Source organism: Haliotis cracherodii, unplaced genomic scaffold (assembly GCF_022045235.1).
Source record: "Haliotis cracherodii isolate W230 unplaced genomic scaffold, xgHalCrac1.p SCAF_16, whole genome shotgun sequence".
NCBI classification, from domain to species: domain Eukaryota; kingdom Metazoa; phylum Mollusca; class Gastropoda; order Lepetellida; family Haliotidae; genus Haliotis; species Haliotis cracherodii.
In genome coordinates, this window is record NW_027266271.1 from 29,953,962 (window position 1) to 30,098,140 (window position 144,179).

Here is a 144,179-nt window from a genome sequence, read left to right on the forward strand (position 1 = left end):
GCGTGGTGAGAACATAGATCAGTGTTGGAGTGTCTCAGTCTACAGTGAGAAGGGCGTGGTGAGAACATAGATCAGTGTTGGAGTCTCTCAGTCTACAGTGAGAAGGGCGTGGTGAGATCATAGATCAGTGTCCTCGTTTCTCAGTCTACAGTAAGATGGGCGTGGTTAGACCATGGTCCAGTGTCCTACTCTCTCAGTCTACAGTGAGAGGGGCGTGGTTAGAACATGGTCCAGTGTCCTACTATCTCAGTCTACAGTAAGATGGGCGTGATTAGAACATGGTCCAGTGTCCTACTATCTCAGTCGACAGTGAGATAGGCCTGGTTAGAACATGGTCCAGTGTCCTACTATCTCAGTCATCAGTGAGACGGGCGTGGTTAGAACATGGTCGAGTGTCCTAAAATCTCAGTCTACAGTAAGATGGGCGTGATTAGAACATGGTCCAGTGTCCTACTATCTCAGTCTAAGTGAGACGGGCGTGGTTAGAACATGGTCGAGTGTCCTACTATCTCAGTCGACAGTGAGATAGGCCTGGTTAGAACATGGTCCAGTGTCCTACTATCTCAGTCATCAGTGAGACGGGCGTGGTTAGAACATGGTCGAGTGTCCTAAAATCTCAGTCTACAGTGAGATGGGCGTGGTTAGTCCATGGTCGAGTGTCCTACAATCTCAGTCTACAGTGAGATGGGCGTGGTTAGACCATGGTCGAGTGACCTACTATCTCAGTCTACAGCATACACAGTGTGTGACGTAGCTACCCCAGCTACTTATGTGACAAAACACACAACAGTTAACCTGACACTACAGCATTACCTGGCATGCACCATTAGCTGGCATGCACCGGTAATCAGCTGAGATGCTGGGAGGTCTATCCACTCAGCGTGTATTCTCATCGAAAGATGAACTTCTTCTGAATGATTTAGAGGTACCCCGTGATGCCTGGGCAGGGGGTGGCCATGGAGAGGAATCGTTCCCGCGCAGTGAATGAGTGAGTGAATTGGGTGTCACAGTGAACAGTATTTTAGGTATATGACGACGTGTCAGCTTCATGTGGAAGAAGTCCAAATCAATGCAAATCCGAAGGGTTTACAACATGTGTTTAACGTAGGAGTATGATGATGACAAAACTAGAATGGCGAATACGGGATTCGAACCTTCTATAAATAGATTATTGCACGCCAAAGGGACGAAACTCTGCACAGCGAATTGCAACCGTCACTGGTTTTCGTGATTTCAGTTCCAATGAGTTCATGTTTGGCGTCCCCAGCCGTGATATTGCTGGAATAACAGTTGCCATGGGCGTGGTGCCCCCCGTGAGAGTGTTACAACGGAAGAAAACAATATTCACTCAATATGACGCAATTCCACTTCCTTGCTGGACGCCGCGATTCGCGATTCGAAGCAGAGTTGCTTCCCTTTGCCACGCCAGAAACCTATGATTGTGGGTTCGAATCCCGGTTCGCCCCAATAATGTTTCTAGGTTTGTCATCACCATTCCCGTGCTCGTGGGTTTCACCGAAGTGGTAAACGTCTGAGACCTGCATCACTTCGGGCTTTCCTCCCACATTAAGCTGTCACGCCGCAATATAACTGGAATACTGTTAAAAGCGGCGTTAAACCCAACTCACTCACTCACTCCTTCCTTGCTGGACGTCAGCGTACCTTGGTGCGGAAGTACGATGTGAAACCAGACAATTCTCCGAAATAATAAATATGTATGAAAACCCTTTCTCGTTTCGTGTTATATCCCGACCATGAAATGATATGTGTACGCGGTGTGACTTACTCGTCATTTCAAATGGATTAACTTCATATTGATAATCCCACAACGTGTGACATGGCTGACAATACTGTACCCATATCTAACAGTCATTAATCAGCGATTTAACAAGAGAGGTCTCCGCCATCCTTCCGTCAACAAACCCACGCGTTTTGAACGATGTGACATTATTTCCGTCAATGTGACAACGGATAATATAGATTTTCCCAGACACAGTAGGTTCAGTATTGTCTACGTGTGAGACACGTGAAGATCCGGGGTAGAATTGGTCTTCAGCAACCCATGCTTGTCGTAAGAGGCGACTAACGGGATCGGGTGGTCAGGCTCGCTGACTTGGTTGATGCATGTCATCGATCCCAATTGCGTGGATCGATGCTCATGATAGCAATCACTGGTCCAGACTCCATTATTTACAGACCGCCGTCATATAGCTGGAATATTGCTGAGTGCGGCGTTAAACAACCAACCAACCAACCAACCAACGAAACGTGTGACATATAGCTTTATATACAACTCAAAAGAAGTTAAGGAACATCCGATGTTTTAATATGGCTGAAGTCAATATGTCATGGCAAATGGGTATTGGAACACACAGCCTTCAATTATGGGTGTTCCTTAACTTGTTTTGAGTGGTATATCCCTTCACGTGATCGCCACCTCTACTCCATCCGCTACAGCTGCATCCCTCATCAAACGACAGCACGGCGACCACGCATATCAGTATGTAGTAAAATGTTTTATTACTTGAAGTACTGGTGGCCATTGTGCCTATAGGTCTACCGCGGGTCATTGGCTATAGAACAGACATGAACTGGACAATCCCTGGAAACACGTGACTAGTCAGATGACCAGATGGCCATTGGGAGTCCTACTATCACACGAGAACTGTACACGATCTTAAAGGATTAAATTACAGTTTTTCGAAAGAGCTGCTCGTTTATCCAACGACGGTAATTTTGCTTCCAAGTAATTGTTTAACAATTGAATCGTTACAGCAAGACACGAGACGATGCTGTACTATAAATTTCATGACTTAACGTTTCTCTGAGAAATGCGTGAGTACTATTAAAAACTCGCGCCATCGTTGTAGCCGCTCGTCAATGCACTGTATAACACTACACAGGATTTCAATGTTTGAAAGGAATTTATCCGTCTATTCTTCGCAAGGTAATGTCTATTAAATGTTTCAAACACATTGCTGCCATTACAGTCTACGGCTAAAGCTTCAAACAGTTTATCGTGCAACTCAACCCCTTTAAACACCCTTTTCAACTGCCTTCCACACATACGCCCGTTTCTTATTGAAGGCCATCCATTCAGACAGCTGTGATCTGTCAAGTATGTATAAATGGAAAGAGGTCCGACGACTCTCTGTAAAATAAGGATTAAAGGGTTTCTCGTGAAAGCGGGCCACTTGATGATATTGCCATATATATATACACAAATTTATAGTTTTGAAAAAAAATCATTTGGAAATTGTTTTTGACATAAATTGCATATTCTTATTTGAAACTCCCACAAAGCAAAGCTTCCTGTGATTTGTAATCATGTAAAATACTGAAATGGTCTCAAAATCTTCTGGCCACATTCACAAATGTTGTAGACAAACGACGATCTTTGTCCAGACAGTAACGGCTCACTTAGTGATGAGTGAGTGAGTGAGTTTGGCTAACGCGGCTTTGAACACTATTTCAGTTACATCGTGTCAACATGAAGTGTGGCAGATCTCAGCATTTCACAACTTTAGTGAAACGAACGAACGAGAGTATGGTACCGACAAAGCAAATAAACCATAATCATTGCGAATCTGGGATTCGAACCTACGATGATACTTTCTTGACTCCAGTCGGCGGTTTGACTACTGGGCCACCCGTGCCCACCGTATGCAGGGATGAGAGATATGTTATAGGCTGCCCTACCATCTGATCTTCCATGCTACGTGTTTGTAGCAATGATGTCACATCGCCAATATTTCAGCCAGACATTTAGCGACAACTGGAGCAGCCACCTGCATGGTACAAGTGGTTTTTAAATCCGCATGTCTTGTTAGAATCAAGTAGTGTGGTCGTCAGATGGTGTTAGAGGCGTCAGAAAGGGTTAGAGGTGTCAGATGGGGTTAGAGGCGTCCGATGGGGTTAGAGGTGTCAGAAAGGATTAGAGGCGTCAGATGGTGTAGAGGTGTCCGATGGGGTTAGGGGTGTCCGATGGGGGTAGAGGCGTCCGATGGGGTTAGAGGTGTCAGATGGGGTTAGAAGCGTCAGATGGGGTTAGAGGTGTCCGATGGGGTTAGAGGTGTCAGATTGGGTTAGAGGCGTCAGATGATGTTAGAGGCGTCGGATGATGTTAGAGACGTCAGATGATGTTAGAGGTGTCAGATGGTGTTAGGGGTGTCAGATGATGTTAGAGGCGTCAGATGGTGTTAGGGGCGTCAAATGATGTTAGAGGCGTCAGATGATGTTAAAGGCGTCAGATGGTGTAAGAGGTGTCAGATGGGGTTAGAGGCGTCAGGTGGGGTTAGAGGCGTCAGATGATGTTAGAGGCGTCAGGTGGTGATAGAGGCGTCAGATGATGTTAGAGGCGCCAGATGGGGTTAGAGGCGTCAGATGATGTTAGAGGCCTCAGATGGGGTTAGAGGCGTCAGATTGGGTAAGGGGCGTCAGATGATGTTAGAGGCGTCAGATGGGGTTAGAGGCGTCAGATGGGGTTGGAGGCGTCAGGTGGTGTTAGGGGCGTCAGATGATGTTAGAGGCGTCAGGTGATGTTAGGGGGCGTCAGATGGTGTTAGAGGTGTCAGATGATGTGAGAGGTGTCAGATGGGGTTAGAGGCGTCAGATGGGATTAGAGGCGTCAGATAGGGTTAGAGGTGTCAGATGATGTTAGAGGCGTCAGATGGGGTTAGAGGCGTCAGATGTGGTTAGAGGCGTCAGATAGGGTTAGGGGTATCAGAAAGGTTAGAGGCATCAGGTGGGGTTAGTAGCGTCAGATTGGATTAGAGGCGTCAGATGGGGTTAGAGGCGTCAGGTAGTGTTAGAGGTGTCAGATGATGTTAGAGGTGTCAGATGGGGTTAGAAGCGTCAGATGGGGTTAGAGGTGTCCGATGGGGTTAGAGGTGTCAGATTGGGTTAGAGGCGTCAGATGATGTTAGAGGCGTCGGATGATGTTAGAGACGTCAGATGATGTTAGAGGTGTCAGATGGTGTTAGGGGCGTCAGATGATGTTAGAGGCGTCAGATGGTGTTAGGGGCGTCAAATGATGTTAGAGGCGTCAGATGATGTTAAAGGCGTCAGATGGTGTAAGAGGCGTCAGATGGGGTTAGAGGCGTCGGATGATGTTAGAGACGTCAGATGATGTTAGAGGTGTCAGATGGTGTTAGGGGCGTCAGATGATGTTAAAGGCGTCAGATGGTGTAAGAGGTGTCAGATGGGGTTAGAGGCGTCAGATGATGTTAGAGGCGTCAGGTGGTGATAGAGGCGTCAGATGATGTTAGAGGCGCCAGATGGGGTTAGAGGCGTCAGGTGATGTTAGAGGCCTCAGATGGGGTTAGAGGCTTCAGATGAGGTAAGGGGCGTCAGATGATGTTAGAGGCGTCAGATGGGGTTAGAGGCGTCAGATGGGGTTGGGGGCGTCAGGTGGTGTTAGGGGCGTCAGATGATGTTAGAGGCGTCAGGTGATGCTAGGGGGCGTCAGATGGTGTTAGAGGTGTCAGATGATGTTAGAGGTGCCAGACGGGGTTAGAGGCGTCAGATGGGGTTAGAGGCGTCAGATGTGGTTAGAGACGTCAGATAAGGTTAGGGGTATCAGAAAGGTTAGAGGCATCAGGTGGGGTTAGTAGCGTCAGATTGGATTAGAGGCGTCAGATGGGGTTAGAGGCGTCAGGTGGTGTTAGAGGTGTCAGATGATGTTAGAGGTGTCAGATGGGGTTAGAGACGTCAGATGGGGTTAGAGGCGTCAGATGGGATTAGAGGCGTCAGATAGGGTTAGAGGTATCAGAAAGGTTAGAGGCATCAGGTGGGGTTAGTAGCGTCAGATTGGATTAGAGGCGTCAGATGGTTCTAGGGACGCCCGACGACGTCAGATGGTGCTTGGCAAGTCAGTCACACGTCAGACGGTGCTAGTAACACCAGTACCATTGCTCTGTTCTTCTGGCTTTGACTGTCGGTCTGGTATGTAACATTATCTAAGCTGTATGTAGCTGTTTACATGTGTCTGACACTGGGACTGTGTCTTTAACCTACATCTACATGTGAACATTGGTATTTCTAGGTGTAAATGTGTGTGAGACTGCGTGAATGTGTTATTAAACTGCAGCTGCGTCTGAATGTGTTAATAAACTGCATCTGAGCGTGGATGTGTGTTAAGATATGTGAATATGTTATTAAACCATGTCTGTATGTGTCTGAAGATGTGTGAATATGTTATCAAACCATGTCTGTATGTGACTGAAGATGTGTGAATATGTTATCAAACCATGTCTGTATGTGTCTGAAGATGTGTGCATATGTTATTAAACCATGTTAGCACGTGTGTAACAATGTTATTAAACCATGCATGTATGTGTGTTAAGATATGTGAATATGTTATTAAACCATGTCTGTATGTGTCTGAAGATGTGTGAATATGTTATCAAACCATGTCTGTATGTGTGTGAAGATGTGCGAATATGTTATCTAACCATGTCTGAATGTGTCTGAAGATGTGTGAATATGTTATCAAACCATGCATGTATGTGTGTGAAGATTTGTGAATGTAATTAAACCATGGCTCTGTGTGTCTGAAGATGTGTGAATATGTTATCAAAACATGTCTGTATGTGTCTGAAGATGTGTGCATATGTTATTAAACCATGTTAGCACGTGTGTAACAATGTTATTAAACCATGCATGTATGTGTGTGAAGATTTGTGAATATGTTATCAAACCATGCATGTTTGTGTGTGAAGATTTGTGAATTTTATTAAACCATAGCTCTGTGTGTCTGAAGATGTGTGAATATGTTATTAAACCATGCATGTATGTGTGTGAAGATTTGTGAATATGTTATCAAACCATGTCTGTATGTGTCTGAAGATGTGTGAATATGTTATCAAACCATGGCTCTGTGTGTCTGGAGATGTGTGGATATGTTATTAAACCATGTCTGTATGTGTGTGAAGATTTGTGAATGTTATTAAACCATGGCTCTGTGTGTCTGGAGATGTGTGAATATGTTATTAAACCATGTTTGTATGTGTGTGAAGATGTGTGAATATGTTTTTAAACCATGTTTGTACGTGTGTGAAGATGTTATTAAACAATGCATGTATGTGAGTTCAGATGTATGCATATGTTATTGAACTATGCCCGTAGGTGTCTGAAGATCTGTGAATATCTTATTAAACCATGTCTTTATACGTTTGAAAATGTATGAATGCTGTATTAAAACTACACCTGTTTTGAATGTATTAATAAACTATGACTATGTGCGAATGTGTTAATAAACAATAACTATGTGTGAATGTTTTAATAAACAATAACTATGTGTGAATGTGTTATTAAACTATTACTATGCTTGAATGTGTTATTAAACTATAACTATGTGTGAATGTGTTATTAAACTATAACTATGCGTGAATGTGTTATTAAACAATAACTATGTGTGAATGTGTTATTAATTACGTCATTGTCAGTGAGAGATTTCTTAAACTAAATGTGCAACTGTGTGTGATTGTGTGTGATTTTTATCGCAAAGTTGATACATTAATTTAACTTTACCATGATCAGACATTTAAAACAACTAAAAACGTTCAGCTCTCGCTGCTTGTTGTCCAGTGTGAAGATTAAGCCGCTCTTAGTACAAACATATCCTGGTGGAAATGCATAAGGGGAACACTCAGCTTTAGACACAGTAAAATGATTCTATCATGGATTTCCAGCCTTGTCTTCCAAATACGTGTTGGAAACAATGCACACAAACACATCTCAACATTTGATTCTGATGTGTTGAATTTGTATGCGCGCTATTTCAAACGTACCAACAGTAAAGCTTACTTCCCTATAGCTGCCATTGTTCAATCAGTGTATCAATCTCCCTGATGATACGGGTGTAACATGTCGGAGGAAGTATTGAGTGTTGGGTTTCGTTTTAATTTAAAAGATATTGGATTGCACACTTGAATTCATCAAACACATGTCCTGCATCTATACTGGTAGATACATAAATCTAGAGATCTAGGTATTTCACATTTCATCATGATCACACACGATCTTCTATTTATTGAGGTGATGACTTCCTTAAAATTTATTAGGATTTTCCTGGAAGATTTGCTGCATATATGACAGAATTTCGAGAAAACCCGCCCACACCTGTCTTTGATACTTTTTAGTAAAAGATTTATTCCACGAACGTTGTATTTTATGACAATGAAAAATAATTTAGCTATATTTAATTAACTTATTGTCCCATTACCTTCAATCTTAGCTATATATATTTATATATATATATATATATATAGGTTAACAATCATGAAGATGGGAATACAAGGAGATAATGATTAATCTTTTTTGATAGATTGGAATATTTATAGCATTAATGAAAATATAAATATTTCAGTCTAAACCCACACTGGCTGGTTCTACAAGTCGTCCCAGCCAGCACAGTAGCTTGAATATAATCTCACCCCTTCGTCGAAATATGGGATTTTTATTCGTGATATTAAAATAGTTCAACACGAAATACAAAGGAGGTGGAGTAAGTACCAGGGTTATGTGTGTTCTCTTGCACGGGTTCTCAGACAGCAGATCAACCTTGCTTTGCAAACTCGCAGGCTAAGCTAACTTAATTGAAGCTTTTGAACCGAAACATCTCCAAATGCGATCACTTTCCGAACACTGATCAAACACTTATACCGCAAGACAATATTATCTACACATCCTAATTTGTATTTTCTTCGACTTGATTGATTTTGAAATGAGCATGCATGTGCACGCGACCCCAGCTCGTTCACCTCCCAATACCTGAACGGCGGCAAGATCAAAGGGCCTGGCGCGTTGGCCAGGTAAAACTGAGTTAGAGTCTTAAAGCGACTGTACGAGGAGCAGGCGAGCGGAGGGGAGGAGATCACCAATCTCGTACAGGTAAGCGTAATTAATCTGTCACATATCGCCAAGTTTTGCTTTCAGCCTAGCGATGTTATAATTTAGATATAGCCAAGCCACATAACAAAGGCCTACAGTATTTGTACATTTCTTCATTTGTCTCTTTATCTACGTGAACGCTTTGTTCTTGGGGCAATTCCGTTGTTATCCAGTGTACATGGTAAATACACAGGCTATCTGTTTACTACGACATAGGGTCGGAACCTATTTAGTACACAAGGTCTGAGGTTTAATGTATGGAGAGAGAACGAACTGTGTGAATAGCACGTCATATAAGTTGAGGCGAACCGTACGGGGAGACATTGCGAGGGGAACGTCAATCATAATGCTTGAACACTGTGTCTGTTAAATGTAATAACATCTATGTAGCGGGGTTCATTATCGACAAATCAGCGGTTGAAAAGGTGAGATCTGTTACTAATTTGATTGATTTTGTTTGGTTATTTTGTATTAAATTAAAACTTACACGTGTATACATCCTATGTGATCATGTACCTAGTAAGCGTCTATTGTACGTCCACTTTGCAGGTAGGATATTTAAAGAAGTATATATTGTACAAACTTGCATCCTGTAGTTCACTCCCGCCGGCATGTTTATATTATTGTTTAGCAGTTAGGCTTCGTACTTGTACAGGATTTCAATGCAACTGATTTCCCGCGGGGCGATTGTGTTATATCCTAATCTACAGAATTAATGTAGCCTAGAAAGTAATTAAAATGTAAGAAATACAAATGAGACATTTACAATTTAGTGGAAAAAAGGAAGATTTACAACAACTGAAAATAATTATTTCAGCGCTTTATGATTCACAAAATGTTCCCGTTCAACGAATTCTTTAACTGAAAGAAAACATAAACGGAAATTATATGTAATTAAATTTTATCAAGGAATTTATGAAGTGGAACTTTTGAAAAAGTCCCCTCATGGTCTATATATCTGTGTACTCGCTATAACGCTCCACGCGCGGTTATAAGAGTCACGTCATACCTGAAATTGATACTTTGCGTTTAAGCCACCGCATATATCGCATTTTCAAGTAAAGCACAACAAAATTAATAACAAATTCTTTGAAAAAAAATAATGACTAAGAACCTATTTAATCTTTTTCATCTTTGAAAGATACAGAACACAATGCTACTTCTAAACTATTAAAGCGCGGACAGTTTAGAAGCTACTTATATCATACTTGGTGAGATGGACCTGTAAAAGCTATTTCGTCAAGCATACATGATTAGGTGATGAACAGCTTTTGTCAGCGTTTGAATACGATCTACAAAAAAATTCAAACCCGTGATATCATTATTCCATTTTGTGTCAGACCATGACACATAAATATGAAATTTTAACCTGTCGCGAGGTTTGTGTCGTCCCAATGGTTGATACGGCTTGTAAATATTTTATTCATTGTCTGCTAACGTTTCTTAAACTCTGCCACCATTTCATTCGTAATTGCAAAACTATTTAAAATTATTTAGTGTATCTCATTATCAAAACTAGGTAGCACTGTGGGAATATTGGTCCATCACAGCGTTACATCTCTGTTGTTTCTGCAACAATTACACAGAGAAACGCATTCAACATTAGTATTCACAGTCGTCTTGGTGAAATTGTCAGTTCAGTTTGCTCCTTGACGTGTCGGCCATTGAGCGCCTCGCATACGGGATTCTCGGAGTAAAATGAATTTTTTTAACGACTTTCATAATATTTACGAAATTTCACTATTTTATTAAATACGCAATACGGAATTTGGGCGTAATAATTTCTTGATTCAATAAAAGGTAATTATCACACCGTCTCAACGCAAATCCCCGCATGTTTAGCGGGACGTTAATATGGAAAGATTCCAACACTGATATTCAAAGACATTTCACATCGCTCACTTCCGTGAACGCGTTTGTAAAACATAATCACTGGGGAATTATTTTTAGTAGTATTCGACGAAAATATGTAATATAAATATGCCTCATTTGTATACGTTCATACGGGCAACATTACACGACAATACGATATACGGTTTACGGTTTAAAATACGGTGCATAGGAATTGTTGTCATTTATTAAACATAGAATGATGTTTTTGTTACGAAATGATTCATATCCATAATATTATATTGTGATCAATTTATAGTATATCAAGTATTTATTAGTATTGATAGTCCTTATTTCTTATATAAGCAATATTGATTTGAATTAAAAATGGACTAATATAGAATAATAATAATGAATTTTGTTTTGTCGGGTACAGAATCTGATACTGTATACATTATGCACATACCACGCACCAATCACACTACATATAAACGACAGGTGTACACGCCAATATCTGTGAATCACGCATTATTAACAATATTTTGGACTACATAAGGTATCGAATTGTTAAAATTCCTGATAAAACACCACACAGCCAAGCAGTATAGGCTGATGTGTGAACCATCAGAAATTAACATTTATGTGTTTGGGTAAGTAAATCCTATACCAGATAATCAAGATGGAATATATCGCGGTATTGTGTGCCACCATATTTGAGGCGATCATTCCAGCTTTCATCTGCGCAATCTCCCTACGCTGACATAGGTGGCCCAGGCCTAGAGGCTAACACGCAGAGATAGGGCGACGACTGAGCCTAGAGACGTTCTCCGACAAGTCTTACCCCTGTCTCAGGGACACAGATCCACATCTGGCATCGCGTCACCTTCCTAATTACCCTCTCACTGCAGCCCGGGGAAGAAGACGGGAATTTATTGTTCTTTTATTATATTATATATATATTATTTTCCTATGTGAGGTTTCATACCAAGTCTAAAGGCCCCAGGTAGTAGATGTGAGGTCTATACCAAGTCTAAAGGCCCCTGGTAGTATATGTGAGGTCTATACCAAGTCTAAAGGCCCCTGGTAGTATATGTGAGGTCTATACCAAGACTAAAGGCCCCTGGTAGTATATGTGAGGTCTATACCAAGTCTAAAGGCCCCTGTTAGTATATGTGAGGTATATACTCAAGTATCTGTTCATTTAAATTTTGTCATTTGGAACAAGTGTAGATAACAGCCCACATATCTGAGGGTGTTGGTGAAGAGAGGTTCGTCCTCACATCGGGCTGGGCAATCAGTTTACCCGATATATTGCGTGAGTGTCTGGGACATTTTTTGAATACCAAATTCCGCCTCTCTATCTGTCTCCCTGTACAAGCACTGGGCCAATAAGGAGACGGAGTGTGTTATTGTGACGTATCACGAGAGTTGGGTAAAGAAGTGATATGTCACAGAAGACAGGGACAAGAGTCATATCATAGTATTTTACATCAGCAAAGTCAGAATTGAACTACGATTTATCAAGAGAGTTTGGTTATGTATGGTATGTATGGACACACGGAATAACGGGATATATGAAGAGGGTAGAATATAAGAATGATATATCAGGGTTTAAGTATAATGTATCATGCGAACATGAAATATTCATTACATGTGCACAGTGAGAGTTGGATATGGGCGTGACTTATCGGGAGAGACGCGGTATATAAAGCGACCAGGAGTATAAATATGATATCGATGAGAATCATGGAATACGTGTACTAATAGATACCCCTGAAAATCACAATGAAGAAACCGGTCTATTTCTGTCTGTCTGACTGTCTGTCTGTCTGTCTGTGTCTCTCTCTCTCTATCTTTTTTCTATTACCCTTCTCCGTGTATCTCTCTCTCCTCGCTCTCTCTGTCTCTCTGCTTCTGACTCTCTCTTTCTATGCCCCCCCCCCCCCCTCCCTCCTTCCTTTCTCTTTTATTTGATGTGTACGTCATTATATGTACTACGTATGATGCAGTGCCTAGGTATGACATAGGGATAACCAGGGTACAAGGTCAGTACCCCAGTGTCGACTCGATGCCGTCATCAACTCCAGTCGCGTTGTACATACAGCTATAATAACGACCCCATCGACCTGAGAAACATTACAATGTGGTCAATGTAGAACATGATGCAGGTACGGGTGTTTAACCTACCCCACCTGGAGAGTATCATTCCGGCTGGATGTTCCGAGGATACCCTCCTCGGCTGGAGTATGTAAACACCGGCGTTAATCTCCTCCCACAGGTTGGGGAAGACAACAGTTCCAGTGTAGGTTAAGTCCCTGGCGTCGTCACACACATATCATTACAAGACTAGGTTAGCATAGATATGTGCATAAATGCATATATGGGCGCATATGTCCGTGCACACCAGCATATACATACGTATCTGTCCGTGCCTACCAGCATGGGGAAGTATGTCATATTCTTCTCTGGACCTGTGTTGTAGGTAAGTAGGACCCATTGTACTACCGAGGTAGGTCAGACAACAGTTCCGAAATGCGTGAGACATGTCGTCTGAAGGTGTGAAAATCGTTTTCGGATTGCGTGAGACACGTTGCCGGAATGCGTGATACACTATGTCTGAAAGTGTGAAAGTCGTTGTCGGAATGCGTTAGACACATTGTCTGAATGTGTGAAATTCGTTGCCGGAATGAGTGAGACACGTCGTCCGAAAGTGTGAAAGTCGTTGTCGGAATGCGTTAGACACATTGTCTGAATGTGTGAAAATCGTTGCCGGAATGCATGAGACATGTTGTCTGAATGTGTGAAAATCGTTGTCTGACTGCGTTAGACACGTTATCTGAATGTGTGAAAACCGTTGTCGGAATGCGTGAGACACGTTGTCTGAATGTGTGAGAGTCGTTGTCGGAATGCGTTAGACACGTTATCTGAATGTGTGAAAACCGTTGTCGGAATGCGTTAGACATGTTGTCTGAATGGGTGAAAGTCGTTGTCGGAATGCGTTAGACATGTTGTCTGAATGTGTGAAAATCGTTGTCGGAATGCGTTAGACATGTTGTCTGAATGTGTGAAAACCGTTGTCGGAATGCGTTAGACATGTTGTCTGAATGTGTGAAAACCGTTGTCTGAATGCGTTAGACATGTTGTCTGAATGTGTGAAAATCGTTGTCGGAATGCGTTAGACATGTTGTCTGAATGGGTGAAAACCGTTGTCAGAATGCGTTAGACATGTTTTCTGAATGTGTGAAAGTCGTTGTCGGAATGCGTTAGACACGTTATCTGAACGTGTGAAAACCGTTGCCGGAATGCGTGAGACACGTTGTCTGAATGTGTGAAAATCGTTGTCGGAATGCATTAGACATGTTGTCTGAATGTGTGAAAACTGTTGTCGGAATGCGTTAGACATGTTGTCTGAATGTGTGAAAACCGTTGTCTGAATGCGTTAGACATGTTGTCTGAATGTGTGAAAAACGTTGTCGGAATGCATGAGACATGTTGTCTGAATGTGTGAATATCATTGTCTGAATGCACGACACGTTGCTGACCGCGGTATGGTGATACATCTTCTCTGTAAGCTGCACACAACCCTGCCATGGTGCAGGTTGCCGATACATGTGACACACAGTTATGTATACTACTCAATACAAGTTAAGGAGCACCCACAGTATGAAGGCTGTCAGTCAATACCCACCCACCACTACAGATTTACTACAGTCTTATGATAAAATCGTTTGTTCTTTAACTTCTTTTGAGATGTATATTTGACGAGTGCACAATGCGCGCCCCACTGCACAAATGAGTACAACATGTACAGTGTCCCTCCCGGGGAGTGAGACGCCGACTCCCCTCTACTGACCGTACCCCTTGCATCACGGGAAGTCAATGTCTGCTACTACACTGAACTCCCAGATTTTTTTGTTCAGTTTAAAAAACTGTAGGTCCGGTGGTCGAAATAAATACCGAAATTTAATAGAACAAGTGAACTAATACAAAATATTAGTCGAATTAAATATATAATATAATGAAAGATGTTCATTGTCATAGAATGACATTCCCTTCTTAAAGAGCTTCTTTGAAGATTGTTCAATGAATCCAATTATATAAGCGCCTCGGCGGAAAACAAAAACTTGATTTTATTCTTATTTGTGTTGCCGTAAAACGCCTAATTTAAAATAAAAAGCCTATCCAAAATAAAATCTTGAAATTTTAAGTTTGATTTTAACATGAACAAGGTGCGCCTAGATGCCGTGAGTCAGCCTTGAACGTAAATCTACCCCAGAAAGGGAGAGAACTGTGTTATTTCACTACCCACCTATTATGTACATCTGGGGGTCCTGATCGACCAGTACACAGAAGGAGACAATCTAGTAACAGCCGGTTTGGTTTTGTCCTGAGATTCCACCCGGCTCGGGTTTCACGGCGTTTAGTACTGTAATGACACATGCCGGTCCGGTGGTGGAACAACACAGTAATCAGGGCTGACAACTTTATTTCAGCTTATAACTCAATTGAAATTACTACACAGCTCAGAAATGAGAAACGAGTTGTTAAATGGCAGTTTAATTGAATTACAGCCATACCTGACTGTTAGTTCTTCAGAGAGCGACTTAGAGAAGAGTGTAAACGTCGGTAATTAGGGACTAAGGATATATACAGTCTTCAGCAGATTGAAAGCGCAGGAAATTCCCCAATGATGAAAATGTTTAAATATGTGTGGTACGTTGAGGTATGTGTGTTCACGAATCATGATGACAGACTGAAAGAGCCACTCTTACTTAAAAATACTACCTGTGAAGATCCGTGTCAGAATACGTATTCAGCAACCCATGCTTGCCGTAAAAGGCGACTATGCTTGTCGGGACGACTAACGGGATCGGGTGGTCAGGCTCGCTGACTTGGTCGATGCTCGTCCTCGTATCCCAATTTCGTGGATCGATGTTCATGATATCAGTCACTGGATTGTCTGGTCCAGACTCGATTATTTACAGACCGCCGTCATATAGCTGCAATATTCTTGAGTGCGGCGTTAAACAACAAACTTAAAAATACAACAGTGTTCCTGGTTGGAAGCACTGCCCAAGTAATGTCTACTCAGCCGGCACATACTACGATCCGTTAGGCCCGCCACGTGGTTCTGTAGGGTCGTGTCACCAAATGTGAAATAAGTTTTTAAAAGAAATTGTTTGAGGAAGTTGAGCACATCATATCGAGCAATGCAGTGATGTAAAGTGGTGTCTGTATTGAATCTTACGAGCGAAGGTGTAACATGTTTAATATTACTGAATATTAAACAGCCCTTCAAGGCTATCTAACGACATTTAACCTGAAAGCGTTTTCTCTTGAAAGTTGTTGAATCTGAAAGTATTGAGATTCCACCACGGAGGATATGGACTGACTGGCAAACGGAGTTTACCCAATTGTTTCCGTGCCTATTCTTTCTTTCTCCCGACATTCACAGGTGACGTTATTGTTGCAGGGATGGAGGCCTATTCAAACTTGGTGGTTTTATTCGTTGTTATGGCGACATGGTGTTCGATGACGTCATCTGATGACATCAGACTTCCGGTTCCGTGCACAGGTAAGCTACCATTGTTTTTGTAACAGGACATTGTTGGATTCGCCACTCTGAATGTGTGTTAAGGGGGGCTCTTCATCTTCCTGGGGTGTTAATTTGATTATCGTATTCTTTAATTTACAAACGCCACATCCGGACTTGGTTCGGTCACAGCAGCAACGCAACTATGATGACACCTCGTTGACTCGTAGATCCGGGGACGATCCTAAATACCTCGAGCTAACCGTAGTTCGAGACAAAATAAACGTCCGGGTACAAAACAGTTTACTCTTGAAAATTGGAATTGACCAGACTGTTAGAAACATTATCAAAACGTTACTAGGCTGAAAACAGTCGCCGAAACACTGCAGACGTAGGGTAAAAAACACAGCTGTGATACTCGTACCAAATACATCACCATCCAATAACCATTTCCTTTTTGTTTCATTTTTAAACACCATCAGACATGGGTGTATACTTTCTTTTGCCCGGCAGTTCAGCAGAACATATAGTTCAGATGTAGATTATCTCGGGCAAATAACGCTACATAGTCTTATATCGAGGTAACAGAGTTCGGGATAAACGACTTCATTGTCTCGATTATTGAAGCATTGTATTCCATCGCGTAGTTTAGTTTAGGCTGCTTGCTGTTTAACGCCGCAATACACCATCTGTATTAAGGCCATTAAATAATCGAGTCTGAAGCAGACAATTCAGTGATTGATATTATGAGCACGAACCGAACCGTCAGTGTACGATGAAATGCAATCAATCACGTCACCGATCATGACCACGTGATCCATTAAGTCGCAATTTTACAACACGCTTGTTATACTGATGGCGAGTTCGCGCAATCCGGAATAACCAAGGGCCAATTTTCGTGTCCAGTTGTCACGTGGAAAAGATCTACATAAGTTACGCACATTACCCTAAACACTTATTTAGACGTTTGTTTAATGGGTATGGAATCCTAGAAGGGATATTCTCACGTTGTCGCACAGTAGGGCTTTGAATGCAAATTTTGTTCAAAATACAAAATCAAGTTCAAAATATGTCTTGTCGCCCTATCTGAAATGTGTAAAACGGCTTTAAAATGCACGACAATCCGACAGTTGATTAAATTGTCAAGCTGTCTAATTGTGGCGGTTAATTTTGACACTTGTGGCTTGAGGATCTGTTAGGGTGAAGACGCGTCAATGTCCCTGCCATGATTCCATAGATGAGAAATAAATAGAATTTTATTGCCTTTAACGTTCCAGTGTGAATTTTTTTTATTGGTACGCTCTTGCCTCCAGCTGTGACATGCCGGGCGGTACTAAAAGAAGAATTCTGTCATAAAGGATTATCAGAGGGCGGAACATGAAATCTCCAATGATGCCTTCGGAGTAAACACGCCAGTTAATATAACAGTAATACTCTAATAGATAATATGTATAAGTACAACCCTTTGTGTAACGGTGAAATATGGAAACAATTTTAAGACCACGTGCACTTTTTGACATGTGTTTACAAATAACTTGAAGTGTCCACCTAAACACGCCATTGAAAGTGTCACTAATGTCAACCGTCTGTGGGAAATTGGAGATATGGGCTAATCAGATACTACCTTCACGACAACTATCTCTCTTGGTTGTTTATTAAACCAGTTTCAACGTTAAAAGTTGATACTGGATGGATGTGTTTTAGCGTCGTTTTAGTGGGTTGTCGGTACAAAACTGCCCTATTGACCTTTCAGTGTTTAACTAATATGAAAATATTTGTAGATCCGTTTGACAATTTGCAGAAATGTATTGATTATTTAGATATTTACTGCAAACTCACAAATATCGCAATTCCAGAAAGAGTGTAATTACTAATTTAAGTTTATAACAATGTTCAATGAAGTCTATTTACTCAGGTTAAACAAAATATGTCAGCTATCTTTTCGTCTCCAGACCCAGGCGCACTTTTTGATCCGCTGGTTGACACTTTCTGACAGCAATGTTGCCGCTGTTGACACTACTAATTATCTCCTTCACAGGCAGAGCGCTGCTATAATACACTGTTGATAGATTATAAACCTAATATCTAGGTGTCAATGGGGCTTATAGTGCGAGAGGCATGCTTCGTCAATTGTAGGGTTAAATGAACCCGACTCCGCACCAAATTCAGTTGACAATTTAGATCAACCGGACTCCTTGTCAATATTGACTGTGGACTGTCATTCAGGTCTGCGTCGTGTCGAGCACTGGCCTGTCTGGTGGCGACTCGGCTCATAATCTTACTAAAGTCTTTTTATGATCTACAAATGTGAGTGTGATAGGCAGCAGGCATATTATCAAACATTATTAACATATCACCTCAATGTTTATTGGTGGCTTTTGGCCGATCTTTGTTTCCCGTCGGCGATGAAATATCTGACATTACTGGAATAGAGCTTCATGGACCTGATACTGCCGCGACTGTGTGCAGGAGGCTTAAATAAGGACTGGGCGCTGAGAAATTGGCAGTCGTGGCAAATTGGCTTCAAGTCGCTCAAACGCTCTTGTGTTTATCTGTCAACGCAGATTTATGATGTCAAGAAAAAAAGTATACACCCATGTTTGATGGTGGCAAAAATTGAAACAAACTAAAAATGATTTCTCCATGGTGATGTATTTGATCCAGGTATCCTAGTTGTGTTTTGTACAATACGTCTGCAGTGTTTCGACGACTGTTTTCAGCCTTGTAAGGTTTTCATAACTTAATGTTTTTGTGAAATCAAACTTTCTACGATGTATATACTTTTTTGTCCGGCAGTTTATATCGATCAAAACGGAAATTATTACCCTAAGTACAATGGAGTTTCACATACGGCATTAAACACACCATCTACTCCAAACACTGATTCTCGGGTTTAACGACATTGACATTGGAATAGGTCACAGTTAATGTATAACATCGATAAAAGCAGATATTTTTTTCCGTTATTGAATCTATGGCTAAAACGAAACTGACACAAGCGACACCTACAGGTACAACACAGGCTATATGTGTAACGTGAAAAGCTGACCTCGGACATTCAGTGATGTATAAAGTGAAATGAAGAGTTTGATATCGTCTCTAGTATTGTATTGTGTAAATGGTCCTCAACAGCTATGGGCCACTGCCGAACGTCAGTGCCACTTTTGTCTGTCTGTTTTTTTGTGCGGGTAAAACGCCCGTGAACAGCCTAGTCGGAACTTGGCGCTAAACTAGTTGATTATTATGATTTTTTTTTATTATTGTATACATGTCAAAGCAGTAATACATAGCTGGATCACACCAAAACAGTTTATTGCGATTTGCAGAACTTCTGCATTTTTAGACCCTTTAGACTGCTGTCTACCACTCTGCTTGATGATGATGATAATGATGAAGATGATACAGCCAAACTGACGTTCATAAGCGTATGAGCGACACAGTTTGACGTAACCAAACTAGAAATGAGAACATATTTGCTGATTTGACGTTTGAGGCCACGCGTGCGAACACTATTGTGTTTAGACTGTAGGGGGTACCAGATGATATAATTAAGTATAAGAAGACATTTTCACTTTGTGTGGGGGCGGTCGGGTAGCCTAGTGGTTAAAGCGTTCGCTCGTCAGGCCGAAGACCCGGGTTCGATTCCCGACATAGGTACGATGTGTGAAGGCCATTTCTGGTGTCCCCCGCCCTGATACTGCTGGAATACTGCTAAAAGCGGCGTAAAACCATACTCACTCACTCACTCATTTTGTGTCAATTGACTGCAGTGTGAATCATCGCATTGCGAGGGACAGACGTAGAAACGACGCGCAGTGAAAATCAATTCTTAACTGAGTGTGCCCTCTGATAAAGGATCAATCCTGGCTCAGTTATTGCTCTCTGCTTGCTACAAGCTTTTGTTTGTTTGTTGTTAAACACCGCAATATTAAAACTATATGGCCGCAGTCTGTAAATACTTGAGTTTGGACCAGACAATCTAGTTATTAACATCATGTGCATCGATCTACGCGATTGAGATACGATGACATGCATCAACCAAGTCAGCGAGCCTGACTACCCGATCCTTAGTCCACTTTCATTGGACTGATTAATTCATAATTTGTATTGATAAATATTTCATCCAAAAGAAATACCTGAAAAACATAATCTTCTGACAGGATCTTGTTACAGAACCTACAATTACAAGCGTGAGATACTTGGATGTACCTTGCATATCGATATGTTGTAGAACGTATAGACGATGGCCCGTAACTCCCCACTTATGACCAATCAAGCGGCTATGAAACCAGCTGGTGGTTGTAATAGTCAGATACCTACTGTTTATGCGGTTTTGGATACCCAGCATATGCCAGTACGGCATGTCAAGGACGTAAGCATACGCTATGAAGTTCTCATAGGTCAACGACTTAGTGTAGAGTGTGTCTAACACAGAATAGCAATGCCCCGGTATTGGGCGCTTATACATCTCATCCTTGTCCGAAAATAACCATTGTGCACTTACAACACAATCCATGCTGAAGGCGAAATTTTCAGCCGTCATGTAAGGTAACCTGCCGAGATTACAGCGCTGAGGGCCTTCCACTTGCAGTTACAATCAAATACACCCTTTATTGTCAACTAAACCCTAGATGGGCTGAAGTTATTGGCTATAACAATACTCTATTGTTTTGTGTAGTGTTTGACAGTCACATAAGCAAACAGTCAACAACGAGTTAAATGCAGTAGGATATTCAGAATTATATTCATTTAAGACGGTTGATGTCAATGTCTATGGTTATATCTTCAAAATGAGGAAATACAAACGGAGTCTAGCTTTGAAGATGGGCGTATGCTCTTGTCAAGGGAATAGTTATCGTGATTTAGATGAGTTTCTGTTTGTATACATGGGCCTGCAAGAACTAGCTGCTGTCTATTCGTCTGTGCTAAAAGTAGGGGCTTTCAATATTATATATTTATCATTCTTTTCTTAAATTTCGAGATTACACACTTGACTGCATGGTTGTCGGCGAATGTGATCATAGATAATGTTTGACACTTCAAAGGCATTTTTTCAATAAGTTGCTATAATCTATTCAGCAGGAAAAATGTCAGCTTTGGAAAGAATGTTGAGAAATGTCGACTCGTATTTTCCACGTTTTAAAAGGCGTCTTAGGAAAGTTGTTTGCAAATACACGTTCGAGCATAACTGAACAAACTATTTGAACTTTGCAATACATTGTAGCCACTTGCGAGAAGTAGCGAACATATCAGTGAGAATACTCTCGAAACCTCCACCAGCCCCCACCCCCCAAGTCCCACCCCACCCCCCCAGAACGCCCCCCACCGTGTCTGTCAACCCGTGAAAATGTCCATATGAAAACATCAATAAAATTAAATTTGTTTTTGTTAAACGTATTTATACTGAATACAAATGATATTGAATTTCTCTTGATATCAATAAGATTACCCGGTGGACCGTCAAGTACCACGCCAGTAAGCCAGAAGACTGTGTGGGTGGTATTGAGACCCCACGCGACACCTGCCCCCTCCACCCACCGCCCTCACAACTAAATCTCGGATTGATAAAGATGAAGTATTTGATTCTCAGGTTACCCCTCTTCCCCGACAACCAACTTGCAGCAACCTTTTTAAGGCTATGTGTCTCGGGTTTAAGCCCAGCCCCCACAGCACCGACAACGCCCGCTGGCGTCCACCACGACATGATCGTGACATTACACAAAAGTCCCCTCACGTGGCGCCTCACGATCTGGAGTTACCTTCAGTTTGTCAAATTATTTGTTATATTATTGGTATCACATTCTACAAGACAGTGTGAGGAACCAGTGTTGTCTCCCCTCACAAATAAGGCCACCACAAGCTGTTGATGGTCTCAGAGCCTCAGTATGTCTTGGTCTTCGTTACCACTGTTCAGTCTGTTATACTCTTCAGTCTATTGTCAGTCTAGGACTAGACGTTGCTGTGCGTTACTCTTGCTGAAACTGAGACATCGCATTCCTTTCACCGCTAGACTGGCGTGCATCATAGAGGCATAATAAGGCCCTCTTGTCATCATATAAGGACATGTCCTGATAAGGCCCTCTTGTCATCATATAGGGACATGTCCTGATAAGGCCCTCTTGTCATCATATAAGGACAAGGGCCTCTTGGCATCATATAAGGACAAGGCCTGATAAGGGCCTCTTGGCGTCATATAAGGAAAGGCCTGATAAGGGCCTCGGCATCATATAAGGACAAAGCATGACAAGGGCCTCTTGGCATCATATAAAGACAAGGTCTGATAAGGGCTTCTTGGCATTATATAAGGACCATGCCTGATACGGCCCTCTTGACATCAGTCAATGAATGACGAAATATTTACAAGTCAAGTGAAAATTGTCAGATATGTTATAAAATGTAAAAATCAAATGATGCGATTGGGGCTTATAATTGGGATCCACATGCAAGGATGTTAATATTTCAAACAGACTTTGCTTATGTCAGGATTGCAAAAGATTGTTAATACAGAGATGTGTAGACATAGAGATACAGAAATGGTTTTAAAAAAAAGAGCGGAAGGTCCGGGGTTCGATCCCCGGCCCCATCATACCAAAGACGTTAAAAGATGGTACTTGTTGTTACCCTGCCTGGCGCTCGACATTAAGGGGCTAAAACATTGACTGGTCGGCTCGGAGTCAGTATACTGTGTCTGAGTGGGGATATTCATTTTAAACTGCGGCATTGTATCTCAGTGGGCTAGCACTATAAATCGGCATCAGTTTGGACTAGTACAAGCAGCCACACACACACACACACACACACACATACGTGCATGCACGTCGCTATATAAGTGCAATAATCTTGGTCGCGACGTTAAATCTCATTTCCCCCCACCTCATACAAGTCCACACAAGTGCCACAGATGTATATCACATCATGTGTTTTGTTACATTTCGCACCCTTTCTCATAGTTTAAAAACACAAAACGACTGCGGTATAGTAAAATAATGCAAAAAAACTAATGTTGACAAGCTGTTGCTATATTGTGACTATTGTAATAAATTACGGTAAACAACGCTTATAACGAACACGCTTACAACGAACTGACGGATAAAACGAACTGTTGTTTTTGTCCCGTCCATTTGCTGTATATATGTTGCATATATAACGAACGTCGGATATAACGAACTAAAATTAGTGGTCCCTTTGAGTTCGTTATAACCGTAGTTAAATGTAGTATTTTAATACGAGTAGCATTTTGTACTCGTCTGTTCTTATTACAAGCAAAGTAGAAATACATCCATTCCACAATATTACCAAAAACATCCTTCTCGCCAGACAATAATTGAACTCATGTCCCCTAGACACATTCCACAATCAAAGGTCTTGCTTTTATCTAAATGTATGTAAATTAAATTAGCAATATATTGCGTATAATGTATTACATTACATATCATTGAATAATTGTACATCATTAGCGTAAGGTCCACATTTATATCAGGTATAAATGTATTGTACTCTAGGCCACGAGGGCTCCAGTACTATAATAATGAATCTTGAATCTTAAACGATGTGTTCGTATGAATGAGAATTAGATGTTATTCACTTCGACACTTACATGCATATGTTGGGGACGTATTTCGACGTATTTAAATATAAATTGTCAATACAAGAGGACAACCGTCCTAGATTCTTTGCTGAAACAGATTCCATTTAGCGTTAAGGGAAAAATAGCTTACATGTTTGGGACTTATTACGACACTAAATATAAATTGTCAATGCAAGAGAACAACAGTCCTAGATTCTTTGTCGAAACAGATTCCATTTAGCGTTAAGGGCAAAATAACTTACATGTTTGGGACTTATTACGACACTAAATATAAATTGTCAATGCAAGAGAACAACAGTCCTAGATTCTTCGTCGAAACAGATTCCATTTAGCGTTAAGGGCAAAATAACTTACATGTTTGGGACTTATTACGACACTAAATATAAATTGTCAATGCAAGAGAACAACAGTCCTAGATTCTTTGTCGAAACAGATTCCATTTAGCGTTAAGGGCAAAATAACTTACATGTTTGGGACTTATTACGACACTAAATATAAATTGTCAATGCAAGAGAACAACAGTCCTAGATTCTTTGTCGAAACAGATTCCATTTAGCGTTAAGGGGAAAATAGCTGTGGAAAATATGTGAATGGATCACTGAAAATTAGTGATAACACCTGGTGTTCGCGAAATGAAAGGTACGGCTCGATGTGTCAACGGGACTTATTTTAAGGCTTTCGGGATAACATTTTGTTTCTTAAATTTGAACTTCAGCAAATATTTTACTAAGGTTAATTTTCTAAGGAGATGTCATTGTAAACAATACAAACATGTTGTAAACAATTCCCTCTGGGTCACGGACTGAAAGAGACCTTTGTCACATGTTTTAGCCATGCCTACATAAACATGTACGTGACAATGTCAGTCCCAAACTTCAAGTCAAAGAAAGACCGGGAGAGGTTAGCCATTGGAACATCTCGGATAATTGTCACAGACCTATTTCACAGTTTCTCGCAGCTTTAAAACTTGACATATCCGCCAGGCCAAGAGGGCTCTCGACCTCCTTCGTCCCTTGTCAGGCAAAGTGAGGTTTTAATGTATTATCAAAAATTTAAAATAATATATGAATTTAATAGACGAAATGTGGTTGTACATATTTAATGTTTGTATAGATTTATTTCTATACATATGCACCGTTTATATCGAATACTTATTCGTTTGTTGATAATAGTGAAACATGGTGTAAAATATTCACAAAAAGTATCTATTGATAAAGTAAACGTTTGAATATCGGTACAAGGAGACAACTGTTGGTCATAAATCTCCAACACTAGTGACGTCACGACAACAGGGACTTGAAACGATTCAAAGGGCTTAACAGGAACTTGACCTCTACCCAAAGGTCAAAGAACTTAACTTTCAGAAAATTCAAAACTTTCCCAAGTCTTTTCCCCTTCACAGCGAATTTCTTACCATGATCCCCCATCTCCGTCCCCCATCCCCCTCCCGTGTTTGCCAGGGCAACAAAATGGCAATGAACGCACGACAGAAATTGGGTCCGCTCTTGTCAACCTCAGTTTTACTTAGTCGTGGGTCGACACAATTTCCAGTTTGTAACCTGCGCTTTCTCTTGCTAATCCCTGCCCCTGTCCCCGCCGTGGCATCAATATCCTCCCCCTCACCACAAAGCATTCCGCGACCAGTTGCCGGGACCTTCAGGTTTGCTAGTCACCCGAAATATTCTCCGAAAGGTATCCAATTGTTTTCTGTGAAGTGTTTCCCACACCTGAGACGTGGTCGTCAACATGCAATATGCGCTGTATTTGATCAAGGCTTGCCTGTGGCTTTGTTGTGGAAATATATTTGTCTTACCTATCTGTGATATACCACATATCGTTAGCGCCGGGACACGGGGGCTGTAGGCCAGGGGGAGGGGTGGCTTGGGATTTGTAATCCAATTAGTTCTATTGAGAAGCCGTGCTTTCAATTAAAAAATATACACACATTTTTTTCAGTTGGCTTGACGGGTAATATTGACTTTAATAATGATTTTAATGAACATATTTTAGATGGGAATGTAAGTGACTGCAGTATTTTGAATGATGATATCAATACCGATGAAATTATAAAGTCAGCAAAGAAACTTAAACGGAACAAAGCAGCAAGTCTAGACAACGTAGAAAACGACTATATCATTGACAGTGTCGATTTATTAGCCCCTTTATATACTGAATTCTTTAATTTGGTACTTGCCTCTGGTATTATCCCTGAATCATGGTTAACAGGAATAATAAAACCAATTTACAAACAGAAAGGTGATCCATCTGACCCAAATTCGTATAGACCGATAACATTGCTGAGTTGCTTTGGTAAGTTGTTTACAAGTATTCTAAATGACCGACTAAAACTCTTTTTAGAAGAAAACGATCTTATAACATCAGCGCAAGCTGGCTTCAGAAAGAATTTTTCAACGGCAGATAAAGTATTTGTTATTCATATGATAACACAGATATTAAAAACCAAAAAGAAAAAACTCTACTGTGCCTTTATAGACTTCACAAAAGCATTCGACACTGTCTGGAGAATTGGTCTTTGGACTAAAATGTTAAAAACAGGCATAAAAGGAAGATTCTTCAATTTGGTTAAAAATATGTATATGAACATAAAATCATTGGTAAAATCAAATAATACATTATCTGAGTATTTTCCACGTGAATCAGGTGTACGACAAGGGGAAAATCTGTCCCCCCTTTTGTTTTCAATCTTTCTCAATGACCTGGAAACCTTTTTAATCGATAACGAATGCGAAGGAATAAGTATCGACTGCTTAACGGATAATGTGGCCCAGGTCTGGATACATTTGATAGTACTCCTATATGCAGACGACTCTGTACTTTTTAGAGAAACCCCCAAAGGTCTACAAAACTAATTAGATGTGTTTCAAAGTTATTGTATAAGGTGGAAACTAAACGTAAATATATATAAAAAACAAGGTTTTATTTTTTGGAGGAGGTCCGGCTAAATCTTCCAAAAATATATTTGTTTTATATAAACGGTCTCTGGAAATAGTTGACACATATACATACCTAGGAATAAAATTCCATAAAAACAGAAGATTTGTTATGGGAATAAAAGCTCTGATTGAAAGTGCAACGAAAGCGATGTACTGCCTATTAAAAAGAGCTAGAAATGTAAATCTACCACTCGATTGTCTCCTAACTGCTTTTGATATTACGGTTGCTCCAATCCTTTTATATTTTTCAGATGTATGGGGGTTTGAAAATTTAGAAGTGATAGAAAAAACACACTTAAAATTCTTGAAACTTGCAGCCGGATTAAGAAACTCAACGCCAAATTATATGGTATATGGAGAACTTAAGAGGGAACCATTATATATTAAACTGTTTAAACGTATAATAGCTTATTGGCTCAAAATGACCTGCCAAAATGGCATAAATACAATATCACACTTTCTGTACCGCTCCATTATTTCTAAGTCTGAGAATAACAAAACTAATTTTCCATGGATTGTGTGTGTTCAAAAGATACTAAATGACGTCGGACTAAGTGAAATATTTCATAAACCATATATATGCTCTACATATTGGCTAGTTTCAACGGCCGAACATATACTTAGGGATCAGTTTATGCAAAAGTGGAGGGAAAGTATGGAGTCGAGTCCAAAGGGTATGTATTATAAACACTATAAGCAAAACCCAAAATTTTAAAACTATCTGTTACTCCCTAAAAGCAACTGTATGCCGATATTAAAATTTCGTACCTCAAATCACGATTTGCCCGTTGAGACTGGCCGATGGCAGAATATACCAAGAGAAGAAAGACTTTGTCAACTTTGTGATTCACTCTCGGTTGGAGATGAGTTTCACTACCTTTTCAGATGCGAAGCTCTTCTCCAACAAAGAATTCGGTATATTACCCAAAAATACTACTTGTGGCCAAATATTTTTAAACTCTGTAGAACTGTTTCACCCAAAAGGCTAAAACATATAAGAAATTTGTCCAGATATATTGTATGTCTATTTAAGTTAATAAGAAAGAACCGTTGACCCTGTCACTTGTCATGTTAATATCTTTTTGTATTTTCATATATATATATATATAGCTGTAAACGCTCATGTACCACCGGTGGTGGTTTCTTTGAGAAATAAACTTAATCTGAATCTGAATCCGACAAATATACACGTCCAATATGTCAAATATATGTACACAGAGAAAAAGAGAGCATTTTTTTGTGAAAAAGTGTTGGGTTTGTTTTACTTCATCCCTGATGCTTATGTTTCTTGAACTTCCATCAACAGCGGCAATGGATGATTTTAGAAATACAGTTTTGATCACGTAAGAAAATGAGTCATTAATGAGAGATATGTATATTTTTTATTGAAGTAGGAATTAACCGCCGCCAAAGCTTCACCGTTAACATAAGGGTAGAACATTGGTCACAATGTCGGAATATTTTAGATTTGTGGCGACTGTTGCCGAAGACCCTTGAGTACCTGCAGTGTTGTTGGAGAGAATACAGAAGAGGAAAATAGCATTTACTGTATGAACATACCTTGAATGGGGATGCTTGGTTGATGTGGTATTTAGTTTACAAAAATGCCAAGGTTTTGCCATTTATAAAGAACAGTTATCGGCTAAAAAAAAAATATGTTCTTTTTGACTCCCTGTAATACAAAACTTTCTTGCTAATATAAGGCGTTCGTGTTCACATTTGCCAAACTCTGAAAACGAGCAGAAACAAGTTAATGTCTGGATTTTTTGTTTTGATTTTTTAGACTTGTAGTTGTGAAACGTTGTTATATTTTCTCATGGGACATAAACATCCGCATTCCCGTGTCCTGATCCGAATTGTTCAATTAGTTTTGACATATGCCTGCATCATGTCAATATCTCCTGCGATACACCAATAAATCATTTTTTTAAAGAATATTATTCGGATCAAAGTCGCGAATTGTAATAAAACCGGCTTTCTTAAGTGGCTGGAGCAGGGGAAATGCGAGTTCTCACTGTGTGGGTTGTATAGGCGCGCATTCGACAGGCACACAATGCATGTCGGGTATCTCGGACCACCAGAGCACTGACGGAAACGTGAGCAACGAAATTGGCCGATTGGCGGAGAGGTTAATGAATCAGCGGCTGTTTTTATTTGGGGAGGCGCTCGGGCCGTGGCGCGGAAATACGCGAGACTAAACTGCACAAAGAAGAGCTTAAGGATTCAATGGAGGGAGGCCAATCGACCGAATGTAAAATACTTCTTTTTTCTTCACTTCATTAAACTGGTGTAAGGTTCCTGTTATAGGACGAATGCGCGTCAATCCAAAAACAGCCTACCCTCTTTATTACGCTGTCAGTTTTTTTATTTGTTTTTGTTTGAATACATCTGATTTATGGTTTATTAAAAGGATATTAAATCAAGGCTGCAATGCAAATAAAAAAATATGAATATTGTTGATTCTTTTTTGGTTTCATTTAGTATGACTTAATAGCAAGGTAAAAGTGTGTACATCTGCCGGTGAGCCTACAGTGGGTAATTATTGCCTTGCGGCGAGATCAAAGGGTTGGTAGCCTGTCCCAGGTAAATGAGAGGACCACCGGCTGGTGGTAGTGGGGCGTAGTTGCTAAAGCACAGTGTTATAGGTACCGGTCACCACAGTGAGAAGCCTCGCATTACAGGCATAGCGTGAGTGGCCGAGGCTGTGACAGTCACAGTGTTATAGGTACCGGTCACCACAGTGAGAAGCCTCGCATTACAGGCACAGCGTTAGTGTCCGAGGCTGTGACAGTCACAATGTTATAGGTACCGGTCACCACAGTGAGAAGCCTCGCATTACAGGCATAGCGTGAGTGGCCGAGGCTGTGACAGTCACAGTGTTATAGGTACCGGTCACCACAGTGAGAAGCCTCGCATTACAGGCATAGCGTGAGTGTCCGAGGCTGTGACAGTCACAGTGTTATAGGTACCGGTCACCACAGTGAGAAGCCTCGCATTACAGGCATAGCGTGAGTGGCCGAGGCTGTGACAGTCACAGTGTTATAGGTACCGGTCACCACAGTGAGAAGCCTCGCATTACAGGCACAGCGTTAGTGTCCGAGGCTGTGACAGTCACAGTGTTATAGGTACCGGTCACCACAGTGAGAAGCCTCGCATTACAGGCATAGCGTGAGTGGCCGAGGCTGTGACAGTCACAGTGTTATAGGTACCGGTCACCACAGTGAGAAGCCTCGCATTACAGGCATAGCGTGAGTGGCCGAGGCTGTGACAGTCACAGTGTTATAGGTACCGGTCACCACAGTGAGAAGCCTCGCATTACAGGCATAGCGTGAGTGTCCGAGGCTGTGACAGTCACAGTGTTATAGGTACCGGTCACCACAGTGAGAAGCCTCGCATTACAGGCACAGCGTTAGTGTCCGAGGCTGTGACAGTCACAGTGTTATAGGTACCGGTCACCACAGTGAGAAGCCTCGCATTACAGGCACAGCGTTAGTGTCCGAGGCTGTGACAGTCAAGTTTCCTGCACAGCACACTCGCGTATATAGCGTGAGTGGCCGAGGCTGTGACAGTCAGGTTTCCTGCACAGCACACTCGCGTATATAGCGTGAGTGGCCGAGGCTGTGACAGTCAAGTTTCCTGCACAGCACACTCGCGTATATAGCGTGAGTGGCCGAGGCTGTGACAGTCAAGTTTCCTGCACAGCACACTCGCGTATATAGCGTGAGTGGCCGAGGCTGTGACAGTCAAGTTTCCTGCACAACACTCTCGCGTATATAGCGTGATTGGCCGAGGCTGTGACAGTCAAGTTTCCTGCACAGCACACTCGCGTATGTAGCGTGAGTGGCCGAGGCTGTGACAGTCAAGTTTCCTGCACAGCACACTCGCGTATATAGCGTGAGTGCCCGAGGCTGTGACAGTCAAGTTTCCTGCACAGCACACTCGCGTATATAGCGTGAGTGGCTGAGGCTGTGACAGTCAAGTTTCCTGCACAGCACACTCGCGTATATAGCGTGAGTGGCCGAGGCTGTGACAGTCAAGTTTCCTGCACAGCACACTCGCGTATATAGCGTGAGTGGCCGAGACTGTGACAGTCAAGTTTCCTGCACAGCACACTCGCGTATATAGCGTGAGTGCCCGAGGCTGTGACAGTCAAGTTTCCTGCACAGCACACTCGCGTATATAGCGTGAATGGCCTAGGCTGTGACAGTCAAGTTTCCTGCACAGCACACTCGCGTATATAGCGTGAGTGCCCGAGGCTGTGACAGTCAAGTTTCCTGCACAGCACACTCGCGTATATAGCGTGAGTGGCTGAGGCTGTGACAGTCAAGTTTCCTGCACAGCACACTCGCGTATATAGCGTGAGTGGCCGAGGCTGTGACAGTCAAGTTTCCTGCACAGCACACTCGCGTATATAGCGTGAGTGGCCGAGACTGTGACAGTCAAGTTTCCTGCACAGCACACTCGCGTATATAGCGTGAGTGCCCGAGGCTGTGACAGTCAAGTTTCCTGCACAGCACACTCGCGTATATAGCGTGAGTGGCCTAGGCTGTGACAGTCAAGTTTCCTGCACAGCACACTCGCGTATATAGCGTGAGTGCCCGAGGCTGTGACAGTCATATCCACAACACAGCACACACACGTATATAGCGTGAGTGTCCGAGGCTGTGATAGACATATCTCATGCACAGCACACATTTACATATATGGCGCGAGTGTCCGAGGCTGTGATAGACATATCTCATGCACAGCACATATTCACATATATTGCTCGAGTGTCCGAGGCTGTGACAGTCATATCTCATGCACAGCACACATTCACATATATTGCTCGAGTGTCCGAGGCTGTGACAGTCATATCTCATGCACATCACACATTCACATATATGGCGCGAGTGTCCGAGGCTGTGACAGTCATATCTCATGCACAGCACACATTCACATATATTACGCGAGTGTCCGAGGCTGTGACAGTCATATCTCATGCACAGCACACATTCACATATATTGCTCGAGTGTCCGAGGCTGTGACAGTCATATCTCATGCACAGCACACCTTCACATATATTGCGCGAGTGTCCGAGGCTGTGAGAATCATATCTCATGCACAGCACCCATTCACATATATTGCGGGAGTGTCCGAGGCTTTGACAGTCATATCTCATGCACAGCACACATTCACATATATGGTGCGAGTTTCCGAGGCTGTGACAGTCATATCTCATGCACAGCACACATTCACATATGTTGCGGGAGTGTCCGAGGCTGTAGATATAGAGAGAATATTAATGTACGTTATAAACTATATATATTAGTGTGTGTTGTAAACTGCTGTATACAGAGAGAGGATATTAGTGGGTGTAGTAAACTGTTGTATACAAAGAGAGGATATTAGTGTGTGTTGTAAACTGCTATATACAGAGAGAGGATATTAGTGTGTGTTGTAAACTGCTGTATACAGAGCGAGGATATTAGTGTGTGTTGTAAACTGCTGTATACAGAGAGAGGATATTAGTGTGTGTTGTAAACTGCTATATACAGAGCGAGGATATTAGTGTGTGTTGTAAACTGCTGTATACAGAGAGAGGATATTAGTGTGTGTTGTAAACTGCTGTATACAGAGAGAGGATATTAGTGTGTGTTGTAAACTGCTGTATACAGAGAGAGGATATTAGTGTGTGTTGTAAACTGCTGTAAACAGAGAGAGGATATTAGTGTTTGTTGTAAACTGTACCTTTCTCCCATCGAATCCTCTCTAAATCCTGTATTAATCCTATCTCGATTTTACCTTTCTCCCATCGAATCCTCTCTAAATCCTGTATCAATCCTATCTCGATTTTACCTTACTCCCATTGTATCCTATCTAAATCCCGTATCAATCCTATCTCAACTTTTACCTCTCTCCCATTGTATCCTATCTAAATCTTGTATCAATCCTATCTCAATTTCACCTTACTCTCATCGTATCCTCTCTAAATCCTGTATCAATCCTATCTCAATTGTACCTTTCTCCCATCGAATTCTCTCTAAATCCTGTATCAATCCTATCTCGATTTTACCTTTCTCCCATCGAATCCTCTCTAAATCCTGTATCAATCCTATCTCGATTTTACCTTTCTCCCATCGAATCCTCTCTAAATCCTGTATCAATCCTATCTCGATTTTACCTTACTCCCATCGTATCCTCTCTAAATCCTGTATTAATCCTATATTAATTTTACCTTACTCCCATCGTATCCTATCTAAATTCCGTATCAATCCTATCTCAACTTTTACCTCTCTCCCATCGTATCCTATCTAAATCCTGTATCAATCCTATCTCAATTTTACCTTACTCCCATCGTATCCTATCTAAATCCTGTATCAATCCTATCTCAATTGTACTTTGCTTCCAACGTATCCTATCTAAATCCTGTATCAATCCTATAATGACGTGATTTGTACACATGCTTGTATTTATGTCTTCGCGGGATTTATGCGACACATTTCGTTGGAACCAGCAAATTAATTTCTGAATGGAGTCGGCGGTCAAACGTTTGGTTAAACGGAACGTTCGGAATCGGTTCCCTGCCATTTGCGTGAGAAGCACCGGAGTACTGCCCTATGCTGTTGTAGGATGACGTCACAGCTGTAGGATGACGTCACAGTATGGCCGTGAAGACAGATATATATAGAATACTAAACGAGCTCCCGTGTAATACCAATTTTATGAAACGAGTGAATAGTTCTGGTATCTGACGAGCGAAAGCGAGTCAGATACCACAACTATTCACGAGTTTCATAAAATTGGTTTTACACGAGAGCGAGTTTAGTATTTTATTTATTACTTGTCATTTATAATGTTTTTAGAATTATACTGTTGGGTGTAAATAGGCCGACACCTACACGATCCATGGCATAATCCAATTGAGTTTAACAGAATAATACTTCAAACACGTCAAAAGTTGAAACGTATGAATTTAATATCATACAATGGTCCACCTTTAGAATTCAGGCGTTCGTCCCACAAAATTATCGTAGTGCTAAGGCTATCACAACTCACGTAATTTAACTTAGACTAAAGACTCTCGTTGCGCTAGAGTACGATCGCCTTGTGGAACGGGGCCTTGCAGCTCAAAGTTTACAATGACGTCACAATACCCGATGACGTAATTTGTTGAATTTTGTTGCAAGATCCATCGGCGAGTCAAAGCAATGTGACGTCAGCCTAGCAACAAGGTTGCTGGGGTCATCGAGTGTCCATAAGCTCCTCCCAGTGATCTTTCATCTCCACACGCAATGTCGTTGAATACGCCAAGGGATGTTGAGAGCTTTCAATATTTGTTCGTGAAACGTGTTCCGAGAGTACATAAGCACGCGTTTTGGTATTACACAATGTGTAATAAAGCTGTATGTTTATTAAACGGGTGATCTCTTCACGGGCAAGTAATAAATAGAGAATACTACACTCATTCTCGTTAGATACCATTTTTACGAAACGAGTGGACTTTCTATGGTATCTGACCGAGCGAAAGCGAGGTCAGATACCATAGAAAGTTCACGAGTTTCGTAAAAATGGTATCTAACGAGAATGAGTGTGGTATTTTATTTATTACCCACGTTAAATATATATTTAAGTGTAAATACATAACAACTTTCGTTCGTTGACAGACCAAACTGAAACCGGTTGCAAAATCTGGTTGCGCATGAATATTGATATATGACCAAATATGGGCATTGTTGACATGTTTATGCATACGCATTAACAACATGCGCCTGCTGTTCCTGTTTGGAAGAAAGTCTTCAACTTATGGCAATTCAAGCGCCATGTTGTTAGTACGCAGGACACCGATATGAAAATTTGAAATGTCACATTAGCGCCGCGCTTTGAATATCGGACCAACAGTCGGTCACACTGCCGGGGTCCTGTCTGTGCAATCAAAATGGTTCGGTTTCCTTGATCTATCAGCTGAATTTATATCATGTCCGTACCATTTTGGAAGAGGGAAATCAGACTGTTCGCCAAAGACATTCATGTTAACTGTACCACCCTTCACTGAAGACGTGAAAATCAACAAACTCAAGTCTGCTTGCATGTCAGTGACAGCTTCGAACGATCGAAGGGCAAGGTCGCCACCGTAATAAGAAAAGACAACCGCGATCCACTCACAGCATTTTACGCTAGAGATAGGGAATGTTACTGTTCACATTTGGGATGTTTGGGGCCACAAAATCAGAAGTCAGGCACACTTCCACGGAGTTTTCGAATGATTTTTATCGGAACTGTGAACTTTAAGTGATCTGGTCGTGCTGTCGTGTTCGTTCATTCATGAACAACACCTACCGAAACAGCGCCACAAAATACGCTTCAAAGGGGACACCGATGGCACAACCGGATCATCGCAAGTAAGTCTAGATATCTGTCCAGATAGTTTAAACAGACTTCATTTCACCACGCTTATCCTTTTACGTTAAATCAAATTGAAAGTTGCGAAAATGGTCGGGTGCGTCACGCTCAAGGGACGCGCTCGATCGGCAGTCGTACATTGTAAATCGATTTATAGATCTAGCTCGATTATACGTCTGTAGGAGCTCTATGCATAACTTATATTGAATGCAAACCGAATTTGATGCGTGTGACTATCTTGTTTGGTTTAATAAAGTGTTTGTAAATATCTCTCGTTCTCATGAATTTCTTCAGTTCTGCCTTGTAATCGCAAAATGAATGACGTCTCGCGATTTTTTATGAATGAAAAAAGTAGTCCCGGTGTGACAGAGGTCACGGTTATCCAATCAAAACGAATAAAACAAGGTCAACCTTGTACGACACACGTGTGACGTACGGATTTAGTATCTTACCACCTGTATCTTCACCACGTGGGTAATAAACGTAAACACAACATGTCAGGCGATTCAGGTTTCGGAATAGGCGATGTCCGCACTAATAAGGTTAAACTGTCCGTCTGTATGTGTAGACCAGTGTCTGTAATTGTACATATGTATGAATGTACATCTTTGATGGTTTCTATCAGTCGCCAAAACAACCTCCACTTCAGGTCACGTGGGTCACTGAGTGTATTCCTGCGCGTACCGATTCAACTTTCTGCGCCAGTTCACTACGACTGTTAGTTAGATTGAGCGCTTATTACATCTTAGTCCCAGTGTCATTGCTGAACTTTTTGTGGCTGTAGCCAGCACAGGAAGACACCCAATCCCTGGTGATCCAATATCAGGTAACTGTGTTTCACAAAACCTAATGGAAATCGAAAGCACTCAACCACAACACAAATTTCAGTAGTATTTAAATTATGTGAAAACTTCAATTTTCACGGCTAATTAGCCTTTATCTTGTGCGCTATTACAACATAGCGCCTGAGTTCGTTACAGTATTAAATGAAGCGTGTTTCGTTTTAAGCAACCCATTAAATGCAAGCGAATATTCACTGAAGTCATATCTGGGTTTTTGTATGCTTTGTTTAGCACATAAAGCGAACAGATGGGTTCCCTTTACCAGTGGTTGTGTTTTATTCTGCTGTTTAAGTGACTGTAGGCCAGGTAGCCTTCAAATGGAACTTAACATTCAAACTACGCTCGCTTTGGCTTTCAAGCACAACTACGCTACCTTAGTGTCGGTAGTCGTGCATGACGATCACGTGGGACGTCGATAAAGCCTACAGGTATATTCAGAAACTCAAATATCAGTTAGTTACTTCACATCCATGTTCACCTCCCAGTGTTGCCATGCCAGTAAATAACGTTTATAAACCGCTCCTTTGACTTCCAGTTCATCAGTTTATAACATGCAAGTATATCGTCGCTATATACACAACAGTTTACAACATACATTAATGTCCTCGCTATATACATAGCAGTTTATAACATGCAAGTATATCGTCGCTATATACACAACATTTTATAACATGCATGTATATCCTCTCTATATACACAACAGTTTATAACATACATGTATGTCATCGCTATATATACAGTAGTTTATAACACACATCTATACCCTCGCTATATACACAACAGTTTATAACATACATTAATATCCTCGCTATATACACAGCAGTTTAAAACAAACATTTATATCCTCGCTCTGTATACAGTAGTTGATAACACACATCTATACCTCGCTATATACACAGCAGTTTATAACATACATTTATATCCTCGCTCTATATACAGCAGTTTATAACATACATGTATATACTCGCTCTATATACAACAGTTTATAACATACATTTATATCCTCGCTCTGTATACAAATGTTTATAACACACATTTACATTCTCGCTCTGTATACAACAGTTTATAACATACATATATCCTCTCTCTATATACAGCAGTTTATAACATTCATTGATACCCTCGCTTAATATACAACAGTTTATAACATACATTTATATCCTCTCTATATACAGCAGTTTATAACATACATTTATATCCTCGCTCTGTGCACAACAGTTTATAACATACATTTATATCCTCTCCCTGTATACAGCAGTTTATAAATACATTAAAATCTTCGGTCTGTATACAGCAGTTTATGACATACATTAATATCCTCGCTCTATATACAGCAGTTTATAACATACATTAATATCCTCGCTCTATATACAGCAGTTTATAACATACATTAATATCCTCGCTCTATATACAGCAGTTTATAACATACATTAATATCCTCGCTCTATATACAGCAGTTTATAACATACATTTAAATCCTCTCTATATACAGCAGTTTATGACATACATTTAAATCCTCTCTATATACAGCAGTTTATAACATACATTTAAATCCTCTCTATATACAGCAGTTTATAACATACATTTAAATCCTCTCTATATACAGCAGTTTATGACATACATTTAAATCCTCTCTATATACAACAGTTTATAACATACATTTAAATCCTCTCTATATACAGCAGTTTATAACATACATTTAAATCCTCTCTATATACAACAGTTTATAACATACATTTATATCCTCGCTCTATATACAGCAGTTTATAACATACATTGAAATCCTCTCTCTGTACCTGAGGCAACTTACTTCCTAACGTACCAGGAACGCTTGTGACGAGGGGGTCCTGAGATAGACATATCACCGTTTAATCTACCCTGATTTATCGATAACACACCCTCAGCTATGCGAATCACCCAAGACTACAGCTCATCTGCGGGAGATTAACCTAACTACCTAGTATATCAAATTCGCTGATTTGTCTGAATTTCTATTCAGCCAAGTTCTCAGTTGTTAATAAGAACAGAGCCTTTGACTTGCAGTATATCACCCGTTTAAGACGCTTACATTAGCATGTAAGCCCTGGTTCTGTCCGTGGTGTGTTGAGATTAATATCATGGAAGCCCATCGCCGCAATCTGTGATCACATAAAGCGACTTGCAAAGCTGAGATTCCTTGAAGTTTGGTCTTTGATGGTCTGTGGCTGACAAAGGTTACCGTTAGATCCCCACGAGGATTCTTGTAACGCTGTGTGGAGACTTCGCGACGCGACTGTCACGACTATTGTGTTGAGTCACTTCTCTTCACAGTTACGCACGAGCTCTCGACGACGTCAGTTATCGAGCCTTGGTGATCCAAGCCGACAGGCCTAGCTTCCTGTTGCAGGTTACTTTGATTGATAAAATGTTGTATGTTTTTCTTCCAACATGAATGAATCTGTAAGATTATAGTGGGCGTTGGGAGCAGTGTGCATTCTCTTCCTTCCCTTAAAGGCGCACTGAGCCGCCTGTGGTGTCCCGCTTAGATCTAGTCGTTGTCATTATTTCCATGTGTCAAATTAATACATTTCTCTGTTAGGTTACTTAATAAGTGCCAGATTGATATTCATTGTACGGTTTAAGTGCGCAGGCACAATTAGGTGGTAAATAAATGGAATGTACGTAACTGACTATCTGATGTCCCCAACCTCCTGTACCTAAATGATAAGTCTATGTCAAACATAGTTGTAACGCTTTCGAGTGAGTGAGTGAGTGAGTTGGGTTTATTTCCGCTTTCAGTGTTCCACTTGTATCCCATGTTGTTAGTATCATGAGTGAATGAGTAAATAAGAAAACGTACAACTGTATGGATAACAAATTCTGGTTTATTGCACTAGCGACGTGTAGGGGGGGAGTCTTACACCGTTAACGACGAGTGTGTGTGTGTGTGTGTGTGTGTGTGTGTGTGTGTGTGTGTGTGTGTGTGTGTGTGTGTGTGTTATGTGCGTGTTGTGTATGCGTTAGTGTGTGTTGCATGTGTGTTGTGTGTTTGCATTGTGTTGTGTGTGTTGTGTATTTCTATTGTGTTTGTGTGTTGTGTGTTTGCATTGTGTTGTGTGTGTTGTGTATTTCTATTGTGTTTGTGTGTTGTGTGTTGGCATTGTGTTGTGTGTGTTGTGTATTTCTATTGTGTTTGTGTCTTTTTGTGTTTGTTGTGTGCTTGTTTTGCCTGTGTGTTTTGTTTGTGTGTGTTGTGATGTATGTGTGTTGGGTGTTTGACGCTGTATTTCAGTTCTATCACGGCGTGTATGTGGATGTATGTGATAGGAAAGCGTAAAGTGACGAAGATCGAAGACATCCACCCCTATGGTGAAACCCACCATGTTTCTTACTTCAGCGACACCGAGACTCGAACCCACCATCAACAGACGCTGCAATTACTTTGTTTCTAAGAACCTTTTTATCTGAGTGTCTGACCAAGAAATCTAAAAATGAGAATATTTGTGACAGTAGCTTTCTCCCCCTTCTGTTTCAGACTTAGTCCCCCTGGATCTCCTGAAGGAGGCTGTTCCAACACTTGATCACATCCCCCCTGGTGTCAGTGTAGTGTACGTCGCGAGCAGCCACGCCCACGCATTCCAGTTCACGACTGAAGCCAACCGACTGGAATTCAAAGCCAACAAGATTTTTAAACGATGTGAATATTTTCCCGAGGAGTTTTCAATATTTATCGTGCTAAAACATACACAGAGACGGAAAAGACAGGAATGTTTGTTTTCCCTCGTGGATGACAGAACAAACAAAATTATTATATCAGTGAAACTCACGAAAGTTGCAATAGTGTTTCAATATGATGACAAAACGTTTCGTTTTAAAACGAACATATTCTCAGGTGATAAATGGCACACACTTGGATTCAGCATGGCGGGTGATACTGTCGTCATGACAACGGATTGCAGGAACCGGCGTCAAAGACAGGTGCGCCGGGCGTTCCCAGAATTCCTTCCAATGACAAACACTTCCTTCATTATTGGTGGATGTAAACGAAAAAGGACAATTTTTCAAGTAAGGATACGTAATTAATACATATTATTCCATATATATTTTACCTGTCATTTGTTTTAGGATCGTGTATAACGTAAGCGCAATTTATTTTGTGAGATACATGTAGGTGATATATATTGTACAACACCAGAATTAAATTATTTGGTGTTGTTTTAAATAACTAAGGACACCACAAGATGCAAATAATTCCCCGATTGCGTGCGTGCATCTAGGACTAGTTAAGTTGTAATAAAAGATTCACACCTCTTTCTCTATTTTTTCTCTCAACGCTTTTTATAGACTGACTTGACATAACGACACAGTAGTTGATAGGTTTTTGTTTCATATTTCGACCGAATCATAATACGAGCGGAATCCAAGCTTTGTAGAACAGAACAGAAGCCAGCTATTTGTATGGCGAACAGCACAGAAGCCAGCTATTTGTATGGCGAACAGAACAAAAGCAAGCTATTTGTGTGGCGAACAGAATAGAAGCCAGCTATTTGTATGGCGAACGGCACAGAAGCCAGTTATTTGTATGGCGAACAGAACAGAAGCCAGCTATTTGTATGGCGAACGGCACAGAAGCCAGCTATTTGTATGGCGAACAGAACAGAAGCCAGCTATTTGTATGGCAAACAGAACAGAAGCAAGCTATCTGTATGGCGATCAGAACAGAAGCAAGCTATTTGTATGGCGAAAAGAACAGAAGCCAGCTATTTGTATGGCAAACAGAACAGAAGCAAGCTATCTGTATGGCGATCAGAACAGAAGCAAGCTATTTGTATGGCGAAAAGAACAGAAGCCAGCTATTTGTAAGGCGATCAGAACAGAAGCCAGCTATGTGTATGGCGAACAGAACAGAAGCAAGCTATCTGTATGGCGAACAGAACATATCTGTATGGCGAACAGAACAGAAGCCAGTTATTTGTATGGCGAACGGCACAGAAGCCAGCTATTTGTATGCCGAACAGAACAGAAGCCAGCTATTTGTATGGCAAACAGAACAGAAGCAAGCTATCTGTATGGCGATCAGAACAGAAGCAAGCTATGTGTATGGCGAAAAGAACAGAAGCCAGCTATTTGTATGGCGAACAGCACAGAAGCCAGCTATTTGTATGGCAAACAGAACAGAAGCAAGCTATCTGTATGGCGATCAGAACAGAAGCAAGCTATTTGTATGGCGAAAAGAACAGAAGCCAGCTATTTGTAAGGCGAACAGAACAGAAGCCAGCTTTGTGTATGGCGATCAGAACAGAAGCCAGCTATCTGTATGGCGAACAGAACATATCTGTATGGCGAACAGCACAGAAGCCAGGTATTTGTATGTCGAACAGCACAGCCAGCTTTTCGTATGGCGAACAGCATAGAAGCCAGCTATTTGTTTGGCGAATAGCACAGAAGCCAGCTATGTGTATGGTGAACAGCACTGAAGCCAGCTATTTGTATGGCGAACAGCACAGAAGCCAGCTATTTGTTTGGCGAACAGAATAGAAGCCAGCTATTTATATGGCGAACAGCGCAATCAGCTAATTGTTTGGCGAACAGAACAGAAGCCAGCTATTTGTATGGCGAACAGCGCAGAAGCCAGCTATTTGTATGGCGAACAGCGCAGAAGCCAGCTATTTGTATGGCGAACAGTATAGAAGCCATCTATTTATATGGCGAACGGCACAGAGGCCAGCTATTTGTATGGCGAACAGAATAGAAGCCAGCTATTTGTATGGCGAACAGCACAGACAGCTATTTGTAAGGCGAACAGCACAGAAGCCAGCTATTTGTTTGGCGAACAGAATAGAAGCCAGCTATTTATATGGCGAACAGCGCAGTCAGCTAATTGTATGGCGAACAGAATAGAAGCCAGCTATTTGTATGGCGAACAGCGCAGAAGCCAGCTATTTGTATGGCGAACAGAATAGAAGCCATCTATTTATATGGCGAAGGGCACAGAGGCCAGCTTTTTTGAATGGCGAACAGAAAAGAAGCCAGCTATTTGTATGGCGAACAGCGCAGCCAGCTATTTGTATGGCGAACAGCAAAGAAGCTAGCTATGTGTATGGCGAACAGAATAATAGCCAGCTATTCATATGGCGAACAGCGCAGCCAGCTATTTGTATGGCGAACAGAATAGAAGTCAGCTATTTATATGGCGAACAGAGCAGCCAGCTATTTGTATGGCGAACTGAATAGAAGCCAGCTATTTGTATGGCGAACTGAATAGAAGCCAGCTATTTGTATGGCAAACAGAATAGAACCAATCTATATGTATGTCGAACACAACAAAACCAATCTATCTTATGTCGAACACAGCAGAATAAAGCTATCTGTATGTCGAACACAACAGTGTGCATTTACATAACTGACAAAACCTGGATGCTGCAGAACGTTAGGTCGCAGCTTGAGGCACAGTGGTTGTATTTTAGAATTCTACAGTGTCACTTTCGTGGGATCGCGATGGCTTCTCTGTCTCCAAGACAGACTTACATTGACTGATGCAATAACATCAGATGATGCAGACTTGTGAAATGGAACCTTGCTCATGCGGACAAGTCCGTTGTAAGTAGGTCTGACTTTACAGGTGAAACGTATATTTCCGAGATGTATATTTGATGTGTGGAAGCAAAACATTTCCATGTTCATCTGATTGTGTGGTCCTTAACAAAGGAGGTAAATGTCATGTTAATGATAATGGTGATTGTATGTACGTACATTTATAGCCTACTTCAGACATCATCACGGGACCTGTGAAGATCCGGGGTAGAATAGGTCTTCAGCAACCCATGCTTGCCGTAAAAGGCGACTATGCTTGTCGTAAGAGGTGACTAACGGGATCGGGTGGTCAGGCTCGCTGACTTGGTTTATGCATGTTATCGATCCCAATTGCGTGGATCGATTCTCATGATATTAATCACTGGTCCAGACTCGACTATTTACAGACCGCCGTCATATAGCTGGAATATTGATGAGTGCGGCGTTAAACAACAAACCAACCAACCAACACAATGACAGACAGTGGTACTTTTATTATATACTTTAGTGTGAAAAGTGGTATTTTCATTGCAGTCAACATATCAACTGATATTTCACTGCAGTGAACATAACACTTGCTATTTCACTGCTGGTAATTTAACACCTGATCTTTCACTACTGTGAACATAACACTTTGACGGAACTATTGTCATACGAGAGTGACCTCCCCGCAAATTGTTTCCCTTTTTCGTAAGTGTCTGGCCCGTTCACAAACTGTTGACTTCCATTTTTCGTTCGTTCCACATTGACAAGGCAAAATAATTACAGATGTTCATTTATGGAGTTAATATTGCTTCTTGTTTGTTATTCTCTTGACAATGTTTCGTTATCAACTGTAACGTTATCATTTAAGTCGCCAATCGAGACTTTCCGTTTCGCAAAGCGCCTATTTTGTAGTTTGACCAGTGTGTATTCCTTCGCTTCCAACAGCGGTCTTGTAGCTTTCAAGATTGTTCTTCAGTTGAGATTGTATGTAATCATATCTCTATGTTGGAAACAGAATGTTCGTCACCTTCAATACTTTTTGCTACTTTTGTTTTTCATTTTTTAAGATTTTGCAAACACGAAACTACTTTTTCAGTCGTAAATACAAAGGGTGGTGAACCGTCCTGTTTTTTATGTAGGGATAATTTACGTTTCAAGGTTTTACATTTGTAATGAAATAATTTAACGTTCCGGTACCAACTTCACCAAAAAGTATGTAATAAATAGGATATTCGCCACTAGTGAAAATATCTCCTTTTCCCAGTCACTTGATGAGAGAAACATGATATTTCACGATTATATAGCGTAGTGCAAGCAAAATGACAGTGGTGCTTCCTCTATATACGTACATTTATAGCGTAGAAAAAACCCAATATCAACTCACTTATCTAAACAAATATGAAAGGATGAAGCATGGGGCGATTCTAAAGTTCAATCAACTTTTCTTGCAGATATTAGTCCACAATCCGCCATTAAACTAGTTCTTCATAAATACATTTCATCTCGCCACCAGGGCTACCTCAAAGACCTGATCCTCGTCCCCGGGGCTGACGCCGTGGCCAAAGTGTGCCCCCCCAAACGACATCGCAGGATGGACAACACAGTAACGACGTTCCCACACGCATACGAACAGTCGCCATTTTGGCCACAGAGGGTGCAGTGCTCGTGGAGTGACGTTGGCAACCTCGCTTTCGATGTATATTCGGACAAGGTCAAGGTCTGTGTCAATGGAATATGGAAGGAAGTGAACATTCAAACGGGTGAGGTTGTCGTGAAGCTGGTCAGCTGTACGGTAGTGACGATACCCCTAGAATGTGTGAACAGTAGTCGACAGATCTATACTTTATTGATGGATCCGTATCTGAACAACACAGTTTCGGAAACTTATCGATTAATTCATTGATGAACTACTCGACTACTGCCAACAAATTTCTCTGAACATGTATTTGTGACAGAAACGATGGCATTTCATTGAATTTTGTTGTTTGTATAGCATCACTGTAATTCCCATTAAAGAGTCACAGTGTATATGAATATTCGCCTTGCATCTACTGTACGAGAGTACATTTACAGCGGCCGAGGTATACCCCTGATTTTCACTCACTCACTCACTCTCTCGCGGTGACAGCTGTATGTTGCTATACGATTACCGTGACACCTGTTTGTTGCTGTAAGCTTACCATGACATCTGTATGCTGCTGTATGATTACCGTGACACCTGTATGTTGCTGTATGATTACCGTGACACCTGTATATTGCTGTATGATTACCATGACACCTGTATGCTGCTCTATGATTACCGTGACACCTGCATGTTGCTGTATGATTACCGTGACACCTGTTTGTTGCTGTATGATTACCGTGACACCTGTATATTGCTGTATGATTACCGTGACACCTGTATATTGCTGTATGATTACCGTGACACCTGTATGCTGCTGTATGATTACCGTGACACCTGCATGTTGTTGTATGATTACCGTGACACCTGTATGTTGCTGTATGATTACCGTGACACCTGTATATTGCTGTATGATTACCATGACACCTGTATGCTGCTCTATGATTACCGTGACACCTGTATGCTGCTCTATGATTACCGTGACACCTGCATGTTGGTGTATGATTACCGTGACTCCTGTATGTTGCTGTATGATTACCGTGACACCTGCATGTTGCTGTATGCTTACCGTGACACCTGTATGTTGCTGTATGATTACCGTGACACCTGTATGCTGCTGTATGATTACCGTGACACCTGTATATTGCTGTATGATTACCATGACACCTGTATGCTGCTCTATGATTACCGTGACACCTGTATGCTGCTCTATGATTACCGTGACACCTGCATGTTGGTGTATGATTACCGTGACTCCTGTATGTTGCTGTATGATTACCGTGACACCTGCATGTTGCTGTATGATTACCGTGACACCTGCATGTTGCTGTATGCTTACCGTGACACCTGTATGTTGCTGTATGATTACCGTGACACCTGTATGCTGCTGTATGATTACCGTGACTCCTGCATGTTGCTGTATGATTACCGTGACACCTGTATGTTGCTGTATGCTTACCGTGACACCTGTATGTTGCTGTATGATTACCGTGACACCTGTATGCTGCTGTATGATTACCGTGACACCTGTATGTTGCTGTATGATTACCGTGACACCTGTATGTTGCTGTATGCTTACCGTGACTCCTGCATGTTGCTGTACGATTACCGTGACACCTGCATGTTGCTGTATGATTACCGTGACACCTGCATGTTGCTGTATGATAACCGTGACTCCAGTATGTTGCTGTATGATTACCGTGACACTTATATGCTACTGTATGGTTACCGTGACACCTGTATGTTGCTGTACGATTACCGTGACACCTTCATGTTGCTGTATGATTACCGTGACACCTGTATGTTGCTGTATGATTACCGTGACACCTGTGTGTTGCTGTATGCTTACCGTGACACCTGCATGTTGCTGTATGATTACCGTGACTCCTGCATGTTGCTGTACGATTACCGTGACACCTGCATGTTGCTGTATGATTACCGTGACACCTGCATGTTGCTGTATGATTACCGTGACTGCAGTATGTTGCTGTATGATTACCGTGACACCTATATGCTACTGTATGGTTACCGTGACACCTGTATGTTGCTGTACGATTACCGTGACACCTGCATGTTGCTGTATGATTACCGTGACACCTGCATGTTGCTGTATGATTACCGTGACACCTGTATGTTGCTGTATGATTACCGTGACACCTGCATGTTGCTGTATGATTACCGTGACATCTGTATGTTGCTGTATGCTTACCGTGACACCTGTATGTTGCTGTACGATTACCGTGACATCTGTATGTTGCTGTATGAATACCATGACACCTGTATGCTGCTGTATGATTACCGTGACACCTGTATGTTGCTGTATGATTACCGTGACACCTGTATGCTGCTGTATGCTTACCGTGACACCTTTATGTTGCTGTACGATTACCGTGACACCTGTGTGTTGCTGTATGATTACCATGACACCTGTATGGTGCTGTATGATTACCGTGACACCTGTATGCTGCTGTATGATTACCGTGACACCTGTATGTTGCTGTACGATTACCGTGACACCTATATGTTGCTGTATGATTACCGTGACACCTGTATGCTGCTCTATGATTACCGTGACACCTGTATGTTGCTGTACGATTACCGTGACACCTGTATGCTGCTGTATGATTACCGTGACACCTGCATGTTGCTGTATGTTTACCGTGACACCTGCATGTTGCTGTATGATTACCGTGACACCTGTATGTTGCTGTATGATTACCGTGACACCTGTATGTTGCTACATGGTTACCGTGACATCTGTATGTTGCTATGATTACCGTGACACCTGTATGTTGCTGTATGATAACCGTGACATCTGTATGTTGCTGTATGATTACCGTGACATCTGTGTGTTGGTGTATGATTACCGTGACACCTGTATGTTGCTGTATGATAACCGTGACACCTGTATGTTGCTGTATGATAACCGTGACATCTGTACGATTACTGTGACTCCTGTGTGTTGGTGTATGATTATCGCGACACTTATATGTTGCTTAATGATTACCGTGACATATGTACAATTACCGTGACATTTGTATGTTGCTATACGATTACCGTGACACCTGTACGATTATCGTGACACCTGTATGTTGCTGTACGATTATCGTGACACCTGTATGTTGCTGTACGATTATCGTGACACCTGTTTGTTGCTGTATGATTACCATGACACCTACATGTTGCTCTCCAGGTAAGAAGAAGCTGGATTACTTTGAGGCCTACCACGACGTTCAGACGCCGGCCGCATCCATCGACGTGGAGGTGTTCACGCTACCGGGGGAGGGGCTGTTCGCCGTGTTCGCCGGGCAGGCGGGCGAGGGGGACTCTGCGTTGTTCAAGTGGGTGGAGAATCAGTTCACCTTCTACCAGAAGCTGGAGACTGAGGCGGCACAGAGTTGGTGTCACTTCACTATCAAGAATCAAGTAAGGGCAGACAACTCATTCTAGTTTTTAAATATTCTTATATTGGAGGGAATAGACCAATGCTAGTACTGACTCTGTGACCACCATTGCCACGAGATAAGTATTTAGCTGGACAAGAATTTAGAGTGTAACGCCATCGATAAAGAGGGTTGACTCATTGATCCGTAATTTCGAAGCAAAGAATATTCCAATTGTCTGATTTTACATGAAGTGGGTCGAGTTATCTCTCTGCAAAATGGCCTGCCGCTCTGGGTACAGTTCAGATATGGAGTACATCCAAGTCCCCAAAAGGATCAGAACTCTCTGGTGTTGCGGGGCTGTTCATGATAAAACCACATAATTATCAAGTGCGGATCCAGCATTTTTAAAACGGAGGGGTCTAAACTTTCAAAATATTCTCTCAGATAATTGTACTGCCTACATTTGGTTTTCAGAGAGGGGATAGCTGACACCCCTCCCCCTCCGACCTTTTGCTGGGTAATATCTCAATGCGTGCATGGGGTCGACCGCTGCATGTTTTACTAGAGCAATCCAGTGCGTGACGTATTTATTTCATTTTCAGTTTTTCCTTGCAGTAGCCAATTACGGCAGTTCCCCCGACCAGGCATCCAACTCCACCGTGTACCGCTGGCACAAGAAGAGGAAGAAATTTAAGTCGTATCAGACCTTCGTCACGTGGACGGCACGCGACTTTGAATACTTTAAGATTGACGGGCAACACTACCTCGCCGTCGCCAACCACGCACAAGGTCGGTGGAGTTGCCAAGCACGCTGGGTGGTTTTAGGGGAATGTCTTCAAGAACATCACGATATTCGGTTGTTTTTTTAATTACGTGTGTATAATAATGTGTGAAGGGTAAGAAGAAACTAATAATTGATACGCTTACCTCTTAACTTATTATATGACAAGTGTATCCTTGTAATATGAGGGAACGATTGGTTTTGCTAGAAGCTAGAGCTTTGAGACCGCCTCCGTGGTCTAGTGGTACAGCGTCTGCCCGGAGAGGGGGAGGCCGGGGTTTCGATCCCCGGCCGCGTCATTCCTCAACACATTACCCTGCCTGTGCTCTGCATCAGTCCGGACCAGTACCAGCAGCCACACCCACACACGTCGCTCTATAAGTGCAATAATCTTGGACGCGTCGTTAAACCCCATTTCACCTCACCTCATCTAAAGCTTTGAAAGACGTGCTACCGGGGGAGCTGGGGACCGCCGTTGACAGTTTGTTTAATGGGTTATCACATTGACGTCGCTTTTCTTAAGAGGTACTTGAGGTACATGAGGTACATGATGCGTGTCACCGTATCCCGGATGCTTAGACCGATTCTCATGAATCACTGGGTTGTCTGGTTCAGACTTAATTATTTACAGACCACCGTCATATCGCTGTGATATTTGCTGAGTGCGGCGTTAAACAATAAGCAAACAAAACATTTGACGTCGTTGACTTCAATCCGTCTGTAACGTCCTGCGCTTCTCTACAGGCGACAACACCATGGTCGACTCTGTCATCTACAAGTGGGACTTCAGTCAACGTAATTTCACAGAGTTCCAGTCAATCATGACGGTCGGGGCTTACGACTGGACGCATTTCGTTGTCAACGACTTCCACTTCATCGCTATCGCCAACGCCTTCAACGGCCTCACCACCCTCATCGACTCTGTCATCTACTTTTGGCAAAACGACCGCTTCGTTCAGTTCCAGACGATGGAGGTATGGAGTCTCGAGTGGGGTTAGGCTGGGTAGTGCTGGTAGTGCCGTGTAGTGCTGGGTAGCGCTGATAGTGCTGGTAGTGCCGTGTACTGCTGGGTAGTGCTAGGTAGTGCTGGTAGTGCTGGTAGTGCTGGTAGTGCTGGGTTGTGCTGGGTAGTGGAAGGTGATTGTCTTTATCCATCATTAGATGGACATTTTACGTTCGCTTCAACCAGGTATATTTGCTCTACAGGGGCAGTGACTCTTACACAACGGTAGGGGGTACTCGGAAATAACTTAAATCTCCACATTTGTAAAAGATATCAGTTTCCAGTAGTAGTTGTTTGATAGTTATGTACGAATTGGTAACACTTTACAACCGGAAGTGAAGTATGACAGTAGATGTTGTCACCGCAAATGATCTTGAAGGACGATAGTGTAAGATGGGAAATTTCAAAGTTGACGTTTTTGGATTTATTGTGCGTTGTACCGCCACTGGACGAGGCTTGCTGCGTATGAGTCTGTCAATGGAGTCTTTGCGTTGTACCGCCACTCGACGAGGCCTACTGCGTCTGTCCAACTCCTCTTACAGCGCCTGGCAAAGTTAACTTGGTCGACGGCCTGTGACGTTGACCCACACGTCTCTCTGTCATTGACAAAGAAAGACGTCAACCCTCATGCCTTGCAAACAAAGGCTGTTAGTATGTTGTCCCGATAGTACTGTCCAGTGACCCTTCCTTGCACAATATGGAGTGGGGCTCGCTCAGTCATAGTGATGGCACCCAACACCATGACCGATCATCCGCCAAATCTGTCATGGGGCCTCAGGTTGACATTGGCTTGACGTTAATTTCGATATCACCAGACGCGACCACGCCTATGAAGGAAGTGCAAAGTGAATCGAGATTCATCTGGAAACATGACACGTGACCAGCGACGATAACCCAAGTTTCGACGTCGTGTACACCATTGACGTCACCTGGCAATTGTTTAGGGCTGCACAAAACGTGGCCGCCTAACATGGAGATAAGATGCATGTTTACGATTGCTAAGCACCTGACCCGTAACTCGTACTCAGGTAGTTTGCAGCAATATAATTCGGCGTTTGAGCTCGATTTCCTAGAGCCTGGTTTCGGATCAATCGATCATGTACTCTTGTCGTTGACCAGACACGCCCTGAACGTGTTCGATCGTCAACATTTTGGGTTTGTTGGTAACTGTTCCATAGTCTGCTAATCACAAACTGTGAAACATGGAAAGATTGGCCACAGCACGCTGACCTCTAATTCTGACAGTTTCCAGGATGCCATTAGCCCGGACGCTGCGTCGCTAGATCACCCACAAACAATGCATGAAATCAAAAACATCACAAGCGTGGTATAAACACTCATAGTAATAATGGTACACAGAGATTAATCGACCTTCCTTAATAGTCTCAAAATCAGGAATGCCACCTACGCACGTGTGTGGCGCTACTGCGTGAGGCACGTGCAAACTTTAGGATGTGTTTTGGTGTTAAGCTTTACAGGCACAAACGTTCTTGCATAGGGTGAGTGAGTGAGTAAGTGAGGTTTTACGCCGCCTTTAGCAATAGTCCAGTAATACCACGGCGGAGGACAACAGTAATGAGCTTCACACATTGTCCCCATGTGGGAATCGAACCCGGGTGTTCGGCGTGTCGAGCCAACGCTTTTACCACTAGGCTACCCGACCGCCCTTATTGCATGGATTGTTTGTCATCAACACTTATCTTTCTTCTAATACTTGGCATTAACATTTATGTTTCATTATTCCTACTACTGCAATGTAAGGTTGGACTAAGGTGAGGATTCTCCTGTAAACCTGACGACAGAGGACATTTTCTTTAGATATAAATCCACTGATGCTTGAGAGGAGGGGGTGTCGCATTCATATTGAGTCGCATGTTTGGCTAGGGGCCAGTGGTCGCATTCCTTTGGAGACGCATTAATTTCACGATTTACAATATTTGTGAGTGTATTGTCAATATTTTTAAAAAGATGAATTTTCTGTAATTCATCAGCAGGATTTTCATCTGATAAGATTTGAACTATCTCTAAGGTTGAACTCGTCTTTGCTATTTACGATTTTGAAACACGAGCTACGACAGATTTCGGTTATCTCCCACGAGGAATTTTCAACGTTAATCCAGGACTGAGTCCTCCCGTTGAAAAAATGTTTACAAAACTTCATATAAAGTCTTCTGTGACGTGAAGAACAATGATAGACAACACCTTCAATTAGCTGCGACAATGGGTCTCGTCACATTTATACTGCCATCTTTGCAAACAAAGACCCACAAGGCTTGTACTAGCCATCACCGTTTTGTCAGAGAGAACCTATAACTCCCCTATGTCTACAGACAAACGGTGCCACAGACTGGGAGTTCTTCAGCATCGACGGCGACCACTTCCTGGCGGTAGCCAACGCCTACAACTACGGTCCCCAGAACTACAAAGACGTGGATACCTTCTACACCAACTCCACCATCTACAAACTAAACAGACAGAAGAGAGTGTTCGAGAAGTTCCAGATAGTCCCCACATACAGGTGCGTGTATATATGTCCTGTCTCGTTATGGTCCCCACATACATGTACATGTGTGTGTGTGTATATATGTCCTGTCTCGTGATAGTCCCACATACAGGTGTGTGTATATATGTCCTGTCTCGTGATAGTCCCCACATACATGTACATGTGTGTGTATATATGTCCTGTCTCGTGATAGTCCCACATACAGGTGTGTGTATATATGTCCTGTCTCGTGATAGTCCCAACATACATGTACATGTGTGTGTATATATGTCCTGTCTCGTGATAGTCCCCACATACAGGTGCGTGTATCTATGCCCTGTCTCGTGATAGTCCCACATACATGTACATGTGCGTGTATATATGTCCTGTCTCGTGATAGTCCCACATACATGTGCATGTGTGTGTATATATGTCCTGTCTCGTGATAGTCTCACATACATGTGTGTGTATATATGTCCTGTTCCATCATACAGGTGTGTATACATTTGTCCTATGTTAGTGCATATTGTGTGTTTCAGTGCAATAGACTGGGAGTATGTCCGGGTGGGCGGCGACCACTTCTTGGTGGTGTCTAACGCCCAGAACGGGGGCGAGGGCGAGGAGTTGGCGAGCGTGGTGTACAGATGGCAGGGGCTGGACAGATTCGTCCCCGTACACAGGCTGAAGACGCTGCCGTCGGCCGATTGGGAGACGTTCACCCAGGGGGAGGACGTCTATCTCATATACGCTAATGCAAAGGAATCTACCTCACAGATCATAAAGGCCAAGTTCACGTAGTCATGAATATTCATGGACAGAAGTATCAAAACAAGAGCAATTTGCTGGAAGGGTCAAAGTGACGAAGAATTACGCTGCAACTGATTTACAAATAACTTAAACTGCGTCACATTCCATACTTCAAGTTCTACATGTCAACTATTCGTTACAATAACTGTTCACCACATAAACTGATCATCCAAAAAACTGATCACCACATAAACCGTTCGACACATCAACTGTTCGTCACATCAGCTGTTCAACACATGAACTGATCACCACATAAACTGTTCAACACATCAACTGTTCGACACATCAACCGTTCACCACATGAACTGATCATTCCATTACCTGTTCACCACATAATCTGTTCGACACATCAACTGATAACCACATTAGCTGTTCGACACATCAACTGTTCGACACATAAACTTATCTCCTCATGAACTGATCACCACATTAGCTGTTCGACAAATATACTGTTCAACGCATAAACTGTTCACCACATAACCTGATCACAACACAAGCTGTTCGACAAATAAACTGTTCGACACATCAACTGTTCACCACATTAACTATACGACGCATAAACTGTTCACCACATCGCCTGATCACCACATAAGCTACAAGCTGTTCACAACATCAACTGTTCGACACATAAACTAATCACCACATAAACTGTTCACCACATAAACTTTCTACAAATAAGCTGTTCACCACTTCAATTGTTCGACACATCACATAAACTGATCACCACATGAACTGATCACCACATAAGCTGTTCGACACATCAACTGTTCGACAGTTAATTGATCACCACATTATCTGTTCGAAAAATAAGCTGTTCACCACATCAATTGTTCGACACATCACATAAACTGATCACCACATAAGCTGTTCGACACATCAACTGTTCGACACATTAACTGATCACCACATTAGCTGTTCGAAAAATAAGCTGTTCACCACATCAACTGTTCGACACATAAACTGTTCACTACATAAACTGATCACCATATAGGCTGTTCGATACATCAACTGTTCAATGCATTAACCTTTCCTATTATCAAGTGCCCGTTGTATAGACGGTTCAACATATCAATAGTTCTATGTTTGAACTGCCCAATGCATCATCTGTGCGCTGCATCAACCACGCCCCGCTGCATCAACAATGCCCCGCCGCATCGTGTGGCATTGTGACCATTGCAATTCCAGCATAGCGTTCACATGTATTCCGTTGTTGAAACAAAGACAGTCGCCAACATCCCATGTTGAGGCTAGAGATGCTAGGACAGAGCAATACACATTCCAACTGTGACATAACACTATGTATATGATATCATGTGATATATATTTCAATGTTATCTGTTTAATATATCCTCCTCGGACCTAGTGCTGATAATCATGTTATACACGGCGTAATGCTATCGTGACGTTTACACTTTATTCCATATGTTTATTTATGTTTTCCCCTACCCTGTACTGAGTGGGGTGGAGTTTGTGGCATATACAGTCCACTGTCTACGATCAGTGTCAGACAAGTCTCTCCTACTGTTCATGGCGTCCCAAGTTTATACGTCCCCACAGAATGACCTGTTATTTATGACACGGGCGTGTCACGCCTGTCCTTTGATTGATGTTGATTGTCTGTATGTGTATCCGTGTAGTATGTTAATAAAGAAAAGTTGTGTGATTCATCTGCATTGCATAGAAATTAGAAAACTCTACCCCTTCGTTGACAACACGCGCCGTTCCAGCTGATGTCCATCAGTCACGTGACACATGGAGGACGGTCGACAGACTATTTTTGACCAATTGTCTCCATCAGAATACGTTCTTCTACCTATGACCATGGTCCGTAGCAATACAGTTCAGCTGGTGAAACACTCCTTAAATGTTAAATGTGACAATCAGTATATTTTTCAATACAGCTGAATGCAAATACAATATGGCCGCTACGAAAGAACACGTTATATGTTGCTATTCAACAAGGCTTATGAGTGCCAAAGCAGTAACGGTATGTTACAGCCGCATCGGTAAGTGTGGTACGGCCCCTTCGGTAACTGTTTGCGAAATAACTTGTCTTAATGATATATACTCTTCAAATAAAGAAACGCATAACCACATTTTACGGTGTTGGAGTGAGTGAGTGAGTTCGGTTTAACGCCGCTTTTAACAGTATTCCAGTTATATCGCGGCGAGTCAGCTTAATGTTGGGGGAAGCCCGAAGTGATGTAGGTCTTAGACGTTTACCACTTTGGTGAAACCCACGAGCACGGGTATGGTGCTGACAAACCTAGAAACATAATTGGGGCGAACCGGGATTCGAACCCACAATCATAGGTTTCTGGCGTGCCCAAGGGACGCAACTCTGCACAGCGAATCGCGGCGCCTTAGACGACTGGGCCACCCGTGCAACCAGGGGATCAGGGACTCCAAAACATATGTAGAAAGCGACCGCAGCGCTAAAGTTCCATACCTTGATGCTGATTTACAACAGTCGTAGTTAAGGTGATCGTAGCCCCCATACCTTGACATAGACCTATGACACCCATAGCTAAAGTGATCGCAATTCCATACTTTGACAAAGACCTACGACAGTCGTAGCTAAAGTGATCGCAAGTCCCATACTTTGACATAGACCTATGACACCCATAGCTAAAGTGATCACAAGTCCCATACTTTGACAAAGACCTACGACAGTCGTAGCTAAAGTGATCGCAAGTCCCATACTTTGACATAGACCTATGACACCCATAGCTAAAATGATCGCAATTCCATACTTTGACAAAGACCTACGACGCTCATAGCTAAAGTGATCGCAAGTCCCATACCTTGACATAGACCTACGAAAGTCGTAGCTAAAGTGATCGCAAGTCCCATACCTTGACATAGACCTATGACAGTCGTAGCTAAAGTGATCGCAATTCCATACTTTGACAAAGACCTACGACAGTCGTAGCTAAAGTGATCGCAAGTCCCATACTTTGACAAAGACCTATGACACCCATAGCTAAACTGATCACAAGTCCCATACTTTGACAAAGACCTATGACAGTCGTAGCTAAAGTGATCGCAATTCCATACTTTGACAAAGACCTACGACAGTCGTAGCTAAAGTGATCGAAAGTCCCATACTTTGACAAAGACCTATGACACCCATAGCTAAAGTGATCACAAGTCCCATACTTTGACAAAGACCTACGACAGTCGTAGCTAAAGTGATCGCAAGTCCCATACTTTGACAAAGACCTATGACAGTCGTAGCTAAAGTGTTCGCAAGTCCCATACTTTGACATAGACCTATGACACCCATAGCTAAAGTGATCGCAAGTCCCATACTTTGACAAAGACCTACGACAGTCGTAGCTAAAGTGATCGAAGGTCCCATACTTTGACAAAGACCTACGACAGTCGTAGCTAAAGTGATCGAAAGTCCCATACTTTGACAAAGACCTACGACAGTCGTAGCTAAATTGATCGCAAGTCCCATAATTTGACAAAGACCTACGACAGTCGTAGCTAAAGTGATCGAAAGTCCCATACTTTGACAAAGACCTACGACAGTCGTAGCTAAAGTGATCGCAAGTCCCATACTTTGACAAAGACCTACGACAGTCGTAGCTAAAGTGATCGCAAGTCCCATACTTTGACAAAGACCTACGACAGTCGTAGCTAAAGTGATCGAAAGTCCCATACTTTGACAAAGACCTACAACAGTCGTAGCTAAAGTGATCGCAAGTCCCATACTTTGACAAAGACCTACGACAGTCGTAGCTAAAGTGATCGAAAGTCCCATGCTTTGACATAGACCTACGACAGTCGTAGCTAAAGTGATCGAAAGTCCCATACTTTGACAAAGACCTACGACAGTCGTAGCTAAAGTGATCGAAAGTCCCATACTTTGACAAAGACCTACGACACTCGTAGCTAAAGTGATCGCAAGTCACATACCTTAATATAGACCTACGAAGTCGTAACAGTAAGGTTGTTTTTTACAACGGCTCCGAGGGACCCATTCGCTACCACAACCTCGTTTTGATCACGATCCGAAAAACACGATGCCATACTAGTCAGTCAAATTAGAGTAAGCGTGGCGACGTCACCGAAACGAAGATGTGTGACGAATGGGTGCGGGTGTATCTCACAACAGAAAATCGAGGATGGTGACGTCGCAATTTGAACTGGTCCTGGGGTGTAGGCCACGTGACGTACCATACTGTACCAACCAACGTCACAGTAGGTTTACAGACGTCAGCTTACAACTTTGACTATGGAATTGGTGAAATGACGTCATCTGTACGGCATTGACGTTGGAGTTGGTGAGCTGACGTCATCTGTACGGCATTGACGTTGGAATTGGTGAACTGACGTCATCTGTACGACATTGACGTTGGAGTTAGTAAACTGACGTCATCTGTACGACATTGACGTTGGAGTTGGCGAGCTGACGTCATCTGTACGACATTGACGTTGGAGTTGGTGAACTGACGTCATCTGTACGACATTGACGTTGGAGTTGGTGAACTGACATCATCTGTACGGCATTGACGTTGGAATTGGTGAACTGACGTCATCTGTACGGCATTGACGTTGGAATTGAACTGACGTCATCTGTACGACATTGATATTGGAGTTGGTGAGCTGACGTCATCTGTGCGGCATTGACGTTGGAGTTGGTGAGCTGACGTCATCTGTACAACATTAACGTTAAAGGTGGCGTACGTACTTATACGACTCAAGATGTCGTCATGTTTGACGACACACAAAGGTATACACGAACACTCTTTATAGCAGTGATAGAAACTAACATTTTTCTTCCACTAGTCCATATAATGATAACATATAGCAAAACCCTTAAAAAGGACAAATTTCTACAAGTCCTTATGATACCTTAACTATTGGGCAGTTTGGCAAGCACTACATGACTAGCGCTCATTTCTAACGCTGTTATAGGACACTGACGTATAACATCAATCTAGATATGTGATTCTGATACAGATGAAGCCCTTCCGCTAGCCTAGTAAGCTTTCAAAGTTAACATCAATAGGAATTTAGGCACACCTCAAACTCACTACCCATGTGTTGCAGTTTCGGTATTCGTATTTACTGGATATTGCTAATACTGTGGCCGCCCTTTGAAATCCTCGCAACATCACCCATCTATAGCTATTACCCGAGTCTGGGAACAATGTAATTCGGCGTAAAACCATACTCACCCAGTGCCACAAATGACCCGAATCCTCCTGACCCCGTCCCGCCATATGGGTAACGGTGCTTCCATTCCGCGTGTCCTATAGAGACCCGCTGAGTCGACCGTATCTGGGGCGGTGGGTGGCCTAGTGGTTAAAGCGTTCCCTCGCCACGCCGAAGAAACGGTTTCGATTCCCCACATGGGTTCAAAGTGCAAAGTGCAAAGCCTCACTCACTCACTCACTCACTCACTCACGACAGTCGCTCAGTCTGGACTCTCTCCCAGACCCTAGAGAATAAAATTGAAAAAGAAGTCCAAGTCTAGAATCATTTGGCAAGTCGAGATTGCTTCAGCTCTAGGAAATTAAGGATTTTTCTATGCTCCATTTGGATTTTATCATTTATATTTTGTATTTTTATTTCTGGGACTAAATGTCAGTCAAAGTGTAGACACACAAGTTACCTGAACACCAGCCTTTGTTCCTCCAGAGCAGGAGTGTCGATGTAGCTGTCATTACCGAGTCCTTACTACAAGGTACCATGATGCATAGATGTCATTACATAACGTCATCCGGATGTAGCATACGGTCTCCTGACACCCGTCACGCATGCTTCATCTAACATCCCACCTGAGCTGTGAAAGTACACGGCCGTGTTTGTGAACATCAGTGCGTTATACTGTGTTACGCCGGACACAGGATGAATTGATGAGGATGTGGAGAGATGACTGACTGATACCAATTAATATGTGTCTGCATAGGTCAAAGACAGTACTGATGGTCAAAATTAAGTTATTAATCGATTTGGGGGAGTCAGTTATTATTCGGTTTATCATATATTAAAACAACACTTCTTAAAACACCTAATCTGGATCACGACTAGGTTTTGTTATCTGCTTTGAGAAGACCATTTGACGGCGTGTCAGCGTCACGTGGGATGTGACGCTGCAAGTAAGATACTGGTAAAGTGCTGGTAAGATACGGGTAGGGTGCTGGTAAAATACGGGTAAGGTGCTGGTAAGATACGGGTAGAGTGCTGGTAAGATACGGGTAAGGTGCCGGTAAGATAGTGTATGGTGCTGGTAAGATACGGGTAAGGTGCTGGTAAGATACGGTAAGGTGCGGGTAAGATACGGGTAAGGTGCTGGTAAGATGCTGGTAAGACACGGGTAAGGTGCTGGTAAGATCCTGGTAAGATACGGGTAAGGTGCTGGTAAGGTACGGGTAAGATGCTGGTAAGATACGGGTAAGGTACTGGTAAGATACGGGTACGGTGCTGGTAAGGTACTGGTAAGATGCTGGTAAGATACGGGTAAAGTGCTGGTAAGAAACGGGTTAGGTGCTGGTAAGATGCTGGTAAGATACGGGTAAAGTGCTGGTAAGATGCTGGTAAGATACGGGTAAGGTGCTGGTAAGATACGGGTAAGGTGCTGGTAAGATGCTGGTAAGATACGGGTAAGGTGCTGGTAAGATGCTGGTAAGGTACGGGTAAGGTACTGGTAAGGTACTGGTAAGGTGCTGGTAAGGTGTTGGTAAGGTACTGGTAAGATACGGGTAAGGTGCGGGTAAGGTGTTGGTAAGGTACTGGTAAGATACGGGTAAGGTACTGGTAAGGTGCTGGTAAGGTACTGGTAAGATGCTGGTAAGATACACGTAAGGTGCTGGTAAGATACGGGCAGGGTGCTGGAAAGATACGGGTAAGGTGCTGGTAAGATGCTGGTTAGGTACTGGTAAGACGCTGGTAAGATACGGGTAAGGTGCTGGTAAGACGCTGGTAAGATCCTGGTAAGGTGCTGGTAAGATGCTGGTAAGATACACGTAAGGTGCTGGTAAGATACGGGCAGGGTGCTGGTAAGATACGGGTAAGGTGCTGGTAAGATGCTGGTAAGATACGGGTAAGGTGCTGGTAAGATGCTGGTAAGATACAGGTAAGGTGCTGGTAAGATGCTGGTAAGGTACTGGTAAGGTGCTGGTAAGATGCTGGTAAGGTACGGGTAAGGTACTGGTAAGGTGCTGGTAAGGTGTTGGTAAGGTACTGGTAAGATACGGGTAAGGTGCGGGTAAGGTGTTGGTAAGGTACTGGTAAGATACGGGTAAGGTGCTGGTAAGGTGCTGGTAAGACGCTGGTAAGATACGGGTAAGGTGCTGGTAAGATGCTGGTAAGATACGGGTAAGGTACTGGGAAGGTGCTGGTAAGATACGGGTAAGGTGCTGGTAAGATACGGGCAGGGTGCTGGTAAGATACGGGTAAGGTGCTGGTAAGATGCTGGTAAGACACGGGTAAGGTGCTGGTAAGATCCTGGTAAGATACGGGTAAGGTGCTGGTAAGGTACGGGTAAGATGCTGGTAAGATACGGGTAAGGTACTGGTAAGATACGGGTACGGTGCTGGTAAGGTACTGGTAAGATGCTGGTAAGATACGGGTAAGGTGCTGGTAAGATACGGGTAAGGTGCTGGTAAGATGCTGGTAAGATACGGGTAAGGTGCTGGTAAGATGCTGGTAAGATACGGGTAAGGTACTGGGAAGGTGCTGGTAAGATACGGGTAAGGTGCTGGTAAGATACGGGCAGGGTGCTGGTAAGATACGGGTAAGGTGCTGGTAAGATGCTGGTAAGGTGCTGGTAAGATGCTGGTAAGATACGGGTAAGGTGCTGGTAAGATGCTGTTAAGATACGGGTAAGGTGCTGGTAAGATGCTGGTAAGGTACGGGTAAGGTACTGGTAAGGTGCTGGTAAGGTGTTGGTAAGGTACTGGTAAGATACGGGTAAGGTGCTGGTAAGATACGGGCAGGGTGCTGGTAAGATACGGGTAAGGTGCTGGTAAGGTGCTGGTAAGACGCTGGTAAGATACGGGTAAGGTGCTGGTAAGATGCTGGTAAGATACGGGTAAGGTACTGGTAAGGTGCTGGTAAGATACGGGTAAGGTGCTGGTAAGATACGGGCAGGGTGCTGGTAAGATACGGGTAAGGTGCTGGTAAGATGCTGGTAAGGTGCTGGTAAGGTGCTGGTAAGATACGGGTAAGGTGCTGGTAAGATGCTGGTAAGGTACGGATAAGGTTCTGGTAAGATGCTGGTAAGGTACGGGTAAGGTGCTGGTAAGATGCTGGTAAGATACGGGTAAGGTGCTGGTAAGATGCTGGTAAGGTACGGGTAAGGTGCTGGTAAGATACAGGTACGGTGCTGGTAAGGTGCTGGTAAGATGCTGGTAAGATGATGGTAAGGTGCTGGTAAGATGCTGGTAAGGTACGGATAAGGTGCTGGTAAGATACGGGTAAGGTGCTGGTAAGATACGGGTAAGGTGCTGGTAAGATACGGGTAAGGTGCTGGTAAGATACGGGTAAGGTGCTGGTAACATACGGGTAAGGTGCTGGTAACATACGGGTAAGGTGCGGGTAAGATACGGGTAAGCTGCGGGTAAGATACGGGTAAGGTGCTGGTAAGATACGGGTAAGGTGCGGGTAAGATACGGGTAAGGTGTTGGTAAGATACGGGTAAGGTGTTGGTAAGATTCTGGTAAGATACGGGTAAGGTACTGGTAAGGTGCTGGTAACATACGGGTAAGGTGCTGGTAAGGTACGGGTAAGATGCTGGTAAGATACGGGTAAGGTGCTGGTAAGATACGGGTAAGGTGCTGGTAAGATACGGGTAAGGTACGGGTAAGATACGGGTAAGGTACTGGTAAGGTGCTGGTAAGATACGGGTAAGGTGCTGGTAAGATACGGGTAAGGTGCTGGTAAGATACGGGTAAGGTGCTGGTAAGATACGGGTAAGGTGCTGGTAAGATACGGGTAAGGTGTTGGTAAGATACGGGTAAGGTGCGGGTAAGATACGGGTAAGGTGCTGGTAAGGTGCTGGTAAGATACGGGTAAGGTGCTGGTAAGATACGGGCAGGGTGCTGGTAAGATACGGGTAAGGTGCTGGTAAGATACGGGTAAGGTGCTGGTAAGATACGGGTAAGGTGCTGGTAAGATACGGGTAAGGTGCTGGTAAGATACGGGTAAGGTGCTGGTAAGATACGGGTAAGGTGCGGGTAAGATACGGGTAAGATGCTGGTAAGATACGGGTAAGGTGCTGGTAAGATACGGGTAAGGTGCTGGTAAGATATGAATAAGGTGCGGATTGAGCTTAAACTAATAGCTCCAGTGGGTGATCAGAGGCAGCATAATTTAAAGAATGTGTCAATGTGACATCAACATATTTTGCTTATTTGTTTTTTGTTTAATGGCACACTAAACATATCCCAGCTATAATATAACGCCGGCCTGTAAGTAATCAAGTCTGGACCCGACAATCCAGTGATTGACATAATGAGCAGACGTTCCATACCGTTGGGGTACGATGGCACCATCAACCAAGCCATGTCTCCAAGCCTAAACACCGGATACATTTACTCGACACTTATGATAGGCATAGATTTCTGAGTACCTGTTCTAACCAGGACTCACCTTTTGGGATAAATAACACGACATGTGATTTAAAACAGTCTTCCACGCTTATTTAGGGCCAACTAGAATGGAATACAGAAACCAAGTTGAGAGTTTCCTCTTTGCTTCATGGACATTTACTAAATTTTCAAGATGAAGGTCAACTGTTTTTAATATCTTGTATGGCCACAATTAGAGGCAAAAACTGACTGGCCCATGGATGCAATCAGATCCCGAATTTTGGCCTGGGGAATGTTCACCCACTCTGCCTGCAGTGCTTGTGCCAACTGTCGGAGTTTCTGTGGTTGTTGCTGACGTGCTCACAGTCGTTGGTCAAGTGTATTCCATAAATGTTCGATTGGATTTAAGTCTGGAGACCTCGAGGACAATGGCAGGACCTGGATGTTGTGATTCGGGCGTTGTCTTGTTGGAAAATGACGTTCGCTTGTTGCATAATGGGAAGGACATGTGGCCGAAGACTCTCATCCGTGTAACGTTGAGCCGTTACATTCCCCAGAACTTGCACCATGTGTGTTCTACCAGTGTAGGAGATGACTGCCCACAAAATCACACTACCACCACCAAACCTGTATACTTCCTGTATGCAGTTTCGTGCATAACGTTCCCCGCGACGCCTGTAAACACGACGTCTGCCATCCGCACGGCGAAGCATAAAACGTGACTCGTCACTAAACCAAACTTGTCTCCTTCATAGTTGTCGCGATACTCTGTGACATTGACACCCTTGAAGTCGCAGCTGACGATGCATGTTGGCGTTGATTGCGTTGGGCTTCCGTCTGTCGTGACATGTTTTCGCTGTTCACGTGCTACAAAATTGTGATGGCAAGCAAATGAAAACCCAGCATTTTGAGAGCCGAACAAGTGAAGCTGCACGTGCATGCCATGTTGTTGTGTTTCGGCGCCTGGCTCTCACGTGGTTGTTTTTGTTGGGTTTTTTGTTGTTGTTTTTTGCGTTTCTTTCCATCTTTTTACCAAGTTTCAGCAGCACCTCATTCTTACCACACAAATCCATCCCAACCCATGCAAAAATTAGTAAAATTCATTTTTGGGGGTAATTTTGTTTGGTTGTCGGCAATTCCCTGCCAGATATAACGATTTTATTACTATTGCGTTTCGTTTCGTAATTTCGTCAGATTCCTACTTTTATTTCTGGAAATGGTGTGTCAAAGATATTGTCCGATTAGAACCATAGTTCAGGTTTTCAAAATGTGTTAGGAGCCAGAGAGACAGAAGGACGATTCAGATGTTGGTCGTGAACAATAGGTACTTTACACTGTTGCAATCACTATTTATAAAAGTTCCAGGGAAATTAGGCATCGTTGGTCGCGGAGAGTAGTTGCATGGGTGACTGCGTTCGGGAGCTTGACTCCACAGAGTTTCTAGGGTACCGGCTCTGCCCGACAGTGGAGAACATATGGTGTCTCCTTAGCCATGTGACTTTATTAGAAATATGCTTCTGTTAACCCAGCAGTGACTGGGTACCCGGTAGGGTGAGATGGTAATGTGACTGTGAACCTTATAGCGCCCCACAGGCAGCTTGGGTTGTATACTCCCCAGGGAGATCAGAATGAAATCCAGGGCACACTGATCCGCTGACCTGCGGAACAATGTAGCGAAAATAACTGATGAGTACAGAAATACAAAAAGGTATAAGTGATGGCAATGTATGGGTAAGAACAAGGACGGACTAAGTGTAACACGACATCACCAAAATTGTCGGCGGTGTGTTGTGAGTGTGCTAGCAGCCAAGACAGAAGACATGTGCGTAGTCGACGTGCTCAGTGAGGGGAAGGTCGGAGCTCGCGGCTGGCCATTGCATGCTGGTGGTGTTTTGCTGCTGTAGGGTGTCAGTTACGACACGTGCACAGTGGGCATGAGCGTTATCGTCTTGGAAGACAAAACGTGGACCGGCATGACGCACAACTGTCGGCGCCAGAGTGTCTCGGTGTCACTTCCCAGTGACCCTTCCATGGACAATATGCATTGGCGATCTGGCAGTCCTAGTGATCCCGCCCTATAGCAGACCAACCCCCATTGTTACCTAGTGGCGTTCTGGCAGTCCTAGTGATCCCGCCCTATAGCAGACCAACCCCCATTGTCACCTAGTGGCGTTCTGGCAGTCCTAGTGATCCCGTCCTATAGCAGACCAACCCCCATTGTCACATAGTGGCGTTCTGGCAGTCCTAGTGATTCCGCCCTATAGCAGACCAACCCCCATTGTCACCTAGTGGCGTTCTAGCAGTCCTAGTGATCCCGTCCTATAGCAGACCAACCCCCATTGTTACCTAGTGGCGTTCTGACAGTCCTAGTGATCCCGTCCTATAGCAGACCAACCCCCATTGTTACCTAGTGGCGTTCCGGCAGTCCTAGTGATCCCGCCCTATAGCAGACCCACCCCCATTGTTACCTAGTGGCGTTCCGGCAGTCCTAGTAATCCCGCCCTATAGCAGACCAACCCCCATTGTTACCTAGTGGCGTTCTGACAGTCCTAGTGATCCCGCCCTATAGCAGACCCACCCCCATTGTTACCTAGTGGCGTTCTGGCAGTCCTAGTGATTCCGCCCTATAGCAGACCAACCCCCATTGTCACCTAGTGGCGTTCTGGCAGTCCTAGTGATTCCGCCCTATAGCAGACCCACCCCCATTGTTACCTAGTGGCGTTCTGACAGTCATAGTGATTCCGCCCTATAGCAGACCCACCCCCATTGTTACCTAGTGGCGTTCTGGCAGTCCTAGTGATCCCGTCCTATAGCAGACCCACCCCCATTGTTACCTAGTGGCGTTCTGGCAGTCCTAGTGATTCCGCCCTATAACAGACCCACCCCCATTGTCACCTAGTGTTGACGTTCGCATGACGTCCGTAACGACGTCTCCTGACACGTCCACACCTATCAATTATTGGAGAGTTTATTTTCAAGCAAGTGCAGTTGAAGTGTTAAGTTTCGCCTGTACTCGGAAATGGAGTTTGGAAACTAGCCATTTTTTTGCAGGTTTAAGACCAGACTATGCACACATATACATACATAGTCGCTGAATGCCTAAGTATTAAATAAAATAATGTTAACGTCTGTTAGAAAACAGTTTGTTGCTAGTAATCCTTGGCGTTCATTGGCCTTTGTGTCTGTCAGTCTGACCTAACCCCGAGCACTGAGCATCTGTCTCTGTCCCCCATCCCCATACAGTATGGAGAGCTGACACCCCTCACATAGTAAGTCACGATTCCCAGACCGTATAGAGCATCGTGGCCGCTTATCCTGTGTGACTACGTGACTCGGAAACCGGTTTGCCCGACCTGTGTCATAGCAGCACCATGCGGACCTAGACAAACCGGTTTGTGAAGAAAACGCGAACGTTTGATGTTGGTTGAGTCGTCACAGGATTGATGAACTGCCACGAACTGTAACGTGGTATTTCATATCAGAGTTGTCTGAAAATTCTCGGGCTTGTTTTACGCACGTATTTTTATTATTATTACGTCTGAGATGTGCATAACTTCAGGCTTTCCTCCCACATTAAGTGCGAGTGTGAGAGAGTTGATTTTTAGCACTGCTTTGGGGAGTATTCCAGTTATATCAGAATAATGTGGGGGGAAAGCCCGAAGTGATGCAGGCTTCAGCCGTTTACAACATCGGTGAAACCCTCGAGCACGGGTATGGTGCTGACGAACCTAGAAACACATGCAGGAGAACAGAGATTCGAATCCACAACCTTAGTATTCTGGCGTGTCCAAGGGACGCAACTATGCACGGCGAATTGCCACGCCTTAGACGACTGGGTGATAGTTAGCTGACGCGCCGTGAATAATGTTCAAAGCAACGTTATACCCAACTCACTCACTCACTCACTCATTGTTGTTGTTGTTGATGTTGTTCACACAGGATCCTGGTAATCTCTGTAGTTGCCAGGCCTATGATGTCCTGGTTTGCAGAGGGGCTGAATTTAAAGATGGCGATCAAATTGACCTTCTCAAACATATGTGTAAGAGATCCGGGTCTTCAGCAACCTATTCTTGCCGTAAGAGGAGTCTGGAAGGTAATTTAAGGTACCGACGTTTACTACAATATCTGAAAAACTAACGGACCTACTCCAGTCAAAGTTGGTATAAGATTATTAAACAGTGATACATAACTGGATATTACATTTAAAGACAATCGGTGCATAAATAAAAAATCTGTCTATTTAGCTATCACTATATTTCATCAACAACCAGACTTGTTCGTCACGGGCGGAACGAGCCATCTGCATAATGCTACCCCTGCGTCACAGAGCCATATGACAGAGTTGAACCAATCAACTCAACTCGAAAGGGTGCACGAGAATCACGCACGTTGAGACGCCCAACGCTAACACCGTATTCGTGCGTGCGTGATTCCCGTGCACCCTTACGAGTTGAGTTGATTGTTCAACTGTGTCATATGGCCCTGTGACGCAGGCGTGGCATTATGCAGATGGCTGTTACAATGAATGCTCCTGAGAGACAAACTGTATGAACGCGGGACCTTCGTTCAATGTCTGGCCCTTACTCTATGACCGTTCATACTCCAATGAATTCACACAAGGTGAAAGTCAATTCTGATAATTATTTATGTCCCTATTTGATATCTGAATAATACTCAATTGCATTTGGTACATGAGAGTCCATGTTTAAACTAACGGTCATTTAACAACTACCTGCATCGCAGAAAAAAATCGTTTCAGAAATCGAGAGATGCATTCTCAAACTTGCCCACAGTAACATATTTTGTAGTTTGGTTCAGATCTGAACATTATCATCATTAGCACGTCATCGTATCCCAAATGCGAGGATCAATGTTCATGATGTCAATCACTGGATTGTCTTGTCCAGACTCGATTATTCACAGACCGCCGTCATATAGCTTGAATATTGCTGAGTGCGGTGTCAAACAAACAAACAAACAAACATTACTTGAGCACTGCCTGTTACAAACAACCTCGGTATACGTCAGTCACCGTGGTAGTGGGTCGTAAAACATTTCACTTCAAGACGTCAAAATGGCCGAAACGATCAATGTGATGGGGAATTTTCCGAAATTGTTAATGAATCTGTTGCGATGAGGTGTTAATCATCATGGATCCACTAGCAGAGGTGATTATAAAGAGGTGTCGCATAGGTGCTGAAGTTTGGACTTCCTTACAGTAGAAACTTTACGTGTCTACATTTATTCATGGGTAGTTCCGAGAATATTCAAGTGTTTCCAATGTAAGCACAAGCCCCGAGTACAAGATCTACATACAGCGGTCTTGTAGATTAATGAATTCCCCAGGATTTCCCCGGGAATGTGGAAGTGGTTTTATGTCATTTCTAGAATACAATCTCGTGAAAAAAGTGTTTCGTTAATACGCTTATACACGTCAGCTTCGCAGTCATGTGACCGGCCTCTCGTCCAATGAAAAGGACGTATATCGTGTAAACTTCAAACTAAAGAATCATTATTAAACTATTAAACGCATGAGAATCAGAAACTCGGGTTCCGAACATTTTCAAAATGTGAAGGCATGTCTGGACAAAAGTAACTATATGTCAGGATGAGAGTTTTGGTTTGAAGATGGAAGAGCTTACATCAGGAGGTTTCAGAATATGAAATATCTGCTCGGTCGTGACGTTTGATTGAGCTCGGGTATTTGTTTTATAAATCAGCTCGATGTCTACCATTGAAAGATCTAAGCTCAACGCAGCTTTCGTACTCCAGTATTTTAACAGCCAGGTTTGGTAAACAAAAAACTCCGAAGCTAAAGCTTGCTCTCATATTTCAGCTTCTAACTTTGAATGTAGAAAAATAAAATGCTCTAAACCTCATTTTGACTACAGCTCCCCGTCCTTTGAGTCATATGTTAAAATTCAGAAATACAAGATTTCCTCAGATCCTCTCACTGTCTTCTTTTTCTCAGTGGCGTTCTCGGCACATGGACATAGAAACGTCAACGTCGGGGACTACCCAGTCTCGAGGACCCGCCGAAACACACTCCAACGAGCGTAAAAGGTAAAGTAGTGGTGAACATTATATGAACGTATCAACGGAAATCGTTGATGACACCAGGTGTTCTCAAGAAGGCAGAGCATGTCCTGCCCTACCGGTGTTAAACAATGTCATCTGAATCATCGACCAACGTCACAATGTCTTTTTAAATACGGAATGGAATCAGTTGTTTTCTAGTACCCGGGTCTGGCGGCATATACTGTGCCAACCCTTGATTTCCTTTTGTAATAATCATTTCATTATCTATAATACACTCTTTAGGCAACAAAAGAAACAAAACTTCGCTCAAATAAAATGTCAAAGTCCGAAAGAACAGGGTGGAGTGAATAGGAGATTTGGCGTTACAATATAGATTGAATTACGAATGTTATAACTGAAGTCCTTTTCAAAGCGGCGTTAAACCCCACTCACTCACTCACTCTCTCACTCACTCACTCACTCTCTCTCTCACTCACTCACTCACTCTCTCACTCACACACTCACTCACTCTCTCACTCACTCTCTCACTCACTCTCTTACTCTCTCACTCACTCTCTCACTCACTCACTCACTCACTCACTCATTCTCTAACTCACTCACTCTCTCACTCACTCACTCACTCTCTCACTCACTCTCTCACTCACTCTCTCTCTCATTCACTCTCTCTCTCTCACTCACTCACTCACTCACATCTGTAACAAACAAAGGACACACTTTGCCAGTGGCCACTTCGTATGTACCGTGTCACTCAAACCACGGTGTCTTTGTTTCCGGGGACGTCGCCATGACAGACTGTCCAGGAAGTCTCTCCAGAAGCATGCGTTCACCAAGAGAGCAACGCGTGATTAATGTACTCACTCGGACACTTCATGATAGCAAATTGCAGATAGCAAAACGACTGATATTCGACGGGACCTATACGATGTGTAAAATATCTTTATACTGTAGTGCTCGCGCGAGGAGGGGCCGATGATTTGATATTCTAGGGCGAGGGGCTGGGGTTTTATCGAAAGAAATATAGAGTCCCCGAAATGTCTTGAAAAAAATATTTATGCTTCAGACTATTGAAAGGAATGCCTGCCACAACAATGGCATGGTTGCAAGGTGTTTTTCTTAGGCTAATAGGCTAATAGCTTTTAATTAGAAAGTATCTAGTCTTTGAATGACATTTAGATGTGAATTCACATAAGAGAGAGAATATATGAATGTGAGCTTCTTTATTAGGAGGAACACAACACACGCAATTGGGATACAACGACATGCATCAACCAACATGCATCAACCAAGTCAGAGAGCCTGACCACCCGATCCCGTAAGTCGCCTCTTACGACTCATAGTGTCTGGTTTTTTAGCTGTAGCTGAAAATAATATCTAATCTCGATACAAAAATACCACACGCACACACGGACAAACGCACGCACACACGCAGAGCAATGTAAGAGAGAAGATGACACAGTAACGAAAGTTATAAAATGGGGTTGTCTGTACTAACTCTCTGGGGGTTTAGGAGTTAAGTTATATTGGTAACTGAGATATTGGTTGATGGTGAATGTATTTAAAGTTCTCGATAGGCAACGGGTCCGCTGTCATTCCAAGAAAATTATATATGATGAATCTGGATTTCGAACTTACGATCATAGGTTTGTGGCACGCCAAAAGGGACGTAAGTCTGCACAATCGGTAATAATCACCCACTAGAAGTTCATTTCGAGAAGCTGAGAGGCTCTTGCACAGGATGTGAGTGAACTTTGTTGTACGGCGCATTAGTCGGGCTATACGAAGTTGTCCTTTTAGGAATAGAGCTTGGGCCAGGCAAACCAGTGGTTGTTAACACGAACAACGATTAATGAGTTCGGGTATGATGACACGCAATCAACCAAGTCACCATGCCTGACTATACGATTCCATTCAATCGCCTCCTTAAACAAAAAAACAACAGAGTGGTGGGGATCTATGTGCCGCGGTTGCTTGCGTTTCGACCATGAATGGGAGCTAGTGGTAACGGGGAAATCTGCTTCCGAAACGATCATGTACTACGTTATCCCTCTTCTACCAAAATGTTAAAGTTAAGGTTCGACGTATTCACATAAACATATCCACAACAGCTCATTACATTTGCATAATGTATCTTACGACGCACAAAGACGATCGAGTGTCACGTGAAGCGTCTCGCCTCTGCAGCATCCATCATGATGGGATGAAACGGTTTCCTTCTCTGTGTGGAAACATGTAACCCTGGATCCCAACCCCCCGGGCTACATCGCTCTACCGAGGGGCCGGACCCTCGATCTGCCACCATCAAAGTGTACAGGGGTCAAATATAAGTAAACGTTTCTCTTAATTGCAGTTTGACAAGTTTGGGCCACACCGGATACAAGCAGACCAACGGCAGATCGCTTGCTCAGATCCAGTGGCTCGCTACACGACGGACTGGAGTTACACATGGACATTTAATGTGAGCCAGACCAAGGTAAGCTTGTTGGAAATATATATCAACATTTTAAAAACATTATTTAACAAAAATACACTTGACTACACTTGAACTAGGGTTTCACTCACTACTTCACCAAGCATACCAGGTATGTTTCTGCTTTATAGCAGATTAAGGCATCTCTCTGTCTCTGTCTCTCTCTGTTTCTCTGTCTCTGTCTCTCTGTCTCTGTCTCTCTCTGTCTCTGTCTCTCTCTCTCTCTCTCTCTCTCTGTCTCTGTCTCTCTCTGTCTCTCTCTCTCTCTCTCTCTCTCTCTCTCCATTCTTTATACTCATGTGTTTTTTGGGAAGCTGATCCCTTGGTATTTATACCTCTGTAACAATTTAATCAGATGAAAAAGACTTTGCGCGCGACGTTTCTTGTTCTGTTGCTTGTTTTTTACGACAGAGATACGTTTGCAAATGGCTTTATAGATCTGCCATTTCAAAATGGACGTTTTTCTATTTCGGGTTTCTGGATATTTAAACACCTAGAAACCCACGTACTCCAAACATTGTATTACTCCAGCTACGGTTGTCCAAATTTTTCCCAATAAACTATATGATCAGCTACGTTTGTCTACATTTGTCCCAATAAACTATATGATCAGCTACGTTTGTCTACATTTGTCCCAATAAACTATATGATCAGCTACGTTTGTCTACATTTGTCCCGATAAACTATATGATCAGCTACGTTTGTCCAAATTTTTCCCAATAAACTATATGATCAGCTACGTTTGTCTACATTTGTCCCAATAAACTATATGATCAGTTACGTTTGTCTACATTTGTCCCAATAAACTATATGATCAGCTACGTTTGTCTACATTTGTCCCAATAAACTATATGATCAGCTACGTTTGTCTACATTTGTCCCAATAAACTATATGATCAGCTACGTTTGTCTACATTTGTCCCAATAAACTATATGATCAGATACGTTTGTCTACATTTGTCCCAATAAACTATATGATCAGTTACGTTTGTCTACATTTATCCCAATAAACTATATGATCAGCTACGTTTGTCCAAATTTGTCCCAATAAACTCTATGATCAGCTACGTTTGTCCAAATTTGTCCCAATAAACTATATGATCAGCTACGTTTGTCTACATTTGTCCCAATAAACTATATGATCAGCTACGTTTGTCTATGTTCATTATATACGTGATGAGATGAAGATCTACCGCCAAGCCAAATCAGTAACTGTCCTCAACTCGAACCCGAGTCCCTAAGTCGGCGACCAAGCGGCTGTTGTACTTAAAACGACCATCACCTGATGAAGTAGGTTCGTGACCGTGTAGGAGACTGTCCCGCTAATGGTTTATTCTGGTACCTGTAATGACAGTATCGTGCTCAAACTCCCACTTATGTGTGTGAGCCAATAATCTCTTAAGCTGCTGTTACCGAATTGAACAAACCCGCATACCTCTCACACGTCCTGCCACTGACCGGATGTGCATTGCATGATGACGTCACTTCCGGTCTATTATACAACTCGGGGTACGCTATAAGAACATGTATTTGTCACTAGCACGTCTATAGTCGTGACGTCACCCGGTCGTGTTTATTAATGAACCTATTCAGAGGATGCTGCAACAGTTCGTGTTTACATGGGGGTTCCAGCACCGCTGTCACCGTGACGCAACGCAGAAGATCAACTCGTATCGGGGGGTCCCCGGGCTTATATTAGGGGGAGGGTGGTATGTGTGGGATCCCAGTGCATAAGTAGAAGCTGTGGTACAGTTGTAGAATTAATTCATATGGTCATCGGGATGCTGACCGCTACTGAGCGCTGACCATGCGGGAACATGCTGGGAATATCAATCGTACAATAAGTGCCATCTGACTTGGTAAGATCGTGAGATCGTGGAAGTCGTTTCTGTCATGCATATTTTACTGTTTTAGCTCTGTGTTCGGGTATGCTCCTCGTACCTTAAATAGATTTTAATGAATGCTAATTAAGCTATATGTTTTGATTTTGTCGTTGTTTCTTGGATTTTGTATACTGCATGATGTATTTTTCAGATTCCTGAACGATGAAGACTTGGAAACTTTGGGTGTTTATTTTCGTTACCCTCGGGAGCGTCTCACTCGTTTCACCGCAGCGTAAGTTATCCTCGGTCTTTAACCTTTGTAACTAGAAATAACGTAGCAAATACTGTTGATTTTAAATTAATGCGTCACCAAATTAATGCAAGTCTACCCAGAGTTCAAAAAGCTTCATGAATTTAATGCATTCCCAAAGCACCATATCAGCAAACGAATATAATACTGTAGACCTATAACACGTCGTTTAAATTTGGTTATTAGCAGCTCGGTTGAATAATAACGTTTTATTTTCTCATAAACCTATCTTTTTCTGTTTGCCCTGTGATCTCTGAATAGCAGAAAATCTAAATTAGTCATATAAAAAAATACCTGTTAGGTTCAGGGATGAAAATTGTAAAGATTCCAAGTGATTTACACAAATAATTTTTTAAACGTAAATGGGTGATGTTATGCATTCAGAACATCTGCTGTTACGGTACCGTGTCTTTTCCTGAACCTGGATTAGGACTAGGCAAGACTTTTGTTTAAAACCTGGTTTACGAATCCGCCGAAATTGAAATGTAAAATAAGAAAATCAGCGGGGTGGGTTTTTTTATTCCGACGCCGAGAAATAAGTAACACGTTTTTAAAACAAATATTTTTATCTGTTGCTATCAAAATAAATAAAATATCTAAAGTACTAAAATAATGTATCGCATGAACCTCAAAACACAACGGATAGCGAACAATTCCTTTTCCTTACGCCATCACTCTTTTCCCCTACGTACTTATCACTTTGAGGAAATCAAAAAGAAATATTTTAAATTGGATATTTTATTTATTTTCGACTTACTGACGTGATATTTAGGGCCCAAAATCCAGAAACCAAAAATAAAGAAGACAAAACAAGGATTTATAACGCAAAGACGGTTGGCGAGTGTCGCAACAGCGGGATATACCTGTGTATATACGAGAGTGATCAGATTGGCCATGGAGCCAGAAAGACACACACAATCTAGAAATAAAATAACGAACGTAAATAAAGGGTATAATAAAGAATCTATGTGTAAAACGTAATGAATGAGTGAGTGAGTGAGTGAGTATAGTTTTACACCACTTTTAGCAATATGCCAGCAATATCACGACGGGGGCCACCAGAAATGGGCTTCAAACATTGTACCCATGTCGGGGATCGAACCCGGGTCTTCGGCGTGACGAGCGAACGCTTTAGCCTTTCAAGCTACCCGACCGCCCCTAAAACGCAATAAAACATTTTCACATAATTAACACATATTTGTTGCACATTATTTAAAATATCATGTTAAGTTATGCATTTTCTTAACATTCAAAGCTGTGGCTATGTATTCAATTAACTCGTGACTGTGACCGGAGAAACGGAATTGTTTTTCATATAAACTGTTAACTTTAAAAAACATTTTTTTAATATTTTTTTATTTATCTATCTTCTCCTTTTCGTTCTCATTTTCTACTTATTTACTCTTATATCATTTGTTTAAAGCTTTACTTATTTTTTGCACATATTTACATGTATTTATTTAATTTTATCGTATATTAAAATGTTTCGTTGCTGTGTCAGCTTATTTGATTACCTTACCGTTATTATCATCTACCTGTTCATATATAGCGCGGCCTGTTTCTTGTATTTTCACCTGCAAATCCTGCACTCTCCCGCAGAGATTCACGTGTACGCATTAATGTGCACTATGTCCACTAAAATTGGCATTTAAAAACAACTTCAAACTAGGTCTTCAAACAAAGTTACTGATTTAAGAAATGCAAATTAATGCGTGAATAACCTTTTGACGGGGACTAATTCCACGGCTTCTGGCCGTCTGTATATCAAAAGCTATTCTTAAACTCTACCCGTGCGGAGTTTGCAGTTATATTCAAATGTCGTTCCAGTGATGAAATGTGATGTCCCCGGAGACGTGATCTTCGTGCTGGACGGTTCCGACAGCATCCAGCCTGTTGATTGGCTGAGGGAATTAAATTTCGTGGAGATCCTGATTGACAGCCTTGATGTGGAACCGTTAGCAATCCACGTCGGCATCATCGTATACAGCACTTTCATCGGTGACGTCGTCGGGCTGAACCCGTATAAGAACAAATGGACCCTGAAGCAGATGGTACGGAACTTGACCCAGCCCCGGGACGGTACCAATACCGCGAAGGGTATTGAGCAAGCTAGAAAGATGTTCCGCTATGAGGGTCGACCCAACGTCCCTCACATCGCTGTTGTCATCACAGACGGTCGATCCACGGTGCCGCGTGACACCATCAGACAGGCTATTGCAGCCAAGCGGGACGATGGCGTGACGATGATCGCTGTCGGTATTGGGAACGAAATCTTTTTCGATGAGCTGCAAGAGATTGCTACCTCTGAAAGGAAACTGTTTAACGTAACAGATTTCAGATCCTTGCCTGGGTTGGTTCAGAGTCTCCGGGACAGCATCTGTTGGGGTGAGTGTGTAACACAAATATATACCATATTGTCTCTATAAAACGCCGACTCTGTGTATATTGCTCGATATTGTAATGAACCGGCACTTAATGGATGTTCTATTCTTTCAATTTAGTTCAGAACCGGTTTCATTTTTAGGATAATTGAACGGAAAGGCGTATCAATGTGTTGATGCGATGGTATAAGGCGGTCATGATGCGTGTTATTGCCATACTATATATCTCTCGATACATGATACAAAGAGAATACTACACTCATCCTCGTTAGATACCATTTCTACGTAACGAGTAGACTTTCTCTGGTATCAGACCGAGCGAAAGCGAGGTCAGATACCATAGAATGTTCACGAAATGGTATCTAACAAGAATGAGTGTGGTATTTTATTTATTGCCCACGTTAAATATATATCAAAGTGTGAATACATAACAACTTTCGTTCGTTGACAGACCAAACTGAAACCGGTTGCAAAATCTGGTTGCGCATGAATATTGATATATGCCCAAATATGGGCATTGTTGACATGTCTATGCATACGGATTGGCAACATGCGCCTGCAGTTGTGTTTGCAAACAAAACAGCACCGACGCTCAAGATCCTTTTGGAAGAATTTCTTCAACTTATGGTAATTCAAGCGCTATGTTATTAGTGCGCAGGACAGGTATTAGGAAATTTGAAAAGTCGCATTGGCGCCGCGCTTTGAATATCGGACTGACAGTCGGTCACTCGCACTGCCGGGGTCCCGTCTGTGCAATCAAAATGGTTCCGTTTCCTTGAACTATCAGCTAAATTTACATCATGCCCGTACCATTTTGGATGAGGGAATTCAGAGTGTTCGTCAAAGACATTCATGTTAACTATATCGCCCTATACTGAAGACGTGAAAATCAACAAACTCAAGTCTGCTTGCATGTCAGTGACAGCTTCGAACGATCGAAGGGCAAGGTCACCACCGGAATAAGAAAAGACAACCGTGATCTACTCACAGCGTTTTACGCTAGAGATAGGGAATGTTATTGTTCACATTTGGGATATTTTGGGCCACATAATCAGAAGTTAGACACACATCTACGGAGTTTTCGAATGATTTGTATCGGAAATGTTCACTTTAAGTGATCTGGTCGTGCAGTCGTAAGCAAACAACTCCCGAAACATTGCTACAAAATACGTTTCGGAGGGGACACTGATGGCACAAGTCTAGATATCTGTCCAGATAGTTTAAACTGACTTCATTTCACCACGCTTATCCGTTAAATCAGATTGAAAGTGGTCGGGTGCGTCACGCTCGATCGGTAGTCGTACATTGTAAATGGATATAGCTCGATTATATAATGTCTGTAGAAGCTCTATGCATAACTTATATAGAATGCAAACCGAATTTCAAGCGCGTGATTATCTTTTTGGTTTAATAAAGTGTCTCTCGCTCTCGTGAGATTGCTTCAGTTCTGCCTTGTAGTTGCAAAATGAATGACGTCTCGCGAATTTTTATGAATGAAAAAAGTAGTCCCGGTGTGACAGAGGTCACGGATATCCACTCAAAACGAATATAACAAGGTCAACCTTGTACGACACACGTGTGACGTACGGATTTAGTATCTTACCACCTGTATCTTCACCACGTGGGTAATAAATGTATTTATCATCCAAAAACTGGCTCCCACAGGCGATATCGCTTGGGTGAGATCAAGCGATATCTACATTGTAGATATCACTGCAATGAAATTGGATCACAATGCTTTGCAGACCATTGTGACGTCATTGTTATCATGACGTCACAATCAAATGACATCACTAATGTCTCTGCTGCTGAAGCTTTTAGCAGTACTTTTTTACACTTAAGACACTGCTTATCACTGTCTACAAACTGAAAAAGTTGGAAGAATGATGTTGGTTGATAAATAGAATCTCACCCTCGTGTCTTTTGATATCAGATATATCAACTCTCGTCGATAAAAGTTTAAAACTCCTCGGTAAGGCCGTATACCGTCAGTAAAAATACAAGATAGTTGATACTGACCTAATATGAGACCGTATACCGTCAGTAACAGCCATCTTGGATTTCCCAACACCCACCTCACATGAAAATTCTGGTACCGAAATTCGTTATTTGACACTGTTTTGTGTTTTACTATCATTAATTGTCATGTGCAAGGACATTAATCTGTTTTTTTTAGATCACGTTCGAGACTTTATTGATAAAGATTATTGCGCGATGCATCGAGTCATCAGGGCTGGGAGTTTGCTTGAAAAAGTATACTATTTTCCACAGGATGCATTATGAGAAAAGTCATGATTCTGTTCTAATTAACTGATGAATTCCATTTTTAAAATTGTATGTTGCAGTTATCACAACCACTACTTCAACCACCACCACGACTACTACAACCACGACTACAACTACTATGACACCACTTCCACCAGAAGGTGAACCTTTCTATGTTAAAGCTGTTTTGTTAGAAACAGTGCTGTACTACAGGAAGTACTACAATTTGAGAGTTTTCGTCAGAGCTGGCTGTTTTTCTAGGGTTAACCCGAATCTATCCTATCAAGTGGTATCGTCGTTTCCAGCACGCACTTTTAACAAGTTAAGATAAGAAAAAGAAAAAAAAGTCTCCGGAAATATTTAAGTACTGTAAACTGTAGCTTGAGTTCCATATAGATGTTATTCTGGTCAGCGTGTTGTAGATGATACTTGAAACCGGATTTATATGTTTGTTTGTTGTTTAACGCCGCACTCAGCAATATTTCGGCTATATGATGGCGGTCTGTAAATAATCGAGTCTGGACGAGACAATGAAGTGATTCACATCATGAGCATCGATCCACGCAGTTGGAATACTATGACATGCACCAGTCAAGTCAGCGAGCCTGACTGAGTTAGTCTCCTCCTACGACAAGCGTCGGTTACTGAAGACCAGTTATATCCCGGATCTTTACAGGGGATTTATATGAACATGTAGATGAACAAAACTGGATAAACTGGACATTGACTTTCTCTGGGGGAGACCCTTCCACGCACCCCCCTGTACTTGTCATCATCTGTCACGTGATACCGTGAAGCATTTCTAATCAGGTAGACAGGTAGACATTCCGGTTATATTAACAGGGTGACGTCAGTCACTCTGTATGAACGGTTTGATCGTTTACTTGACAGGAAGTTGTTGAATAACTGACCAGCTTATTAACGCACACAATCTTTGAATTAAATTCAATAAATGCATGTTATTAAAAGGCGTATTTATTGCAACATGTTTTTTAAAAAGATTCTATATCGTGTGTAGTTTAACCGTATATGTTTTAAGTTGGTTGTGGCGGTTGAACGTTGGAACTGAAAGTTAGGCACTCGTCATTTATTGCTGTATAGCGCTAGTGTTGCGTGAAGCAATAATCACTTACTCACAGATGGATAAGTATATGACTGTCGCCGCCATTATTTCCAGTGTTGAACTGCAATATGCCGGCCGATGTCGCCATTCTCCTGGACGGGTCTGACAGCATTGAGCCCCCGGACTGGGCGAGAGAAACGCATTTCGTAGCCTCGTTGATCAACAGTCTCGACATCAACCCCAACTTCATCAACGTCGGCATGATAGTATACAGGTACACGTGTTACGACAATCAGAAATAGTTCATGGTGTCGAACACCCTACGACTCCATGACCGCAGTGAAGGATAAACCTTTTTAACTGGAACTTTCTACGTACAGTAGGACTCCGCCAGTTGCAACAACAATAAAAGATATAATATATATTCTATATTTCGCTTTTCAATTTCAACATGTACATAAGAGAAAACAGCAAGGAGAAGCCTTGCGAGACAGTTAGAATCATTTGACGATGTTGGCAGTGTTAACGATGTTGCCAGTGTTGATGATGTTGTCAGTGCTGACGATGTTGGCAATGTTGATGATGTTGCTAGTGTTGACGATGTTGCCAAATGAGGTTGTCAGTGTTGACGATGTTGGCAGTGTTAATGATGTTGCTAGTGTTGACGATGTTGCCAGATGATGTTGTCAGTGTTGATGATGTTGTCCGTGTTGACGATGTTGCCAGCTTTGATGATGTTGTCAGTGTTGACGATGTTGCCAGCTTTGATGATGTTGTCAGTGTTGACGATGCCGCTAGTGTTGATGATGTTGCCAGTGTTAACGATGTTGCCAGGTTTAATGATCATGTAAAAACATTCCTCCTAACGTGCGAAACCTGTCAACATTCGTAACAAAAAAAAACGAATTTTAAACCAGTAGAGTGCTGCGTTACATCTTGTCAAATAAAGTAATTTGTTCTTCCCTCACAGTACGTTTGTCGGTGACGTCATCGGCCTCACCCCGTACAAGAGTAAAAGCTACCTAAATCATCTAGCAGGCCGCTTGACCCACCCCCGGTTCGGCACCAACACAGCTCTGGGCATCCAGGAGGTCAGGAAGATGCTGGCCAACCAGGGACGCCGAAGCAAGGGCGTACCCCAGATCGCTATCGTCCTTACGGACGGGCAGAGCAAGGACCCCAGGGAGACCATAGCTCAGGCCCAGCTGGCTCAGAAGGAGGGGGTCATCATGATCGCTGTGGGTATTGGGGCCCAGGTCTACATGCACGAGCTCGAGGGGATCGCCAGTTCAAGGAGGAAGCTGTTCAGTGTTGAAGACTTCAGAGCGCTGGCAGGACTTGTCCAGACTCTCAAGGAACTCATCTGTAAAGGTTAGGAATGACATAGATGCTGGTCTCGGGTACACGGACACTAGTGTTGTTTGTTTGTCTGTGTTGTTTAACGCCATCAACCATATTAATTAACCATCAACTTGATTAATTACACCCCCCGCGATATATATATATATTTCAGCAACCCATGCTTGTCGTAAGAGGCGATGTTATATATATCGATGATATATATATCGCGGGGGGCTGTAAATAATCAAGTTTGCACCAAACAATCAGGTGATTGACATCATTAACATCGCCTCTTACAACAAGCATGGGATGCTGAGGACCAGATCTGACCCGGATCTTCACGGAGTGCATCTCATGCATCTTCCCCAGCCACGGGAGTTAGCTGAGTGTAAAAGAGCAGTTTCCACACCTGCCGAATTGCAATTTCGTGATTCGATCGTAGAGCCGCCAGTGGCGATTACGGGTTATTTCCCTTACATGTCCCTCATATTGACCAATCAGATTCCGCCTCTTTATATCACTTGATTCAAACAAAGTAGCGGCGCCCAGTCAAGACAGCCTGATCGAAGATGAAGATCTTTTTGTAATAAAATTGGCCTAATCTCGCGAAGTGCATCAAAATCACTTGAACACCTTGATTAAAAACATGAAAAGATTCTATTTGACTGTACACATGCTCTGCGAATCCTGCAATCGACACGGCTGTCGCCATATTGTTTATTAATGTCGATTTCGTTTCGCGATTTTGATTATTCGTTAGACCAGCAAAATTTAATTCCTTAATTCAAGCCGAGTTCGGCAAGGGCGGAAACTGGGCTTTTATGGTCAGTTAACTCCCTTGCCCCCTGAAGATGACACTAATGAGTGAGTGAGTCGGGTAATATTTATCTTTGCATCGTCAATGATTCAGTCACATTGCGACAAGAACATGTTATGGATAAATAATATGTTAAAAACAATCACAGTTATATATTGCACCAAATTAAACGTTTCTTAGCGTATGACGAACATTAATAACTGTTTTGAAAACAAACTGGCCATATATACGAATGTGGATGGGGTATAACTGTATTAAGTATCATACATATTTAATTTAGATAGTAAAAGGTTGATCAGGTTTCGTTAAATCTTCGCTCGAGAGAGAAACTGTTTAACTGTCCAGACGGGTTTAGGAGCATGTTCTGTTTAAATGAGTTTTTATTAGATGACATAAGGGAAGATCTACATGTGTTGATAAATGGTCAGATTTTATTAATTTGTCAGAAAGAGAAAAAATCATAAACATATTTCAAAATTCAAACATATGCTCTTCGTGTGCTAAAAGGTTTTGAATCCCCAGTCGGAGAAAGCATCCTTTATATACAAAACTGTTAGCAATGTCACTTTGAATCATGTCATGTCACTCAATAAACATGCTGGAATGGTTCTGTACATTTTACATGTATGTACGCATTACTTGTTATGATCTCATGTTGTACAGAGGTGAGACGGAAATAAACTATTGTCTGTCAGTGTGTCTGCAAGTTAATTATTCCTAACCCATTATCCAAGTATATACGAAAGTAATATTAAAAAACGATAAACAATAATATTCATTATTTGTCTGTAACTATATGTATTTTGTTGTACGTAGCAATCTTATATTTGAACTATGCTTGGTAGTTGCAGTTAAGCCTGTTCAGCCTGGTCCCTATAGGGACGTCTACATTGTGTACAAAGTAGCCCGATAATAGTCACAAGGAAAGGTAACGCCTTCATTGTTTACTGATGAAATATGTCATGTTTCTGAAGGCCTACATCCATGTCCTTGCAGCTATCACCACGACGACATCCACGCCACGACCGGTGATCACCACGCCCATGCCGCCTATCATCATGCCGGGTAGGTCATTTCAACAGCAAGGAGAACTTCTGCCAAAGTGTCGAGAAACGCAAAACTGTATTTCCATGGGCGAAATATTTCAATTTCGCTATAAAATCGTTGAATTAAGTTAAAATGAGTTAAATTTTGTGTCATGATACTTGAAAGAACTACATATATGTATTTGCTGCGAAACAAAAACATGAGTTTTAAGTAAAGGAACATATTCTCGCCAATGGGTAGGCCCATGGGCGACATAGTGTAAATATTGAGTTTTTGAACAATTTTTATTTCATTTTTTCTTCCTTGGTATGTTCCCATGAAACAGCATGTTTAATTTTGTAAATACCTTTGACCGATACTGGGCAAAGACCGTAGAGTTTCTGGACAATTGGGTTTCCAGAATTAAAATGGGACGTGTTATGACGAATTGTGTCCATTTACATCAATCAGTTCATCATTACCGGAGAAGTAGCTCGAGAACATCGAACCCACAGACGTAAGCACTATGGACTGTAACACGTCGACAGATACACAATTGTATAGGTACCATACTTCTCTCGTTTAACGGGAGACTAGTAACTGTGATTTCAGTTAATAAAATGAAGTTTTATTTGTCAACTCTCCATGTGTAAGATCTGGACTGGAAACAGACACCAGACTATACTGTCTAGACTCAGCACACAGGAATCCGTGGACTCGACGTTTCAGTAGTTTGTCCATTTTCAGAGCTGTGTACTGGGTGCATCATCGACAACGGCATCGGATACAACCCCTACCCCGAGGACTGCAGCAAGTACGTCCAGTGCTTCCGCGAGGGGCCCCGATTCCGCGCCATGGTCCGGCCGTGTCCATTCGGTCAGTACTGGGACACCAAGGCCATCAGCTGCAGGCCCTCGGAGCTCGTCAGCTGCTACAGAGGTACCGATGGTTCACCACACTAAGCAACACATTTCATGTTTTACCATTAAGTTCCTCAGAATATTTCAGAATGTGTTGACATGTGGTTCTGAAATATGAATATTAGTCTTTTCCGTATCACTCTCTGTTTAAGCTGATATTCTTTGAATTAGTATTTTGTTACCTAAGAAGGAAATATTGTGCTTGGTTGACTCAATGAACTGCCCATATATCAACATTTTTTTCCTTTGATTTACCAACTCCACGACCTTCAAGACCACTCTGTTGTTCAGCTCAAGGTGACTCTCAGGGAGGCATGTTTCATATATTTCATTGTGACATCAGAATGTATATAATTGAAGCATCTCGTCACGTACACGTCATCTCGGTCTACTCCATCTGCGTGTTTACCATTCACAGATCCCTGCAGCAAACGCCGGGACAACACCGTCCACAACTATAACGGAAATGGCTGCCGCGCTTACTGGATGTGCAAGGGAGGTAACTCCGTGCCTTCCTGTTGTCCCCAGGGAACCCGGTACTTGACCAGTGTTGGCTGTGTGCAGGACCCCACGTGCAGTGAGAAGTGTCCCCCGGACCCACCGTCCGGATCTCCCAGCAGTAAGTTACATAGCTGGCGGACACCAGAGCCGCTATCACCAGCTACCTTACACACCTGTGGGTGAGAAACCCATTTGAGATAACTGGTATCAAACATATGCGTGAGCTCGAATTCCAGGCCCGTGATTGGCTATTTTATGGTGATGACCTGAGCTCAGAATGTGTTGGACTACTTTCCTGATAGTAAGTCATTGATAAGTTGGTCGTGCTTCAATGTTCACCTATGTCTGTGTTGAACGTTATGGTTTTAGAGTGTAAACCCCCTTGACACCAAAGGAACATACATGTCCCTCGTCTTCAACCCTGACAAAATTACGCACACTAATACACTTCACCGTATCATCCACTGTCATTTTAGGCAAATCAATTAATAGTATTTATCTGTATATCCCACGGTGGCTTGTAGATAGCCAAGTCTCAGTCAGGCAACCAGTGACTGATAGCATGAGCAACGATCCATGACATCAGAGACAATGACGCAGAGTCTCACAGGCGATAAATGTCGCCTACAGTAGTAGGGTCGTGTTCGGTTCATTTTGATATCCATTTTGCAAACTAAAAGATATTCTGTAAATCACAAAAATACAACAGAACGGAACCTCATCGTAAACGTTCTATCAATCAGTACTTCAATAATTTGTGCGAACATCCCCCAAAACTCTTTCCCCCAGGATCTGACGAATGCGTAAGTGAAACGTTTCTGATATAGACAGATCTTTTAAACATGTAGGCATAGCTTTTGGAGCATTGTGTGAAGTGGAACTAATCTGGTTGGTCATCATTGGCAGGCACCTGCGCTCTGAAGACCCACCCTGACCGGAGGAACTACATCCAGACTATCCCTGGGTTCGGCGACATGGTGCGGCCATGTGCCCCGGGCACCGTCTTCAGCCAGAACCTTTGCAACTGTATCATGGCTGCTCACGCAGGCAACACAACATCGGGGGGTAGGTGGCAGCACGGAGTGTATGAGTGAGGGAGTTTGGACTGGGGGGTGCTGGGTGTGATTGGGCAGTAATATGACTATGGTTGCTCAACTTAAAAAGTCTTTATATAATTTTAATAGAACAATTAACTATACAGAATCATGATGGGTGATGCGGAGGATGGAACCAGTGGTGATTCAAATACAATCTGTCGTCATGAATATGTTTATTAACGCATGATGAAAACATGAATACAGTCAGAAAAGTTCATAAGTCTTGCTCAGGTTCATTTTAAGGTTCGAGCACACGTTGTTCCCAGTGTTTCCAATGTCGATCGACCATGTCACTCTCACGTGCACACAAGAGGTTAAAAAACCCTCATCCAACACAATGGGAATATTACGGAACGAAACTGGTCCGTAAATAAGACGAAATAGGATTGCGTTACCTTATGTACTTTCTCACAGAAAGGATAACACTCATGGTTATATATACATACATAGCTGGGATATCTTTTTCGTTATTCAGTTCTTCTACCAATGTAGAAACGGTGAGATATCTAACTGGGTTAAAGGCTCACTCTTCGGGCAAGGCGATTCCCAACATTTATATATGGGCACAGCGGTATTGGTGTTCCACGCCGTCATCCAGCAATTGTGTTAAAGGGGCGCTAGTTTCTTGCTAAATGGCAGTCATAGCAAGCAGCATCAAACCGTCGTGTATATCAATGTAATAAGCACCCTAATAACACCTACACACTAATTAGGCCTAGAACTGGAATTTGCAACGTGGAGTCTCCCTTTAAATAAACTTGATATCAATACTAGATGACGTTGTGTCTAACAATGAACGACTACATGTTAATAAAGTCTTTCGCGTGTTACAGTGTGCAAGCCCTCCGTCCACTACAAGTTTGACCGAGGCGTGATTGACCACTCCGGCAACAATGTCCAGGCAGGTGTCACGAACGTTAAACTGACTGGCAAGGGACAAGCCATATTTGACGGCAAGAGCAACATCAACATATGGAGGTTTGCCGGCATCGAATACGGTTCGAAGCTCGTTATCAACATGAAGTACCGTCTGGCCCAACCAGGAATGCCGCCAAGAACGGGAGGTATCGCAGCACAGGGACAAAGCCACAGAACTCTTTGGTACCTGGTCAGTGAGGTCGGAGATATCCTGAGGTCAGGCAAGGGGAGCATACCCGCTAAGATCATACACGACATCCGAAAAGGAATATTATCAGGTACACTGGCTAGACAGATCATCACCGGGGGATCTGCGTCCACTAAGGCTGTATGGCAGATACTGTTACTCAACGGGCAAGTCGTTACATCTGGGGACGGATTAATCACGCCTGAAATATTACGACGAATCGGAAGTTTCAATTCCAATACTGGGCTGCGGATTGTGTGGTTCGTCTATGGGACCAATGGCACAGTGTTGAGATCTGGGAACGGAGATGTCCCCAAGGCAATATTTCAGCTGTTGATCCGGGGAGAACTTTCAGGGACCCTGGTGAAGCAGATCGCCGAGATTTCTGGGTTGAACGCAAACTGGCAGATCCTATCCCCAACAGGACAGATTCTGAAGTCCGGCAAGGGTCAGATAAGCAAGGACATCATCATCCAATTCACTGATAATGGTCAGAAGCATTTGTGGTTTGTCTATCGACAAGATGGATCGGTACTTCGATCTGGAACTGGGGTCGTTCCACAAGATGTCCTCAGGGCAATTAAACAGGGGTCAATGAAGGGGGTCATTATCAGGTACACTCTGACAGGAACAAGCACTGCGCCTACCAGCAGTTCCACCTGGCATCTTCTCTCATCTGATGGCAAGATTATGGAATCTGGATCAGGGGTCCTGACCAAGGACAAGATTACGAAACTGTCCGGAACAAGATCCTTTATTTGGTACATCTTGGATCTCAACGGCTCGGTCATGAAATCTGGCTATGATGTGATTCCTGAAAATATTTTAGCCGGCCTTCGAACGGGATCTATTAAAGGGACACTGGCGAAGCAGATGGTTACAAACTCTGGGGCTCTTGGTCAGTGGAAATTGATAGGCAAAGACGGACAGGTGGCGAACTCTGGGTATGGACGAATTCCTATGAACCTGCTTCAGATGGTGTCGGGACACGGGGGTTTCAGCATGCATGGGACATCATCGTCACAAGGTAGCAACACTCTCACAGGAGCCACGGATGGTACACAGCAGGGAGCGTGGAATGTACGTAACGTCGTTGGTACGCAGGGTGGCACAAGGGGCGGTCAGATGACAAGTTCGTGGTCAAGTAGTGGAACGAGGGGTGGTATGCAGACAGATACTCGGGGTGGCCAGATGAAGGGTGGTATGACGGGTGGGTCGCAGGGTGCAAAAATGAGTGGAACAATATCAGGGTCGTGGACACGCGGTTCGCAGACCGATAACCAGCATGGTCAAATGACAGGTGGCATTACGGGTGGGCAGCAGGGCGGAATGATGGGCGGAACACTGACAGGGTGGGGGACTGGTGGGACTCGGGGTACATCAGGTGGTAGGGACAGTGGGATATTGACTGGAGGGAGCATAGTAGGTGGTACGGTTGCTACTGAAAGGCGTACACAGGGAGAAACCCGTCCTCATGTTGACCACCAGACAATAACAAGCGATCAAAGGGGGACTCGCCCAGCCGTGGTTCGGCCAGACATGGGTAGGGCGTGGACGACCACAACCAGTACACAGTGGACAGAGAGAACAACACCGTCTACTTGGCCGGGAGCTCAGGATATCAATCCTGATATCTTTGGGATGCAACCCGATATGACTGGTCAGTCTGGGTTCCCTGTGGGTGGAATGCCAGTACCAGGTTTGGGTGGATCGAGAGTCAACATACCCAATATCCAAGCTGTCAATCGTGGGATGTCAGTTCAAACAGGATCCACCATTACAGATTTCAATACTGGAACACAAGACTTCCAAGTGCCGTTTGACCAGGGCCCTCAGTATGTTGGGACCAACTTTGAAATGACAGGACAAACATTTGGTGGGCCATCTGGACCAACCGTGGACCAACCAGGTCCAGTAGATGGATGGACAATGACAGAAGGATCGCTGGACCAAGGGCCCAGCTTCGGGGGTATGGAAGGAACTCCCATGGGAAGTGTACCTGTTGATATTGTTACGGGTACGATGGCGGGAACAGGTGTGATTACTGGAAGTGTTGGTGGCGATAATCAGTGGGCGGTACCAAAATCAGAACGCCCAACACCAAGACCAACCCCTGCCAGCACTAGGGCGCCAACAGTCCCTTCTAACATCGGAATGGGCAGTAAGCCGGTTGTTCCTAGTGGAGTTCCGGCTGGAACAAGGCGCACTGTTACAGGGGAAATACAGGACGCTCTATTTGGGGGTCTATTTGGTCAACCAACTGGTACAGTATCAAAAACAGATACCGGAACCGGAATTAGTGGATCGTGGTCCATGTCAGGAACCAGTACAGGCCAGACAGCACCTGTGAATGCTGGAACTGGCGCTATACAAGATTCCCTTTTTGGTGATTTCACAGGACCAGATTCTGAGGCTGGCTGGATAATGTCCGCAGGAGAAACTCCAGCTGCTACTGGGGGCACGGAATGGTACACAATGAAGTCAGATGGCACCATTCTTCAGTCAGGAACTGGTGCTGTGCCACAGACACCAGGAGTGTCTGCTGCCATATGGACGGTGCGCAAAACCATGGGAGCAGGGGGCGTGCCTTTCCAGTGGTCCGTCCACAAACCTGACGGAACGGTGTTCGAGACTGGCAGTGGTAATGTTCCTAATGACATCGTAGCACGGATATCGAAAGTATATTCAGTCCGTGGAAGCATGACTGTTCCATCATCTGCTCCTCGACCCTCGGCTATGTGGTACATTTTAGGATCTGACGGATCCATCATCAAATCCGGGACTGGGCAGATCCCTGTTGATGTTATAAGCGGGGTCACTGCAAGAACTATTTCAGGCACAATCATCAGTCATTCTGATATTGGAGGAACTACAAGATGGAAGATCATCCGTTCAGGAGGAAAGGAAACATCGGGAGTGGGTGAGATGCCCCCGTCCGCCCTGGAGGACCTCTACAATGATATAATGACCAGGCAGGGTGTTACTGTAATGAGAGGCACGGCCAACACTCGTAGGAGGTGGCAGATTTCCAAACCAGATGGCTCTGTCCAAACAGGTTATGGATCCATCCCCCAAAGCATGGTCCAAGGTACAATGGAATGGACTGTCACCCGCTCTGATGGATCAGTGCAGAAAGGAAGTGGGCCCATACCTCAAGATATCCTTAATGGAAACCACAATGTTAACATAACAGGTACTATTAGAAGACCAGTAGATAACGTGGGCGGAAGTATGCAGATAATGGGTGGAGGTGCAGGTCTAGGGCTGGGTGGATCATTACCTGGAGGAAAGGTTGTAATGACTCAGACAGGAAGCGCTGCTCCGAGTGGGGCAGATGGATGGAGCGTCGGCTCGAGATGGACCCTGAAACTTCCCGATGGATCCATTAAAACAGGTTCTGGATCCATCCCAGCTGACCTTATTCAGAAAGTGAGTATGGACTCTGGAAGTCAAGCCCATTGGTCGATCAGAAAGTCTGACGGATCAGTTAAGTCAGGAACTGGGGCGATACCAACTAATATCCTACAAGGACCTACTTCTGGACAGGTGATCGCCTCCTCCTCCAAGTGGTCTCTTATCGGCCCTGATGGTACTGTGCAGACTGGCACGGGTGAGGTTCCACCCCATCTATTGCAGGCCGCGGCGGGGAACACTCAGTGGCAGATGACCGGCCCCGATGGGAAGGTGTATTCAGGCACGGGTGAGATGCCAGAGTCTTTGAAACAGATGATGATGAATACAATGACAGGAGGAGGTGCAGGGTTAGCGACAGGGTCAGCAGGAGCAGCAGCTGCAGCGGCGTTGGCGGCAGCAGCAGGTTTAGGAGGAGGTGGTGGAGGGGGAGGAGCAGGAACAATGTCTGGAACAGTTTCAGGAACATGGAAATCATCCTCTTCCGCAGCATCCAATACCGGAGCTCGGGGAGTCTCGGGAACAGTCTCGGGTGACTCATGGACATTTGGTACTGGTGAGACGTCACATAGCGGGGCCTCAGCAACTTCTGTTGGACAAGGAACAGCCGGTGGACTTTCTGTCCCCGTCCAAGTAGACAAGACTTACATCGGTCCACTCCAGTATGACCTTGTACCTATCAGGGGTCACGTTATCAGCAGACGCAGCTTGCGGAGACGTAGACGACAGGCGCGCCCTAACCCACACCAGGCGCTGGTCACAAACTGCAATGGCCGGGATGGCGAGGGTCCTTCCATCATGATTCTGGCCGGGAGGAAGAGAGTCGTGTTTTCTCTGAAGACGGAGAGGACAGCCCGAGCAGTCCTGTTGTCGCTTCCAGCGGTAGGTAGCATCATGGGATAGTGAGTGAATGAGTCAATGGTGTTGTACGTCGCTGTCAGCAATATTCAAGCTACTTCGCGGCAGCATGACAAGGCAAACTAGAAGCGGGGTGAAATGGGGTTTAACGTCGCGTCCACGATTCATGCACTTATATTGCGACGAGCATGGACGTGTGTGTGTTTGTTTGTTTGTTTGTTTGTTTGATTGTTTGTTTGTGGGTGTCTGATTGTACTAGTCCGGATTAATGCCGATTTATAGTTCTATCTCACTGAGATACAATGCCACAGTTTACTGACTCCGAGCCGACCAGTCTTTACTTTAGCCCCATAATACCGAGCGCCAGACAGGGTAACAACAAGTACCATCTTTTAACGTCTTTTGGTATGACGCGGCCGGCGATCCAACCCCGGACCTTCCGCTCTCCGGGCGGACGCTTTACCATTAGCCCACGCAGGCGGTGGATGCAATGCTAGGATATCAACCGGCACAGACGTCATCTTGATCACTTTAATATATAACTGTTAGCTTTTTGTTTGTTGTTTAACGCCGCATGGCAAGTTTCCAGTTATATGACGGCGATCTGTAAATAATCCAGTCTGGACCAGACAATCCAGTAATTGACATCATGAGCATCAATCCACGCAAAGGGGATACGATGACATGTATCAACCAAGTCAGCGAGCCTCATGGGTTGCTGAAGTCCCATTCTACCCCGGGTGTTCACGGGTCTAAACAACATTATGATGTTGGTGTTTGATGTATACGACACATCCCAGTGTGCAACCGATGCACTGTGCAGACACTGTGCAGACGATGATGTCTGCAAGAGAATGAGTGAATGAATGTTGCTTAACGCTCCAGTCCGAAACTTTTCGATGTTACGAAAGTCTGTAAACTAGCGAATGTGGACCAGGTCAGCTGCTTACTGGAGATATGAGCAAAGGGTCTAACCACACTATCCCCGTTTTAAATATTACTTCTTGTGGCCCACTCTCACCCAGAGTTACCGCAGGGAACTGTGTACCATACTACATGTTTCATTGTTTTACGTTGTGTGGTATCAAACACTCTGATGTTTGTACATGCTTGTGATGTATTTCCGCAGCGACCTGGCTTCAATAACATCCAGCTGACCTATGACGGGTCTCACATCAAGGGCGTGGTCAACGGCAAACAGAAGGTGCTCTCTCTGTCAGGTGAGGCAAGAAGTTGATGGACTCGTTCCATTCAGCTTCCCATGGTAGACATATAAGCTGGGCTCACGGCATGACTGGCCCACTAGAACATTTCACTGAAACAATGCATGACTAGAATACTACTGTAGCAGGCCCACAGATGAATGACATCCTTACCTTGTCAACTCGCTGACAGGGTGTTAACCTCCTCAGAAGGTCTGTGGTTCGAATCCCATCACGGGACTCGGACATTTTATGGCCTCAACGAGTATTATCATATAACCGAAAATAAAATCATTGTCTTTTGACAAATATTACCATCATATTCTTAACCGAAAATAACCATTTTCACCTGACGAATAATATAATTAAAAGCAAACATTGAAAATTATTATCACAAGACAAAATGCATCATATAAACGAAAACTAAAACCGCCATCGCTTGACAAGTATTACCGTCCTCCTGTGCCCTGTTGCAGGTAATATCGAGAGGAGGCAGGCTGGTATTCTGCTGGGGTCTTGTCAAGGATATCCAAGTTTTACCGGAGAGATTGAGGAGGTGAGACTAGGACAGTTTGTTTGACTAATAATGTCTCCTAATGTGAAGTTCGTGCTGTAAACGCTACAGTAAATAACGCGGATGATGCGGTATCCGGCCTCGTATTGGGGAGGTGATTCAGTGTAGTCTTATCTGGAATGGGGAAGCTTGAGGAAAGGAAAATAGGTAATCTTCTACATCACAGCTGATAGTTGACCAGGTTATGTGATGGATCTAATCTTTAGACAAAAAATCTGAAGGATTTGTCTGTTTTCACGAGTGTGTGTAGTAGGTTCGTTTCGTATTGGGGAGTCGACGGTGGGCAGTCTCTGGAGCATAATGTGGACCCTGGCTTAGATGGGATCTTTATGTATCTGGTTAATGGCAGATGATATGGTAAAGTATAGTATACGATAGTATGTAAAGAGCTGAATTAACCCTGCCACCGTTTATGTAGGTTCTGAGCAGGTCAGCTCGACGTTATGGCTGTTTTCACCAATTTGTCAACATCCTTTTTCTGTTTCAGTTTTCGATGTACCAGTGCCTGCCATAGGTCACGCTCCATCAGAATATGAAATCCGCAAAACTTCACATTTGAGTCACAGTCTAACGATGCTTACGACTATTTTAAAGGAGAGCTTTCAGGCTGGGATCCTACAATGATGTGTTGCGGGAGGCTTGGCTTGTTGTAACCACTAAGTTGCCATCAGATAGGAGACTTGTCATAATGAATCTTCAAACTTGATGCAGTTAAGCTTCTTTATACATGTAAATAGAAGACAACACAAGATTTTCAAAATTGTTGTTTTGTGTGGCAATATTCAGTTGCCGTGTACTATGATAAATGAGCTGTACATGTTTGATGCTTCTGAATACACCCGTCATAGATTTTATAATAAATATATACAGTATATCGTCCTGTTGCCTCTTCTTATTTTAAAGCCTGGTCAATGGAAAAGGCATTCAAATTACGAGGTGATATGAAATGGGGTTTAATGTCGCGTTCAAGATTATGTCGCTTGTATAGGGACGTGTGTGTGACTGCTTGTACTAGTCCGTGCTTGTTAAATTTTACAGGGATAGAACCATGAGATACCATGCAGGTTTAAAAGGATACGTCACTCGACACAGTATACTGACTCCAGCCGACCAATCCTTCTTGTATCCCCTTTATCACAAGCATCATGAAGTGTATGAACGATTCAACTTACTAAACGAAATACTGATGGTGCGAGGCACATTTGTGGTTTGAGTGCATACACTCACACATGTGAGTGAGTGAGTGGGATTTGGGGGTGTGAGTTTCAGCGAGTTGGATGTAATGTTTTTAACAGTATTTCAGTTTATCACTGCATGTCAGCTTATGTGGGAAAAAAACCGAAATCTTAGATTTTGACAACTTTGATTGATTGTTGGTTGGTTTGTTCTTTTACGTGGCACTAAGTAATATTCCAGGTATATGACGGTGGTCTGTAAATAATCGTGTCTGGACCAAACAATCCAGTGATTGATATCATGTGCATCGATCCATGCAATTGGTATACGATGACAATTTTGAGAAACCAATGACCATGAGCAATATGCAGACAGTGGCTTCTGTCATGCCTGAGGGACACAAAATAGAGAATTACCAGAACAATATTTGAGAGCACATGAAGACCTAGCCTCCAAATGAGTCTGATTATGGAGCACACAGCTTGAAGAACAGTGGGAACCCCAGGACACACGAGGAATGCTCTTCAATTGCTAAATATACACTGGTTACCAGCACATGGGTGTTTTTATGCATATTTATAGAAGCATTTCAACACAAAACACCAACACACAAAGCCTGTCAGAATCCCTGAAATATTTTCAGTTTGTTTGTTGCTGAAGACCTATTCCACCCCAGATCTTCACGGGTCCTGAAATATTTTCATACGGATGAATCAACTAAACTCAGATCAGAGAAAACAGCTGTTTTATTTCTCAGATTGTGAGACGGTTTACCTGAAGAAGTGGCTTTACATCAACAAAATAAATAAATATATTTCCTGTATTTAATCTATTTGAAGCGCCTGCTTTGGTGGGAGTCTGGTGTACAGTTGAACAGATCACAGCATCACACAGGACCATTGAGAACAAGGATGGTGGTACAGCAGGATATGTCAGCATGGGAAAATATAACAACTTTAACAAATCATGTAAAGTAACAACAACACATTACCACACTTGCATTGGCTGCTTAAATACATGTCTTGTTTCTCATGACTGGCCCCCCAAAAATGAACCCACCAAACTATCTTTTTATTTGTTAAACGCTGTTGAAAGACTCAATTCAAGTTTCTCATTTGTACTGGATTTCCACTCTTGCACACTCTATGCCATTCCTGGTGTGTCCGATTCACACGAGAAATAGAGAATGAGTATGCTTTTATGCAGCTTTTAGCAATATTCCAGCAACATCGGCGGGGCACACCAGAAATGGGCTTCACACATTGTTCCCATGTGGGGAATCAAACCTGGGCCTTTGGTGTGCGAGTGAATGCTCAAACACTAGGCTACGCCACTGCCCCTAAGGGGAAGTAACCCATGGTGACGTCATCCATGTGGTTTTATATCATGAGGCACAGGAGCGCGGCCAAATAGGTCACAGGTCCAGGCAATTCAAGTTCACTAGTGACCTACTAAATAAAAATAAAAAATAACACACTAAAATTGAGGAGAGTCATCAGAAACAAGAATATATTTTATTGCCTTCCATGGAAATGAGAGAAAAAGGTTTTACAGAAATGAAATAGTAAACATATCAAACATGCATATACAGTACATTATCTAGCATCTAGATGGAAAAATAGAGATTCATTCACAGCTCAAAGGAGTCTGTTTTCAATATGTGCACATCGAATTCACCTAAGCTGAACTCATTTCAAAATCAGCTGTACATGGCCTTCATCATAAATAACTGAGCTAGATATTGACTGTCGTAAATAATCAACACAACATGAAACATCATAATTCAAATTATTTCTTGAGGTTTTACATTCCTTGATATAGGCAATCCTTGATATGGGTAGCACTGTTGTAAATTATCACTTCAACTTGAAACATCATAAATGTACTTGGATGAAAAGTTTACATTGATATCAGTCCATATCAGGTATTGTATCTGTAATGCTGGAAAATCTCTTGTCTTCTTGATGAAACCTTCCTTACCTGGACTCAAGCTTTCAACACTAACATCGTAAACAGACTTCACATCTGGTGTAGGAAGAGGAGCAGTACTGCCATGTAATCAAATACTGTTTTCACAACTTATTATTATGTATTCATCAGAATTTGCACCGCAGTTTCAGAAAGTATATACATAGCCTCATTACTCCTGCAAATAAGTCTAGTCAAATATGGTAGGAGTTTTCCCTTGTGACAAAAAATGCCCTCGTAATCAATTTTCCAAACATCGTCTGTATCTTTTGGAGCAAGATACAAAATACACTTTTTAACATTACGACACAGATATGAGACCAAGTCAACATGCTGTACCTAGTTGACATTTCAAGCTGAAACAGGCATTGTATGCCTTGCATCAATAACCAGTGTTAAAACAAATCACACGGTTTGAACACATGACGCATAACTGAAAAAATACACTGAGATATACAGGTCAACCAATCTATAGGGATATAAATATTAGGATCTAGTTCTATGATAATGTATCTAAAATAGGTACATACTACACGTGGTCTGTAAGGCAATACCCGTGAGTACTTCATAAACCATCATCACAAGCTTTAACAATAGGATCATTAATAAATAAAACATCACCTTAAATTTGTTTTGTGAAAATATGTTCATCGTAACTTATTAATGTAAACAACAAATATAATATTTTCCTACAGACTGTTTTCGAACACCAAAACCAAAATTATTAGAAGAAAGCTTAGAAAGGGACTTACAGGCTTTGATAACCTTCATAGTTAGTGATCACTGCTTATATTGATAACCATAGAACTCTTATCTGAGTTGGTACATCTGCTTCTTAAGGCTTCACTATCTCAGCACATTTTTTCCATGAAGCAAGTTAAGAGGAAGATGCTAGGGTATATATCACAATAGTCAACAGAGCAAGCTGGAATGATATATATATGCTATATCTTAGATAGCTGTAATTGGTTCCAACTGCCATCCTATGGGGTTACTACAGGTTTGGTCAGTACAGAAAACTACATGTCACCATGGCATGATGAGATCCACAGCCTGCTGCTGGAGAATCTGACTGTGATACACTCCATGGTCATCTGCCAGTCTGCTCCTCCACTCCCTAGTATTACACTCCCCCGCCACTCCTCTCCACTGGAATCTTCTCTACTTCCGCGCTCTGCTCCGCTGCCATGGCTAGTCGTGAGTTGGACACCCGGCCACTCTTAAGAGCACTCATGAGCTACAACATAACAGGTCATGAGGTCATCAGCAACAACATTTCCTTAGTGATGGTTACCATTGGCCAGAAACACTAATCATTATCATCATTATCCCCACTAGCATGGTATCATCCTATATCATACATCGCTACAGTAGAGGTCATCTCACTGAGGTAATCCAGCATGGAGTGAAGCTGACATTGGTCATACACAGAAACCAGTCTGTCAGAGACAAGGTAGAAAGTTGAAACAACAAGAAGGTGTCTCTGAAACTGTAATGTTAAAGAAACAACTGGCACCAAAAGACTTGGTTGTGCACGGATATATCAATATGTACAATACAAGATGTATATTTAGTGGAAAAGTTTACTTCTTCTGTTCTCCAGTCTATGGCTCAAAGATTGTCGTGGAAACATAAAATCTTAACTCATTCGCTTATTCCTATGAAAATTGCCAACATTAAGAATGAAATATTTTTTGCTATTTATCAATTACTTTAAATCCTATTGATATAAAACCCCAAACTAAAACCCAACTCATAAAAAGAGAAAATCATGCTAAAAGAAACAAAACAGAAACTTTGGCTGTGTAAGGAAGGAGGTGGAAGAAGGAGGTGGAGGGAAGCCTGTGACAGTTGCATAGTAAAGCAATGCATACAAATAGGTTCTTAAAAGGGGAACCATGCTCCAAGGTTTCGGCCAGTATCCAACCTTTGTGAAGATGTTGTAAAGTGTGTCAGACTCAGACACTGTTTCGATGTGATTAGGGTACTCATTCACTGCAAGTCTGATGCACATACACTTATGTTTCCAGATAAACAAAATGGATCTGAATCAAATTTGCTAGGCCTGTCCACTGACTTAAGCCTGGTCCCCCTTTAATGCTTTGATGTAGCTCACACTGGTCCAGCTTGGAGGTCACGGACGCCACAGCCTGCTGCTTGACTTTCAGCACACTAACAAGCTGGGAGAAAGCAAACAGAAGCTGGTAAGCAGGGAACAGATGGCACATATAACACAGGTCTGGATGTACAGGGCCTGCCACAGCAAGGATGGCACATGACCTTTCTCTCTGACTCCACAAGGGGAACAATGTACCGGTAGATATTTGGCATTGGTGACCTATCATGGAATCTCCGGCTGGAGACAAACATGGCCATTGGGGACACAGTCTACCACAAGGAGCATGGGAAATTGGAGACACAGTCTACCACGAGGAGCATGGGGAATTGGGGATGTAGTCTACCACGAGGAGTGTGGGGAATTGGAGACACAGTCTACCACAGGGAGCATGGGGCATTGGAGATACAGTCTACCACGAGGAGCATGGGGCATTGGGGATGTAGTCTACCATGGGGACACAAGCATGGGGCATTGGAGACACAGTCTACCACGAGGAGCATGGGGCATTGGGGATGTAGTCTACCATGGGGAGACAAGCATGGGGCATTGGAGACACAGTCTACCACGAGGAGCATGGGGCATTGGAGACACAGTCTACCACGAGGAGCATGGGGCATTGGGGATGTAGTCTACCACGAAGAGCATGGGGCATTGGGGATGTAGTCTACCACAAAGAGCATGGGGCATTGGAGACACAGTCTACCACGAGGAGCATGGGGCATTGGGGATGTAGTCTACCATGGGGAGACAAGCATGGGGCATTGGAGACACAGTCTACCACGAGGAGCATGGGGCATTGGAGACACAGTCTACCACGAGGAGCATGGGGCATTGGGGATGTAGTCTAACACGAGGAGCATGGGGCATTGGGGACACAGTCTGCCACGGGGAGCATGGGGCATTGGGGATGTAGTCTAACACAAGGAGCATGGGGCATTGGGGACACAGTCTACCACGGGGAGCATAGGGCATTGGAGACACAGTCTACCATGAGGAGCATGGGGCATTGGGGATGTAGTCTAACACAAGGAGCATGGGGCATTGGGGATGTAGTCTACCAGGAGGAGCATGGGGCATTGGAGACACAGTCTACCACAAGGAGCATGGGGCATTGGGGATGTAGTCTACCATGGGGAGATCTATTATTTGGAATCTGCAAAGTTGGTCAGTACAGGAGGACTTGTGATCTGTTGTGCTGAGGAATCCTCCCAATTGACAATGATGTGGTAACTTCTTTCAGTGGCATGATGTGGTAGTTGGGACCTATTAATCTCTGGCATGGCACACATCTAGGACATCTGAGGACAAGATCGAGGGCTGGTGTCTGATGGGGGGTGGATTGCCACGAGTCCTTCCATGGACATATATTACACCTCCAGGATACATAAGTTCTTCCAGAACAAGGATAGCCTATTCCTCAAACATGAGGTACTGGGCACCTATTCTTCTCCAATATCCATGGAAACAATGGGCTAATGAGAATTCATTCTGCCCTGGAATCCCAATGATTGGATTGTGGGGAACTTATTCTGCCCTTGAATGCTGACAGGGAGACAACCTATGGAGCTATTCTGGTCCCAGGTCTGGTGCAAACAAAACAGGTAAAAGCAGGAAAAGAGGGTTTAACAATTTTATTTCCCTACAGTAACTAAATCATATTTCTGATGAAAAAGATCAAAAACAGATTATACACCTGAAAATAAAATAATTATACAAATAAAAAAATAATTAAAAAATACAACTGTGAGAGAGCAATTTTTACTTTATATACAAGTGATAATATTATATCCTGATGGTCAGTTTTAAATGTTGAAGAAAGTCCCAAATGTGAACTAACATGAGGTTTATGTGATTACCACTTTGGGGATACCTATGAGCACAGGGCCACTGGTCAAATGTACCTCTGTCAGGAGTTTCACTGATATCAAGTCCAGGGGACCGATTCGGACCTCAGACATGGTACCTCTAACTACTTTGAGGTATCAAATACATCATGTTCTGTGGACCTATTTTGACCCAAGACCAATGGCTACAATGGCCACATGGTCATGAGTGTTTAAAATGTGCAACCAAAAGACAATGATTGATTTAAGAGTGACACCATTCCATGATGGATCTGGAGGTAGAGCTCACAATACCATGACCGATTTGACAGCAAAACCCCAATGGATAGTAATTGATTTAAGAGTGAAATGGATGATGTTCCCTGATTGATTCAAGAATGAAATCCCAATAGGTAATGGTTGAATTAAGAGTGAAATGCATGACACACCACAAAGACAAGTGTCAAAAGTGAAACCCTCACAGGCAATGATTGATTTCTGAGAGAAATGAATGATGAACCAAGATTGATTTGAGAATGAAATCCCAAAAGATAATGATTGATTTAAGATTGAAATGCATGATACACCACGACTGACAAGTGTTGAAAGTAAAACCCTAAGTGAGGATTGAAACTACAGAAGGAGAGGCAAGTAATCTGGAACAATCACGTTGAAAATGCAAACCACACCATCTTCCCTTACCTACCAAGGTTACCATGGCAACTAGTGTTTGTGCTTTTTTTTGTCTGTAACAAAAGGATATACTTATGACATGAGATATTTTTCATACCACTAGGGGTGTCTATTGAGGGCAGTTTTACACAGACGATTTCAATAGTTCTATTGAGACACTTGCAACTGGTACAGCTATTCCAGATTCAGGTGCCATTGGGTTTGTAAATAACACCAATACAAAGTCAAAAATGACCTTGCTAACTTCTTATGTAGTGTCGCAGACAAAGAGGTTATCACGCCAGTGTGTTTGGGGAAGGTAAATATCCTGCATAAGGAATAAACATTGTATTTAGCGAGCCTTGGTTAATTCAGACTCGGTCAGGGTGGGTGTTATAGGGCTGTACAAGCATGGCTGCTCCAGCCACAACTGACATGGGAGGATGAGGATGGACACACAAGAAGTACAGTTGTTCTTGAAGGCCAGTCTCAAGCTGGTGATAGAACACATGATCCAGGACATAGTATTTTCGGTCGTAGTCTAAGCTACAGATAAAGGGCAAGCCAATTCCATTGAAACACGTGAGGTGCATACTTAGGTTTGGCATCCTTACTTGACAGACTACCTTGCAAATTATCGACTGGCATTTTTTTGTTTCATCATGATCATCATTTAGTTTCTTTAAAAAGAAGAAAATATCCTGGCTTGCTGTTAAAAACGATGACAGCTTGGCCATCATGGCCATCTGGCCATGCTTTGCCAATGTCATTGAAAAATGCATCTTGAAAATGATTGGCTACTGCTTGTGATATGGACCTTTCACCAAGTTCAATACATAATGTTTTGGTACAGAAACCTCACTGCATTTCATTGTGCATAACTTTTGCCTATGCAGTGTGCAGAGCACAGAACAGTGACATCCAAGCCACACAGAGACAACTCTAACCATGGCTATTGCTATGCAGTATGTGTGGGAGCAGGATTTGGACGTTTTCAACATTTGTACATATGTATACTATTGAGTGGTGGGATTGAGACCTTGAACATTTCAATGTGTCTCAAGAAGCAGCTGTATTAGTGAATATCTGGCTAGAAAATACCTCTGAGATTAAACACCTGGCCAGAGAGGATTGAACATCTGGCCAGTGAACACCTCTGAGATTGAACACCTGGCCAGTGGACACCTCTGAGATTTAACATTTGGCCAGTGAACACCTCTGAGATTGAACACCTGGCCAGTGAACACCTCTGAGATTGAACATCTGGCCAGTGAACACCTCAGAGATTGAACACCTGGCCAGTGAACACCTCTGAGATTGAACACCTGGCCAGTGAACACCTCTGAGATTGAACACCTGGCCAGTGAACACCTCTGAGATTGAACATCTGGCCAGTGAACACATTTCAGATTGAGCACCAGTCAAAACCTTAAAGCGTGAACACCTGATCAGTAAACACCTCTCATAAGGATAGTGAGAGAGTTGCTTATCTAAACAGTATTTTTCAGATAATCATGTAGGAGCGGAGCCTGAAGTGATGCAGATTGTGGACTTTAAGGACACGTGACACTGGACCTCTCAGAAAGGAAACTTCCGACAATGTAACAGTGATTTAACTTGACTGGCTTAGAGGTTGATATTCGGCTCCAAGTCGAAGTGGAATTAAACATTTCCCAAGACACAGTGAACACCTGTTCTGAGATGATTGTCAAAAAGTAAACACCTGTTCTGAGCTGTTTACCTGACAAAGTGAACATGTGCTCTGTTTCATTTACCCGACAATGTGAACACCTGTTCTAAGCAGATTACCTGATAATGTGAACACATGTTCTAAGCAGATTACCTGACAATGTGAACACCTGTTCTTAGTAGATTACCCGACAATGTGAACACCTGTTCTAAGCAGATTACCTGACAATGTGAACACCTGTTCTTAGTAGATTACCTGACAATGTGAACACCTGTTCTTAGTAGATTACCCGACAATGTGAACACCTGTTCTAAGCAGATTACCTGACAATATGAACACCTGTTCTGAGATGATTGCCAGGCATAAATATAGAGCCTTCCTCCAGGAAGAGCGGATTGTACATACAAACTGACGAACCACAAGCCCTCTTACCTGGAGGTACTCGCCAAGGTCAACTTGAGCATTCTTGTTGAGGTCGACTTCACTGAGAATGTCATGAAGCTGATCTTCAGTCACTCTTTCTCCAATTTTCTGCAAGAGACAACATGCCGGTTACAATGCAGCGTTCCACACAGTACAAACATGTCTATGAGAGGATGAAGACTTGAGACATAATAGTTATTCCTCAAATTTCATCTGAAAATGGAAAATCTAGTAAATCTATTTCAAGGTAGTTTTAATGATTCAAATTGCTTAATAAATTCTGTAGGTGGTTAACCAAATTTTCAATTTTATCAAATAAAGTGCATATAATTATTGACAATTTCTTGACTTAAAGAATTTGAATTTGAATTTCAAAACAATGGATCCAAATGGACAGAAAATATCAGTTTTAGTTCCTCCACTGTTCAAGCAGACTACGATGACGGTTGGTCATGTTAATATCTACATCTATATAGTTGTTATAACAACATACAGGTATCAATGAAGCAAGTTTAACACGTCATTTCTGTCTATGCAAAATGTTAGAAACAGGCTACTTGAACACAAACCCATCTTGCAAGTTAGACTTGAGCGAATGTGTTAATGACATGTACAAAGTATATGACATACTGCTCTACAGCATCAATGTTCAATGAGGAGATAAGGCCACAATAAATGAATAATTAGATTTTCATCCAAATTTTAATATGTGAGCCAAGAGGACTTTATTTATATTTTTAAACAAACTGTTGAAGGCATCTGTGTACATCAAGTGTGACCAGGTGAGTTAGTGGGTGAGTGAGTGAGTGGGGTTAAACGCTGCTTTTAACAGTATTCCAGTTATATCGCGGCGTGTCAGCTTAATGTGGGAGGAAAGCTCCAAGTGATGCAAGTCTCGGACATTTACCACTTCAGTGAAACCCACGAGCACGGGTATGGTGCTGACAAACCTAGAAACATAATCGGGGCGAACCGGGATTTTGAACCCACTATCATAGGTTTCTGGCGTGCCCAAGGGCACAACTCTGCACAGCGAATCGCAGCGCCTTAGACGACTGGGCCACCTGTGCCCCCGTGACCAGGTGAGATTCGCATGAAGTGTGAATGTTTGGTGGGACTATGGTGTATACAACATGGCATGACAGATTAACCATAGTAATAGGAAAGAATCTGGTGGTCCTCAACTATTTTTTAGCAGTATATTGAATCAAATAAAGGAAGACACAGATGTCTTTGTCTGGAGGTCTTTAGGGACAATGGAATTATGTGAGGTTGGTGATTCTTATGCAGATGAAAGTCTAATAATATATTTATCTATGGCCTTAGCTAGATGATTTATGGTCACTGAGTGAGTGAGTGAGTGAGTGAGTGAATGTTGTTTCCATCCAGCTATGACAGAGTCTTGCAAGTAATCAAGTCAATGGATGACATCATGAGTGAGGGGTTGCACTGTCAGGGTACAATCACACACAATCAGCCAGGTCATTCACTGGAACCAACTGTCAGCTCCTACAGCATGCATACTGGGATGTATTTTGTCATGGATTCCCACTGACTTGGGTCATGCATCGATCCATCATGGAGTCAGCTGTCATTCAGCTACAGTCCTCTGTGTCTGGTGATCTTGTGTACAGCAGTCTGTGTCAAGTGATGAACCCAGGTGTGGAGGTGATGAGGTGTTAGGGGTACGATACCACAATAAAATAAAAGTCAAAGAATAAGAGTACACAGTCATAGCATTGGGCAGGTTATTTATTCTTATAGACCCATATTTTCACAAATGTAGAATAGAATTAGAATTATTTGGTCATATGTTTTTATCAGTTTTCAGTACTTCCTACCAACAATACTCTCAAGAAAGTCATTATACTATACTATGTTCTTGTAGTCATTCCTAGAGTCCTTCCATGCGGATCACCCATCCAAGTACTAGCTCTGATCACCCACCCAACACTAGCTATGATGATCACCTATCTAAGTACTAGCTCTGATGATCACCCATCCAAGTACGAGCCCTGATCACCCATCCAAGTACTAGCTCTCATGATCACCCATCAAAGTATGAGCTCTGATGATCACCCATCAAAGTACTAGCTCTGATCACACATCCAAGTACTAGCTCTGATCACCCATCCAAGTTCGAGCCCTGATCACCCATACAAGCACTAGCTCTGATGATCACCCATCCAGGTACTAGCTCTGATGATCACCCGTCAAAGTACTAGCTCTGATCACACATCCAAGTACGAGCTCTGATCACACATCCAAGTACTAGCTCTGATCACACATCCAAGTACTAGCTCTGATGATCACCCATCCAAGCACTAGCTCTGATCACCCATCCAAGTACTAGCTCTGATCACCCATTCAAGGACTAGCTCTGATGGTCACCCATCCAAGCACTAGCTCTGATGATCAGGCATCAAAGTCCTAACTCTGATGGTCACCCATCCATGCACTAGCTAATGTGTTCAGTCATTGCATCTGTCCAATCCTCTCATGACATTCTCAACTACTCGGCCAAATAAAAATCCTGTGCTGGCCAACAGACAATAAATGGACTTTGACAGACTTATCACTACAATGTGCATAAAGACTTAACATGATTAAGGATTAAAGAAAGGAATACGATAACTTCACGGCATTTATTTTTCTGAAACATTGTCGTGTGGGTTTTGGAGGAATGTTCATCTGGTGAATTGAAGTTAAATGAAATGAATGAGATTTTCAAGTGGTCTGCCATATGTCTGGTACACGGATGCAAGATCAACAAAGCGTGTTTGAATCTGGAGCAGTGAAATCATTGCTCCGACAGCAGCAATCTCCTCACAGCAATACAGCCATGTAAGCAGACATTGTAGTCATCCACTCCTCAGACTAGTCTCCCTGCACCACCTTCTCAGGTTCCGGGTTAGGTGAAGGTTACTGTCATATGCTGAAGCCTATTGGTCTATTGTTAGTTTATAACAGCAAATCTTCCCATTATCATTTTTGCCACTAAAAGTGAATATTTGAGAATATTAATAATATTCTGAAGTCAAGAATTCATTTGTGTCATACATTGAAACACGATGTCCGTATTCTACTGAAATGAACTCATACCAGATGAAAACTAGCAAGAGTAGCATGAAGGCTCCGTAGCTCACCAGGTACATTCACGTGAACAGAGGTTATAGGAAGGGAAATCTTCAGCTGCGAAGTAAGGGAAGTGTTGCTGTTTAAGGATTCAAAAGGTTTTTATCATATGGTTTGAACTGGAGACAGTATGATCAGATGGTTTGAATGTGTCATGTTGCATGTTTGATGTGAAGAGAGTATGATCAGATGGTTTGAATGTGTCATGTTGCATGTTTGATGTGAAGAGAGAGTATGATCAGATGGTTTGAATGTGTCATGTTGCATGTTTGATGTGAAGAGAGTATGATCAGATGGTTTGAATGTGTCATGTTGCATGTTTGATGTGAAGAGAGTATGATCAGATGGTTTGAATGTGTCATGTTGCATGTTTGATGTGAAGAGACAGTATGATCAGATGGTTTGAATGTGTCATGTTGCATGTTTGATGTGAAGAGAGAGTATGATCATATGGTTTGAATGTGTAATGTGAAATGTTTGATGGGTGGAGGCAGAATAATCTCAAAACATACTTTTCTGAATTCTTTAAATAATATTATTTTACAAACATCAATAATTGTATAATAATTTCCTAGATGGAAGACATTTTGTTTTAGTAACACTATCCACATTATTCTCACAAGATTATGTCCATCTATTTTGGACGATTTCAACAGTATTTTTCCAAACCGAAAGAAAAGTAAATTTTAGTGCAAGAAATCCTAATCAAATCCAGGTGACAAATTCATTCTTATTTTCACAAGTCAGCTAAATTGATCTACAGTTGTCATATAATTTAAAGTAAAAGTAGAGGGACCACCTCCGTGGTCTAGTGGTAGAGCGTCAGCCCGGATAGTGGAAGGTCACGATTGGAACCCCAGTCACTTCATACCAAAAGACGTTTGAAGATGATACTAGTACACGCACGCACGCACGCACGCACGCACGCACGCCGCTATATGAGTGGAATAATCCTGAACATGACGTTAAACCCCATTTCACCTCACCTAAAAGTGAGGGCAATGTCACTAGTTCAAGTTGTCATAGCTGGTAAATATAACCTCTCGCAGTCTGCCAACCCTTACCAAGACTGTAACGTGATTGAAATTCAATGATGATGTTCATCACAAGCAAAATGGATATTCTTTTAAAAGTGCACTTTACAAAAACATTTCATTGCAGTAGGTAATATTCTTTATCGCTAGAATGGCTTGTTTTCACTTTATAAGTACCAGAACAGCAAGAGGCTATCTTTTTTAATTAATCATTGCCATATGTTGTGATTCTATCGCAAGTGGTGAGGACAATAGTTGCAGGCTTATGTAAACTTCAAACTCTGTAATATAGTCTCAGAATCAGCCAAGTCACAGAAGGAATAAACAATAATGGACAAAGGGCGAAAGGCAGCAGACAATCCACCATACTATAAATCACCCTGACCTTTGGTCCTGGTGATCTGAACACCAGGTAGGTGAGAACGAATGTAATCAAGCAGTGTTGTGGATTCAATTTGTTCAAAAGATGCCGAGTCAGCAGAAATGCACGACAAACGTTTACCAGGTATGTAAAGATCCAATAACACCCAAATAAAATAAATGCTCCATGAAGACAGAGACAAAGAGAGTGCTTTCAAGACAAGCTAAATAATAAAATCAGTGGTGATTTTTCAAACTGTTTTTCAAGAAAATACTGCATTTAAAGAAAAGGATTGAAAGTGTTCAAATCTACCCATCTCTACGTGAGTGTGCAATGAAGCAGGTTAGACAGGACACCATGTGTTAAGCCACTGTGCTAGGGCAGAAGGTCTACTTGGTCTAGGACTGAATTCTTGACAACACCACTGGAAGCTAACAGGAAGCAGCAGCACATGAACAAACCTCACTTTCAAAATAGGCAAGTTTCTGTCAAAAGAATACAAGAATGTGTCACAGACGAGAATATACAAACATTAGGTTGATGGTGTAGTTATGTGGATGAGGGAGTCGGAACTATCAAACAATTCCTCTTTTAATATTATTACTTACCTCTCATTTCATTGTATGATTTTGGATGGAGTATTTAAGGTAACAAATAAGATATATCTTTCCAGTTTTGTTTCTTATTGTGAGGTAGGGAGTGTTTTGTGCTGCTTTTAGCAATATTCCAGCCATATCAAAGAGACATAAAGAATGGACTTGACACACTGGGGCATTGAACCAGTGTCTTCCCTGTGATGAGTGACCACTTTAACCACTAGGCTACTGCCCCTCAAAAATACAGGTCTTCATATATTGTACCCACATGGGGATTTGAACCCAGATCTTCCGTGTGACAAGTTACCACTTTAACCACTAGGCTACTGCCCCTCAAAAAGGAAGGTCTTCATATATTGTACAGTCATGTGGAATTGAACCCAGATCTTCCGTGTGACAAGTGAACACTTTAACCACTAAGCTACTGTCCCACACTAAGAAAGGTCTTCACATACTGTACCCACTTGGGAAATCGAACCAGTGCCTTCCTGTGCCAAGTGATCATTTAACCACTAGGCTACCACTCAACCTGTTCTGGATGGGAAACTAAGGAGACAGTTGTTGACAAGTTGGAGTAGCGGCTGAGCTACTAACAGCCATGTCCTAAAGTACACATATGCCAACAAAACCTGCCCTCTTCTTGCTAGCAGACAGTGGTGGTAGACATGATCCATTGCATCATATGACAATCCATATCATGACTTTCTCCATGTTTCCTTGAATGTAACAATGGTTAAATATTACTTCTCCATTGAAGTTTTGACACGATAATGAATTAATACCAGTCGACTATTATGGCATGTAGACCTTTTCTCAATAATCCAAGTATCTACATTTCCCTAGTTCTTTAAGAACATATTAATATCCTGATATACTTGACAACAGGACAGCAACTTATCCACGTTAAGAGGAATAAATTCACTGACTTACTAAAATCAAATGTCCACTCAGAGCACTTGTAAAATGGTTGAGACTGATGCTCCTGTGTGTGAAAGCTTCCTGAATACACAAGTGAGGCAGTTCAGAGTGTGTGATTTGGACTTTTTCATTGGCTTTGTTTACATAACACACTCGGATATTTGGGTCACATTTTTCTGGGTGTTTCTAAAACATGCATCATCGCCATTTTGAAGGGTTTTGCTATATGTTATCATCATAAGGACAAGTGGACGATGACTGATAGTTACTACCACTATTGCATGAAACAATTTCCGAGTGTGATGTCGCACCTTTAGTTCATGTACAATTAAATTCTCATACCAAAACAATAGAGCTCTGCCGCTTGATTGGATTAGAAAACTGTGTTTATCAAAGCCTAGATTACAAGATAATTTCTTGGTCCTATGAAGTGAAACAAGGCAGAGTATTCTCTGAGAAGTAGGGTTTCGGCTATTGTTTGGAAACAATGCCTCAGACTGGTTGACCTTTAGCCTGCTGGATTCACTTCAGCATAAGGCAAAGTAAACTAGCTCATCAGTATTTTAACCTTTAGTCTGCTGGTTTCACTTCAGCATAAGGCAAAGTGAACCAGCTCATCAGTATTTTAACCTTTAGTCTGCTGGTTTCACTTCAGCATAAGGCAAAGTGAACCAGCTCATCAGTATTTTAACCTAAATAGTCTGCTGGTTTCACTTCAGCATAAGGCAAAGTGAACCAGCTCATCAGTATTTTAACCTTTAGTCTGTTGCATTCACTTCAGCATAAGGCAAAGTGAACTAGCTAATCAGTATTATTACCTTTAGTCCGCTGGTTTCACTTCAGCATAAGGCAAAGTGAACCAGCTCATCAGTATTTTAACCTTTAGTCTGCTGGTTTCACTTCAGCATAAGGCAAAGTGAACCAGCTCATCAGTATTTTAACCTTTAGTCTGTTGCATTCACTTCAGCATAAGGCAAAGTGAACCAGCTCATCAGTATTTTAACCTAAATAGTCTGCTGGCATTTTATCCTGATGACACCAAAGCATAGTAATAACATTTTTAAAGGTATTTTAATATATTATTACATATAGACTGAAATTTGTTGTCAAAAAGCGCATGTGTTCATTTTGTTTCACAAACTGATTTGAACCAAAGGATTTGTGTCTCTAGCAAATGATTTGATCATCTCCCACTTCTGTACAGGAGTCGGGGCTGCTGAGTTTGTACACTGTTTGTCATAACACACAGTGCATCTATAAATCTTCACATCTCCAAGACACAACTCTGACATACTGCATGGCACTGAGAGTCAAAACTGCAAGACAGCCATTTCCTGGGTTGTCACTTAAAGCATGGTGAACAGAAGTACATTTAGCTGTGTGGTACTGCAGAAGTGGACAAGAACTTACAACTCCTTCACTCTACATACTTGCTGTCAACACACATACTGGCTGTCTTGAAACAGAAACATGGCACAGTGTATTGAGTTGAAGTTCCTTGGCATTTCCGACATATAAACAATTGTGCAAATGATATCTACATAGAAGAACTGTTTCCAAGCTGTCAAGCTTATGTACTGGTGAAAACAACACTGACTTTAGTAATAATCACATCAAGATTCCAGGCTAATGTAATCATTGTGAATAAAGTATATGTAGCACTAGCTTTATAAATGTTATCAACAAAACACAATAAGACATTTACTATTGTAAATAATCTACAAAATATGGACAGAACATTCCATTGTTAATTTTCAACATTAAGTGAAACACATGAAGGTAAAAATATCTTAAGGATGACAAGTTCTTTTATTTCCCTAACTTCCAGATGGACAATAAACCAATCTGCTCTCAAACACCATTGAAACATAATAAAGAAATTGTCACCCATACAAGATTGATGTCCATGTGTTATCAACTTCTAAATGACAGTCCACAAGACAACATGAACTCAGGACATCATGGACAATGCAACAAGACGCGGATCTCACCTTGAAGTATCTACGCAGGTCATTGATGGTGATGTAGCCCTTGTTGTCATAGTCCAGGCCCTTGAATCTCTTCACGTACATGTTGATTTCATCCTTAGTGAAGTTAATCGGAGCCTGCATTTCCGAGGCCTTTTTAATGTCGAGACCCATCTCCCTCCGGAGGAAGCGCTTTGCTCTCTCTGTCTCCTCCTAAACAAACATGTATATTTACACAGTAAGTGCAGACGTACTGAGCAACATGCAAGCTGCTCACTTGTCCATCCAGATATTCATCGGGCCTTCATAACATCTGAACCCATCTCCCCACAGAGAAACCACATGGCATGTTCTGCCACCTCGAGAACAACCATCAACAGCAGTACTATAGCCGATAATGACAATAAGGGACATTAGTTGATGACATATTGAAGTCTCTCAATGTTTAATCAGGGTAAATACATGGGTATACAGAAGTCTTTTGAAAGTATACTCCAGGAAACACGCCACGTGCTGTACCCATACTGAAACATAGAGAATACCTCCAAATGAAATCACCAGAATTATAAGGTATATAATGCCCCTTTGTTTAGATGGCGACATTCTCAACAGTAGCTCTGCGGGACTAATGAACAGAATTGAGTGAGTGAGTTGGGTTTAACGCCGCTTTTAACAGTATTCCAGTTATATTGCGGCGTGGCAGGTCTCAGACCTGATGCAGGTCTCAGACGTTTACCACTTCGGTGAAACCCACAAGCACGGGTATGATGCTGACAAACCTAGAAACATAATCGGGGCGAACCGGGACTGAACCCACAATCATAGGTTTCTGGTGTGCCCAAGGGACGCAACTCTGCACAGCGAATCACGGTGCCTTAGACGACTGGGCCACCCGTGCCCCCCTAATGCACAGAAAGCCTGGTAGTTGTAAAGATTAATAGCAAAGCTGGATTCAAACAAAGCTCTGCAGCAACAAACCTTCTGTTTTGTTTTATTCCACTTGAGTTCTTCAGCCATGATTTCGATGATGCGTGGCAGGGCCTCCTCCGCTGCGTGGACGTTGCAGAATGCCAGACGAGTACGTCGTGCCAAAATATCTATTGCCGAGCAGGCATATTCCCGCACTGCATACTTTACCTGTCAGAGAGTAGCATCATTTCGTGAGTGAGTGAGTGGGGGGGGGGGGGGGGGGGGGGGTTATTTTATGCCACATCAGCAATATACTAGCCATTTGATGGCAGACATCCTGGGCTTCATACATTCTACTCATGCGGCCTCACTAACCACTGGTGTTAACGCACATTGAACTGATCAACACTGTCCATATGACAGGGACTACAGGGACACAATACTGCTGGGGTCAAAAATTTATTCCTGTGTCAGAATATTGAAGGTCCCAAATACTATACCCCATCCTTGATGTGAGATCAAAAAAATTGCTTTTGGATATGAAAAACATCCATTATTTGTGTGTTCCAGGTTTGACGACCTTGTTGCGACACAAACTGCCAACATTGGAAGACAACATATAATACAAGGCCATGCACAAACAACGTCTGATTGGTTACCTTGGCCTCTCATTATGAAACAACAACTTCTGATTGGTTAACCTGCTTCACATCATACATCAAAAACTTCTGATTAGTTAACTGTTCTCAATGCATGCATTGCCAACTTCTGTGTGGTTAACCTGCCTCACACCTAGCTTGAATAATTTGATTGGTTAACCAGCCTCACACCAGATATAAATGACTTCTGATTGGTTAACCAGCCTCATACCATACATCAACAACTTCTGATTGGTTAACCAGCCTCACACCAGACATCAACAACTTCTGATTGGTTAACCAGCCTCACACCATGCATCAATGACTTCTGATTGGTTAACCAGCCTCACATCCTATATCAACAACTTCTGATGGTTACCTCGGCCTCTGTATAGGGGTATTCCTCTGATAATCTCCTCCCCACAATCGGCCACCGCCGTCCTGTCAGGTTGGCAAGCTTGGCCACTTTAAATGCCTTGTCTCCATATGTGTTGGCAAGATGCTGAGCAACCTGGAGACAACAGACATTAGCTTTCCTTTCATCTACTTCTTGACTGTGTGTAGTCAATATTTAACAACCAAATGACCACTAAGACTACATATCTCATCTGGTCAGACTTTGGAGTCATTACTTTCAGTAGCAGGTACAGTGTCAGTATATGGACTATTATTATCTGAGCTTACTACATTTTGGACAAGCGGCTAAAGAAATTATATGCTCCTGTTTATGGTAACATCTTTGTACAAGTGAGGTGAGGTGAAATGGGGTTTTAACGTCGTGTCCAAGATTATTGCACTTATATAGCGACGTGCATGTACGTGTGTGTGTTTGTGTGGCTGCATGTACTAGTCTGGACTGATGCCGATTTATAGTGCTAGCTCACACGCTGAGATACCATGTCGCAGTTTAACATGAATACCCCACTCAGACACAGTATACTGACTCCAAGCCAACCAGCCCCTTAATGCCGAGCGCCAGACAGGGCAACATTAAGTACCATCTTTTAATGTTTTAATTGAACCCCGGACCTTCCTCTCTCCGGGCGGACGCTCTACCACTAGACCACGGAGGCAGTCCATCTTTGTACAAATACATACATTCAACTAATACATTTCTCAACAGTGTTTCACACCAACTAATACCTTACATCTCTAATGGTTAACTTTATCACAACCCTTACTTCATTTTCCAGACCAAAGTCCTGGACGAGTCTTATGAAGAGTGTGGGCGTGAAGCCATGAGATCCCTCCACCATCAGACCCTGTGTGCGGCAGCCCGAGGTGGGTGTCAGGCCACACACCTCCACAGCCTTGTCAATGGTCTCCTGCGCCATGTGACGATACGTCGTCCATTTCCCTCCTGGAGCACACAGAGAAAGAGTGAGTGAGTGAGTGAGTATCAGCATCTCACGTACATCCCGGCATGGCAGCTTAATGTGAGAGGAAAGTCCTAAGTCTTAGATATTTATCACTTTAGTGAAACCCATGAGCACGGGTTTGGTGCTGACAAACCAAGAATCATAATCAAGTTAATTTTGTGATTCAAACCCATGCCAAAGGGATTTAAGTTAGTGAGTTTGGTTTACGCCACTTTTAGCAATATTCCGGCAATATCATGGTGGGGAACACCAGAAGTAGGCTTCACACATTTACCCGTGTGGGGATGAAACCCAGGTCTTCGGCGTGACGAGGGAATGCTGTAACCACTAGGCGACCACAGCGCCCCCGACTCAGTCTTAGATGACCTGGCCATGTGTCTCATAACAAGCTTGGGGTACAGGAGATTTATCTGTACCGCATCCCAAAAGTCATCTCAGAGCTCCGACTATCATAATCTTGTGTTAAAGTATGGAAGTTATGACCATCTTAGCGCTGATATCCCCTTAAGGAATGGGGCCCTGGAGACCTGACAGAATAAGTCTCAGACATGGTGTATAAATAACATTATGCAGTAGCCAGAAAGGCAGCTTTTGCTGTACTCCGTAACCTGATGTACCACCTGATGCCAGTTTCAGCAGCTCCATGCCATAACAGTGGGGAATCAGGATCCTGTTACTGTGCAGTCAGGTTGATACCTCTTTAATGAGGGTCCGGGCTGATGCAAGTTTAAGCAGCCTTACACTGTAAGGGTATCAGAGTCTGTTATGTCCTAGTCATGGTAATACCTCTTTAATGAGGGTCCTGGCTGATGCAAGTTTAAGCAATAACGATGGGACATCAAGGTCCTGTTATGTCCTAGTCAGGATACCTCTTTAATGAGGGTCCAGGCTTCTCTGAAGAGTCACGTACCTGCTATTGTTATAAGATGATCAGAAGCGACTTCTATAATGTGGTTTCTAGCAATGGATTGAGTATCAGATTTGTTGGGGTCAGCTACAAGTGGTCTCAGGCCACTCCAGGCAGACAACACATCTCCTCTCCGCACTGGAAAACACAACAAGTCACACGACAGGGATAAACAATCTTACTTCTTATGTGAAACTTATCACAGTCTTTAATAAAATAGAACCCAAGTTAATTTTGGATTGCATGTTATGGCAATATACTTCAGTTCTAATAAAAAGTTCCTGTTGGTTTGAACCCTTGACATAATGTTACATTCATGATTTCAATAATTTAAATATATATAAGTCTATCCATACAGACACAAACTGTGACATTAGCTCTTTTAGTCCTATTTGCATGTCAGGTCTTATGTAAGTGGACAGGTTACTAGTAGACCAAGTTGTTGTTCTACAGAGATCTACAGTGTTAGAAGCATTTACAAATATATATTGTAACACTTATCTGTTTCACAGAATCAGCCAATCTCACCTTCAACATCTGGATTCAAATAATTCCTGATCTCATTAAGTATGAACTGAATCTCTTTCTCCGTGGGTTGCGGGTAGTCCGTTACATCACAGGGGCTGTCCGTCGTACCTGGCACAGCAGACAACATACACTACACACCATGCAAAACAACAGCCCAATAGCATTGTCTGAAGGCATCACAAATTACTGTGTCCATAAAAATGGATTGCAATTGGTAAATATTCCTAGAATTTCGTACATTATTTAAGGAATTGATTAGAGAACATTTAGGAATAGATTAGAGAACAATCAACAATTGAGCAGGAATTGTTTTATCAGCTGTCCCAAATGATGACAAAGTGTATGATATGTTTATTGGATGTGTAGACTTTGTCGAAAATGAAACACATGCAAAACATATGCATTATCTTGAGTGGACTGTTTAAGATGTGACGAATCATCACATGGTGCTGGCCTGTGGCAGAGGTACTATGCTGGCCACATGGAACTCTGGGTAGGAGAGTGTAGTGTGATGTCATATTACTTAATCTGACCAATCGTCACTGAGAATTGCTAAAATGTACATGTGCAAATATGGGAAGGTTGTTACACTCAATCTCTCAACCCTGATGGCAAATATTCCTCTTTTTTCATACTGAGGACATGTGAAGTCCTTGCATCAGAAATGCACATGGTTCCTTACTTCCAGCAACCATCAACAGTTAGACACAGCCATGGTTCTACAAGGTTACCATCACAACTATTGATTAACATCATCACATATCTAATGACAAGTTATCACCCTCATGTCAAAGGAATGGAGTCATTACAACTGATTCACTATCCAAAACTACAAACACCTTCCTACATGTCTACATGGCCCAGTTCCATGGAGTTTTTAGCTCTATTCCAGGGGACTCCAAGCTTGTTACATTGTTCAAGGCCGCATAGCAATACCCCAGTTATAAGAGAGCAGCCTGTAGATAACAAAGTTGGGACCTGACAACCCAGTGATTCGATATCGTGGTCAACAATTCACAACATTTTGGTAAGATGACACACAATCAATCAAATCATCGAGTCTAACCACCTGATCAGGTACACAGACTTATGACCAGCACAGGTTGCTGCGGATTCCTTACAATATCAATCACTTGATTGTCTGGTCTATTTTTTCCCGACAGCTGTCATATAATTGGAATGGTAAGACTTCTGCTCAAATCCCACTTATCCCAAATATATAATTAAAGGATTGAGTCGCAATGCATACACATTACTTTTGGACTGGGGATATGTGTGAAGTGTTTCCGCTGGAATAATGTCTAGTGTGGTGTTCTACAAGAAACAAGCTAACAACTCCTGTTACCTGCTAGTGTAACTTTCTGCCATGGCAAGAAGAAGATGACCCTCCCGTCACTGGTGGATGGATCAAGCAAACCCATACTCTCCGGACTGGAACACGTACAACAGGTGGTGAGAGAAGGGTTCTCAACTGGAACCTATTCAACATGGCTCATAGTAGTTTGTACTCAGCTTGTAGCAGAGATGTCAGTGGATGGTAGCGAGTATTAATTACACTGTGAGGTGACCCACTAAGTCAGCCAGGGCCGAATCAGGGCTGAGTTTCCTGGTGATCACCCACTTCTGTCAGAACTAATTGTCAACAAGTGTGGTACATGAAACTGAAGAATACCTGTCATGAATATTTGTAGTTAAATATACTTAGTTTAATTCACTACTCAGGCCACAAAGTTGCGACTAAATTGGTCGCCATCTAGTTTTGTATTTTGCGACTGGTATTTTCATGTCAGTCGCCATCTGGCTCCTTGTCTTTAATTAAGTTTGGCGACTAAATATCTCTTGTCATAAGATATTAAAAAAGATCGTTTTTAATACGGTAAGTGCAGTAACTTCAGCGAAAAAAATCGATATCAGAACATAATAACATCGACTAGATCACTGCAAGGCCGGCTATGTGTACTGTTTTCGCTTTCGATATGAAGCTCCATACCTGGAATGAAGGAAGCACTTTCTGTTATTAAGTAATGCACTAACGATGTTAAGAGTTGAGTACCCACGCATGCGCTGTATGACATCTGCCTAGGTGACAGCTGTGGCGGTCGTTTCACCGTTCAAAAACACAAAGTATTTTTCCATATTTGCGCAAGTCAAAACAACAACAAATCATCGTCAATCGGCAAATGATGAATACCGTATTTTCTTTAGTATAGTGCGCACCCCTCTCTAGCGGAATCAGTATTTTTTGGGGAAAAAAATTCGAATAGATCTACCAAGCGCAGAAAAAAAATTACACCATAGATATATCTACCCCTTTAGCGAAGTCCGGCAAACAAAAGGGTGATGAGAAACTTGGTCAGTACAAATTCGAAATTTGAGATAAAAAATCACCAGACATGTTGATTTACCGTTTAAATTGTATTTTTTTGTTCTGCTAGGCATTGTTTTATATCCAGGGATTAAGATTACCATGTGTATCTTCTCGTAAACTAAGCCGGACACAGCAATCAGCTGTACACACATTTTACCGGTGATTCAGTCAAGACACACCCAATGATATAACTTTACAGGGTTTTAATGCAAGGATCGGCAAAAATTGTATCTGAAACTATTTTTTTATCAGGAATAATATATTCCAATATCTTGTTAATTTAGATGCAATTTTTACTAAACATATTTGAAATAATAATAACCCTAAGCGAAGCAGCTGATTGCTATTACCGGGTATTTCATGGTTTTACATGGAACCAGTCTGACCAGTCACCGTCAAGGCTCCCGCGCACGTGATCGCGTGATCGCGTGATCGCGAGAATTACGTGTTGACACAGAATCGTCCAACAAAAACAAATATGACTTTAACGAGTCAAAGTATGGCATTTATGACATATGTATCCATTCTCTATCAACTAAAGTTTGTTTCAAGGCGTCAATAGCGGTAATCTGACCGTGGTTTCTGTTAATAACGGTGAGTTGTGCGATCTTCCGATCTCTTCACACATGATTTCACCGAAATTAATTAAAACAATATCAAAAGTAATTTTGAATAAAATTAATGAAATAAGTTACAAACATAAGTCCAGATATCTCAAGGAACACTTTTTATATTCAGACAGTGTAATTACATGATTAATTTGCGTACTTCAGTATGGATTTGTTGACATGGTATTTCCGGTGTTACGTGCTCAGGGTAATGTCTTTCCATGGGGGAAAACATCAAAACTCATTATTTCGTGTATAATGTGCACCCCCTTCTACACAGCTGTGGGTTTTTTTGGAAAAAAATGCGCAGAATACTCAAGAAAACACGGAATGCTTTGAATGGCGAGGCTGACACGGAAGTTTCATCGTCTGTCGACACACTCGATGAACCAAAACCTGCAACTGGCACTGTCAGATGATGTTACTGACACAATGTTCTTAAGCTTGTCTGATGGATTTACTGACACATGTCCTAAAGCTTGTCTGATGATGTTACTGACACAATGTTCTAAAGCTTGTTAGTCTGAAAAACTCAAAAGCTTCAACAACAGTTGTTTTTTTGTTCTTTTTTTCCAACGTTTTTATTGTTCCCAGAGTTGTAGATTAATACAGTATTCCGTCAAAGACATATTTCGGATTGCATAGAATGGCACAATACACACTTTAGAAAATTTAAGGGTTGGAAACAAACATTGTCCTATTTCAAACCAACACGGTTGCAACACACAGTCAGACTCAAACATATCATGTATCAACAGAGAGCTATGAATCAAATGCTGAGAATAAAGGTAACCATTTTTTGTTTAAGTTTTTTTTGTCATCCTTTTTTTCAGCAATAAATTTCTTGAGTGAATATATCTTTTTAAACAATTTTATAAGTATATCTAATTTCGGTTTGGTTCCTTTAATTCCACTTACATGAATGTGCCTTTTTCCCAATAAAACTATATGATTGATTAAAGTATTAGCGTAGTTAGAAGCAAACCAAATATGATATTTTGTCAATTTAATTTTTTGTGAAAGATAATTGTTAAGCCAAAGTTCGAGATCATTCCAAAATTGTTTAGTTTCATTACATTCCCAAAAGACATGGCTGACGTCCTCATTGACAGCATTACAAAAGCATTCAACAACAGTTGTTGTTCATGATATAGAACTGATTATTCAAACTAATGGATTTTTGTGTGTTTTGTTATGCAGAAGCTCAGTTAAATTACAAGTCATTACTTTCGGCTCCTTACATTTTGCCTTGGCTCCTTGAAATTCTATTTGGCTCCTTGAAAAAAATATTTAGGAGCCAAGTGGCTCCTTTGAAATTTTTTTAACTTTGTGGCCTGCTACTAACTGGACACACTTGATGGGTCACCCTTCTGTAGTAGTGTCACCTGTACTGGTCATGTATAATTAGCTGATTACCTGTAGTGGTCATGTATAACGAGCTAATCACCTGTAGAGGTCATGTTTAACAAGCTATTCACCTGTAGTGGTAATGTATTACGAGCTTTTCACCTGTAACGGTCATGTATAAAAAGAAGCTAATCACCTGCAGAGGTCATGTATAATGAGCTATTCACCTGTCGTAGTCATGTATAACGAGCTAATCACCTGCAGAGGTCATGTATAATGAGCTATTCACCTGTCGTTATGTATAATGAGCTACTCACCTGTCGTAGTCATGTATAACGAGCTAATTACCTGCAGAGGTCATGTATAACAAGCTATTCACCTGTAGAGGTCATGTATAAGAGGAAGCTTATCAACTGCAGAGGTCATGTATAACAAGCTATTCACCTGTAGTGGTCATGTATAACAAGCTATTCACCTGTAGTGGTCATGTATAACAAGCTATTCACCTGTAGTGGTCATGTATAACAAGCTACTCACCTGTAGTAGTCAGGTAGCACAATATGTACGCCTGAGCTGGGTTGGCAGATTTTCCTCACCTGGGGGTTGGACATTTTACGCAGGGAGTCCGTGTACGGCCCAGTTGCATTGATCACACACTTTGCTTTAATATCAAACTCTTTACCTGAAACAAACACGACAAGTGGCAGGTAATACCCACAACCAACATTCCAATTCCCACGCTCATCATGGCCGAAACATTAACATCCATTATCCAGGATTATATCTCCATTCTATAGTGATAAACACCATGGACCTATTCATTGCCATAGCTGCATAGATCCATAATGCTAAAAATTAAAAAAGAAGCTTAATAAGGAAAGCTGAAATATGGCTGATGAGGTGTCAACAGCAGCTTTGGTGGCAAATGGGTAAAGGATATTTATCAAAATAGAAAGGAAATACAATACACTGAGTAATCGATCTTAGTCAGTTAATGTTTACAAAATAATAACACTTTCAGTGAGTGAGTTTGGATCTGATGCTGGGTTGGTATTCTGCATATCAATAATCAAGGTTTGTCAGCTTCACGTGGGTGGGAAACCCGAATTGATGCAGGTTGTTTAACTTTTACACTTTTTGTTAAGCAACGACCACTGGTAGGATACTGACAGGATCATCATCAAGGCAGATCTGGTGTTGAGATGATAACCAGTTCATCCAGACATTAAAAAAGCTGTATGCAGCATGATGCAAAACCTTAGAGGATTGACCCCCTACAAACTTCAAACACTACCCTTACATGAGACACCTACCAGTAATTAAATCTTTAACATGAGCTCCACACACTGTCTCCTTCCCCTCCCCGTCCATGGTCTTGAGTAGATGAACGACCTCCGTGTGGTTTGTGAGTGCCCCGCCCATCCTCACTGCTGTCATCGCCAATGAAATGTTCATCCGGGCGTCGTCATGCTGACCTGTGGAGAAGGAGGGAAAGCCCAGTATAAGACTACGGGTGAACGACACGTATCACGATACATAGGTAACAATACGACACATATCGCGATATACATATTTACGTCAAATTGCATGGAAACTTCTTGACTATAAATATTTCGGAGCATGTACGAAAGGTAAAGCTAGTTTGAGACACATGTTTGTAGCTGCTATTTTTAGTTGTGTACTTCGAACATTAATTTCAACATTTTGCAATATTTGACAGACAAATATGCTGGGGATCATTAACTGAGTAGTAAGTAATATACTTTAGCAAGTGTATCACCTTGTATCAATACAGAAGAAAACGTATCGTATATCGTATCATTACATGAAAAGCTACGATGCACCAGTGTACAATGTATGGTTTCACCCCTAGATAACATCCACATGGATTTACCTTGGTCTCTATATTTGAGAGTCCTGAGGACTCTGGGTTATATATTTTTGGGTACCAAAGATTAAAATGGCATCCACTGCACCAACAGTAAATACAACACAATGTACATGTGATGTCTTATGCTTATTGAAGATGGGGGATTTCCTTGTTTGATGGACTGTCCTAACTGTGATTTCCTGGAACAACTGAAATAACAGATAAATCTATGTGCAACTAAAATATTATCAATCATTCGAGCACCTATACTCTGTTGTGTCAAATGGGATGCACAGTGAATTTTAATTGTGTCCTTAATTTTCATGTATGGAGGAAGCAATACTTTCCATCCTGTAAAACCCTGCATCTAAAACACGATCTCAACCATTTTAACATGATCATCATTATTCATAATGAAAACTTTTACTTGGACAAACAGATTTACAAAATGGTATTATATGGTACATTAAAAAGGTTTTGATATTAGCTGATGGTACATCTAGAATCAAATAGCATTTAACTCAAAGGCACACTACTCTCTTTCAACATAATTGTTACTACTGACATTATAGTAAGGTTTAAGAATCTATAAGAGAAGAGAAATAGAAGAGTATTATTTCTACCAAAAACCAACATGCCTTCAGAAACTATTAAAAATATGAACATTACAACAACACTTTATTCAGGCAACTTATTATTCTGGTCATGTGAAATAAATAATGTGCGGCAGAGAAATTTATTTTATGTCACATTTAGAAATATTCAAGCTACATTACAGTGGACTGAACCAAACCCAATCATGGAGTCAAACTAGTGGTTGACAGCATGAGCACACAATAGGCAATCACACATTATGAACACCTGCTCCTAATACTGATGTGCCCTTCCTACAGGCATGAGGCACTGGGAACCAGCCCTCAATCTCAACACAAGTTGGTTGGTTGGTTGGTTTTTTGTTTAACGTTGCACTCAGCAGTATTCCAGCTATATGACGGTGGTCTGTAAATAATCAAGTCTGGACCAGGCAATCTAGTGATTTATATCATGAACATCGATCCACGCAATTGGGATCGATGACATGCATCAACCAAGTCAGCAAGCCTGACCACCCGATCCCGTTAGTCGCCTCTTACGACAAGCATAGTCCCCTTTTACAGCAAGCATGGGTTGCTGAAGACCTATTCTATCCCGGATCTTCACGGGTCCCCAACACAAGTGAACACAGCTAAGGAACGTTCCTAGCCCACTGACCATCATAGTAGACCAGAGCACCAACAAGCCTGTCCTTCTTGAGCATGGGGAACAACTCCAGGGCCTTCTTCTTGGACAGGTAGTAGCTGGACTTGAGCAGCTGCTTCCCCGCCACCAGGTCGTACATCTTGATCCCCGCCCAGAAGTACGGCACCTGCCACCACCTGTCAAACACACACAGCTGTGTTCACTGTTGACACGGGTAAGTCAGTGTTAGACAGCGTGTCTGAGATCTGGTAGATCTTGAAGGACTCCTTGTCTTGTTGCCAACCTCCAGTTAAATGAGTCACTCGTCCAGTATGTGCGAAATGGTTTGAGTCTTGGCTCTTGGCATCATTTTCAACTGATTTCAGTGTTCTCATATGGACTATTATTATTAGCTGAAGTGACTAGACCAAACAGACTTTTTCTAGGCAGGGCCTACGGACAAGCTGCAGACAGCTAGTCCAAAATGAGCTGTGGACTTTGGATTAAATCATGGTGTCTACCCCTGTTAATCACTGACAAAAGTACTGTCAAGAAATTATTGGTCATAAACTCTGCGCTTGATTAAAGAAACAACAGTCCAGATATCTCTACCACCTCACAACCCACTCATGACTCATCTTCACTGATCCATGCAGGAACCACTGACTCTGTGGTCTAGTGGGTAGAGTGTCTGCATGGAGACCAGAAGGTCTTACTTGTATACAGGCAACATGATGGGGAACGGGTAGGCAAGATGTGGGGGCGATGTCACTTACTTGTATACAGGCAACATGATGGGGAACGGGTAGGCAAGATGTGGGGGCGATGTCACTTACTTGTATACAGGCAACATGATGGAGAGGGTCGGCAAGATGTGGGGGCGATGTCACTTACTTGTATACAGGCAACATGATGGAGAGGGTCGGCAAGATGTGGGGCGATGTCACTTACTTGTATACAGGCAACATGATGGGGAACGGGTAGGCAAGATGTGGGGGCGATGTCACTTACTTGTATACAGGCAACATGATGGGGAACAGGTAGGCAAGATGTGGGGTGATGTCACTTACTTGTATACAGGCAACATGATGGGGAACGGGTAGGCAAGATGTGGGGCGATGTCACTTACTTGTATACAGGCAACATGATGGAGAGGGTCGGCAAGATGTGGGGGGCGATGTCACTTACTTGTATACAGGCAACATGATGGGGAACGGGTAGGCAAGATGTGGGGCGATGTCACTTACTTGTATACAGGCAACATGATGGGGAACGGGTAGGCAAGATGTGGGGTGATGTCACTTACTTGTATACAGGCAACATGATGGGGAACGGGTAGGCAAGATGTGGGGCGATGTCACTTACTTGTATACAGGCAACATGATGGGGAACGGGTAGGCAAGATGTGGGGTGATGTTACTTACTTGTATACAGGCAACATGATGGGGAACGGGTAGGCAAGATGTGGGGGCGATGTCACTTACTTGTATATAGGCAACATAATGGGGAACAGGTAGGCAAGATGTGGGGTGATGTCACTTACTTGTATACAGGCAACATGATGGGGAACGGGTAGGCAAGATGTGGGGCGATGTCACTTACTTGTATACAGGCAACATGATGGAGAGGGTCGGCAAGATGTGGGGCGATGCCACTTACTTGTATACAGGCAACATGATGGGGAACAGGTAGGCAAGATCTGGGGCGATGTCACTTACTTGTATACAGGCAACATGATGGAGAACGGGTAGGCAAGATGTGGGGGCGATGTCACTTACTTGTATACAGGTAACATGATGGGGAACAGGTAGGCAAGATGTGGGGTGATGTCACTTACTTGTATACAGGTAACATGATGGGGAACGGGTAGGCAAGATGTGGGGCGATGTCACTTACTTGTATACAGGCAACATGATGGAGAGGGTCGGCAAGATGTGGGGCGATGTCACTTACTTGTATATAGGCAACATGATTGGGAACGGGTAGGCAAGATGTGGGGCGATGTCACTTACTTGTATATAGGCAACATGATGGAGAACGGGTAGGCAAGATGTGGGGGCGATGTCACTTACTTGTATATAGGCAACATGATGGAGAACGGGTAGGCAAGATGTGGGGCGATGTCACTTACTTGTATACAGGCAACATGATGGGGAACGGGTAGGCAAGATGTGGGGCGATGTCAATCAGGTTAGCTCTTTCTGCAAGGGCTTCCTTCACCATCCGATACTGGAGAGTAAATAATAATGTAAGTTAAAAAAAAAAGTAAAACATTAAAGATATTGGACCAGAGGACAATGTCACTGATGTCCCTGCAGTGGTAAATACTTGTCAGGAATAAATTTATGAAACTTGTGACCATGGACACTCAAAAAATATTTTTTTTAGAGAAACCTAAACTATCAAAAGATACCAGTTCACCACTTAATCTATTTATGTGCCAAGTTCGGTGAAGAAATATTGAACGGTTTTCGAGATCTGCTCTGGAAACAAGCACTACTGCCATTTTCAGTCTAAGTCAAAGCTGTTGCTATGGAAACTCATAAAATGTATTTTTTAGAGTAAAAATATCATTTATGCATATCCTGACTCATACTATTGCTTATCTCAACTCATTTCCGAAAGGAAGTGGAAATTTCCTAAACTGTATTCACGGAGAACAGAAAAAATGGCTCACATGATCGCACCCCTGGTCTGCACATGCGCACCGGAAACACATGACCAAGCCGGTATCCTGGTCACCCTCTCTTTTTCCTTAATTAAGTGGGGAAGCTGGGAGCGTGCTATCTGGATCTGGATCTGGATCTGGATCGGTTCTAATAACCCCCAGGGAATGTGATATTCTTCTATATTCTTCTATTTATTGTCACATACACTTCTCGTGGATCTGTGAAGGGCTAAGAAGACTGCCTTGGCTGCTCTGGCTGAATATTCTGATAGGTTTAACACAATATGTTCCATATGTGAAGTTTGTAGAGATCTTGCTTGGTGTGAAGATGTAGAAGGAAGTTTGGCCAGTTTGGGAGTTTCTGGGTTGGTTTCCTTGCCAATGTGACAAGCTCTGGAAACCAGTTTCTTGCCGGCCAATAAGACGTGACCAACATCAATAGTAGGTTCTTAGTTAGGACGATCTTCTGTAATATCAGTGCCATCAGTGCTGGTGGTTGGAATGCATAAACATGAAGTATCGCCCAGGATATCACCAGTTTGTCGACAGCCCAAACTGGTCCTGCCGAGACGAAGCCTCCGTCTGTTGAATCTGGTTGCAAATAGGTCCACTGATGGACAACCTGCTTCCCTTGTCACCATTTGGAATGCTTCAACATGGAGCATCCAGTCTGTTGGTGATGGCATGGATGGCCTTGATAGGGCTTTCGTTAGAACGTGTCTGTGAGCTTGTACAGTTGAAAGGTTAATCTCAGAAGGGCCGCAGATCTTGTCGTTCTATGGAGATTTTTGTAAAATGCCAGTTGAGTTTTCTGTTCTTAACATCCAGAACTTGTCCTTCAGCTGTGGAGCCCAATGCAATGAGCTATAGCTCTGATGACTGCCACAGCTGGTATTGCACCCTACTGCAAGAATGTAGGCTGCATGAATGCTGAAGGTTGTGTGAGCCCTTCAGGCTGCGTGTAGGTTAGTTGCTGTTTGAACTTCTGCTCCTTCGTGCAGGTTGGTTGCTGCGTGAACCTCTGAGGCTGCATGAAGGACTAGTCCAACATGTGTTCTGCAAAGATAGAGGTGTAACCACTGTCAGAGGTTGCGTGGAGGTCGTCAGTTGCGTGGAGGTAGTCAGCTGCGTGAAGGTAGTCGGCTGCGTGCAGCTATCCTATGTGTCTTCGAAGTAGACTTCGTAGACCCCTTCGTGAATGCCTTTACGGATGGTACAACAATCGACTTCATGGTGATCACATAAGTGTAGACATGTTCCCTCTTACTTGGAGAGGACTTTGATGGGGCAGAAGAAGAACTCTTCTTCTTCACCAGGGATTGAAGACTCTTCTTGGGATCAGAAGAAACAGCAAAAGATTTCTTCTTCGACCAAGTTGAGCCCTTGATAAGAGCATCAACGCTTATGCTGCCAAGGGGAGAAACTGTAGGGCTGACTGGTTGCATCTGCGGGCAGGGAAGATCTAGAGGAACTTTCTCTCTGAATTACTTCCTCTTACAGTCCATCTTCTTCCTTTGCACTACAAACAGGTACTGTGCAATTTCTTCTTCACCCAAAGGGGTGCAGAAACCACACCTCTTGTCTGTTGTCCAGTGTTGAGGGATGCAGGACGAACAGAGAGAAAATATTGAGCCAAATTAAAAAAATAATTGTTAGATATGATGAATAAAGATTAGAAGAATGTAAACCGAGCAAATCATTTAATGAAAAAGATTACAATTGGATTATAAAGGTCAGGAAGTTTTTCCTCAACCACTCGGTTGGTACAAACATGAGAATGTGACAAGTATAATGGCTTAGACACGTGTTTCCGGTGTGCATGCGCAGGGGTGCATTCGGGTGAGTTGTTTCTTTCAATTCTCCTGAATTCAGTTCAGGAAATTTCAACTACCTTTCAGAAACGAGTGGAGATAAGCAATAGTATGAGTCAGGATAAGGTAAAATATATTATTTTCAAAAGGTGACACATATTGTTGGGGATAACTTTATTATAATTCCAGCAGTATCAAGGTGTCTGACACAAGCAATGGCCTCACGCATTGCAGCAATGTATGGAATCTAGCTTGGGTCTTTGATATATAGAGCGAACTCTTTAACGAACCAGGCAAACCCACCTCCCTATATATACATTACAAAGACTGGTTAAAACATCATATGTCAATATAACGTTTATAAACTATTAACAATGATGTAATCTCTGTGCTGCCACTGGTGTTGTACCTGTTCATAGTCAAGGTTGAAGACTGCCTTCTGCAGGTACCGGACGCCGCCATGGATCAACTTTGTGCTTCTGCTGCTGGTTCCGGCTGAGTAGTCAAACTTCTCAACCAGAGATGTCTTCAAGCCTGAACATACATCACAACTGCTACAGAGTTGGTAGCAGTACATTACAAAGCCTCTCATCCCTCAGCATACATCTCAACCATTATAGTGACAGAAGCAACAGATAAATCCCATTACATACAGGCTCTCATCCCGGAAAATACAATACAAGTCTTTAGGTCAGAAAAAACATTTTACATTCACTCTCCATCTTTAACATCCATCTCCAGAGTGTCCACTTCACCTGGCAACAAGTCGAGTGGGCAACTCTAGTTACAGCATCTAGCGCCTAACTCAACTGGCAGCATCTAGTGCCTAACTCGACTGACAGCATCTAGCACCTAACTCAACTGACAGCATCCAGTGCCTTACTCAACTGACAGCTTCTAGTGCCTACCTCGACTGACAGCATCTAGCACCTAACTCAACTGGCAGCATCTAGTGCCTAACTCGACTGACAGCATCTAGCACCTAACTCAACTGACAGCATCCAGTGCCTTACTCAACTGACAGCATCTAGCACCTTACTCAACTGACAGCTTCTAGTGCCTAACTCAACTGACAGCATCCAGTGCCTTACTCAACTGACAGCTTCTGGTGCCTACCTCGACTGACAGCATCTAGCACCTAACTCAACTGACAGCATCCAGTGCCTTACTCAACTGACAGCATCTAGCACCTTACTCAACTGACAGCTTCTAGTGCCTAACTCAACTGACAGCATCCAGTGCCTTACTCAACTGACAGCTTCTGGTGCCTAACTCATCTGACAGCTTCTGGTGCCTAACTCAACTGACAGCTTCTGGTGCCTAACTCCACTGACAGCTTCTAGTGCCTACCTCGACTGACAGCATCCAGTGCCTACCTCGACTGACAGCATCCAGTGCCTACCTCGACTGACAGCATCCAGTGCCTACCTCGACTGACAGCATCCAGTGCCACTCCACATCCTGTGGCACCACCTCCCACCACCAGGACATCGAACTCCTCTGTGGCCAGTCGCTTGTGGATGTCCTCCCGTAGGGGCAGAGGTGCATTGCTGTACTGCTGCTGGACATCTGCTGCCAACACTCGCCCCAGCTCTGTCTGTAGCAAACAGAAGCAGTCCGTGAGTAGGTTGTAATGCTGCTTTCATCAGTGTCTCAACTGTTTAATTCCATGTCAGGAAAATGTGGATGGTAAGCTATAAAGGTGATGCAGGTCTTTACCACTTTGATGAAGCATGGGTATGATGCTAACAAACCAAGACACTGGGATATGAATGAATATCACAGGTTTCTGACATGTCTGACGGATGCAACTCTGTACAACAAATTGTGGCAACTTGGACGATTGGGCCATCTGTGTCCACTCGAACCAAAGATCATAGGATTGTGGCACAAGTTGGGTAAGGGACATAACTCTGCACGGCATATGTAGATCATCATCAGTTTTAACTCCTTAACATTAAGAAGTAATTAAATTTGTGATGCAGTTTCCTCATCATGAGGACTTACCAAACCAGACCTTAGTCTTAACAAGAGGCCCATAGGGCCTGTATCACTCACCTGGATATTTACGCAATCATGACAAAATATACATTTGCATTGTACATGTATATAGTACTGCAAATATTTCGTAATTTTGACTGTCAGCATTTAAAATGGGTGGATGGCAAATCTGACAGCATGAACGTGTACTTCTCTAAATACAAATGTGGCATAAAGATCTGAACTGTTTCCATGTTATGATCCAGGATGTAAGTTTCCAGAGGCAAGACTGGACCCCAGGGCGAATCCTGGAGAATGTTTCCCACCAAATATGGTTGATATCTATCTCTTAGTTCCAGGGAAGAAGTCATTTAAAACAATATAGCAAAATTAACCCTATATGGCCCCGCCTGTCAGGCCCTATGAGGGGTCAGCCCCACCTTTTGTACAATTTTGAATACACATCACCAAGGGATGCTGCCAGTCAAATTTTGTTAATTTCCAATTAGTGGTTCCGAAGGAGTCGTGTGAAAAAATTGTTGACGTACAGACGATGGATGGACAACGGATGCCACGGTATGGCACAAGCTCACCTCGGTACTTTGGACCCGGTGAGCTAAAATACACCAATCCGCTGGGCAGGTCTAAATGTTTCATTCATGAAATAAACTCAAGTAATTCAGATAATTCCCACCAGATGACAGTAACAAGTACACTTTGATATCTGAATTCTTTCTCAGATGAAAAGAATTCTGAAAGTTTCCCTTTAAACTGACCTACCTTCTTTACAGAGAGTCTAGGGTAGATGAATGTTGCTACAAACACCCCACCACCGGCAGCAACACCGGCATAAACCAGTCGCTTCACAGTCTGGGGCCGCACTCGCATGTTGAACAGCTAGCTCTCAGTCAAACCATCACAAGCCTGCAAGTTGAGAAGAGAACAACTGTTAATATAGTGGTTAAAAAAACTTGGAAACTAGGGCTTTGGGATTAACTAGACCTGGTCATGTCGGACTAACATCACTTTGCAATGCATTCAGTCATACTCCAGCTTGTCAGAGCAATGTGGGGTCAGTGGGACACAGGGTGTGTATGTATGGGCCGTAACTTTTTAGTCATGCAGATTGTAGTCACTGACACAATCAGAACAACCTGGATAGTGTGCACCGCTAGCCAACTGTATTCCTGTAAATCATGAAGAAATGAAAGACTGCACATGATAGGTTTCTGTAAACGCTGATGGTTCAACCTTCAGTTTGTCATAAGTGCTGCCCAAGACATACAGATGTCAAACAGCAACATACAGATGTCAAACAGTGACAAAAAGATGTCAAACAGTGACAAACAGATGTCAAACCGTAAATACAGATGACAAACAGTGACATACAGATGTCAAACAGCAACATACAGATGTCAAACAGCGACATACAGATGTCAAACAGCGACATACAGATGTCAAACAGCAACATACAGATGTCAAACAGTGACAAACAGATGTCAAACAGTGACAAACAGATGTCAAACCGTAAATACAGATGACAAACAGTGATATACAGATGTCAAACAGCAACATACAGATGTCAAACAGCGACATACAGATGTCAAACAGCAACATACAGATGTCAAACAGCAACATACAGATGTCAAACAGCAACATACAGATGTCAAACAGCAACATACAGATGTCAAACAGCAACACAGATGTCAAACAGTAACACAGATGTCAAACAGCAACATACAGATGTCAAACAGTGACATACAGATGTCAAACAGCAACATACAGATGTCAAACAGCGACATACAGATGTCAAACAGTGACATACAGATGTCAAACAGTGACATACAGATGTCAAACAGCAACATACAGATGTCAAACAGCGACATACAGATGTCAAACAGCAACAACCCATCCACTGCCGTTTCCCACCTGACCTTGCATACACTGATGCCTCAGTTAGTTTGCCGCTCTGCATTCTTGTCATGAGCAGCTGGCTTTAATACACACTGGGTAATGTGAGCTGAATGCATGTGTATGATGAATACATTATGCATGAAGTTGTAGCCCATCATGTTGCTGGGAGCATCTGGGACAGCTGACATCACCAATACCTACACAGATTAATTTACACCTGTTGAGAGGCTGGCGTTACACGATATACGGCTTTTCCATTGGAAGAGAGATCGGTCACATGACCGCGAAGATGACGTTCATAAGTGTATGAACGACACAATTTGACGTTCATACGTTTTTCAAGAGATCGTGTTCTTGAAATGACGTAAACACTGACGGACTACTTCCACGTTCCTGGGGAAACCCCTGGGAATTCCCTTGCACGAAAGCATACATTAGCATTATTTCTGATCATTTAGAACCTTTTATCTTGGTCTCAGCAATTCAGTATACATTGAGAAACGTAAGAGAGCTTGACTGCATGATTGGTCACGAATTTCCTCGCTACGGCCCATCCTAATGAACAAACGAAAAAATGCACATCCAAACTATCGTCAGTATCGACTCGATCTGTGTCTAGGCTGACAGTGACAGTCTCCAGCAATCTACGAATTTACCTTGGTGTCTGTTTGACGCATCTTTAATCACCTTTCAATAATCGGTCAGTTGATCAATTATGACTAACACATGTAACCGCCACAGGTTCATTAACAACTTCGGAAATCCTATCCTTTATCTTGTCGGCCATTTTGACGTCTTGTACTTGATGTAATTTATGTATTACGACGCGCTGTCATTGTGACTGACTTACTGAGGTAGTTCATAACAGACCTTTTTCATCTAATGGGGATATTATATGAACACATGTGTTGCGTAAGATGTTTCTGAAGAGCAAGTTCTGCATCCATACGCTCATGTCACCTCTCTTTTGGGGGATCTACTTTATTCCGCGATATAGCTGGTTGTTGTTTGGCTGTCAGTGTAAACATGAGGTCACACATACTAAATAAAATTGTGTTTAGATCTTGGCCTACGTCCTTTGAGGAAAGAAATTGTGATAAAAAATTATAAGAATTGACTTTCACTTTGTGTGAGTTCATTGGAGTTCATCATCGCAAGCTCTGACGTTCATACAGTTTGACCCTCACTCTATGCAGGTTCATACTCCAATGAACTCACACAAAGTGAAGGTCAATTCTTAATTAAATGTAATGTTCATGTAGTTGTAACTAATGTGATGGCATGTGTATTGAATAGTAGGACCAATAAAGCGGAAGAGGCTTTAATGATTAATTTTTGCTGTATTTCATTGAACAACAATGTCATAATACCTCTGAATTAAAGAAAATTCTTCTAAAAAATCAGTTTTGAACAAAATAACATTTTTTTTCTAATTTGCCTGCCAAAGAGCACTTCAGTTGAAATTAGGAGATAAACCTACGGACTTTTGAAATTTTAGGTTACCTAACTGTAGATTTGATGATGATGATGATGATGAGTCCCGTAAGGTCTCAGAGTCAAGCTGCAGTCAGCAGTCTGCCATCCAACTACTATCCACGACCAACACTACATGATTTCACCTGATTTGTGACCTGTGTGTTGGGCTTGTCGTAAGAGGCAACTATTGGGATCGAGTAGGCAGGCTTGGTTGACGCATGTCATCGTATCACAATTGCGTGGATCGATGCTAATGATGTCAATCACTGGACTGTCTGGTCCATACTCGATTATTTACAGACCACTGTCTTATACATGTAGATGGAAAATTGCTGAGTACAACATTAAACAACAAACAAACCAACCTACAACCTGTGTGTTGTACATGGGACATGTATCACCTCTCACATAAAGGTATGACTTGTGATATTCAGCTACCAGCCCTGGTGTCGTCTTGATATGCAGTATGTTGGATTCCACTACACATATAACTCACAGCCAAATATGCGAAAGCTTGAATTGAATAATGTTCCACATATTTATGAGAAAAACATTCAAATTCAACATGTGATGATGGGAATATTTGCTACTTGGTATTGCAGCCCTAGAATTCAGTAGAATGAGTGTGAGCTGACTTACAAACTATTTTTGGTCTTCTGATATGTATTATAGAACTTGGTGATGCGACCTACTAGACATTTCAGTGCCACCTTTTCATTACAATACCTTGTGAGATGACAAAGTTCTGATAAACAGGAAATAGTTTTAGCAATCAATGTCTTGGAATTTGGATTTGTAGAGAAAAAACTTGCTTCCTATTAGATATGGAATATATACTTTATCATGGTTATACCTATATATTGCAATACGGACATCAGCAACATACGTATCACAAATATGCCCCATGTGTATTGATAGTCACAGAAGAATATATAATTACCGTATTCGATGTAATAAGCGCCTAGGGCGCTCTCAAAATTAGAAATAGGGGTCTCTTAATAGAATATTATTTTGGTGGAAAAAAACAGAGTTGAAAGATAAATTTCGTGGATTATGCTGACAGCCTGAACAGTTTATATACAAGAGATATATTTAATAGAATTTAATTGCCCATAATTCAGGGTGCATATAACACACGAGTGCGTATTATACACGAATAGATAAGTCTTGTGTACATTGATCAATTGGAAGGGGTGGTAATTGGGATTGTTCACTTGCCAATAAATTAACAAATATCGCCATGGGCGCTTATTAGAGCGGGGCGCTTATTACATCGAATACGGTATATAAATTATATCTACTATCTTGAGACATTTGGATGAATTGGGTTCCTATGTAAACAGCACAAGCTTCCAATGTGTACATTAACATCCCATACGGATGATGGAATCATGGTATAGGTCGTCTCGTTATCCCTACCTCTTAACCGATCTCGCAATCTGAAGTCTGGATTAGTGAGTGAAGCAGCGCCCAGTTTAGAACTGTCATTTGTTCCACATTATCATTTAAGGGTTAAACCATGCCATTAGTCATAAAGTGTTTCACTTGAACAGTACATATATATGTTTATCATATAATGGGTAGGTTTCTCGGCAGGATAAAGCCAACGGATAAAAACGATATCCGTTGGGGTCATATGCGGATAGAGATGCAAATATCAAAGGTCAAGTAGGGACTACTTTCAGTGCTTATAAACAAACATGGCATCACCCTTGTCATTCGGCAATCGAGTCAGAATTAACCATTGGGAATCTGGATAAACTACAGGGAAAATTGCTATCATTATCAAAAGAACAGTCTAATATACTGAAAATCAGTGTCTAACTGTGACGTAGGCATTTTATAAGTTTTGGCAACTTGATATAAATTTCGAAACAATTTTGCGATGGCACGAGGCCAAGCCAAGCGGGATCAGTAGCCATATCTGTGCTTGTAGACCCCTGCGGCTTGAAACCTACTCCACAAATTAAAATAGTTGGATTTGTTTGAATTGTTACCTTGTTTCATTTTGTCGCTGTGAGTACATCTGACTGCACTTCTTAACGTTATGACAGGACAGGCCGCCTGTCAACAACGTCTGAACATTGCCGTGACGTCTCATAGACTAGGGTTAGAGTAGCTTCCCTTTGACAAAGGGCAGTTACTCTAGCGGACAGACCGATGGATTGCCACGAAAGGCAAGTAAAAACAATTGATGTTTTGCGTATATGTTGCTTCGCCACTGTATAAGAAACAGATTTCAGTTGGAACTATATTGGCAAAATGTCACGGTCCGACTGACACATCACTTACCCTGTGACATAATAAATATAAATGCGCGAATTCCAGGAAAACTCGCAATGTTTCGGTAATGTTTGTGAGAGAGGGAAAACGATTTTCAAGCACAGAATTAAAGAATAACATTATATGATAAACAGGTTATCACGCTTCTTCCCAAACACACTCGCGTGATAACCTCTATATACAATATAACAAAGATGTTTTTTGGCCCCAATCAAATTGAAATGTGTATCACATATTGCTGTATGACCTTTGTGCTAATACGCCAACCCTATAGGGTTTCTCAGCATGGTAAACCTAACTTTCACACACATATATATGTATGTATGTATGCATGTATGTATGTATGTGCACAATCATCAAATTTAACATTAATTGCAAGAGTATTGATCTGCATCATGAACATCATCTCCATCTGTAACCGTGGTAACACATGTGTGTCAAGCTGATGCACATCCCACTTAACTTCATCACGATCATATGATCACAAAGACTGAAATAAATGGTGCATGTTGGCATAGTTGGTATTCACTTTAGTGTGCGGACGTACTGAACACTTTGCCTTGATAGTCAGTGTCATGTGAATTGTTATGAAAGCAGAAATAGAAGGCTATGGGCCTTGGTCTTTGTGTATTCAAAATATTCTTACTCCCTTGGGCAGCGGTAGAAACTAACATTGTTAGTCCACTAGTCCTTATAATATTAACATATACCAAAACCCTTAAAAGTTGCAATGAGTGAGTGAGTATGGTTTTACACCGCTTTTAGCAACATTCCAGCAATATCACGATGGTGGACACCAGAAATGGGCTTCAAACATTGTGACGCGACGCTTTAACCACTAGGCTACCCGACCGCCCTTAAAAGTGGCAAATTTCTACCAGTCCTTATGATACCTGAACTTTTGGACAGTTTGGTAAGGACTGTAGGACTAGTGCCAATGTCTAACGCTGCTGGGTCCAGTCTACTGGGTATTTCTACTCCAAATATTCTGCTTAAGATGATGTTTCGGGTAACTTCAAATAGCATGACACCTGTCACATGAGTACACAACTGTGAAATATTGTTCACTTACAGCAAGCGAGACGACTAGCCCTTTTCTGCATTATTCACTGCAGTAGTGCTTTGGAATACAGCATTAGAAACTAACAGTTTTCATCCACTAGTCCTTATAATGATAACATATAGCAAAACCCTTAAAAATGGCAATTTTCTAAGTACTAGTTCTTATGATACCGTTACCATTGGGCAGTTTGGCAAGGACTGTAGGACTAGTGCCAATTTCTAACCCTGGAATAGGAAATGCTCGTTTAGGATAGGATAGGAAATGCTCGGAAATGACGTTCTGTATTTATGATGAGTAGTGAGCAGGGGTTATCCTGAAGTGTATTGAGACTACAGCACTAATCATGTCATGACCTGACTAGTGGACTGGAGTTACCGACACCCACTGCGGAGGACGTAGGCTGGTTCGGGTGCAACTTGTAAACAGCAGTTTCTGGGGTTCTTTCACAATAATTCACTATATACCTTATACAAGTTCCTTTGTTGACTGGTATTGTATCAATTAGGTAATTATAGTTAGTGTTTTCAGACAACCCTTTGTAGAAATTCCAAAAATAGCACGACAATTTCAGTTCTGAGTTATATTGGTGTAAAGTTTCATGAAAAATTTATTGAAAAAATTATGGGTATATGATCTAGAAGTAGAAATGAACACTGCATCACCATAAAATATTGAAAGGTTTCCGAGTTATGCTCCAGAAACAAAACGTGTTGGACAGACAAATGGACTACACACAGAAGGAAGGATGGGCAGCACCTATAACTATACACCCTCCAACTTCATGGCGGGGGACAATAAAGATTGGTAAACATACTCAGCTATGTAAGCTGAAAAGACTACATTGGGTAATTATGCACAGTGTTCTTATACAATTGTTTTTTAAAGATTTCCATGCATGTTTGTAGACAGGCAACTCCAAATTAAATGGGTTATGGTAATACCCATGGTAATATATCTTACACAAACATGCAGTGTATCTGGAGCTCTGTTGATCTATCAGTAATACGAGCCGCCAACTAGAAAAAAATGGAATACAATGTATATTAAAATATATTATTTTCAGCATAAATCCCCTACTAAAATTGATATTAAAAGAAATAATCCAACTATTTCCAACATTGCCAACTCTGCTGTCAGTATATATCTGTTGATCATCTAAAAAAAACCATCAATTAACCTTTGGAAACAACTCTAAAAGAATTATAAAAAAAAATTCAAAAAAGACATCTACTTTTCTATGTTGATAAAAAGCATTGATTTATGCAGTGGGAATATAATGACATGCATCGACCAAGTTGGCGAGCCAGACTACCCGATCCTGTTTGTCACTCTCAGTGTACTTTAGGGGTCCAAGGAATGAACAAGGGGGACCCAAGGCTAATGGCATATGGCCCGCTTCACTTGACTTCACAAGCCTTTTACTGATGCCTTGATGATGTCATACAACTGCACATGCTATTTACAGATGGAGATTTCCATTATAGATTGAATGAGTGAGTGAGTGAGTGAGTATGGTTTTACGCCGCTTTTAGCAATATTCCAGCAATATCACGACAGAGGACACCAGCAATGGGCTTCACACATTGTACCAATGTCGGGCATCGAACCCGGGTCTTCGGCGTGACGAGTGAATGCTTTAACCACTAGGCTATCCGACGTCCCCACCAACCCCCAACCCCCCCACCGCCCCTATGTAAGTGTGCAAGAATAGAAAAATCGACGGGTGCACGGGAACCACGCACGTTGAGACGCCCTACACTATCACCGTATTCATGCGTGCATGATTCCCGTGCACCCTTTCGAATTAAGTTGATTGGTTCAACTGTGTCATATGGCCCTGTGACGCAGGGGTAGCATTATGCAGATGGCTGTGACAATGAATGCTCGTTCCACCCGTGACGAACAGGTCTGGTTGTTGATGAAATATAGTGATAGCTAAATGGACAGATTTTTTATTCATGCACCAATTGTCTTCAAATGTAATATCCAGTTGTGTATGACCATTTAATAATCTCATACCAACTTTGACTGGAGTAGGTCCAATAGTTTTTCAGATATTGTAGTAAATGTGGGTACCTTAAATTACCTTCCAGACTATAATATAAATACATGTTAAGATTTAAAAGAATTTGCCACTAACGTGGCTATATCCCCCGCCCTTGTTGCAGAATTTATGACATAATTAAATCTAAACAAACCCTAACCTGTTTTAATCGAGGTGGAACTTGTCATGGAAATTGTAAAAAAAAGATGAGTTTGGAACCAAAGTCCATCTTGTTGCCATGGAAACGTAAAAAATAAATATTTCTAAAATCTAAATAGCAAAAGGCACCAGTTCAGCATGTACCTGACAGACCTGCAAAGTTTGATGAAAAAATATTGAACGGTTTATGAGTTATGATCCGGAAACGAACCCTACCCTCACAGAACCTAAGTCCATCTTGTTGCCATGGAAACGTAAAAAATTAAAATTTCTAAAATTTCTCAATACCAAAAGGCACCAGTTCAGCATGTACCTGACAGACCTGCAAAGTTTGATGAAAAAATATTGAACGGTTTATGAGTTATGCTCCGGAAACGAACCCTACCCTCACAGAACCTAAGTCCATCTTGTTGCCATGGAAACGTAAAAAATTAAAATTTCTAAAATTTCTCAATACCAAAAGGCACCAGTTCAGCATGTACCTGACAGACCTGCAAAGTTTGATGAAAAAATATTGAACTGTTTATGAGTTATGCTCCGGAAACGAACCCTACCCTCACAGAACCTAAGTCCATCTTGTTGACATGGAAACATAAAGAATAAAAATTTCTAAAATTTCTCAATACCAAAAGGCACCAGTTCAGCATGTACCTGACAGACCTGCAAAGTTTGATGAAAAAATATTGAACAGTTTATGAGTTATTCTCCGGAAACGAACCCTACCCTCAGAGAACCTAAGTCCATCTTGTTGACATGGAAACGTAAAGAATAAAAATTTCTAAAATTTCTCAATAGCAAGAGGCACCAGTTAAGCTTGTACCTGACAGATCTGCAAAGTTTGATGAAAAAATATTGAACTGTTTATGAGTTATGCTCCGGAAACGAACCCTACCCTCACAGAACCTAAGTCCATCTTGTTGCCATGGAAATGTAAAAAAATAAAAATTTCTAAAAATTTCTAGATAGCAAAAGGCACCAGTTCAGCATGTACCTGACAGACCTGCAAAGTTTGATGAAAAAATATTCAACGGTTTATGAGTTATGTTCCGGAAACGAAATGTGACGGACAGACGGACGGACGGACGGAGCCAGTTTCAGATAGTAACATGCTCTAATTTTTTGGTCATACCAAAGGACATGAACACCACTGAGAAACATCTGTGCATATTTTGATCTGTTGTATTATCATAAAAACCCGCTGTTAAATCACAGATCAAACACAAACTGAATAATATATACAACAATATATATACAAGGTGTAGGTTTCTCATGAATATTAAAAGAATCGCTGACAAATAATACATCTGGGCATCATAATAGGTCTTTTGTATTATAATATCACAAAAATCTACCATGTGACATGATCAGATCAGACACCAGAGCCTGGATCCTGTGAATAACCACTTATGCAGACGTTGTCCTACTTCAGAGAGAGGTCCTTATGCATCAGATCAGATGATACGTGCATGCATGCAGTAAAACTGGTTTCAACACAATATTACAAAATTGCTTTTATAGGAGAGGGCCTTGCAATCTTCATTTGAGTGATTTGAGGTTTGGTCACATTTTACCTGTAAAATGCAGCAGTGTAGAGACTCACGATAGTCTCTTGTCTCAAGTTAATGATGATACCTGCAGAAAAACCTCAACATATTAGTAGTTTATCCAAGCCAAACCTTATCCAACCTATCATTAATTAAGGATTGATTGATTTCCAGACCGCCGTCATATAGCTAGAATATTGCTGAGTGTGGCGTTAAACAACAAACAAACTTACACTATGATTTCATACCCAAAATGATCTTCTATCACTATTAGTATGTGTGACTTCATGTTTACACTGACAGCCATTCAACAACCAGTTGTAAGCTTTACTAGCCCAAAGCAAAGATAAAACTCCCTTGTAATGTTAAAACAATGGGAAATTAGGAAATTTGTACTAGACTCCAGGTTAGCATTATGTTCTAACCTCTGTATGGTGAAATAAAATAGTTCCTCATAAGGAGATGTGACATCAGCGAGTGTATGCTCTAATTGCTCTACAGTAACATCTTTCGTGATTTGGTTACAACAAATTAGAATTGGGATGGGTAACTCTGGTATTTGGGTTGGGTGGGTTCTGAGAAGGACCTGGGTACTCGCAGGACTATCTGGACCCGTGGTTAGTCATGTGATACATTGTTTATTATAACAAAAATTATCTAGAATTCTGTAGTTAAAATTCGAGTCACTAATATTTGCATTTCTTTCTGAGTAAAGACCCATTCCTTCTGACTTTTATATGTTTGAATAAAGAAAAAACTTCAGTCTACTTCAGTGTATGCATGACCAGATCGTTTAATACGTGTAGCTAAATACATTTTGTCCTGGGCTACCGTCAAACTATTCCCAATCGGACATTTTGTACCTATCTAGTACCCGGCTAGGTTTGGGTAATAGGTTGGTGGGTACCCAGGTAGAAAATTTGGACTTGTCCCAGCCCTACAACAAATAGATTCCAATAAAATTATCATTAGATGGGATGGGGTCTGTTAACTACCTCAGTATTTGTTGAAGTGAAAAACACTCTATAAAATGGTAAACATTCGATTCTAGTGACTGTGAAGAACAAATTCAGTTCATGAAGGGATACCGCTTTGATTCACCGAATACGCGAGAGAATTGTAACAGCCCTAGTTGCAACTACATTCATTTGGAACAGGAACCTTTAATTCCTATTTGTGAATTTACACTGACAACTACTGCAGACATTGGACCGAACATCTGCCTCTGAGATGGTAATGATAAGTCCCTGGCCTTCATCATTAAAGATGTCCCATAAGCTGAAGCCTTTTACCATGTTTACAGTCTTGGTCGAAATGTTTTTATTGGTTCCTGTATTAAAATCAGATCTTAGTTCTCGCAACTACAAAGGTAGAGGACATCCCATTACAGGTTACATCAGAACAGCCTTTCATCCAACCAATCAGAGCCTCACTTACCAACTCGGGAAAGGGAGAGACGGAATGTGTTTTTTAAATCATGCAAACTCAAAAAGGTTAACACATTCCAAACAACAGTTACAGGCTGTGCAACCGATTCCATCAAAATCATCGTCTACCTTTCACTTCAATGATATAGACATTTGAAACAGAAGAGACTTTCCATAGTCTGTGGGAAGAACTGTCATACAACCTAGGCCATCTAGGACACATTCCACGGAATATGTTTTCTAATCATGCAACCTCAAAAAAAGGTTAACACATTCCAAACAACAGTTACAGGCTGTGCAACCGATTCCATCAAAATCATCGTCTACCTTTCACTTCAATGATATAGACATTTGAAACAGAAGAGACTTTCCATAGGCTGTGGGAAGAACTGTCATACAACCTACGCCATCTAGGACACATTCCAGAAGTCTCCTTTGTTCAGTTTTCAAATTTGTTTTGATATTTTTCAAAGGAACGGAAGTCACCAGTTTGAAACTAGTGCAGAAAAGCTCGAGAAGTTTGTGAAATGTCGTTCTCAATCTGACGTGACCTGTAATGGGATGTCCACTGGTTTTTTAGTAGCAGTAGCGAAATGCTAAGAAAATGCTTTTCTAGGCTTCATTTAATAACTACGAATCACAGGGCTATCAAAATTGCATATATCAACTTTACACAAATCTACCTAATCTAGCCACTACTAACTGACACTGTGATTAGACTGAAAAGGTACTTTTACTGGTAACTTGAAGATAAACTTAGAAAGTATTTGTGTGTTGTCATGCATGTATGAAACGGCACTGCAGATTATTAACAATGCCTGTGAGCCACTACAACCCTCGTTATAGTGGGAGTACTCGTGATAAACACAGCCGGCTGACAATATAGCATGTCTGAAAAACATGATGATGAACACACATATTTGGGGGAACTTACTTCCTAAATATTCCCCTTACTCAGCATATATCTGTTTCAGAATCTTGACTTAACTCACTATAGCAATCCATGCATTCTGTCTCTACTGTCATGTCTTTCTCTCTGACAACTGAAGCATGAAACCTTGGAAACTACAAACAATATGTAGCGATGCATAGACATTTATGAACAGATATATAGATTGCTATGCTCTGATAATTCATACAAGATTAGGATCAACTGAAGTGATCATTCCAAGCAGCAAATTAGACTCGCCTTCAAGTAGCATGTCAAACAACATTTAGAGCGGTGGCAGCAGTACTCTGACAGAGAAAGTAGCCAGACACTCACCAAACATTTATTTATAGCTAATTAGGCAAACTGCTGATACCCAAACTAAACAGGCAAGTATAATCCGTTTTCCCCATAGGTCATTTAAAGTATGTCTGCTAGAGATAACTCTCTATATAAACCGTCCATGATCACTTATCAAACATGACTGCCATGCCCCTATGTTTTCATACTTTTTCGCTAAGCAAAGCTGTTTTTGGTCTTATATTAGTGTTTCCCAAACGACTCCTTTTAAATTAACCTTGGTGTATCATAGGACTTTAAGTAAATGTAATGACATTCCATGAAAGAGGATGACTTGAAAATTCAATAAATAGCACTGTTTAAGCGATGTCCGGGTACTACCTCGACTACTTGAACATGTTTGTTTTTTAAATTAATCAATTAAAGTTCTTTCAATTTGAACATATTATACTTTATTTTTGGTGTACAGAGTGATATATAAATCAATACAACTTAATGCAATTAATAAAAAATAAGATGGAATCTGTTTATATCATTAGGTAATTATATTTAGATGTCTACATTCAACCTATTCCTAAATAGTCCTAATAGTCTGAGTGTCATTATCTATTATTGCATATTATTTTACAGATTTTTAAATATCTATAGAACCCATTCCATTTATTTCGATCTACTAATATATTTTACAACATTTAGGACATTGATATAAATTACCTAACTGTGAGTGAGGGAGTTGGATTTAATGCTGCTCTTAACAGTATTCCAGTTATATTTGCAGCTTGTCAGCTTAATGTGGGAGGAAAGCCCGAAGTGATGCAGGTCTCAGACGTTTACCACTTCGGTGAAACCTACGAGCACTGGTATGGTGCTGACAAACCTAGAAACATAATCAGGGCGAACCAGGATTTGAACCCACAATCATAGGTTTCTGGTGTGCCCAAGGGATGCAACTCTGCACAGCGAATCACGGCACCTCAGATGACTGGGCCACCCGTGCCCCCCAAATTCCCTAACATGATTATATTGTAGCATATGTATGTTGTGTGTGAGATATAGCTGAAACACTACTCATTATTGTAAATATAAATACTTGCATATTTTCTTTCTTTCGATAGATATTTTTTCCCATTTTTCACTTTATACCACTTACATTCATGTCCTTGATGGTGGTTCTTGAACCCGACAACAGGTGTGAGGGAATGCAATGTAAAATCATGATGCCAGAAGTAGTGGATACACAGAGATATCATGTAGAAGCAGAGGTGTTAGTCCTGCACCATGACCGTGGAATATATTTATTTTATGAAAAAAAAATAATCTGGAAATCCATACAAAAGCAAGTTTAGCCAGTTCAAGCTAGCTCTGAAATCAGCATAGGGAATTTTTTATTATTTTTAGAGTCAAGAAGGATATTGTGTGATATAAGATTTCAGAGACTAAATGTTAGTCTACAGAGGTGTGAACACCATCACATAGACGAGTAGCCTGAGATATTGCTGAGGCTTTTAGCTCAATATTTAGGACAACAACATCATAAGGGTGACTCATGATGCCCAAACTAGAGGCGGTTGTCTTGAGCAGGACTATATTGTTTTTATGTTTTGGCCAAGAGGCAAGTCATTGAAAAACGTACTGAATACCATCATAATGTGGGGTGCTAATTCTACGTTATCAGTGTAGATAATGATTAACAGCTTACTGTGGGTGACATTTGATCATACATTTTAGAAATCGTTCATATTTACTGTTTTACCACATACGTTCGATCGATGAATCAGCTATGTTAAACCAAGCGTCTGAAAAATAAGAAGCCATGTATGATACGACCTGTTAATAATGAGGTGGAGGCTCAATGTCGCCATTCCATTCTAATTCCATTGCATATTTTTATTTAAAAAGCAACATACGAAGTGATCAACTTCAGCCTCTCTGCTGTCCGGGTACTACCTAAGTTGCCGTCAAGCTAACAGCACAAGGTTCAGGCTGAGCAAGATGTTCTGTGACTGTTGGTCAATTCTGAAACCACCAGCAGTTGTCTCCCTTTGTATCATCAATTTTTTGCCGTTCAAATCTGACAATAAGTTTGTGTGTTGTATTGCGAAGATTGTTATGTGTCTAGGTACTGCCTCCCCCACTCTATAGTTTCTTTACATATATCAGGAAAATTCTTTCATCTACTGGTGTTTTAAAACATAAATTGAACTAGTGAGTGAGTATGGTTTTATGCTGCTTTTAGCAATATTCCAGCAATTTCACGGCAGGGGACACCACAAATGGGCTTCACACATTGTACCCATGTTGGGAATAGAACCCGGGTCTTCGGGGTGACGAGCGAACGCTTTAATCTCTAGGCTACCCGACCGCCCCTAAATTGAACTAAAAGAACTTGACTATATTGTCTTCAAGGTGTCTGCAAGTAATACAGTATCATGACCAAGATGACACTTCTGTTCCAATTTAATTTTCTTTTCGTTGACTTGCTGACAGTCCTTATTTGATATCAATAATGTAAAACATTAAAATGTAATTCATAAAAAGAGATAATCTGAACTTCAAGTATCCAAAGTGAAGTTCATTTTAATACTTATTGTTTTTGTGTTATGTTTATCTAACACTATCTACTTATCAACTATCTCTATCTAAATAATTGAATTCAGTAACATATTGTGTAGGCTTTGGCTTGCCCACTGTAAATATTGATTTGACCTACATCAGGACATCAAATCAATAATCAATAACCAAAACGTAGATCCAGTGAACCAGATCCACTTATTTCAATTTTAGGGATCAACATTTCCATTCTTACATTAAATTCTACACTTCATAAATGATAAATGTCATATCGGCACATGAAGTCACAGGTGAATGTGGTATTATGGACCAGGCCTATGCCTAAATCCACATTCTCAATGTGCCTTGAATTATACATGTTCCCCGGGATGGGGACACAGTTCAATTTTTTTCCGGATCATTAATGACAGCCGCATATCGCACATAGCATAGGTAGAAAAAAACATGTATATAAATGATCATGCACTTACAGAAGTTGCTTGTGTTGTCGACAAATCCAAGATACGCAAGGCTTGTTGATCTCGTAGTAACAACGCTTTCCGGGCCTTACTTTTGCACCGCACAACCTTGACCAACCTTGCGTCAGGCAAACTTCAAATAAACTATTTTCTGTACGGCAAATATTATATGAATGTGCACCAGACCGTATCGTTCCAGTTTTTACACGATTAACATTTCTTTTTTGACAATACATGTGATGCTTTGATAAGGTGCTCTGGTAGACAGATGGTTGATTTGCTGAAGTACAAATTATGTCAGGTTAAAAAAAAAACTTTCAGATTTTTCTGTTGTTTTTTTATTGACGAAGTGTTGATTAGATACAAACATCAATAATGTTTTTGAGATCAATTCAGTCGCTTAAAATCTTCAAACACAGATTTGTGTAATTACTGTTCACATAGCCATGCCATTATGTTTCACAGTCTTCATTCAACACCATAGGCTGATCGGCACTATAGAACATAGACAGGAC

At 42.1% G+C, this 144,179-nt stretch overlaps 3 protein-coding genes across 8 annotated transcripts; 2 read left to right on the forward strand and 1 right to left on the reverse strand.

The window, feature by feature from the left end:
• Positions 1–16,197: 16,197 nt before the first annotated feature.
• Positions 16,198–52,630, forward strand: LOC139463560 (thrombospondin-type laminin G domain and EAR repeat-containing protein-like). Its single transcript, XM_071244833.1, has 8 exons — positions 16,198–16,297; positions 39,537–40,066; positions 44,073–44,319; positions 47,374–47,606; positions 48,169–48,355; positions 49,092–49,321; positions 51,681–51,868; positions 52,372–52,630. The coding sequence occupies exons 1-8, from the start codon at positions 16,198–16,200 to the stop codon at positions 52,628–52,630; spliced, it is 1,974 nt and encodes a 657-aa protein (XP_071100934.1).
• Positions 52,631–72,735: 20,105 nt separating this feature from the next.
• LOC139463561 (uncharacterized) lies at positions 72,736–91,898 on the forward strand. Its single transcript, XM_071244834.1, has 13 exons — positions 72,736–72,805; positions 74,651–75,208; positions 77,550–77,630; positions 78,647–78,806; positions 79,503–79,903; positions 81,687–81,755; positions 82,464–82,655; positions 83,055–83,255; positions 84,044–84,202; positions 85,068–89,632; positions 90,738–90,828; positions 91,287–91,366; positions 91,872–91,898. Exons 1-13 carry the CDS (start codon positions 72,736–72,738, stop codon positions 91,896–91,898), a joined length of 6,654 nt encoding a protein of 2,217 aa, XP_071100935.1.
• Positions 91,899–93,309: 1,411 nt separating this feature from the next.
• On the reverse strand, positions 93,310–143,782 carry LOC139464060 (glycerol-3-phosphate dehydrogenase, mitochondrial-like). Of its 6 annotated transcripts, XM_071245601.1 has the most exons (19): positions 143,677–143,782; positions 128,278–128,421; positions 126,946–127,114; positions 125,927–126,051; positions 123,170–123,267; positions 121,072–121,235; positions 119,264–119,425; positions 118,488–118,632; positions 114,973–115,058; positions 113,628–113,735; positions 113,103–113,237; positions 111,995–112,173; positions 111,193–111,324; positions 110,245–110,403; positions 109,291–109,479; positions 106,247–106,270; positions 101,265–101,363; positions 96,645–96,708; positions 95,653–95,765 (listed from the first exon to the last, which is right to left on the reverse strand). In XM_071245601.1, the coding sequence occupies exons 2-19, from the start codon at positions 128,383–128,385 to the stop codon at positions 95,749–95,751; spliced, it is 2,163 nt and encodes a 720-aa protein (XP_071101702.1). In that variant the 5' UTR covers positions 128,386–128,421; positions 143,677–143,782; the 3' UTR covers positions 95,653–95,748. The 6 variants fall into 6 exon arrangements, 4 of the variants coding, with proteins under 4 accessions (XP_071101700.1, XP_071101701.1, XP_071101702.1 ...); XM_071245599.1 differs by lacking the exon at positions 96,645–96,708 and having other exon boundaries at positions 93,310–95,765; XR_011653090.1 differs by lacking the exon at positions 96,645–96,708 and having other exon boundaries at positions 95,677–95,765; positions 106,252–106,270.
• Positions 143,783–144,179: the final 397 nt, after the last annotated feature.

Bases quoted from the DNA above. Each gene is read 5' to 3' on its own strand.
- LOC139463560 (XM_071244833.1), top strand. From the start codon at position 16,198: ATGGAGGCCTATTCAAACTTGGTGGTTTTATTCGTTGTTATGGCGACA. The intron at 48,356-49,091 runs GTCGGTGGAGTT...GCTTCTCTACAG, and splicing joins CGTCGCCAACCACGCACAAG to GCGACAACACCATGGTCGAC. The intron at 49,322-51,680 runs GTATGGAGTCTC...CTATGTCTACAG, and splicing joins TTCAGTTCCAGACGATGGAG to ACAAACGGTGCCACAGACTG.
- LOC139463561 (XM_071244834.1), top strand. From the start codon at position 72,736: ATGAAGACTTGGAAACTTTGGGTGTTTATTTTCGTTACCCTCGGGAGC. The intron at 75,209-77,549 runs GTGAGTGTGTAA...TGTATGTTGCAG, and splicing joins CCGGGACAGCATCTGTTGGG to TTATCACAACCACTACTTCA. The intron at 91,367-91,871 runs GTGAGACTAGGA...TTTCTGTTTCAG, and splicing joins TTACCGGAGAGATTGAGGAG to TTTTCGATGTACCAGTGCCT.
- LOC139464060 (XM_071245599.1), bottom strand. From the start codon at position 128,385: ATGCGAGTGCGGCCCCAGACTGTGAAGCGACTGGTTTATGCCGGTGTT. The intron at 109,480-110,244 runs GTTTGTTGCTGC...ATGTTTGTTTAG, and splicing joins GGAATAAAACAAAACAGAAG to GAGGAGACAGAGAGAGCAAA. The intron at 106,271-109,290 runs GTGAGATCCGCG...TTCTTTTGACAG, and splicing joins ACCTGCGTAGATACTTCAAG to AAACTTGCCTATTTTGAAAG.